The sequence below is a fragment of the Vicugna pacos genome, chromosome 11 (assembly GCF_048564905.1).
Source record: "Vicugna pacos chromosome 11, VicPac4, whole genome shotgun sequence".
Classification (NCBI taxonomy): Eukaryota; Metazoa; Chordata; class Mammalia; order Artiodactyla; family Camelidae; genus Vicugna; species Vicugna pacos.
In genome coordinates this window covers 76,929,718-77,063,067 of record NC_132997.1, presented here as the reverse complement: position 1 = coordinate 77,063,067, position 133,350 = coordinate 76,929,718, and the positions used below count along the sequence as shown (strand labels likewise).

The 133,350-nt window shown below is 50.5% G+C and overlaps 1 protein-coding gene and 1 long non-coding RNA gene across 4 annotated transcripts; one reads left to right on the top strand and one right to left on the bottom strand.

The window, feature by feature from the left end:
- Positions 1 to 49,411: 49,411 nt before the first annotated feature.
- PAX2 (paired box 2) lies at positions 49,412 to 126,858 on the bottom strand. Of its 3 annotated transcripts, none has more exons than XM_072972350.1 (11): positions 126,279 to 126,858; positions 122,709 to 122,877; positions 121,775 to 121,972; positions 96,296 to 96,381; positions 94,663 to 94,782; positions 70,647 to 70,822; positions 68,278 to 68,404; positions 54,244 to 54,345; positions 54,006 to 54,091; positions 51,889 to 51,971; positions 49,674 to 51,443 (listed from the first exon to the last, which is right to left on the bottom strand). In XM_072972350.1, exons 1-11 carry the CDS (start codon positions 126,319 to 126,321, stop codon positions 51,425 to 51,427), a joined length of 1,209 nt encoding a protein of 402 aa, XP_072828451.1. In that variant the 5' UTR covers positions 126,322 to 126,858; the 3' UTR covers positions 49,674 to 51,424. The 3 variants fall into 3 exon arrangements, with proteins under 3 accessions (XP_031538582.2, XP_072828451.1, XP_015100177.3); XM_015244691.3 differs by lacking the exon at positions 54,006 to 54,091 and adding an exon at positions 89,024 to 89,092 and having other exon boundaries at positions 51,303 to 51,424; positions 51,889 to 51,975; positions 126,279 to 126,336; XM_031682722.2 differs by lacking the exon at positions 54,006 to 54,091 and having other exon boundaries at positions 49,412 to 51,443; positions 51,889 to 51,975.
- LOC140699831 (uncharacterized) lies at positions 52,510 to 65,254 on the top strand. The gene is made up of 3 exons (XR_012078076.1): positions 52,510 to 52,578; positions 64,377 to 64,844; positions 65,093 to 65,254. It is a non-coding gene; the product is annotated as an uncharacterized lncRNA (long non-coding RNA).
- Positions 126,859 to 133,350: the final 6,492 nt, after the last annotated feature.

Here is a 133,350-nt window from a genome sequence, read left to right as displayed (position 1 = left end):
GACACGCAGATAGCCCATGTCTGGGGGCCAGATCAAGACAGGGGCCTGGGTGGCAGTTTCTGAAAACAACTAAGAGCTCCATCAGGCAGGGCTATCACTTCTGTCTCTGTTAACCTCTACCTCTGGCTAAAGTGTGAGCATCTTTGTTCTGGATCCAAGCCTTAAAGAACTGAGGAGGAATGAGGGGCGAGGAGGTGTGAGTCTCCAACCAGCTGTAGATTTTCTTCTCTCCTTTCTCCCCCATCTTTCTTATTCACATATTCTTCCAGCAAACTTTCCTGGGTTTATACTTGAGTCGTTCTGGGAGAAGGAATCTGTGTTCTATAAGCTGTCTGTTTCTCTGCTTTTGTAATTTACTTTTTTGGCTTTCCCCCCAGTTTCCTAGTGAAGTACTTTTTGAACAATCTCAGCCTTGTCTGGACGCCTGAGATTTGCCCACATTTGGGCCAAGAGAGTCAAGGGGTTCCAGGGCCCCTGGAAATTTAGCATGGTGGGCCAGCAGCTGTCTCAGCTGGATTTGCAGGAAACAGCTGGTGGAGCCAGGGCAGAGAGAGGTGAAACCTCGAGAGAGGAAGAGATTGAGCAAGGGAGAGAGATGGGAGCAGCTGCAGTCGCTAAGCCTTCCCGCCTGGGCTTCTCCATCACAGCGGCCAGCCCAGCTCTAATGCTCCCCGCCCTGGCTTTACTCAAACAGAAACAAACAAGTTAAAGTGATGCCTCAGGGACTATAAACAGCGGGCACGGCCAGTATCTGACAGGGAATCAGACTAGGGCTCTTACCTTAGAGCATGGGGTGTGTTTACCTGCAAAGCTTAGCGGCACCTGGGGTGTGATTCAGCTGGAGGGGGATTATGCCCCAGACAGTAAACCATGACTGTTTGGAGATGAGATCCAATCAGGGTACACAGCATTCAATGGAAATAGCAGAGAATTGGAGGAATTTGGGCCTCTTCTGTTAGTTTAGTAAACTGAGAGTCTCTTAGAGATTTGTGCACAGAGCTAGCCTGTGCCTGATTGGAGGCCCTTCCCAACCCACCTCTTCCTTACTCAGGTGAGCGTTGACTTTTGTTCCTTAAAGACTCAGAATTAGGTAATAACTGGGAAAAGGCAATAATTTCCCTGACTTATTGCTGGCTGGCCTTTGGGAAGGAATGGCTGGAGTTGGCAAGATGTCAGGGTCATTCTGAAGTTTTGGGGGAGAGCCTTCTCCTAACCCACTAATATAGTACAGACTCAGACTTGGTTCCCGGGAAACAGCGGTTAAATTGAAATCTTGATTCTCTTGGTAACTTGATGGCTTAGTTTAGGCCTCAGGTTGCTGTTCCATGAACTGCCTTGAAATTTAATCACCCAAATTTATTTCCTAGAGTGTTTTTCAGCGTCTCCTCCTCTAGGCCCATTAGTCACCATCCCATGACCTGACAGAGTGATTATTAAAGACCCTGTGGTTCCCTTTCACTAGATTTAGGGGTGTTGGTAACTCTGGAGCAAGTTCTAACTTGAGTCACGGTTGGGTGGATTTTCCCTCAACTGGTTGTGAGTCTTCCCTGAGGGTGTCCCCCCGAGGTCTGGGAGAATAACACTGTGGACCTTCTGTTCTTTCTTCAAAATCAGGGAGATGGTTTCTGGGTTCTTCTAGGGCTGGTGTTCTCTGGCTGAGGGTTATATTATCCTATGCCCCTGGGCACACCAAGGACGTCTCTCACCTTTGACTTCCCTTTTGGTGAAAAGGGGATAAAGCACGTAGGATAAAGGAGTGTTGAGCCCGGCACACAGGCCTGTAGCATGTGTTAGTGCCCTTCCCTTCCAGCTGGGATCTTGGAAGAGAAATTTTATCAGTCTGATTGGGAAGCATTCTTAGGAAATTTTATTTCAAGAGTAGGCCATAAATGAAATGTTTAGCTCTCTCCCCCTCCAACTTGGTCCTCTAAAATAGAAGTTGCAAACTTACATGGTTACAGGTGTCGGGCAGGTAAAGTAAATACACAGGGACCTAGCTGAGCACTGTGGGCGACAGGAAGGCATGGGCCCTGTGAAGATAAGACGTGGTTTCTCTGCTGGAAACAGTGAGAATAAGGACAATATGATCTTCCCATTTTTAAAGAGAAGCCAGATATCAGCCTATTTTGGTGAAAAGTCTCAACTTTTAAATGCTTTCAACCAGTTAAAACATTTTAAATGTGGAGTGAACGAAACATTGTACAGCTCTTCGCTGGTTAGAGTTTCACCCTCTGCTCTTGGCAGGTTCTGGAAGGGCTGTTCTCCCCTCCCCCCCAGGACGGGGTGTTCCTACTCGCTGCTTGGTTGACCTCTGGAGGCATCTACCCGGGCCTGCTCCTCTCCTGCAGACATGTTGGGCCAGTTAAAGGTTATTCTGTAGAAACCTCCACCAACAAGTCAAAAGATGAGTTTCCTGCTCTTAATAGATAATTTTTATTGGTTTTGCAATAAACGTATGAAATAGAAACAATAGCAATAAACCAGCTCAACAAGAAATCGAAAGCCACAGGCCCCCAAAGCCCTTCCCTCTTCTTCTTAATGAGTCTCTAATTTATAGGCCGACTGGCAGGCGTACTTTTCTTTTTCCAAGCTTTGCAAACTTTTCCATCTCGGAGGCTGGTGTGCTCTGGGGGCTTGCGTGCTTGTTTCTGCGGAGCTGCTGTAATGGAAGCCAGGACATGGCGGAGCCAGACAGGAGTGGGTGGCACAGCTTTGGGGCTTGGGGATCTGGACCCAGCCCTGTCTCCTCTGTCTTTGAGGCTCTGCCCCTTTTAAATTTTGTATTTATCAATGGAAGGCAGAAAAGGAGAGTAACCAGGATAAAAACTCATGCCAAAATGACCTAAGTCCACAGTTTAACTTTTGGAGAGCCACGTGATGAGGGAGCATCCAGAGGCTGGGGAAGGAGTTTTTCACCCTTTAAACCCCTGACCTTTATCTTTTGGAATGTGCTGAATATTTTTAGTCCATGGTGCTGGGCGTTTTCTGGAGACCCACGTCTACGTGCCCCCTGTCTGCTATACAGCACCAAGGGGTGAGTGGGGTGAACTTGGCGTCTTTGTGACACTGATGAGACCTCCTGGCTGTTCTCAGTGGCAACTCAAGCGAGCTGGAGGCCCTGGGTCCCTGCCAGCGGGTATTTACTTGCGGGGTTACTGGCAGTGTCAGATGAGTGATTAGCTGGAGTCAGAAGGGCTCTGTGCACCATCGGAACATTTCCCCTGGGGCTTGCAGCCCAGAGAACGGGTTATCTGTGTTCCTGATCATGCCTCAAAGAAAGTGCAGGCCTCCTCAGGGCTCACGCCTCAACAGTGAGAGTGAAAAAACAAGACCAGATGGGTTTTCCCATACCTACCCCTTCAGGGGTTGGATGACCCCAGGTCCTGCATGGCAGAGACCCTAGCAGCCCGTGGCGGGAGGGCACCGAGGACTTTCACTTGGGATGACGCTCTCATACCTGCTGCCAGCTTGGCACTGCAACACTGTCGCGTTCCCTGCTTCCTGTGAGGCAGGAGCTGTGGGTGACTCTCTCCTAGGAAGTCACAACCAGGAAAGGGCTGCCCATTTCTCCAGTGCCTCATCTCTGCCACTCTCCTTCTGCTCACCCCATGTCCCCCTCCTCAGTGGGCTTGGGGGACAAGACCGCTGACTTTGCAACCCACCGCCCCTGTGAGTCCCCATCTATAGCATGCTGTTATGCTTCGAGGACACAGGACTGTGAACTCGAAATTGTCTCGCCTTTGTCACCTTCTGGCAGGTCTTTAGAGCTCGGGAAAACAGCCGAGCGGTACAAATCGCCGTGGCATGGTAAAGCCCCCCTCACTCCTGATGGGCTGCCTGACTCATATCCGTTTCCCTGGCAAAAAAATAAGTTTTTGTTATTGCTGGCTTGGCAGAAGCACGGAAGAGTGCACGAGGATCTACTGCCTCATGCATCACTGGCCAAATTGCCTGAGAAATCCCAGCTCTAGAACTTTTCATCGTTGTCTGTGATGTACCGAGCAGAACGGCAGCTCCATTTCCCCTGCGCGGGGCTCAGTGACGCTGGCGCTTAGCAGACTTGCTCTGCTTGCAACTCCCAGCAAATGTGGCCTCTCCTTTCCCTTCCCCCACTCTTGGCCCCCTACCACCCCCACCCTTTATCTTTCCCATCCCCCAGTCTGCTCATCAACCCCCTCCCTGCCTCTACCCAGCAGAGCCCTAGCTGGAGAATCAGGAGGAGGCCCACAATGTCATTTCCCCATCACTCTGCAGACGATTCCACACTAATGTTCTTTTAATGCTGTGATGCTGCACTAATTAATAAGCATCCTGCACAGAGGCCTCGCCTCGCCTCTCCTCCCCTCTCCTCCTCTTCCCTCCCCGGCCCTCCCCACCAGGCCTCAAAAAGGCCTCGTGACATCCTGGCATCTGGCAGCAGAGAAAGGATTTCACCCCTCTACCTGGGCTGCCTGATATTGCTATGAGAGATAACTGTATACGAACCAATAATCTAGCCTGACAATCCAATTTACTGACCAATAGCGCACAATCCACCATGTCATCGGCTGTGGGGAGGCCCATAAATTAGTTCCTAGTAATTTATTCTGATCAATAGAATGGGCAAAGTCACTTGTCTCTTTAATCAAAGGCCCTCTCAGAGATGTCAGGACAGGCGGCTGCGTGGGAGGGAGCAGGGCTCTGTGAGCAACTGGGCGGTGGGTGCTTGGCTCTAAACCCGGAGCCCTGGCTTCTGGAGCCCAGCAGAAAGCTCCCCGAAACGAGGCTGGTGTGGGAGGGGCCCACGGTCCAGGCTGCCTACGGTTCCTTTACCCTCCCCAACCATAAAGCACCTGCTGTCAAATAAGCTAAGGGCAGAGGTGGCCAGGCTGGTGATTAACAAGAAATAGGCTTAAGGAGACACTGCAACAGGGCCCCAAGGATGTCTTAAACCTGCTGAATGTTCAGAGTCTTTCTTCCTCCCTAGGTCACAGGAGCCCCGCCAGCCCTGTGCTGGGGCTTCTGTAGAGAAGGCATGCATCGTGGTGGCCATGAGCAAGATTGCCTGCCTTCAAATGCTAACGCTGCCCTTCCTAGGCGTGAGGCCGTGGGTAAGCTTCTTGTCTCCCCTTGACTTGGTTTCCTCTTCTGTAAAGTAGGACTAATGACAGTACTTGCCTCATAGAGCTTTTAAGAGGATTCAACACATACATAATATATATTAAGTAAATATAGAATTAACTCAATAAATTAATACAGAAGCACTTAGAACAGTGCCTGACACACAGTAAGTGCTGTACTGAGTGGTGTTGAAGGTAAACAAGTACAGAGAGAGCAAGGGAAAATGCTGCTGTGCTTCCCTCTGAAGATGTGCCAAGTCCTGAGATGCTCTGCTTTGTGAATACTTTTGCTCTTTCCTACCCACCTTTGCCTCTTGTCCTCCTGTCCAGGATAAACAAAGGAAGTGTCTATCGATGATATCTCTTTGAAATGTCAGAGAAACTCAAAAGGCCTCTGTGCAAGATTCTTCCCCTCCTCTGAACCCTTGGGCAGAGCCGGTGCACCGGCCTTGAGGAAAGACATGATTTTGCTTTAAAGAAAATGAGCCCGTTGTGAGGCAGTGAGAAAGGAAAGGGAGCCCTGGTAGCTGTGTTGGCTGTGGGGACTGATGCAGGAGCAGCACTCTCTCTGACATGAGCAAGATAATCAAGGGAAGACACACAGCAAAGATGCAAGGATCTGTCCCTTTGGGTTCGAGACCCAGCTCTGGCACTTACTAGCTGTGGAACTTTGGCGAAGTCACTTCATGTCTCTGACCCTAATTCTGTATCTGAGACATGAAGGGGTTGGACGGAGTGATCTCAGAAGTCCCTCCTGGTTCTGACACTCTGAAATTCTGCATGGTCAGTGAAAGAGTCTGTTGGCTTCTCTCTGACTCCCCTCAAGCCTGCATTCCCCATAATAATCAATCAAGAGTCTCTGGAACCATAAGCCAGCAGCATAAGAAAATCCATGATGTCTCAGGAATATTATAGTCACTAAATGGACGATGGAACAGGAATGGGAACAAGAGCCAATTCACTGAGGAGAACAGTTTCTGGGCCCCTGACCCCAATTGGGTCTAGGTTCCTGGATGTGCAAGAGGCCACAGGCCTCTCCTCTGTCATCAAGGTCAAAGCCAGGACTTCTGATTCTAGAGAACCTTTGAGGCCTCCTGCTCTACCACCAGTGCTCAGGACTACTTCAGGGTAGGGAAGCCTATGCTTAAAGCACAGCCTCACTGAGGCACAAAAAAAGGTTATGGAGGCAAAATCCATCTGAAATTCCAGACTTCAGTCTCCCTGGATCCCCATACTGGCCTCCTGTTTCCCCATAACTGAGCCCTGACATGTGCTCGGCTCAGACCTAGTGTGTCCATCAGAGGTGAGCTGGAGGGCTGGGGTCCAGTGGTCACTGGGGTGATGGGGCCAGGTTGGAGGCCTGAGGCCAGCCCGGGGTGGCTTCATGGCAGGTGCACGTAGTTACTGGTGAACAGGAATCTGGCACCCTCTGCTGACCCCGCGGCAGGAGACAGCTGGTCAGCCAGGCTGGGGCTGCAGTCACCCAGAGGGGGTGGGGTGGGGTCCAGGACCAAGCGGCAGCTTACCAGTCAAAAGAGCAGCTCCTCTCTCAGAATAGATCATTTTTATTGGTTTTGCAATAAGCTTATGAGACAGAAACAATCGCAATAAACAAATGGAACAAGAAATCAAAAAGATGGGCCCCGAAAGCTGTTACTGAGCCCTCCTCACCTTCTCTTAATGAGTCTCTAATTTATACCAATGCAGAGCCTAGCACCTCCAGGGTTCCCTGGCTCCAGGCTGGGAACTCATGGCCTCTGCCTTATGTATGTGTGATCTGTCATCTCCTGGTGACTGAGAACTGGCTCCAGAAGTGGCAGGAGGACTCAGAAGGAAGACTTGATCTAGGGAAGTCCTAGGACAGGCCTGGGACATCAGTCTTGATGACCTCTGGAAGGATCTGGGAGGTGTGGTCCTCCCCTACCACTCACCAGACCTCTTCAGAATGGGTGAGACTGGCTCTAGAGGGCCCATCTCCCCTAGACTTCTTCCCCAGCTTTCATCCCAGCCCGGAGCTGTGGATTCAGACATAGGTATCATGTTTCTTTCAGAGTTCCAGACTAGTGCTTGGTATGGAAGGCTAGGCTAGCTGGGGGCTTCTGAACCCACAAATTGCATGCTTCTCAGGTAGGATTGGGGTCCCTGATGAGTGCTGGTTTTTCCCCCCTCAAAATTAGAGAATAACTTGGGGCAGAGGTATGTTTTACCCCTCTCCTTACATGTGGGCTCTTTGTGAAGGGACCAAATACTCCCCTTCAGACTGTGTTTCTGTGAGGCCAGGGCTGAGTCTCTTCGGGAGGGTACCCCTGGGGAAAGGTGGCATCTCCTCCCTCAGACAAGTTCCGTGGGTCAGGGTCATGTTTCCCTACCTCATTCTGGCTGTGGGAGAACAAGGTTACATCTCCACCGCTATTTTTCTCCAGTCCCTTTGTCACCAAGTGACCCTGAAGCCTTTTCTCAAAGCAGCCTCCTGTTCTTCCATCTGAGCCTCGTTGAGATACATGTTAGTCCCCTGTGCACTTCCTGGCTGCTGAGCATGGAACAGGGCACTCAGGGATCAGGTCTATTTTCTTGCTCAGGGTGGTCCCGGTTAGATAAGGCCATGCTTCTCTACAGGGGACCAAGTGCTGCCTGATGGGGCCTGCAGTCCTAGGGGTGGCCACAAGATGTCAGTGTGAGGCCATGGAAATTGCTCTTCTCCTGCGGCTTAGCTCAAAAAAGGAAGGCAGATAGCTGAAAGGGGTGTGTACATGGGGGTGGGGGATGTATGTGTGCGTGGGGGGAATGGGATGGGGGAGTGGTCTTGACAGTCACCCCTGGGCTTCTCTCTCTGTCCTCTCTGCAGGTCCCAACCCCTGCCCTACCACTCTACCTACTCCCTCAAACTCATAGCTACGCTCCATCTCTCTGCTTCTAATTCTTCCCTCCCAGAAGAGTGAGTTCTGAGGCTCCCCAACCTCTAGCTCTGGGGAGCTGCTGTCCTTGCTGTAGGCATCCCTGTTGGGAAGAGCAGTCTGTGCCTGTGTGATCGTGCATGTCAATGTGGGTGTGGCTTCAGGCCACCAGGCTCTCAAAAGCTGGGATGTGCTTGCTTGGGGCTACCTGTGTATGTGTGTTTGTATGTGTGCAACTCCGCAAGGATTTGTATCATCTACAAGTGGAAATTCAGAACTGGAAGGGGACCTTAGAAATCTCCCAGTCCAACCTCTTATTTTATACTTGAGGGAATAGAGGCCCAGAGAGAGCAAGCTCTTACCCACAGCCACACGATGAGTGTGGCTAGGCTCTGCCTGGAACCCATGTCTCCTGCCTTCCAGCCCAGTGTGTGTGTGGGGTTCCTGTCTGGGTATGTCTCCAGGGCTGTGTGTCTGATCTACTTCTGTCTTAGTGATTTACTTCCAACAGGTTCTAAGAAACTCCCCGACTAATTGCCAGCCAGCAAGGTTCTGAACAGACTCAGAAGACGACAGGAAGAAGGGATGAAATGGAAAGGAAGAGAGGCCAGGCAGGGATGTGTGTATGTGTGGTTGCAGGCATCTTTGTGCTCCGTTGTGGCAGTACGTGGATGCCAGAGGCTGAGTATGTCTGCATCTCAGTATGCCAATGTCACAGAGCGTCTGTTTCACAGACCCTGATTCTGGTGTGTAGGTTTGAGTTTGTGTGCTTGTGCTTGCACGTGCCTGCTAGGACCTGTGTAAGTGTCCACCCAGAGCCAAGGCGTATTGGGGAGGAGTTGGTGCTGCGGGCTGGATAGTGTATGAGTGATGGTGTGTGCCAGCCATTTGCGTGTGTGTCAGGGACTCTGGAGCGTGCATCCGTCAGTGGCTATGTGAGAGACTGTGAAAGAGTGTGAGTGTCAGTGAGGACAAGAGTGTGTGTGTGAGAGAGAGGCTTCTCCCTCTTCCCCATCTCCTTGCTTCCCACCTGCCTGTCTCCCATGGCCCCTAGGATTTCTGTGTCCCCGACCCAGCAGCAGCAAAATCTTTTATCGGTGGAGGCACCAGCCCCCGTGTCGGGATTTCAAGGTTCCTGTCGGTTCCATCCATCTTCCGGGGCCTCCTGGTATTAGCATTGATCTACAGGGGAAATGGAGAGCGCGGCTGGGTTATTACGCACCCGCCCGCCTTCCCAGGGCCGTGATTGAGTGCACACAGAGAATTTTTGAAACATGGCCACCCTAACTTATTCTGTCTTCCTGCCAATAGCATGGCGTGGGTCCAAATTATGGGTCGATACCAGCTGATCTTTTTATGTTAAACTGTGATGAAGTCGCTTCTGTGTGAAGATGGGATTAGGCCCTGGGCCCTCTTTTAACGGAGAACTTTTGGGGTGGAAAAGGAGGAATCGCACAGTGGACAGGGGGAGTGGTGCGCAGGCATAATGGGGGTGGGGAGGCAGGGCAGTCAGTGTGTGCAGGGCGTGCTTGCAGGGCAGTCAGAACTGACTGCACTAGCCCCTGGCCTCCCATTCCTGCCTGGTTTCTCCCCTTGTGACCCTCACCACACTGGGGATCTTGAGGCCCCCCATCAGACAGTCCATGGTCAGCCAGTCTGGCCCTGGTAAGGCTCCTCCCTGCTCCCCTCCAAGGATAGAATTCCATTTCCCTCCAGCCCCTCCACTGGGCTCCCCCACCCCCCCTCCACACACCTGCACCATCAAACGGGTTTGTCTTTAACCTCAAAACAGGGAACTTTAATTAAAGAGACAGTGACCCCTTTTATGAGTTTGGTCGAGTTGGGTTTCAAGGCCCTTGTCACTAGCGGCTCACATAACACTAACAAAAGCTTGCAGGCTCCAAGAGGAGCCGGTCTCCCTCATAGACATTACAGCAGGGGCACAGGGTGGGGATGGGGGGGCACCCCAGTGATAGCCTCCATGAGGTGGTCACTGGGTTGGAGGTTGGAGGAGGGGCCAGGCCTGGGGCCTGGGCTGGAGGCACAGACTCTCTGTAGTATCTTTGGGGCATGACCTCCACCCCCCAAACCATCTGGACCCAGCAGTGCGGGTGGGTCTGTGGCAGCTCCCTGTGTGAAATGGTTAAGCTCCCAAGGGGTGCATGTAAATAACCCAGGGCTCCCATCCTGTTTGCCTCTTGACTTGTGTTTTAAAACCGGAAGTAATTTCCAAGAGGAATGGATTGGATAGAACTTACTCTAAGAAGAGTCAGATTTTTTTACTCACATATTCAAACGAAAAGTGATTTTGTCATAAAACATAATTGCTAATAACTGTAATAACGCCACTCAACATATGGTATGGAACACAAATTCTGTCCTGAATCTGGAGGTGCAAACACTGCACAACACACTGCTTGGAAAGGAGCAGTTCTTCTAGGTGCAAGAGCTAAATCCAGGCCCCCTTGTGCCTCCTGCTCTCCTTGTCCCAACTCCATCTCCCTTAAAGACCCCAAACATGGACAACTATTGGGTTAGTGTTAGGAGTTTGAAGGGCCCTTATCTTGCATCTAATCACCTCTTAACTGTTGATTTTTAACTAAGGGCTTCTCTAGGTCCTATAAGAGATGTTTGCTTGCCCTTTGATCTAGTTCTTTGATATCCTTTGTGAATTCTTTAAGCTGGAGAGGACTTCCCAATCTGCCACACTTATTCATTCAACAAACATCAGAGGCTGTTAAAAGGGACCTGTGGTTAATTGATTATTTCCGAAAGAGTGGGTTTTCCCGAAGTGGGGTACACTCCCATTAACCAGGGGCTGATAAGTTGTCAATGATCTGCATGGGGACTTAGCCACCTAAATGGTAATCCAGGGTTGCTTCTACTGGAAACTAGGGTTGAGCCCAAACCAATAAATTTGTGGAAGTGACATTTAAGGCCAAAATTGTATGAAGAGGCTCCTCAGCATCCGCTTCACTTCTGTCGCCACCCGCAGGCCCCTGACTCTTCCTGGTAGCACTTGTGCTTGCCCTGTGGGGACACTTAGGTGGGATGTGATTAGACCTACACCCAAGGGGGATAGCACACAGACCAGATGAGAAACATGATCACATCCTGGGTCCACTCACTCTCACACGTGGGCCTTCCCCTGTGCACACACCTACCCTCGTGAACTGCCTGTCTGTGTGTGTGCCCGGAGTGCATGCACCCACAGAGAGAGGTCACAGCCCCTTCCCTCCTCCCTGAGGGAGGGATCTGGAGGCCGGAGGGGTTGGGGAGTAATTGGTTTTGGCATTTCCTACCTCTGCTGCCCGGGAAGCTTTCTCTGTTTCATCTTCAGCCTGATCAATCCCCAGTCATGTGCCTTTCCACATGGGCGCCCCCGACCCCCCAACTCACCACGCTCTTGAAAACTTCGTTAGTGCCATTAATCTGCTGACCCAGGCAAATCACCACCTCTTCCTGAAGCTCAGCCTCTCAACCCATCCCTGTGAGACCACCCCCCAGGATCTGCTAGACTCCCCCCAGGGCCAGCTCCCTCTCCCTTCCTCCTCTTGTTCCCACTTACCCCTTTCAGTTTCACGGCTTCCGCAAACCCATCACCCCAGTCCAAGCTCCTCCTTCCTCCTCCTTCCTGTCTGCACATTCTCTGGTTTCCAAGTATTTCCCCAGGTATGAATACCAGCACTTTGTGTGTAAGGAGGTTAGCCTATGTCTGCCACCAGCATCCCCAAAGCAAAAGGGTCAGATGTGCCTGCAACCTACTGGTAGAGCTTGTGGGTCAGGATCTGGCTGTGAGAACCCCACAGGGAACCGTACTGAGGGCTTCCTGTGGTGTAGGCACAGTGCTAGACACTACATAGTGAAGTCACTTCATCCTCACAACCCAAGGGGCAGGCAATATCTCCCCCATTTTAAAGATGAGGGAAAGGAAGGCTTGAGAGATTAATCACTTGTTGACGGGCAGCGGAACCAAGAGTGGGACCCAGATCTATCTGCCTCTAAGACCATGTTGGTTTAGCTAGCTAGGAAGGAAGAGGACCCCTATCCTTGAGCTAGGTTCCAGGTATTCCCCCTAAAAGCTTCCTATGATAAGGAGATCCTGAGGCTGGTCCCTCTGTTTCCCTCTGCTAGAATTAGGTCTTCAGGATGGGATGAGTGTGAGTATGTGTGTCTTTCTTCTTCCCCTCAGCCCAGAAAGGGCCCATGGTGCCCAGGCCCTTGTCTGAGGCCCAAGGCTGCACCCCACGCCAGGGTGAGCCCCTCTCAGCCGGCTCCAGGCTTATAGAAGAAGGCCCGGCTCCTTCCGTGGCCTCGGTGGCTGATGTGCTGGGCCCATTGTCCAGGCGGGAACAAAGACTGCGGATTTAAGCTGAGTGACCAGGCGGCTCTGCCAAGCAGAAAAGACCGCCCCCCTCGAAGCTGGGCCCAGCCGGGGGCAGGAGGAGGACCTGAGAGAAAGGGGACAGGGAACCTTTGAAAGTAACTAATTAAAGGGCCTTTGCTTGCCCCCTCCCCCTGGGCGCCTAATCTCTCTGGGGCAGCAGCCAGACAATGTGCCCCTCCACCCTGCCCCCCTCACCCGAGTTTTAAAACAAGAGACAACTTGAAGTTAATGAGCGCCACCTGACGGGGGTCCCCTAATGAGAGGGGGCCGCTGGGCGGCTCACACATTCTCTGGTTCCATGAATAGCTCCCCCCACCCCCTGAGTTTTATTCATCTCAGGCCAGGGGCAGGGGGGCAGAAAGGAAGGGGGCTGCTGGGCCTGGAGCACGCGGATGGTGGAGCAGTGTGGGAGGGGTCCCCTGCTCCCTACCCCCACAGCCATGCCAGCTCTGAGGCTGAGCCCCACCAGTCTTTGGCCTGAGACCTGGGAGGCCCAAATCCTGACCGGGTGGCTCACAGCCTGCTCTGTGGGCCCTTGGTCGCTGATGTTGCCTGCTGGCTTCTCCCAACAGGGCACGGAGGCAGAGTAGGGCTGCTTGTGGTGGTGGGGATGGGGGTCGGGGGCATTTGTAAGTGGGACTGAAAGTCTCTCTGGCATATGGGGCAGTCTCCACCATCTCCATCTCATCTGTATTGCTCCCTAATCCTGGCCTGAGCTCTGATTCCTTCATCTCTGATTTCTGTCTGGCTGCCATCCCTGAAGCTCATCTCTGATGCCCCGTCTCCGGCTTCCCCAGATCTGACCCCAATCTCCGACCTTCCCTAGTCACTGACAGTGGTTCCACTCTCGGACTCAGCATCTCTGTTCCCAGACTGGGTGGGCAACTTGTCAGCCTTGGGAGACAGGCCCAGCCCCCTGCAGTATGCACCTGGGTTGTGTTTCTGTGAGTGTGTAACAGCACATAGGTGTGTAACAGCCTTGGGAACAGGGCAAGTGTGGAAACCCTTTTGGGAGACTGGAGGGGAAATGGCCAGTAACCCCAGCTCACTACACCACACCACTTCCCTGCCCCAAATAACTCTCCCTAAACCCACTGCCCATCCTGGAACGCTACCGCTCCCTGCACTGGAGCCCACAGTGGGATTTAGAATGAAAGACCCTGACTCAGATGAGGAGTCTGGGAAACAGGGAATCAGGGCAGCCTGGTCTTTACTCTCAGAGATGACCAGCATGGGCTCCTCAGAGCAAAGCCATAGAATTCTCCTTATACCCCAAAAAGGTGGGAGCTGAGGGGGTATCATTTGAAGGGCCCAGGATGGTCTGAGGTGGAGGAGAGGGAGGGAGCAGACAGAATGGGGGTCTCCAGCCAGCAGAGAGCCATGGACAGAGGTGACTAATTTCCCAACTACTCATGGTGAAAATATCACATTTCATGCTTTGTTGCCGATTCATAGAAAAATCCTATTAAAACCGGTGGATTATTTATTCAGTTTAAGCAAATGATGATCAAAGATCTTACACATTTTGTAAAGAACCCAGAGTTATGCAGCCCTGCTGGAGGCTTATCCAGAGTGTGGTGGACAAGTGCGAGGTCTGGGGTGTCTTGGTAGGGGCTGGTGGACAAGTGCGAGGTCTGGGGTGTCTTGGTAGGGGCTGGGTGGGGTTAGGGGTAAGGGTAGGGGCAGGCTTGGCTATAGCTGGGTCTCGCAGGTAGTTACAGCTGTTCTGTCCAGCAGGGGGCGCCCTCCCTCCAGAGTTGCTACCCCTCCCTCCACCTAGTCAAAGCCCCACAGATGGGTGATGATTTCATGCCTATTTTTCTGTCTGTTCAGGGGGCCTGTCTCAAACTCCTCTGAAAGTGTAGTCGTGAGGCACGTGCCCTTGTGGGACTGTGATTGTGTGAGACTGGGTTTTGCACCTAGATGTGCACAACCAAGCACTGTGTGCGACCTTGCGTGCCAGGGCAGGATCAGCGCATGGGTCAGCGTGGGCATGCGTACACGTGGTAGATACGCTGCGTGGGTCTGTTGGTTTCCTCTATGACTTACCTTCCTCTTAGTCCCATGTCGAAGGGCTCACCATCCTACAACAAGCCTGGCTTGCTCCTCTTGCACACACATTGGCCTTTGTACACGTACACACGTCACACGTGTGAGAGGGCCCCATTTTGAGAGGCAGTTCTCAGTGGCTTATCCTGGGGTGGTGGGCAGTGGTAGGCAGCTGCAAGAGGTGCAGGCCCCCCTTTCTGGCAGACTTTGGGGGAAACCAGTCTGGAAAGAAGTTATACCTTACCTCAAGCTGTGACTCCCCCACCTCAACTTTAAAGGACTCACAGGAATGCTCTGAATCTGCCTGGTCCCAGCTCCCTTAGGGGTGTAACTTCCCTGCCAAAGCTCCCCCTACTCCCCTGCTTGAGGAAGGGCGTGCTAGGTGCTTGAGATCCCTGGTTGGAGGTCAGTCTAAAATGGTGTAGTGAGAACTTGGAGCCCAGCTCAGCCCGAGGAGTTGGGGGAGGGGGTAGAAGGAGGGGTGGATGGTGCCTGAGGCAGGGACAGAACAGCCCTGCATCCCATGCCCCTTGCGGCCTGTCCCTGCCCACCAGGCCGTCCTGCCTCGGCAGTTTTATTACCCACTGGGAGATAATGCCCTGTTCTGAAGGGGAATGTATCCCCCCAACCCTGCTGCCCTATCCCTATCCCTGCTGCCTCAGGGGCTGGCCAGAGCCTAGCTGAATTTCAGGTCTGATGGCCCCTGAGGGGGCTCTATTAGGGTTCCCCTGGGCAGGCCATGGACAGTCCTGGAGTCCCTGCATAGGAAGCAACGGAGGGAGAAGAGTCAGGGTCAAGGCAGAAAGGGGGGCTTTCCCTTGACAGGAGGAGGTTTTGGCCGGGGAGAGTTGGAAACAGCAGGAAATAGGGGGCATCTGCTTCCTTGGGGATCCCCCAACTGGGGCTGGGCAGAGTGGGAATGGCGACTACATGTAGCCTGGAGTGAGGGCTCAGTGCTGCTGACGGGTCCGGAGGACACATTTCTTTGTCGCTTGGTTTGCTTATGTATTTATTTCTTCTCTCGAAGTTGGTTCCAGCAGTGACATGTGTGGCCAGGGCCTGTGCAGCTGGCTAAGGAGCAAGACCTGGCCTAGGGGTGTTTAATCATCTCATCGTGGAGATCCCAGCTTATTTGTTTTCCTCCTCAACTCTCTTTCTTTCCCTTTCCTTTTTTTTTTTTTTTTCAAAAGAAGGAAAACAGGCCACACTGGGGAGCCTGCACAAGCAGTGAGAACAATCGCTTGTGACTGGAGCATCCATCACGGGCCGAGGTCCTACAGCAGCCCGGCCCAGAGGAGCCGCCACCGTCACCACTGACTTCACCATGGCCTGCACTTTATTAGAATTTATACGTTGCCCCGATTGAAGGGGAAAATAATTAACACCCCTACAAATATATCGTAAACAAAATATTTATTAGGAATAAATAACTCATTTATTTTACATATTTCATTTCAACAATAACATTACCCAATTTATCATTTAACATTTTTGCAAGACAACTTAACGACTACTTATTAGCATTTCCATTTTTCACCCGCGCACCATAAAGCACGGAGCTCCCCAAATGGCCTGGCACAGGCCGAGCCAGGAGCTCAGAAGACCCCGGGGAGGGCTGTGAACCCCCTGAATCTCCCTTTCTCTTACGCACTTGAACATACGCAGGACAAACATCCCATAACAAGTACCTGCGGTTACTTTCAAACACAGACACTTTCTTCTCACGTGAACCCACTGAGCTGCCCATCCCTGTGTAGACACCCCCAGAAAACACATACATGCACATTGATACCCTGCCTGATTCCAAATAATGGACCCCCACATTCACGCACACACATGTCCATGCAGACTCCTATAGCCCATGACGCCCAGTTGTGCCCTGACACGGTCACTGGCTATGCACTTCTGCCAACCTCAGATCTCACGTCCTGCATAATGGAGAGAAATCACCACCTTTTCCCTCTTCCTCCAGGAGGGGTGGGGTGGGGCACTGGACAGAAGCCTGTGTGAGATCTGAGGCCTCTCTCGCCCCTGTCTGGGCCCTCTGGCCTCCCTCTCTGCTTCTCTTCTGTTTCTCCCTGCTCAGCAAGGATTTCATGGGATCAAGTACCCATTTTCACTCCGGACTTCTGCTTTCAGGAAGGGTCATCCTGAAGAGCTTAGCCTAGGTCTCTCCATCCCCCAACCCCTTGGGGGAGGAAGTGTGTGAACAACAGGACACAGCTGCTTGGGTTCTGGGCTGTGAGTTCAAGGCTAGGGCTCTGGGCAATGAAGGAAGAGTTTGGACCTGGGTGAAGTGAGGTTAAACTCCAGGCTGAAGTTCAGTGCATTTGAGAGTCTCCTCACCACTAGCTCCATCTGCCCCCATCCTTCCACTGACAAATAATCTCCCCTGCTTACAGGAGGAGAAGGAGGAGGGAGCGAATACCCAGGTGACAGTCTGGGCTGAGAGACACTTCCTGATCCTCCCAAGCCTTAGTGAGACTGGGTGCCGGGTGGAGGCGGCAGCAGTCCCTAACTGCTTATGGACTCAAACTGTAACCCTCTCAACCCCTAAACAGTACACATTCCTAGAGTGTCTGTATGTGTCTGTGTGCAGAGACGAGCTGAGGGAATGAGGGAACAGATGGGCGCACACCCCTCAAGGACACACATGGGTGCACATAGATGTGCCCACGTGTGTGCCACTCTATGAATTCTGCCCAGGCTGACTCACAGCCCCACTTCCTGGCACCAGTCACAACATCTGGGAGATTAGGGTCTGTTTGGGTGCTGAGGGCCAAGGCTGAGACATTCCTCCTTGAGTGCATAGCTTCTCTGTCCTCTCTCTGGGAGGTGGAGGTGGGAGGCTGGTGGCTGGGCGCCCTGGGGCCCAGGAGACAGGGCAAGGGGGCCCTTCAGAGTCAACCTAGCCAGGGGCTGGGGGCAGGGCCCTGGGGGAGCACACACAATGGCTGGAGGTTGGAGGGTCTGAAACTGGAGACTTTAATAAAAGCCACTGACAGCAAATAAAGCTGCCAGGGGAGTCCCATTACCCACAACAAGGACCCTTTGTGAGCTAAGCAGGGCTGAACTGACCCTTCTCCACCAGCCTGGCCCCAGATCCACCCACCCGGGGCCCCATTGCCCTGCTTGCAGACTCCATAGCCCCCTTCCTCAGCCCGGCACGATGCAGCTCAGGGTCTCTCCGAGGCTGAGGGAACCCAGCTTAATGTTCTGCATGCTGAAAGTCCTTCTCTCTGCCTAACCCTAATTTCTCTAGTTTCTGATGCTACTAGCCTTCTGTTGTTTTGTCCTTTTAACAAATGTCCAGTAACTCCACTGCCAGAGCACCTCCTGTTAAATGAATGGGGAAACTGAGCCATAGCTTGGGCACCACCCACCCTGGTCCACTGGTGAGGCAGGGGACAGAAATTCATGGCTGTCCTAATCCTGATACAGACCCTGCTATGGTCCTTAACCCTGGGACTGCCCTGACCCTCTCTGGACCCCAGTGCTGATCCTAGCACTGTGGTCGATCAGAAAGGCCGCAACACTGGGGGTCAGGAAGATCTGTGTTGAGTCCTGGAGCTGACATCTACCAGCTGTTTGGCTTTGGGCAAGTCATTTCTCCTCCTGAGCCTCAGTTTCCGCATCTTAAAATAAGGCTGCTTTAAAAGGGTTCCTCTCAGGACTAATGACCTGATGGGTATAATACATAAAAAGCTTTAAAGCACCCCATGAATGAGGGTCATTATAACCACTTGCTCCACCCCCAGTCTGAAACCAAATTATGACTTTAACATCGATCTTCACACAGATTCTGGGTCCTGCTCTGATTCCCGTCCTGGTAACAGTAACCTTAAGGATATAGGAAGCTTGATGATTAGCCGTTAAATGAAAAATTGAAGAAAGTGATGGAACATAGTCTAACCCCTGATCTCAGCTAAGAAGCCTGACTGATTAGTGGAGGGTTTGGGGGAGCCATGTGGGAAATAGAGAAAGTTGGAGTCAGAGCACTGGCCTGGAGTTTGGGGAGACTTTGGGGGAATGGGAAAACTTGGGTTCAGGGCAGCAGGGGGGCTGTGAAGTAGAGTTGGGGGTGTGCAGAGGAAAAGTTTGAGGTTGGGTGCTGAGGCAAAAGATGGGAAAGGGGCAACCCTGGGGTTTGGGGTTGTTGCTTTAAGGGTGAGGTGGGGCCTGAGCTGCGGGTTGGAAGATGGGGGTCCAGCCATCACAAGTCCCTCCCTGTCCGGCAGGAGGGGATTCTGGTGCAGGGCGGGGAGGGAGATTAGGAGGCGCTCTCAATTGCCTTAATGGGCTCTAAGAGGCGGGATCCTATTACAGCTCGGGGTGCCCCGGGGTGCCTTGCTGGGAAGACAAGCTAATCTGCCATGCAAATTAAATCCTGCCTCAAGACGCAAGGCCTGCTTAATGTGATCCATTACACAGTTTACTTGTTTATATCTAATATTGGAACAGGCAGCCCGGGCGGGCGGCAGCGGCAGGCGGAGCGGCCCAAAAGCAGGAGAGTAAATTACCAGCAAAATGAGCTTTTCCATCCTCAGCCGCCGCCACCCGCGCCTTCGCGGCTCTTGGCGTCCTGGGCGCCCCCTCCCGCCCGCCCGCCTGCAGCGTCCCCTCGCTCTCCGGGCTGTCCCGCTCTCCCCTGGTCAGTCGATCTTCAGGGCTTTTTCTTCTCCTTTGTCTTTCTCTTTTCATCCTTTGACGGGGGTCTGTGCCGCTCTCAGTGCCCTCATCTCCTCTCTCTCTGTCTCAGCCTCAGTCTTCTCTTCTGTCTTTCTGGCTGTTTCCTTCTCCCCAGCGTGGGTTTCTGTTGCTCACCTTGGCTCTTCTCTGTGTGGTTCCATCTCCTCCTGGGGCAGCAGGGTTGGAGACCTGGAGCACTGCCAGGTGGCTGCAGGATGCTGTGTGGGGCAGGGATGGGGAAGCCAGGCCGGGGGTACCTCTTGTGCACACACTTCCTGAAAGAGGCTGCGTGTTGGAACACCTGGCTTGGGGCTCAGTGGGCTGCAGAGTTACTGTTTTGCTAGTGACACTGTTTCAGATTGTGAGGGTATTAGGGAGAGTGACCTTGAGGTGTTTATATGGGAAGTGTCACCATGACCCTGTTTGTGTGCGTGTAGCCACTTATGTCTGAGAGCAGGTGTGGGTGTGACCTGTCTGTGTGTGTGTGTGAGTGTTGGGTTGGGGAAGTGTTTTAATAATCCCTGGGAGAGGTTCCCCATCCTTGGCCCAATGCACCCTTTAGTGAGACCCTCCTCCTTTCACCTCCAGGTCAGCCTTGTAGGGGGCATGAGGCTTCCCTCCCCTTCCTCACATTTCGTGACCCTCAGGTCCCTCTCCTTCCAGCTCCCTGAACTGCCACGAGGCTTTCAATGCCCTGGAATCACCCAACTGTCTGCCATCGGAGTTCCTGGGGTCTAATGTTTTGTCCTGCTCTGTCTCTGTCCAGCCTTTCCCCCGACTCTGTCCTACACTCTTCTGTAGAGTCACCATTCTTCTGGTTGGACATCCCTGAGGCCCAAATCTACCCCTCCAGGAGATTCAGAGGCCAAAACAGAGCCAGAGGAAAACAAAAGAGACTAAAAGATAAGAGAGACAAAAATTAACTTATGAGTGAGAGAGACACACAGAGACCCATGGCAGAGATGAGCAGAGGTGGCAGACAAGGAAGGGCTCTATAGCCCTTCTGACACAGACCGGGTGCCAGGCAGCAGAGAGGCAGAAGGGTGTGGGAGGCCTGACTGTCTGTGACCGGGAGCTCATACTTTAGCCCACAGAGGCCACAGGCCTAGTATTCAGAGGCCATTCCAGACTTGGAAGCTGTTTGAGGCTGGAGGGGTATGAGGAGGGGGACTTTCCTGTCTCTTGGCTTGATGAGGGGCCTGCCCTGTGGCCTCAGGCTAAGGAGGAGACATAAGTAACTCCAGCCTAAGCTTCTGGACCCCTGGTCTGTCCCTGTGGTCCCCAGAAGAGTCCTCCCCCAAAGGCTCTGAGAGCCTAGGCCCCGGGGCAGATGGGTGGGGGGCAGAGGGAGAGAAAGCTCCCACAGCCGCTGATGTGCACAGCTGCCGCTTTCGGGCCTGCCCCTGCACACACGCTCTCACATGTGCCACGTGCCAGGCTGGAGGTTTGCCAGTGAGGCTCCCCTGGCCCTGGTCCATGGCTCCTGTACCGGGGCCCCAGCCACACTTTTTATGTTCAGGAGTCCTGACTCTCTAACCTCCTGCTCTCCAAGGGCCTTGCCCCTTCCCAGGCCAGTGGGTGATCCTGGACCCTGTTCTCCCATCCCTCAGCCCTCTGGGCTCCCTGGCCCCTAACTCCTTCCCATCCCCAAGAACCCCGGAGTCCCCAGCTCTCTAACTTCCAGGCACATGTCTTCTTGTCCCTGACCCGTGGCTCTGGCTAGGGGATGGGGGGGTGGGGATCCTGATGGGTGGGGGGGTGGGGAGGAGGGAAGGTGTGAGTCTGTATGTCTGTGTGGAATGGGGGCTGTTTAGATAAACAGATGGCAACAAATGGCATAAAATTATATACCCATAATGTCAGTTCATAACATTTTGTTCGACATACTTGATTTAATCGCTTAGCTGACGATTTGGCTTTTGGGCCCATATGGTGGGGAATGAAGCTGCGTGGCACCCGCTCCAATCTGGCTCTTTTATCACCAAGGCTGGGGGGGCGGGGATGGGGGGGTGAGAAGCGGGGAGGAGAAGAGATGCAGATGGGAAGAGAATGGGCTGACAGGAGGGGGGCCAGGGAGGGGGGCCACTATAGGGACTGACGAGGGCTGGACCCTGGTGGGGTGGAGGAGGCTGTCTGGAGTTGGTGTGGGCTGGGCCTAAGTCAGCTCAGATGGACAGGTCTGCGAGTGACCCGGACCCCACGACTGACCTCACTGGACCCTCTAGAGCTGTGGCCACAGATCTGCCTCCATGAGTCCAGGAATGGGACTGTCTTTTCTTCTCTTCAAAACCAAGACCCAGAAACCTAGCTCCCAATCTCTGGGGATATTCTCATCGCTTGTGCCAAACTGAGTAATCTGTGTGTGTGCACGTGTCCCTGCTCATGTGTCTGTGGGAGGGGTCTGGGAGACAGTGTGATCCCTTGTGTGATGAATTATGTCTGTATGGCAGGGAGAGGGGTGAATGAGTATTGGTGGCTGTTTGTGATGGAGTAAGAGTCGGACAGTGAATGGGGTGTATTATATTTCCAGTCAGCCTGGGACTTGTGACTTGTGGAAGTGTGAGTGACTGAGCACAAGTCTGTGCGATGACACGGGTGTGTGAAGGGATGGTGGTGACTGGACGGGGATGGCTGTGTGTGTGGGATGATCCGTGGGGCCGTGGGGGTGAGAGCTGTCTGCAGTGTGAATGGTTCAGAGGGGATGTGGCACGTGGTAGATGCATAGTGTTGCTGAGTTTGTCCATCCAGCCACGTCACGGTGGCCTGAGTGTCAGTGCTGGGTGGGGGGATGGGATATGTTTGTGTGTGTACAGGCGCATGCCCTCAGCTTTTCCAGGGGGCTACCAACACACACTCCTATTGTGACTACCCGTTCAGGGGACCCACCGTGCACTCTCCACACAGAGCAGTCAGGCCCTGCACAGAGTGCCTCACTAAGGTCCTTGGTCACCTGGACTCCAGCTGGGCACTCAGAAAAGACAGCCTGGCATTTCCCCAGACTGATTGTCGGTCAGACCCACATATGCCCAGTACCCACCACTCCTGGTCTCGGAGTTGCGCCAGGCCCCCCAAGTGCCGCGAATCTGGGCCCAAATCAGGCTCATCACTCACATCACAGCCTCATCTGCCCCCTTCTGGGTGCTGCCCGCTGGGTGGAGAATTGGGGCGGGGAGCCCACTTAGGTTGGGGGTGGCACCTGCGGGGCAGTGGTGGGAACTCGCTGTCCACTTCCCCTTCCCTGGGACCCTGTCCTACCTCTACTGACTTGGCTTTGTGTGCCCAGAGCCTCCTGGGCTGTGCTTGGCATCTTGCGGCCCAACTGCCCTTCTTGTGAGTCTGCTGCCATCTCTCTGTGTCCCTTCCCCTAAGTCTTCATAAGGACCACCTTCCCTCTGCCAGTTTCCCTGTCTCTGCCTGTCTTCTGCATTCCTGCTCTTCTCTGCCCACCTCTTTTCTCTTCTTGTGCCTCCGGCCACTGCCTCAGGGGGTCTCTGAAGGTGGAGATCAGGCTGGGCTGGCACTGGGATCTAGGCCCCCAGGATGGTCCTCTCCATTAAGGAAGTTCTATTACCAGCTTTCCCCTTTGTGGCAAGGAGACAGGGATCCTGGATGCTAGGGTTGGTGGGTGCCCTGGTCTGTGACAGGGCCCTAAGGCTGGTCAGGGGATGCTGGCTGCTCTTCACACCTCTGAGATCAGGTGCCAACACCTTTACTCCCCGCAGGATGCTGTGGTTGGACAAAGCCCTCAGCTCCTTCTCAGGCCATTTGTTTCATCATTCATTCAACAATCAGAGGGCACATTTGATTTGCCAAGCATTATGCTGGCCGACATGAGCAAGATGCTCATAGACCCTTGAGGGAGGGAGGCCCTGGGGGAGACAGGTGTGCAAACAGAGTAGGATGCTGGTGTCCAGAGGGTGGGAGAGAGGGCCCAGTGAGGCCCAAAGAAGGCTGAACATTCTATGGGTAGGTGTGGAAGCCTGGGGAGAATCATTATAGAGAAGGGGGTTCTTAGCTGCTTTCCAAACATTTTCTACTTACAAAAATAATACTGGCGCAGTGCAGAATGCTGAGAAAGCACAGAAAAGCTCAAAGGAAAACAAAAACAAAATAGAGCCTCTAAAGAGAATTGTGGGTAATCTTGAGCAATGAGTGGAGTTTTGCCAAGTGAATGATGGGTGGTGATGGGGAAACTGGGGGTGGTGTTGGGGAAGGTCATTCCAGTCAGGGTTGGGGCATGAGTCAAAGCACCCTGGCATGAATTTGTGAAGTTGGTAACTGTAAAAGGTAGGGTTCTGTGGGCTGGCTATGGGGTCTGGCCCTTGTTTGATAGACAATGAGAAGCCACTTCGGAGAGTAGGGAGCAGTGACTGGTGTGATCCTATTTTCCATGTTAGAACAATTATTCTGGAGGATGGACTGAAGGTGGTCTAGGCTTGAAGCAGGGAGACAGTTAGGAAATCAGTGCAGTAGCCCAAGAGAGATAATGAAAAGTCATGAATGGGGTATGACAGTGGGAGAGGAAAGAGGGGAAACCATGGGGAAGGGAGAATGAATAGGATTGGAGACTGTTTTGATGTGGGGGTAGGGGTGGGAGATAGGGAGAAGCCCTGGCCTTTGACTTGGTCACTAGTGTGGCTGGTGATGCCATTCACTAAGATGGAAAACTCAGAAGAGAAGCAGGACTGAGGTCGGGGTTGGGGAAGGGCTGGGTGTGAAATGGAAACATCCAAGTGGAAAAGTTCAGTCGAAAGCGGAAGACAAAGGTCTGGAGCGTGCAGGTATAAATTTGGAAGTCATGGTTCATTTCTATGTGTTAGTCAACAAATATTTATTGAGTGTCTGTGATAGATTGGGCTGGAGATGTAGTGGTGAATAAGATAGGCTGTTCCTTTCCCTCATGGGGCTCACAACATCAATGGAGAGGTGGTATCTGCAGCCAGGAGAGTGGGTGAATTTCCCAGAGGGAGAACCTGCTGGCATCGCAGGGCAGGAAGAGTGGCAGCCATGGAAACAGGGTCTATTGTCTCCCTCAAATCCTGGGAGGCCACCCAGGATTTCCTTCCATGGTTCCCATACTCCAGGCCTGCTCCCTGCTAGCGTGCCTGGGGACACGTGTGTGTGAGGCAGCCAGGATCCCTGCATCTGCCCTGTATGGTGGGTAGTAAAGTCATGTCCAACAGACTCCAGTTCTATCTGACATGTAAATCCTCCTTCACCTCCTGACATTGTTTGAAAGCCAATGAGACTCCTTGCTATGGTCTCCAAGGCCCTTCATGATCTGACCTCTGCCCAGTTACCCAGCCTCATCTCTAGCCCCATCTCCCAGATGCACAGTGGCTATCTTCCCAAACTAACTCCCAATCCCTGGTCGGCCCTTGCTTTCCTCTGTCCCCCCAAGCCTTGAACATGCTCGTAATCCTGACACCATCTCCCTCTTTCATCCAGCCAGCCAGCTAACTCTTAGTGACCTCGCTCAGATGTCTTCCAGCTGGGAGCCTTCTCTCTGCCAGAGCCCCTTAGGGCCCCTGCCATGGGCTTCTCTTTAGGAAGGTCTTATTAGCTCACACAGTGATTGTCCATTTGCTTGTCTGTCTCCATCTCTAGGTAAGGAGGTACTTTAAGGTAGGGCTAGTTTTTTGTTCATCTTTATAGCCCCAGTGCCTAATATAGGTGCTCAAAATTATAGCTTGTGCATTGGAGGTAGGCTGGTTTGAAATAGGGCTGGAGATGGAGGTGGGGCTGGGTGTTGGGTAGGGCTGGTATTAGAGAGAGAGCGGGTGTTGGGGAGGGCTGATGTACGGGTGGGACTAGGAGCTGAGGTAGGGCTGGGTGTTGGACGTGGAATGGGTAGGTGCTAGAGATGGAATGGTCGCTGAGGTAGGGCTGGTGTTGGAGGCGGGGCTAGGTGCTGGAGGTTGGGATGGTGTTGGTGTAGTGCTGAGTGTTTGGGGGCAGGATGGATGTTAGAAACGCAATGTTGAGAGGTAAACAGGCAACTGGGTGTCGGAGAAAGGGGGCTGGGTGTTGAGGGAGCTGGATTTGGTAGCCCAGGAAAGAGCCCCCTGAGACCTCTCCAGAGTTCTGACTTTTAATGCTGCTGATCCAGCTCTTTCTCAGTAACCAGCTTCTCCCCAGAAGGAGAGAAGAAGAGAGGAGACCCGGGGAGAAGAGCCTAAAAGGGTGAAGAAGGATTTTCATTATGAAGTTAATTAGCTTCAGAGCCGCTGCACCTTTCAGGACGAGGAATTAGAGGGATTTAATTGCTTTATCAGCCTTCCCTTTGATTTTCAGCAATCAGGCCGATTCCATTTAATTTAACTGCCACAGACGAGGAGAAAATTGATGCGCTCACCTGCCTCCGAGCAGAAAGAGAGAGAGTGGGGAAGAGGGAGAGGGGGTGCCAGAGAGACTGGCAAACACAGAGTCTGCAGATTAATGAAAACCAACAGCATTTGCTCACAATTGGAGATGAAGTGTGCCCTCGAGGTGTTTGGAGCTATGTGTGTGGCTGTGTATGTGTGGCTCTGTGTGATTTTGTGTGTACAACCGTGTGGGAGTGTTTGTGACTATGAGTGACTTGGTTGACGTGGAGGTGGGAATGTGGGCGAATGTTGCTATTTGGCTGTAGGTAAGTGGTGGCAGAGGTGTATGATGGACTGTTGAAGATTCCTCATACATGAAAACAACAGTGTGAATGAAGATGACTGTATCTGCCGTGTAACCATGAGCGCAGCGTTTACGTGTGTGTCATTCTGTAAGGTGAGAATTTCGCTGTGTGTAAACTGCACACCTATTAGTTTATTTCATTAGCAAGTGCTGAATGAACTCTGGTTAATAGCCAGATGCAATGCTGTGGGGCAAAGATGACTGAGATAGTCCCTGCCCACAAGGATTCATAATCTAACAGAGGAGACAGACGAGTAAATAAATGTCATAGTACTGTGCTGCATGGGTTGCTCTGGGAGCACCGTTCTGGAAGGCTTCCTAGAAGAGGTGGCTTAAAAGATAAGACAGTTTCCAAATAGAGAAGGCATCGATGGGGTTGTGGTAGAAGAAGGGCATTATAACCAGAGGGAACAGTATGTGGTGCATAAATAGAAGGCGGGCTTCCCAGGAGGGTAGACCTCAGAGCAAGAAGGATTTTGGGTCAAGCTAAGAAATGTGGACTTTTCCTGTAGGCTTTGAGTGGGAAGAAACCCTGCCAGATTTGTGTGTTAGAAAGGCTTCTCTGACTGCTGTGTGGAAGGTGGATTGGAGAAGGCAAGGGCTAGAGGCCAGGAAACCCATCATAACCATTGCAAAATCCAGGGGACAGATTGTGAGGGTCTGAGGGAAAAGGAAAGAGAGAACAGGTGTTGCAGAATGGGCAGAATTTGGGGAGGGAGATAGAGCAGAAAGTATTGAAGGTTTATGAATATCTAGGTAGTAGAGGTGATTCCGTAAAGGGAGATTTTGAAGGAAGAGCAAGTTGGGAGACAGGGTCTTGAACGTGTGGAGTTTAAGATGAAACTGGATATCCAGGCTGAGGTGTTCAGCAGGCAGCTGGATATGAGCCCAGAAGCTCAGCAGTGAGGTCCAGCCTGGGGACAAAAAGAAAAGAGCCATCAGCATGTGTAGGTGGCAAATAATGCCATAGGAATGAATGAGACTGGCCAGGGGAAGTGTGGAGATCAAGAAAAGAAGAGGGTCAAGGGCAAATGTATATGAGACCAGAGGAAGAAAAAGAATTGGGGAAAGATGATGAAGAATCAGACAAAATAGAGGAAAATGGAGGGACAGTTACAAAAGAGGGGAATGTGGATGAGAAGTTGAGTACAGTTTTGGCAATGTTGAGTTTGAGCTTTGCTATGAGACATTCACGTGAAGGTGTCTGGGGGCAGGATTCAGGACTCATAGCTCTCAGTGTGAATGAAAGCTTGGGGATGTGAAAGTTCGTAGTGGAATCTGGTATGGCTGGTAAGTAGGATGAGTGGATGGATGTAGAAGAGGATGAGATTGGAGAAGTGAGTCAGAGTATATAGGGTATTGAATACCAACTTACGAGTTAGTACTTTACTCTGAGGGCAAGAGTTTCTGACTGTATTTAATAAGGAAGATGACTTGATCCGATTTTAATTTTAGTGATATCACTCTTATCTAGAGACTGCCCCCCAAATCAGAGCTTGAGACAATGACTTGGGTGAAGGTAGTTTATTTGAGAGATGATCCTAGGGAGCAGTAGTGAGGGAGGGGTGAAGCAGAAGAAAGCCAGTGGCCACTGCGTGCAACTGGTGCTCAAACCTTGGTGACCTTCTCAGGAATCATGTAGATTGTACCTCAGAATTGTCCCTCTAAAGGATGGGAAGCTGGGCATTTATCTCCTGACTGATTGGTTGGAGGTTGTCCCCTGGGCTATTACATTTCCTTTCTTCAGCAAGCTGCATTGAAATCAGAGGTGGGCTGAGGGGAGAAGATGCTAGGAGCAATCAAAGCATCTGTTATATTTTGATGGTCACTTGGTAGATGGATGGAAGAGGGAGATGGTTGGGGGCAGAGATACCAGTGAGGTGATTGCAATGTCCAGACAATCCAAGATGAAGAATACAGGAAATGATAGAAGGAAGGATTGTCTTGGAGGCAAAAATTAATAGGATTTGAAAACCAGCAGGGCATTAGGAGTTTGTGGTAGGCAGAATAACAGCGCCTCAGTGTCCATATCCTAATCCCAGGATCTTGTGAATATGTTGTTACGTGGCAAGGGGGAATTAAGGTTGTAGATGGAATTAAAGTTGCTAATCAGGTCCAGGAGATTATCCTGAATTATCTGGGTGGCCCCATGTACTCACAAGCGCCTTTGTAAGTGAAAAGGCAGGCAAGAAGTTCAGAGTCAGAGAGAGACGTGAAGATGCTATGCTACTGGTTTTGAAGATGGAGAAGGGGGCCATAAGCCAAGGAGTGCAGGCAGCCTCCAGAAGCTGGAAAAGGCAAGGAAGCAGATTCTCCCCTCCAACCTCCAAGAAAGAATGTGGCCCTGCCAACACCTTGATTTGAACACAGTGAGACCCATTTTGGACTTCTGACCTCTGTAACTAAAAGATAATAAATCTGTGTTGTTTTAAGCTGAGTTTGTAGCAATCTGTTACAGCAGCAATACAAAACTAATAAAGACTACAAGAAAGAGGACTCTCAAATGATTCCCAAGATTTCTAGCTTGGGCCAGATAGGGAGGAATTCACCGAGAAAGGGAAGAGAAGTAAATCTGGGAGAGAAGCTTCTGAGCTACATTAACCATGTTTTTTGTGTGCCTGGAGGGACTTCCATGTAAAGCTACCCATATGGAATATGAATCCAGGGTGGGAAAGATTGGGGGTAGGCAGTCTTCATCGGTGTAGTGATATTTGAAGCTGTGGAAGCAGATGGGGTTACCTGGCAGAGGATGAGGACAGAAGCTTGGGAACATGCCACTGAGTTGGGGTGGATGGAATTGTTGCTGGTGGTAGAGGTCTGTTGATCTCTGTTTGCTCTTAACAAGCTCTTTGAGTTCCAGTGTTGGCTTTGTGGCCTCTACTCTTCCTCCTCCACTGTCCTCACCTTCCCTAGTCCCTTGTTTTCTCCGGAGGTGGCCTGCAGGGTCGCTCTGTACTGTTGCACAGGTTGTCCATTGCACAACCCTAAGGGCATCATTCACGTAGACTTCAATATGAATATGGTGCCCTCCTAGAGTTGTCAGTGTTCAATCCTGCCAACAGTCCATGAAGGCATGGTTGGCTAGTTTAGACAGACAAGGAAAGACTATTTCTAGCCTCTAAATATATTTCCAGAGCCTCAGCCCTGGCTTAAATCCAGGATGCAAAAGAGGCTTCAGGAGCAAGGCCCAGACACAGGGTGGGAGCAGCCCCTGGAAGGGATGGAGCCCTGGAGGCCAGGCTGTCAGGTGTCCAGGCCGGGGCCTCCTGTCAACCTCCATTCCTTGAGAGGACAGCTCTTCCCTCTCCCCCTGGCACCCCACCCCTGTTGACTGCCTTTTGATTAGAATGTAGGCTCTACCTTGGAATTAACCTGATTAATGTAATGAAGGCAGGGCCGGCTCAGCACCGCCCGGTGATGAGGGGAGATGGATTGGGAGCGAAGGCGCTCGGATGGAGGCGCGGCCGTAATTGCTGCGTTTACTGCTACCTGCCTCGCTGACCCTGCTGTTTAGCCCATTAATGATGATGCACAAGCCTCACTTTCCAGAGATAATGACAGAGGATCTCGGGGGAGGGTCCAGGAGGAAGGAAAGGGAACTGGGGGTCTGGGGTCTGAAGGAGGCATCGGTCTGAGGATGGGAGCCCTGGCGAGGGTGAGGGGATGAGAGGCCAGAGACACGGCAGTATATGAGGAGACAGAGGGCGCAAAGGTACATGATGGGGGCTTTCTGCTCCTTTAGGATAATTTAGGTAACTGCCTTGAGCAGGGGCTGCTACAACTAACAGGGCTCTTTGACTGCATGGGAGGCCAGTACCACTGGCTCCCCAATTCAAGAGGGCTTCCTGAAGGAGGGGTCTCGGAAAGAGGAAAGAAAACCCAAGGAGTTGGACAAAGACCGAGCGGTGCCTTTCCCTTGGCCTCTAGCACAGCCTAGAGCAAGGAAGAAAGCACTGTGGGAGGTCAAGGCAGAGTCTTTGGAGGCACGGTGTGGACACATATACCTGCGTCTCTATATTCAGCACGAAGAATCTGTGCCTCAGTCGGTGGGAGGACCTATCACTTTAGCTCCTCATTGATGCCTCAGAGAAGATGAAATGGATGTTCCTGATCTCATCTGCTGCCCCTCCGTATACTTTATCCTCATTTGTGTACATCATTCATTCATTCATTCATTCATTCATTCAAGATGGTCAAGAGTTGTTCTAGCTCTGCTGAAAATCTACTGACCCCCCGGGCCCCTTCTGCTCTGGGCCTCAGTTGGCTACTTTGTAAATGAGGGGGATGGAGCAGGGGGCCAGCCCTGACATGTGACGAAGCAGGGATGTGGTCTGTCTTTATCAACACCTGCAGTTCCTGGAGCCCAGGTAGGTGGAAGGCCCTCAGAACAGCCCTGAGGACAGTGGGAGTGTCTTTCCAGCCTCTGCAGGACTCCTTTGGGGCTGCCCACACCTATGTTCTAGCTTTTATCAGTTGGTTGGCTTTGAAGACCCACATTAATCTCAGGGCAACAAAAACCCCTTGCCTTTTCTCACAGAAGTTACTGACAAACCCAGACTGTCTCAGTGCACTGGCGTGATCGATTCGTAACACAAATCCAGGACTTCCCATTTAGCCCTTAAATTACATTATGTTAATTTTGACCCATTATTCCAAACTGTCTGTGAGGCCCTAATATTTTTCTCTGCCATTTAGTAAGTTTTCTATCTTCCGATAATCTGATGAGCTTGGAGGTTATTATTAACAAAAACGGGCACTAGGAGGGCCAAGAATGGGACCAAACTCTAGAAATTTCTTTTCAGTCTTACACCCATCTACTTTGTCCTTTCCTTTCTCCGTTTTGACTACTGGTTCTCAGGCAATCTACCCTGATCATTACTGTGCATGAGTGTTCTCATTTTAGTGCCCATGCACTGTCAATGATGCATTTTCCAAAGATGAGACTGACAAGAGCTGAATCTCTAGAATATATATAACAGCTCATACAACTTAATAAGAAAAAACAAACAACCCAATCCAAAAATAGGCAGAAGACCTAAACAAGCAATTCTCCAATGAAGGCATACAAATGGCCAATAGGCACATGAAAAAATTCTCAATATTGCTAATTATCAGAGAAATGCAAATCGAAACTATAATGAGATATCACCTCACACCGGTCAGAATGGCCATCATTCAAAAGTCCACAAATGATAAATGCTCGAGAGGCTGTGGAGAAAAGGGAAGCCTCCTACACTGTTGTTGGGAATGTAGTTTGGTGCAGCTGTTATGGAAAACACTATGGAGATTCCTCAAAAAACTAAAAATAGACTTAATAATATAATGCAGCAATCCCACTCCTGGGCATATATTCAGAGGGAACTTTAATTCAAAAAGATACATGCACCCCAATGTTCATAGCAGCACTATTTACAATAGCCAAGACATGGAAACAATCTAAATGTCCACTGACAGATGACTGGATAAGGAAGCTGTGGTACATTTATACAATGAAATACTATTCAGTCATAAAAAATAATAAAATAATGCTATTTGCAGCAACATGGATGGACCTGGAGATTGTCATTCTAAGTGAAGAAAGCCAGAAAGAGAAAGAAAAGTACCATATGATATCACTTATGTATGGAATCTTAAAAAAAAAAAAAGACAAACGAACTTATTTATAACACAGAAACAGACTCACAGCCATAGAAAACAAACTTATGGTTACCAGGGAGGGAAGTGGGTGGGAAGGAATATATTGGGAGTTTGAGATTTGCAGATACTAACTACTATATATAAACTAGATAAACAACAAATCCATACTGTGTAGCACAGGGAACTATATTCAGTATCTTATAGTAACTTATGGTGAAAAAGAATAATATGAAAATGACTCTGTGTAAGTTCATGTATGACTGAAGCATTGTGTTGTACACGAGAAATTGACACAAAATTGTGAACTGACTATACGCCAATAAAATATATATATATATATATAGAGTAATAATAAAGTTAGGAAAAAAGCCCCCAAAATGCATTTTCCAGCCAAAATGTAAACCCCATGAAGGCAAGAGCCGCATTTGCCCTATTCTTCACAGACTTTCCAGTGCCCCGCTCTCTGTCTGAGACAAAGAAGGTGCTCAGTAGAGAGTCACTGAGAGAATAGATGACTTCTCTGTCAGAAATGAGGGGGTAGTTGTGTTAGGGTAGGACAATTATGGTGCAGTTGTGCAAGATGTTAGGAACATTTGTGTGTATTACTGCCCCCGGGCGCCCACCTTCTGGACACTGGCACCAGGCCTTTGATGTGAAGGGGTGGAGAGGAGAGGGAGATTTGGTGGAAAATTTTAAGCAGGAATTCTGGGGTACTTCTAAAGAGAGAGAATGCAGGCGTAGGGGGAGAGGGGAAGAGAGAGAGCATGCTTTGGGGTCAGGCAGATTTGGCTTTGAATTGGCTTTAGTTATTTATTAGCTGCGTAATTGAAGGCAATTGCTTATCATTTCAGAGCCTCCATTTTTCATCTGTAAAATGGGCCTAATAATACCTACCCCCCTCATCATTTGTTGTGAGGATTAAAGGCAGTGAAGGAGACAAAGCCCTGGCTGAGGCTTGGCCCTGGGCTGTGAATGGGAGCCCAGCTTCCTCTCCCCTCCCCTCCCCTCCCTTCCCTCTTCCTTATAATGGAGACTGAAACTCTCAGGGAGAAAGAGAGGCAAGTGTGAAGAATGTTATTTGTGCTCCAAAATATCTCTGTACAATTAACAGAATCTGGAAAGTCATCCTTGACTTTTTTTTTTAAAGCTATTTTCCCTCATTATATGGGTTATGCATATAAACTGAAGACAAGCTGGAAAATTCAGATGTGCAAAATAAAATATCACATTTAATCCTACCACCCATAAATGTGTGTGTGTGTTTGTGGGGACATGTTGTACCATTTAGTTTTAAACACATTGACTTGGGGTTTCCAGGGGAAATTCCAGGTGGAGGTGTCCATTAGGCAGATGGACTTATGAACCTAAACTGGGAGACAGTGATCTGAACTGAAAAGAGAATTTTAGGAGATGTCAGTGTGTCTCTGTGGCCTTTGCAGCTGTGGAAAAGCCCATGGTGCCTGAGGAGGGATCCAGGCTGAGGGCTCAGGGTGGAACCCTGGAAAGCACCAGCATGTGAGGGTCAGGCGGAGTCAGAGGAGACAGTGATTAAGGCTGAGAATCACCATCAGAAAGCCTGGAAGAAAATCAGGAGAGTGTCATTAGCAAACTGAGGGAGAGGAATGTTCCAAGCAGGTGGGGGCGTGCAGCAGTGTGACACGCTGCAGGGATGTCTGACAGGAAGAGGCCTCAGAGAGATCTATGGGATTTGCAACAGGAGAGCATAAAGACCTTGGCTGGAACAGTTGTCCTGGGGTACTGGGGACAGAAGCCAGGTGACAGTGGGGATAGGGCTGGAGGTGGGCAAGAAAGTAGCAAGTGTGGAGTGGCGGTGATGGAAAGGAGACTATGGGGTTCTGGCCTGGCAGGAAGCAGGGTCAAGCGAAGGTTAGCATGTGTGCAGGCTTGGAGGGGTGGTGTGGGGGAAGGGGACAATGGGGAGAGAGAAAAGAGAATAGTTGAGGAAAAGTCATTAAAAACATCACTTATGGTTTGTAAAACATCTTTGCATCTTCCCAAGCGTGTTGAGGATGTTGTCTGTTCTGTAGTCCTGTGTCCCTTCACAGGGGACCATGGAGAGGCAGTAGGGTGTAGTGGTGAGGGGCACAAGCTCTGCGCTTTGCACACCTGAGTCTGAGCCAAGGCTCAGCCACTTACTGGTCATGGGCACTTGGGCAACCTCTCTGATCCTCAATTTCTTCACATGCAAATTGGGAAATAATATTTACTTCACACAGTTGCTATGTAAATTAGGTGAGAGACAAGACATGGCATCAGGCCCATAGAACCCATAGGGGGAAATTATTACTATTACTTATGTATTATAAAGAGTTTAGTTGCAGGAAACAGAAACTCTGTATTAATTAGAAGGAGATTTAATACTGGGAAAGAGGGGGCTCTAGGCTGATTCTCAGGAATGACTGACCCCTAGGACCAAGAAGCTGAAGTGGCCACCAGACAAAGGAGGTGGGAGGGACAAGAGCTTGTGTTTCCCTAGCAGTAGTATTCCTTGTATATATCTACCACATCTTCTTTATCCGTTCATCTGTGGATGGACATCTAGGTTGCTAGGGAAACACAAGCTTATACAAAGAAAGACAAATATCATATGATATCACTTCTATGTGGAATCTAAAAAAGTGACACAATGAACTTATTTACAAAACAGTAACAGATTCACAGATACAGAAAACAAACTTAGGGTTACCAAAAGGGAAATGGGTAGGGGGAGGGATAAATTAGGAGTTTGGGATTAACAGATACAAACAACTATATACAAAACAGATAAACAACAAAATTCTACTGTATAGCACAGGGAACTATATTCAAGAGCTTGTAATAACCTATAATAAAAAAGAATATGAAAAAGAATATGTGTATATTATATATAAAAAAAAAGTTCTTCCTTATTTCTCTCTCCCATTTCCTGTGCTTCTTTCTGGGTTAAATATGTAGAAAAGCCAAAAAAAAAAAAAAAAGAACTTGTGCTTCTTTGGCTGAGGCTGTCACGAGCTCTGGGTGCTGGAAAGGCAAACTGGTGTCTCCATCAAAGGAGAAGGCAAAACGGTTAAAGGGCCACCTCACTGCACCTCATCTTCCTAAGAACAAAGAAGGAAGGGAAAACCTAGTAATGAAAAGATTCTGAAGGGGAGGCAGGGAGGCAAAGCCAGAGTGAGACCGCCAACAATAGCAGAGATAGCCCATTTCACCGTCACCGTACAGGTGCTAAGGGAGGAAGCGCCAGGTCATCTCATGTAGGGAAGCTAAGAAACAAAGTGGTGAGAATTTTGGAAATTTCCCTTAGAGTAGGTGGTGAGTGACGTACTGGAAGGTCCCTGACAGCGATCCCAGAGGACCTTCTGTGGTTTGCATCTGAGGTCTGGCAAAACCCTGCGCAGATGTGCTCAGACTCCCAGATACTCTCTGTAGAACTTTGTGGTCCTAGTTAAAGACACTAAAGAAGTCTGGGTACACTAGGCTGTGTGGGGAATATATTTTCAGTTCTCTGGCATTCAGAGTTCACGTTTCTGGAAGGAAGGGTGGAGAAGGGATGTAAACGGTGAGCTTACGGAAGGTGTTAAAGTCTAAAGACTAGGATCTTCTTCTGGAGTACTGTGCAGGGGTGGTCAAGGAAATTTTGGGAAGAGACTTGCTCCTTGATTAAAAGAGTTATAAACTGTAAGCTGACAGTAAGCTGTAAGGAAAAGCAAAGTCCAGATCAATCTGCCAAAATGTGTGCTACGGGGACTCCTCAAAGCAGGAAGGCTCTGGTGTCAGGCAGACCTGGCTTTGAATTTTGCCTTGGTTATTTATTAGCTGCATGGTTGAAGGTGGTTATTTATTATTTCAGAGCCTCAGGTTTTCATCTGTACAGTGGGGCTAATAATATCTACCCCCCTCGATTGCTGAGTGGATTAAATGCACTGATGGAGACAAAGCCCTGCTGAGGCTCGGGCCCTGTGCCTGTGAATGGGAGCCCCACTGCTTCTCCCTCCTTCCCCTGCCTCTTCTTTATAGTGGAGACTGGGGTGCTCAGGGAGAAAGAGAGGTGAGTGTGAGAAATGTTATTTGTTCTCTAAGATCACTCTGTACAGTTACCAGAGTCTGGGACATCAATCCTGACTTAAATAAGAAAAAAACCCTTTTTACCCTCATTATATAAGTTGTGAGTGTTGATCAAAGAAAAACTAGAAAATTCAGTTATGCAAAATAAAACATCATCTGTCATCCTATCATTCAGATGACCACTGTTAATATTTTGCTGTATAGCCTTCCAGACTTTATTTTTATACAAATAATCAATTTTTAAACAAAATGGTATTATGTAAGATATACTGTTTTGGAAGCTTTTTTTCCACTTAACAATATATATTCATGCCAATAAATATAGTAGAACTATAAACTGTACCAACATCATTAATGGTTGCATAGTAGTCTACTGTAAGGGTAACTTTATGGAATAATCTGTTATTGATGGAAACGTGCATGCTTTCTGCTTTTATAAACAATAATGCAGAGAACATTCCTGAGCATGTATGTCTAATTCAAAAGAGGCATGAGAGAATGCTAGTGTGACTGCCTGGGAAGTTCTCTAATGAGGCCAGATTGATGAGGCCAGATTGATAAGTCCACTTGCATAGAGTATCGAAGGAAGAGTGACTGGGGAGAGGGACATTTGATTGGCAACACACTGTGAGAAGCACCTGAGAGGTTAGAGTTCGAAAAAAGTGGAGGTTGATAAAAACTGCCTGGCAGGGTATTGATCAAGTAACTCCCCTGTACAGCTATCCTACAATCACAGAGGGAGGCGCTGCCAGGTACTGACACAGGGGGCTCCCCAACTGACACTGTTGAATGAGAAAAGCAATTTACAGAACAAAACAGCTGTCATTTGTCTATATAAAGGCATTGTACTTCTTTTTTTCCAAGAGGAATAAAAGTTTAGTGAAGTAAGAACAAGATTCTCCCCGAATTTCTCCACATGTTGTAAGACTCAATGTAAATAAGAATCTCAGTACTAAAAAGTTTTTAAAATACAGTGTGCCGAGGGAAGGATATAGCTCAACTGGTAGAGCACATGCTTAGCATGCACAAGGTCCTGGGTTCAATCCTCAGTGCCTACTCTAAAAGTAAATAAATAAGCCTAATTCCTGCCCCCCAAAAATATTAAAAAAAATAAAAGAAGAGAAACATTAAAAAAACATAATCACCTTACTGTTCCATGGTGCCTTTCCTTTTTTTATTGTGGTAAAAATATATATAGCATAAAATTCATTATTTTAACCATTTTAAATTATAGAATTCAGTGACATTAATTATATTCACAATGTTGTGCAGTCATGATCACTATCTATTTCTAAGATTTTCTTATCATCCCAAACAGAAACTCTGTACCCATCAACCAGTACCTCCCCATTCCTGCCTCTTGAAGCTCCTAGTAAACTCTAATCTACTTTCTGTCTCTATACATTTGCCTGTGAGATATATCTCCTATAATAGAATCATACAATATTTGTCCTGCTGTGTCTGAGGTCTTTCATTTAGCATAATGCTTTCAAGTTTCATCCATGTTGTAGCATGAACCAGAACTTCATTCCTTTTTATGACCAGGTAATATTCCATTGTATGGATATAACACATTTTGTTTATCCCTTTGTCTGTTGATGGACAGGCAGTTTCTCTCTTAATGTCAGAAATCCTTTCATTCAAATCACACATTCTTTGTTAATATACTAACTGGGAGTCTGTTTTCCATTATTTTAAATGGGAAAAATGGTAACAGGTTATGTGTCAACTTGAATCTCTCAACAGATTTCCTAAAATGTAACTAAATCTCAGTAAAATGCCTATATAGAATTAACAAATTATTATGACAGGATGTAAAATACTCAGAATATTGCTTCCTGGTTACCAAACAATGAATATGGTCGTAATGAATGGCTACTTTGTTGGCAATGATAAGGTCTCTCAGTATCAGCCACCCTCCAGACTCACCTCCCCTTTGTTCACACTTTTCAAAATGTCTACGCGTGATTCTGACACCTTACCAATTCTATCTGAAAAATAACTTGGCATTTTCCCTGTATATCATTATGCTTAGAATGCCATATCGAGCTTTGGGGGTACATATACTGTATATGTTTTCCCTAAGTGAACAGCAACTGAGAAACATCGTTGTGAGATACACGTGTTCTACAAAGTTTGAGTGCTAACAACCTGGAGATGTTCTGCCAGCAAAATGTTAATGTGGTAATATGTTCTATAGGATATGCCAACATAGTTAAAAAAATCCAAATATATGTTTTTAAGCACATAAATGTGTGTAAATGCATAGAAGAATATACATCAAGCTAATAACAACAAAGAATGGACTAGAATTAAAAGCACTGATCAATGAGAGTTTAACCTTATCTGTAATATTTACATTTTAGTAAGTATTACTCGTGTGATTAAATGTGAATGAACAGATGAATGGATGGATGGATGAATGAATGAATGAATAATTAAGTAAATAAATAAATAAAATATGTTTAATATCCAGAACAATTTTTAGGGTAGAAAGTTATGGTATGATGCTAGCTAAAGACATAGAGAAAGGCTGCTACCTTTCCTCTTTTCTTCTTTCCAGAGTGTTGAGGAGAGTGGCTTCAAATCAGAAATAGTAGGAAAAGATAATGATAAAAAGTTCCAGGTCCAGATAGGTATCAAGGTCATTTGTGATCAGGAATTTGCTTTCAGTGACCTTTGGAGAATCTTGGAGGGTTGGAGGGGTGCTATGGGATGGAAATTCACGACTACTACCATTATGCTCAGCAAGGAGTAGACAATGCATTTGGATATTAAAGGTTGTCAAGATTGATGTTGGTTCCTGACAAAATTCTGGAAATGATGATTATATATGAGGTCTGGCAATGCCTAACAAGGAGAACGTGTCTACCTTTTGGCAGAAGCCAGAACAAGTTCTCTAAGAACACACGCCAAAGAGCAGAATATCACACTTCTTTTGTTAATAAGGACACCTGAATGAGGAGATTAGGGAAATGCAGAGGATACTGTTTTTTGTTTTCAACGGGATATGAAGCAGTTTGTCATATTATTCTCATGGATACAGTGAAGAAATGTGGGCTGCATGATGGCCCTGCTTGGAGGATTCATAACTGGTGACTCACTGCACACAAAGAGGTGTGATGATGGTAGGGCTTACGTCTTTCCAGTAGGAGGCCTTTGAACCTGTGACTCAGCCCTGGTCATGTAATGTTTCTATCAATGGTTCAGATGAAAATGTAGGTGTCTAGCTCGTCAGACTTCCAGACAACACAAAGAGGAACAGAATCACTAATATGCTGCATGACAGAACTGCGATTAGAAATGATCTTGACAGGCTGGAACAATGATCCTACATGAACAAATGACATTTGGAGGAGGGTGGATATGGAGTTCTGCAGTCAAGTTAAAAAGATCAAAGGCACAAATATAGGGTTGGGAGCCCTGGTTTAAGAATGAATCACTTGAAAAAGACCAAGTTTATGTGACAGCTAACTCATTGTGAATCAGTTGCATGGTGCTGTCAGGAGTAAGATGATGCCAGGTTCTCAACGTGCCTTAATAGATGCAGAAAGCTTGGAATAAGAAAGGTCAGTGGTCCCACTAAGGTTCCAAATTTTGCCAGGTTCAAGACTGAGGACCATTCTTAAGAGTCATGTCCAGGGAGGGCAACACCCATTGTAAAGGATCTAAACACAGAGTCCTATGAGTAGAGTGACCATAAAATATTAGCTAAACTGGGATACATTTGAGAGTGAAAAAAAGTGTTATTAATAACGGCAATGTATAATTTTACCTTTGAGGTATCATTGGAAGAACAGGGACTTTTTATATTGGAGAACGAAAGAATTATAATAGCCAAATGGTTGTCATTTAAGAAGGGAAATAGATTTATATGGCCCATTATTTTTTTAAATTATTATTTAAAAAGGAACTCCTTCTTACTGAAAAAACTTGAAATGATAGCCAACTCTTTTCTGTCAAGTGGGGATGATACTAGTACCCACCTCAAACTGTTAGAGGATTAAATAAACAGTGCATGGCATAAGAATTTGTAAGATAAAAATAAAAATATAACTGTTTAAAAGAAGAAAGGGTTCTCCCTTTCCCTACTACCTCCCATCCCCTATTTCAGTCATAACTCAAAAATTAAACTGATGGAAGTTTATAGCTATCCCTTACTAGCTCCCCATAGACTACTATTTTAAAATTATTTAGCTACATATTCTGATATTTGCTTACTTATTTCTATTGAAATATGTTTATCTTGCTTTTTTGACTTTTCATTTTTTAGGTATTAATTATTGACTATCTGTTATTGACTATTTGAGTTATGTGACTTTCATCACGTTTTATTTCTTGCATAACTATTGTTTTTCCAGTTAATAATTGCCTCAGTTCCCCCCAACAAGCTGCTAAATTTTCTAGCTACTTATTCCTAATTCATGTCCAGATTCCCAAAAGAAATATGAAACATTTTTTTGTCAAGCGTATTTTGTAATCTATTGTTACCATGTGTTTATTTGTGACATCATTTTTGAACCTATGATTTTTCCATTCAGGGCCATCACTAACACAAATGTCCCTTTAGAGTAAATTTTTTAAAGGCACCCCCTCTGGACAGATGAATTGTAAAAAGGAGATTCCTGGGATGAAAAAGTGCTCTGTTTGGAAAGATCAATTAGTAAGGATGTCTTCTTCATCTAGGTTTGATGCATCAAGAATATGACTTGGCAAGCATAGTGCAAGGTGAATTTTGGTTCTCATTTATGGCCCCTAAACCAGACACCTGTGGTCAGTGAACAATTTACACAGCTATATGTGGTATACCTGTTCTAATGCCTGTCTGTACTGGTTACTCCATGGATATGTTGCACAACTATCATTATGAAATTTCCCTTCTCCATCATTTTGGGAATTCTCCTCACCCCTCTCCTGTGTTAGATCTTTTGCTAGACCTAAGTGTTCCTCTTTCTTGGTTTACTCATTCATTTTTTGATGAAGAACATTATCCAGTAATTTTTAAAGAAAGAATGCATGGGAATTTTGGGGAAATTTGGAAGTGTGAAAAATATTTTAGTCTCATATTTGATTGATATTTTAGTTGGGTATAGAATTCTAAGCTTGAAAGTATTTTTCCCTAAGAATTTTGAAGATATTGTTCCTTTATCTAATAGTTTATTGTTGCTGTTCGGAAGTTTGCTGCCACTGTTATTTTTAAATTACTGTATTTCCCCTCTTTCTCTCATTCTGGAAGTGTCTCTTTATCCTTTGGTGTTCTAAAACTTTGTGATTATGTGCTTTGGTGTGGGAATTTTCTAATCCATTATTCTGGGTATCTAATAGTCCCTTTCAGTCTAGATATTCATGCTTTTCATTTTGAGAAAACTTATGGAATATTTTTTAAAATAGTTTTCTCACTTCCATTTTCTTTGTCCTCTTTTTCTGAGACTCCCATTAATCTGATGTTTATACTTTCTGTATTTATCCTCTATTTTTCTTATTTTTTCTTTCCTAATTTTATCTCTGTGACTATTCATTCTAGTTGCTGGATGTTTTCTTATCAGCCTCAGCCCAACCCACGCAGGACAGCTGATTTGGGTCAGTCTGATGGGCTCACAGGTTGATTGAGTGTTCCCTGGGGGTTTCTCATCTTCCCAGCCACCCCAGCGTGTCTTGGGCTGCTAGAAGAGGTCTGACTCTGCAGAGCTTGGCCCCAGAGTTAGGCCAGGGATAGAGCCAAGACAAGATCAGGGCTTTATTCATTCATTTATTTATTCAACAAATATCTTCTAGTATCCATTAAGTGCCAGGCTCCAGGGATAAAGACATGAACTCCATTCTCATGAAACAACATTTTGGTGGAGAGAGAGAACGTGGACAAGTAGGGTGACATGTTGATGAATGGGGAAGTTTGGGGGCTATAAAAGTACCTCATGAGGTAAGTAAGGAAAGGCTTCCTGGAGGGAGTGGCATTCTGAGGTCTCAAGGATGAATAGGAGTTGGTCAAGTGAAGGTGGGTGTCACAGGGTAGGAAGAGTTTTTCAGGCTTTGAGAAGATCATCGTGGGCAAAGGCAGGAAGGGAAGGCCAGTGGGGCTGGAGCAGAGACAGCAGGGGAAGCGTGCTGGAGGTGAGGCTGGGCTTGTGGCAGAGGTTAGGACTTTGTGGTTCATGAGTCAAGAGTTTGGACTTGACCTCCTGCAGGCCCATGGTGGTCCACCAAAGAGTCTTAAACTGGAAGTTATTGTGTATGTGTGGGTATGGTGGGGAGCACAGCAGGGTATTATTTGCATTTTAAAAGATAACATCAGCTACAAGCAAGAGCCTAAATCAGGAGAACAGGCAGAATTACTGATGGTGGTAGCGGGTGGGTAGCTAGAAGCAGGTGGCCTAGATTTGCTGTGTTACCAGGAGGTCGAATAGGAAGTTGAACTGATGGCAACTGGATCTGATTGGCTGAGTGGGATGAAGAAGAGGGAAGATTCAATGCTGACTGGTGGGATTCTCACTTGAGCAGTTGAGTAGAAGATGGTACCATTCCCTCAGGTTAGGATCAACATTTGGGACAATCATGCCTTGGACTCTGCACAAAGTGTCACCCAAGATGGTTGAGGATAATCATAGGGAAGCACAGGGAGTTATGGAGCCCTACCCAGTCAACGGGCCAAAGAAGCCTCTCTGATTAAGATAGCTGATGGCAAGGCCTTGACTAAATGCGGCTGAGGGTCTAAGAGATGAAGTTGGGCCTAGGATTGGGATCCAGGGGGACCTGGAAGCTGAGGGAACAGGAGGCCTGGAGACTTGGAAATGGACTCAGGGTGGCCAAGTCCTGGGTGACTCTAGCCTTGGTTGGTGACAGACGGCTGGGCTGGGCTGGGCTGCCCTCTCCTCCTCCGATAATTAATCCTGCACAGGGGCCGCGGGCGATGACAGGGCTGTCTAGCGTGCACTTAAGCATTAAATGACCAATTTCTGTCAGACTAACTTCCCCAGCCTCCTCGTCCCCTCCTCTGCCGCCCACCCCCCTGCCTGCACCCCCTCCCTCCACTCCCCACACTCTGAGTTTTTCAGCAACTGATGGCTCCTGGTTCATTTCTGTGGAATTAATTGGTCCCTGAATGAATTCTGTTGACAGGGCAATTTATCATGTGTTTGGGCTGACAGTGCGGGTGTCGGGGGGTAGGGGGGTGGGGAGATGAGTGGGGGGGCTGAGATGAAGGGGGGAGGGGGTTTGGGTGGGGTGAGTATTGACCATAGGTAGAGACCTGAGAGATGCCAGCCTAAGGGCTTGGGGTGCCTTAGAGCACCCCAATCATGGCTGCATCCTTTGCTATCCATCCTTGATCCCACAAGTTTGAGAGAAAACCCTAAGTTGGAGAGGACCCTCCAAACTTTGCCTGGCTTCTTCCCAACCCTTCAATCATCTGAAGTGGGGTGTCTTCATTGGGGGAATTCAGCACTACCGTATGTTAACCCTCGGAAGGCTGGAATGGGGCCTGGGGCTCTGGGAGAGAATAAGGGAGAGAGAGAGAGAGAGAGAGAGTGTGTGTGTGCATGCTCATGCACTCAAGGAGCAAAGGGATTGATTAGTCTGGGGGGTAAGGGGCTGGTCCCCAGGGAGTTGGGCGCTCAGCCGGCCTGGCTAACAGGGGCCTAAGGGACTGGCTAATTAGGGTACTGCGATGGTTTGGGCAGGCGGGGGTGTTGGGGGAGGTAGGAAATGTAGTTGGCCCCAAATAGCTGCTTCCTTTGTCTCCCTGCCTTAGTCCCCTACCCTGCACCTTCAGTGGTCCCCAGCATTCTTCTAGAGATCTCTGGACAGACACTGGAAAGAGACATGGGAAAATGCAGTACTGACTCCCAGATGGGAAAGATGGCAACAAATAAATAAATCTATGCCTCATTTTCTACCTTAAAAAGTCCCCCATCTCCTTCCCCAACTGAATGAACCCACTCCACTTCTACAGAGCTTTCGTGAACTTCTCCTGGCCGCAGAAATTGCCTCGCCACCTACCGCATACAACTGCAGAAGCTTAGAATGTCAAAGTGGGAAGGAGTCCTAGAGGCCATCTGGTTTTACCCATGAGGAAACTGAGGCATAGGCAGAGGGAAGGGCTTGTTGATCTTGGGAGCCAACTTCTGGGTCCCTTCTGCTCTCAGTTTGGAGAGGTCTTTTTGTTCTGCCTCTAGGTTGCATCTGGGGGCTGGGAATTCCTTAGGGAGGGGGTGGCTCTTCTACCAGGAAGCTGAGGCTGAACCTGGGCACCTGAGGATGGACAGTCCCAAAGATCAGATCATGGGAATGGCCCAAGGTGCTGCGGGGGTTCAATCAAGTAGTGAGGCCACATGGAGGAAGGGGATGTGGATCAGGTGGGGGAGGGGAGAGTGATGCAATCTGGGGGCCCTGAAACTTGTGTCCAGAGACATGGAGCCCCCCAGGGCAAGCAGAGCCCTGGATCAAGGCAAGGATCTGCCACCCCAGGTGCTCTCCCTACTGCTGCCTGGCAGCATACTCCTTCTGCTCTCATAGACTACCTTCTAAATCTCTGAAAAGGATTCTTCTGAAACTCTTTACCCTCATCAAGGCTGGACCCAGTCCTTCTCTCCCAACTCTCAGCAGACAGCAATTGTGTCTCCTGTAATCTCTCTGAGCAACTATACAGCCCCCATACCCTCATGATCTGCCTTCCCTCAGCAAAATTCTCTAATTCTCCTCCACCACTCACCCCTATGCCTCCATGCCATTCTTTCATGCCTCCTTCCATAAGCCCCTCAGTCCATCTCCAAACAGCCTCTATTCCCCCGCCCTGCCTCCCACCCTCTGCCTCAGCCCGCAGGCTTGTCCATATCACCCTTAGTCTGAAAGGACCCTCCCTTCAGCTCACTGACCCCAGCATCTCCTGGCCCTCCTTGCATTCCCCTCTCTTCTAAACTTTTCAAAAGAATTGTTGACACTCTGCCTCCATCTACTTCCTCTGGTCTTAGCCACCCCTCCCCTAGAAGCCCTCCCTCTACCTTCAGAAAAGCACTAGCTTTCTGGTTACCAGGTGACCCCTATTCACCAAATCCAATGGCCCTTCCCTCAGTCACACAAGAAAAAAAGCAAACTCTGGTTTATTCATTAAACAATTACGCTTATATGTGTTGAGGACCTGGTTGTCTGTTTCTTTACTTTTTTAATCTAAATTTTAATAAACTCAAAATTACCTTAAAAAACATATTCACAGATATCTAACCCTTACCCAGTCCCCACCCACAGTTTCCTGCTCAGAGATAACCATTTTCTAAATTAGATTATTATTTATCTTTCCAGCATTTATGTGTATGAGTGAATATGATAAAATTCTTCTTTCCCCTTTTTCCTGCACAACGTGTTCACCATTCCGCACTTTTTAAATGGAGGTACTGGGTATTAAATCCAAGACCTCGTGCATACTAAGCATGCACTCTACCACTGAGCTATACCCACCCACCCTGCACTTTCCTTCTTTTACTTAAAAGTCTAACTTTGTCATGTCTCCATGTCAGGGGCCTTCCTGAGCTAATCCTTAGTGTGACCCCACCACCTCTTGCCTGGACCAGTGTAGTGAGCTCGTCCCGGTCTCTGCGTACCCACTGTCTCTCCTTGTATCCCACTCCTTACATTACAGATGCAGAGCTCCTCCAAAAACTCAGGTCTATCACACCATTCTCTCTTGTCTAAAAACTGTCCATGGCTCTCATTGCTTATAGAAAAAAATCCAATGTGCATAACAGGGCATTCATGCCCTCCAGAACTAAGTCAGAACTTCTGGATTACAACTGGCAGGTACCCAACACGTTTTGCTGAAGTGAAAAAGAGGAGAACATACTGGCTTATGACCCTTGCAAGTGGCCTTGCTTTGGGCCTAGCTGGCTCCAGGGGCTTGAATGACACCACCAGAGCTCTTTTTCTGTCTGCCTCTCAGCTATGTGTGTCCTTGCCTGACTCTGAGTGTGACCACTGCACTCTCAGGCAGGCACTCTCCATGTGCTGGGGAGCTGTCCCTAGAGTCCAAAGCCCTCATCACTGCAGCTCACAGTCCAAAAGAAGAAGAGACCCCCTCTCTTCCAGTCCCCAACAACAAGCCTTCTGAGAGAACTCTTCCCAACTTGGCTCTGTGTGTTTTGAACAGGGACATGGCGTTCCTATCAGTGAGACATAGGTCTCAGGCCCACATCTATGGTCAGGAGCTGACAGGGCATTCTCATTGACAGTCCCATGAGAACTACAGAGAATGATGCAGGGACAATTTCAAATGGAAGGGGGTGTGCAGAGATCTTAAGGAAGTGAGGGAGCCAGTCATGGGGCTGCCTGGAGGAAATGGCACATCAAGAGCAAACGTCTCGATGTCTTGAGAAGGCTTGTGCTTGGTGTGACTGAAGCACAGAGGTCAGCAGGTTCAGAGCACAGTCAGCTCGGGGTGGGTGATAGGGGTGGAGGTGAGGGGACAGGGTGGAGGATAGCCAGAATATGTAGGGCCTGATAGATCAGTTTTAGGATCCTGACTTTGACATTGAGGGAGATGGGGAGCCACTGGGGAGCTCTGAGCAGAGAGGAGCATGCTCTGATTTTCACTTTGGAGGATCACTCTGCTGCTGGGGTAGAATAGACTGGGGTGGGTGGGGCAAAGATGAAAATAAGAAGACCAATTAGAACTATTTTTGCAAATCAAGGTGAAGGATTATAGAGGCTTGGACCAGGATGGTACAGTGCAGATCATTGGAAGTGGTCAAATTCTGGATCTGTTTTAAAGGTAGAGTTGTCTGATTTTTGCTAGTAGATCAGATTTAGAGTGGGAAAGACAGGAGGAGTCAGGGAAGATTTGGGGTTTTGGCTTGCACTACTGGTCCTTGACTGAGATGAAGAAGACTAGGGAATCTCCTCAAGGTCTCCACTGGGCTTTGCCTCCCATGGTCAATGGCCTCATTCTCTCCATACTTGCTATTTCTGTCCTAAGAGAGAGAGACTGATTGGCTATGCTTGGATTTGTGCATGAATCCAATTGCAGTAACAATCATTGGTGGCTACGTGGGCAGGAGGGGCTGTGAATGGGGCAGCTTCTTTAAAGAAGCCATTAAGTGATGGATACCATTTTGACTTTTCCAATGTACTGGCTCACAACTACTTTTAGCTTCACCTCCTACCATTTCCCCCAACCCTCTCTGTCTCTCCCCAGGCAGCTGATACTCTAGCCACATTTTATCTGGTATATTTCTGTGTCTTTGCTTCTGCTGTTCTCTCAACCTGGGACAGTTTCTAACTGTCATACTTGGTGCACCTCAGCTGGGAGCTCTATGGGAGTGGGGTTGGGACAGGGCTAGTAGAGTCAGAATTAGGTGACCTCTGGGGAACAATGAAGCTAGAGAGCAGGCCCTATTTGCAGTCAGGATGGGTAAATGGGACTACAGTTAGAACAGGCAACTGGTCAAGGACTAGAGAACATGTTTTGGGGCCCTCAGGCTAATTCCAAGCAGAAATCAGCACCTCAGGAGGGGCACAGCAAGAAAGCTTCTGGCCAGAGGTGGTCACTGTTGACAGCAGACTGTCACTGTCCAATTTGGTATGTAGGAGACCAGAAATAGAACAGAAGGTAAGAAGTTCTGATGGGACCAAAGTAAGAGGCCCTGGCTCCCAATCTGATGAATTGAGCAGGACAGGGCTCCCATTGTGGGGGCACCAGGAAGCAAAGCCAGGTGATGGGGGCCAGGCAGCCTGCTCCATATGACCACAGCACTGACTGGGCCAATCCAGTACTCTGACAACATCCAGGAATTCACTTGCTGGGCATCAGGCAATGATCAGAAGTTCTGCCATGCTGGGTTTTCATGGGTTCTGAGCAGGATGTCTGAAGTGGGGTGCACATCTTCCAGGGGGTGCAAGATAATCCATTGAGGTATGAGAAGACAGAATTAGAACTTCTATTTCTATGTATTCCAGTTTCATTCTTTTTCTGTTTTATGTCTTATATGATTCATAATATGCTAGTCTAGTAGTACATTTATGGAATTTGGAAATAAGTAAATGTACTTACATTGGGAGTACACATTCAGAATTCTTTTTACAACTAGGGTGTATGATCAAAGAAATTTGAAGACCACTCTTCTAAGAGACTGGTGATCAAGAGGAGCAGCACTGGGCAGGATGGAAGGTGGGACTATCACTTGCTAAGATGGGGAAGAGGGAGGAGACACAGGTGGGTAGGGAGAAGGAAGGGGGTGGACCTGATTAGAGGCTTGCTGATTTGTTGGGGGTACCTGCAGTGTCCTGATGTGGGCAGGCTGGGCAAATAAGCTTCGGGAAATGTAGGCCTGTTGGAATCGTGAGGGGAAGGAAGTGTCTAGGAGACACTGCCCTGAGCCAGTGGGAAAAGTCACTCCTTAGTCTGCCTCTAGGCTCTGCTTGCAGCTGCCCAGCGATCCCTGGCAGCTCAGAGCTTCAAGAGCCTTTCAAGTGGGAGGAGGCAGAGATGGAAGCTGAACTGGCAAGGTTTCCCGGGGGCAAAGCAGGAAAGCATCCAAGGGCAGAGACTAGGTGGACTCTGTGGCCTTTGTTGGAGAGCTGGAACTGGGAGGCCACTAAAGGTATGAAGAGAAGACCCCTTCCAGTTATCTCAGAAGCAGCCAGGACAATCACTTCATCCCTCCCCCAAACAGGAACAGAAAGACACAGACACACTGATCCTTCATTGGACACCCAGGCACAAGAACAATAAGGGTGTCTGAAAAAATAAACAGTTCTCCCACTTCCCCACCCCTAGACCCACCCAGGGACATGCAGACCCACGCAGACCAACAGAAATGGGAGCGACCCACCAACCACCCCCCGACCTAGGCATATGCGCGCCCTCTCCGGGATAGACCAGACCGCACCAATCCAAGCTGCTGCTCGCCCAGGCCCGGACACCGAAAGGCACAGGGGGCGCGCGAGGTGGCTTGAGCCCGCAGGTTCTCCACGGGTCTCTGCAATGCTGGGCGCTGTCCGGGCAGGGAAGTAAAAGCGCAGCGAGGAAACCTGTGGCAAGCGTCCGCGGTCTCAGCGGTTTGGATACAGATCCGGGGGATAAAAATTGCAGCTGCGCGGAGGAGCGGAAGAAGGAGACAGGACAGCAACCCTCCACCCACGAAGAGAGGGCCTCCATGGTCGCGTTAGTTTGGGTGTGGTTAGAGAGGCAGGGCGACCGAATTGGCTCACTCGAAGTTATTCTGAAGTTTTGCAAATCGAAAACTCTGCCCCAAGGGCAAGGTCGGGCGGGGGAGGGGAGAGTTACTACTGGCGGGCAGGCTTGTCTGGGCCACTGTCTGCTTTCAGCCAACAACGAGAGTGTCTCGGCAAAAGAGTGGGAGGGACGTCGCAATGGGAGTGTAGCTAGGAGGATTATGAAGTATTTTTTGGGGATCGACCAGTGTGAGGGAAGGCCTGTTGGCAGGTAGAGACAAACCTGGAGCCATGGGGAATGACATACAAAATTTTATTATTATTATTATTATTATTATTATTATTATTTATTATTATTATTATTATTAATTATTTATTTCTCATGTGCACACACCAAAAAAAAGAAAGAAAAAAGAAAGAAAAAAGAAAAAAAGAAAAGAAAAGAAAAGAAAAAAAGAAAAGAAAAGAAAAAAAATTAAAACGAACCGACGCGCTGTAAGTGGCCAAGGAGACCAGAGCCATCGGGTTTTGAGGGTTTGGCTGGGTCCTGGGTCTGGGGCCCCTGTCTCGCCAGCCCCACAGGGACTGGAATGGGTCAGGCCTCGGAGTTTAAACCTTGACTTGCTCGCTGCCCCGCTCGGGCCACTGGAGCCTGGCTGGGCAGCGGCAGTTCCTTTAAACTAATCTCTTTTCTCGTTTTTCCTTTTCAAATAAAAAGGCTCGAAGGGGAGAGAGAGATCTGGGCGAGGACTCCAAGCCTTTTAGGATTTGTTCAAGGATTTTTATTTATTTATTTATTTATCACTTTTATTGACTTTGTTTCTGTTATTTCGAGTCGTCACGATCCACGGGTGAGGAGACATGCAGGGCGCATCGCTGCTACGGAGAGAGCAACTACAGGGCGGGGCGGCCCGGCCGCCGGCGGCCCAGGGCGCGCGGGGCACAGCAGCGAGGGGCAAGCCCGGGGGCTAGAGCTGCCACCTCGGATCTAGCCTCAGAGGGCAAGGCGGCCGGGGCAGGGCTGGGGAGAAAGGCCGAGGGAGGGACAGAGAGGGACAAGAGACGGAGACGGAGAGAGACAGAGACAGAGGGGGAGAGAAGCAGAGGGGAGAGATGCAGAGGAAAAGGATGAGGAGAGAGCGAAAACACGGAGTTACAGAGAAATAGCCAACAAAACAGAGGCGAGAGGAGTCCACAGGACCATGTTCATCATTTTGCATAGAGATTTTTCTTTCGTAATTTTTTTGTAACATAAAAAAATGCCCCCCTCCCCCAGGACGTGCTGTGCTTTAGTGGGCTTGTAGCTGTGTCCCCCCCTCCCCCCCAGCGAGCGGCGACTCTCACAGCACAGACAGCGGGGCGTATCTACAGGCAGGGCGGGCGGGCCAAGGGGACTCTACTGGGCGGGGCGGGGCGGATAGGGCGGGGTTATATACACAGGGGTTCGCCTTCACACGACACACACCGTCTTTCTACAAAGCAGCAGCCTGTTGGGGTTTTGTTTTGTTTTCCTTTTTGCAAAGATCATCATATTAAATAAATGTAGACTTTTTGCGGTTCTGTTCAGTTATTGCCAGAGGAGGAGGCTGGGGGTGGGCAGTCCCCCACTTCCACCCCGCGCAGCTCAGACGCCAGCCCAGAACCTGCTCCTACCACCAGCAGATTGAGAGTCTGTATCGGGGGAGGGGGACATCAAGTAACTGCTTGGGAAAGACCAGTGCCCTTGGCCTGCGGAAACTGGTCCTGAGGCAGGCACGGGAGAGCCTCCGTTGGGGCTTCGAGTTAGGAGAGATGCAAAGCGTCGTGGGATGGGGAAATAACGGGCAGGAGGGGGAACTGCGAGGTCAGCAGATGGAAGAGATGCTGAGGTAGGGGCAAGGCGAAGCTGAGAGTCTGGTTACTAGTAGGAAGTGCCTGGGCCCTGGGGAACTGAGCTGTTGAGGTGGAGTAGGGAAGAGCCAAGAGTCGGCTCTGTGGGTGCGTGCTGCTGGAGCCTGCGTGCCTTGGGTCTCAACCTTAGAAATACCTGGCGACCCCAACCCGTGTCCCTAGAGCCTGGCCCCCTGTACACCACCATTCCATTCCACCTTTGGGGCAGGGCACACTGGGAGGATGGTGTCAGTCCAGCTGGCGCGGGGGTAAGGACTTTTCCCCGAGGGCTCGGCAGGAGGCTCTTCCTCCTACAACAGAAAGTCGTTTTGTTCTTAATTTCCTTTGCCCAGTCCCTCCAGCGAGGCTTCCTGGCGCGGAAGCGTCCGAGGCGGGCTGCTCCGGGGCTGAGCCGCGCTGCAGTCCGCGCTGATTGTGTGTCACAGAAACGTGTCCCCCGCGCGCAGCGGCGGGCCGGGCCAGAGTCCGGCCGTGTGGCTGATAGGCTCCGGGGCCAGCTTGGGCGAGGCGGAGACAAGCTGGGTCGGGCCCTCCTCGCGAAGCCGCGCAGTCCAGGCAGGCGGGGGCGGAGGCGGGCGGGGTTGGGGGCGGCGGGCCCGGGCCTGAGGGTCCCGCCCGCGATTCCGCCCGCAATTCCACCCGTCCTGTCCGGCCTTCGACGGGGTGAAGTGAAGGGCTGCAGGGGTCCTGGGATGGGGCTGGGTCTGGGGCGGTGGCCGGGAGGCTTCGTGTCGCGTCGGTCCTCCCTCCCTCCGGGGTGGGCGGTCAGACGGGGACGATGTGGAGGCCGAAGCTGTCGGCCTGAAGCTTGATGTGGTCCCCGCGGTAACTAGTGGCGGTCATAGGCAGCGGCAGCAGCGGCAGGGGCGGAGCCCCGGGGGGCGGCACTATAATAATAAGGGGAACCTGGAAGTTAACACAGGAGAAGAATGGGCTGGGTGAGAGGACAAACAGGAGAACAAAAAAGGAAAGAAAAACAAAGAAAAAGACCTCCCCGGGCTGGGGTCTGGCGGGATCCTGGCAGGGAGACCTTGGCTGGGCTGTGGGGCCGGTTGTCCCCAGGAGAGCTGCATTCACTGGGTGGGAGTGGGTCCTGATCGGAGACCGAGGGTAGCGGCGGCGCAGAGCCTCCCTGCGACCCAGGAGGGAGAAGAGGGGAGGAAAGGGGCGGGAGGCGCGGGCGTCCTCTAGGGATCCCGGGGCCTCAGCGCTGCGCTAACGAGCCTGCACGGTTGGGCATCCAAAGGTTGGGTCGCGGGGAGTCGGACCCGCGTCCGGAAGCAGCACGGCCGAGCTGGCCGGCGGGCGGACGGACGCGCTGAGCCGCCGGCCAGCCAGGTGGCGTACTCACTTAGTAAGGCGGGGTTGCTGAATCTCCAAGCCTCGTTGTAGGCCGTGTACTGGGGGTGGCTGTACGGGTTGCCGGAGAACTCGCTCCCTGCGGGAGGGCGGGGGAGTGGGGATCAGACACGAGCAATGCTAGGGTGGACCCGACGTGCCCGGCCAGAGGCCTCCCCCGGGTCCGAGGTGCAGGGGCGGCGGGCAGGGCAGTGCCCGCTGCGGGCTGGCGGCCGGGTGGAGGAGGAGCAACCCACCGGGTCGGCGTCGGGAGAGCCTGCGGTGGAGGGATGGTGCAGAAGCACCGACGCGCCTCCTACACTGGCGTGGAGGTGGCTGCGGGGCACTGCCCGCCCGGGGCTCCCCAGTGGAGGCGCTCCGGGCCACACAGGAAGGGTTTGTTTCGGGTCCAAGCCCGCCTACGCCGCTGCGTTGGGGGCTAGGGCCTTTTTAGTGGAGACTCTGGTTCTAAGAGCCACAGCTCCATAGGGTGGAAGCGGGGGAGGGTGGCGAAGACAGGCCCTCGGGACACTTTGTCCCAGAAAGTCCTGAGAATGGCGTCTCAGCACGGTGCCAGTGCAAGGGGTGGGAGCTCTGCTGGGAAACACCCCCCTCCCTCTTTTCCCTCTAGAGACTCGATACGTGGGCCAGCAGGGGAAGGAGGCGGCGGGATGCAGGTGGACTGCCCGCCGGTCCGCGAGCGGTGAGCGAAGGGCCCCGTGGGCTGGGAGCCGGAAGCTGCTTCCCTCCCTCCGCGGGAGAAAGGCCAGGCCTCCGGGTTTCCCCCTCGCCCTTTCTCCTGTGTGATGACCCCAGACTGTTTACAGTGATCCCTAACCGCGGGTTAAGTAGAGGAGAAGGGGCCCCTCTCGGAGAGGGAGCTGGGGTGGGGGTGGGGGATGCAGCCACTGGAAAGCCTGTTTATTGACGAGGAGGGAAAGCATGCGTGCAGCAGGATAATGAGCTTCTGAGCTCAACTGTGACCAAGAGGAACTGAGCTATCTCCTTCCCCATCGCTAATGAAACAAGTGTAATTTCCTCATCAGCACTAGATTCTGTTTAACGACTCCCCCCTTGCCACCATGAGCTCTCTGCGGCTCCCCTCATCCCCACCTCCTTGCAGACTACCCCCTCTCTCAGCCCCACCTCTCTAAGACCTTCTCCAGCCTCCACCTGCTTGCTGCTGGGACCTTCTGGGAAGAATCTCCCTGTCCCCAACATTTCCACCCCCCCTACCCAAAATCTGGGAGGGATTTCCTCCTACCCACACCCCAACTCTCCTTACCCAGTTCCTCCAACTCCCTTCAGCCCCTGTTCTACACCACCTGACAGCAATCTTCCTCTCTGCCATCCCCTCCCCAAGCTCTGCTTACCCAAGGCTGTCCAGCAATGGGGCCACCCACCCTATTCTATACTCCTCCTTGAGAGATTCTTGAGAACTGAGCTTCAGGGAAGGGGCACACAGAGGGCAGCCAGCAGGAGTGAGTTGCAGGCCCAGTGAGTCTCAGCCTGTTTAAGACAAGAGGGTTTTTTTTTTTTTTTTTTTTTTTTTTTTTTTTTTTTTTGGTGTTTATGTGAATAGGAGCTTCAACTCTTTGGCTTCAAGCCCAGCTCCCAATCTGGGGTGAGGGGTTGGGAAGAGCACAACCTCCAGCTACAGTCACCAGACCCCAAATATAGCCTGTCTCTCTGATCCACACAGCCCAGACCTAGCTCCTGTCAGGCAGGGATGGACTAGGGCCCTGGAAGAGCAATGAGGGCCCGGGGTTCTTCTGAGGAGATGTGGGGGTGCTCTAGATTATTTCTCTGAAGCTAGTCTCTCTGATTCCTGCCACAGCCTGTCTTCTGTTTGTCTTTCCTTAGGGACTAACTCCCTCTTCTCCCTGAGGTGCGGCCGGCTCTCAACACTGGTCTTCCCTGTGGGTTGGTGTTGACCAGGGTGGTTTTGTCTGAATGACTGACATGCCCCTGGAAATGGTTCTTGGCTCCAAGTTTCCATGGAAACCAGGGCAGGCTCTTCCAAGCAGTGTCAGCTGGCTGGAGGTGGGCTAGGGCACTGGGAGCAGATCTGAGGCTGAGTGCTCCCTGGGCACAGGCTAGGGTGGGTGGGCACTGCAGAGGGGCCAGGACATCCAGTAGGGTGCACAAAAGGGGCACTTTTTCAAGTTCCCTCCCTAGGATGTTCATGAGGGAGAATGAAGAACTGGCTGCAGCCTCTAGGGAGAGAGAGGGATAGAACAGCAGTGGTTTGGGGCGAGGGGATGTTGAATCACCCCCCACCCCCAGCCTCAGACTACCGACCACTCAGTAGCTCACCCACAATTTAGTCACCCCAACTAAATTAGGCAGCTGCAGCATTGTCACCTACCAGGCACCATTCCTGCCAGGGTGGAGGTGGGGTAGCTTCCCTGGCCAGTGGGGGGCACGTGAGGGGGGTAACCAGGCAGAGTGGTGCTCGCCATGTCACGACCTGGAAAAACACAAAGGGGAAGGGGTGAGGCCTGGAAGAGAGGGGCCTGCCTCTGCTCCCACCAGGGTGCCCTATGGAAAGGAAACTTAAAGCCCTGAGTACAGTCACATAGGGGCACATCTGAATGAGAAGGTCCAGGTATGCCCTCGCATGTGTCGAAGCTTGTGACCTAAATGTACTGTGATCAGCTGGGTGGGTGCACTTCTCCTCTGTGTAGCTTTGTGGGTCTCTCTGTGCATTTGTGTGTGTGTGTGTTTGTGTGTGTATTTGTCTTTGCTTGTGTCCCTTTGTAGTCTAAACCCAGATGGAGAAGGGAGGGAGATGGCTTGGATTTACTACTTCCCAGTGAGATATTCAACTGTAGTCTCTCCAGTAGCCAAATGGACCTCTATCATCTTGCTCACCTCTCCCCTCTCTAACACCCCATCTTTCCTCAGGCTTAGAGGACGCCCCCCCACCACCCGTACAGGAGCTGATGGGTATTCCTTGTCCTCTCCAAGTAGGGCTGCAGGGGTTGGTCCTGGCAGGTATGAAGAGCAGGGAGGCCAGTCCATGGGCTATTTTGCTGTTAGTGTTTATGGCATTTAAATGATAGGAAACCATCCCTGCAGTAAATCGGGAACTTTGAGCTAACAGTGCAAGTGGATCAGATCGAGTTCCAATGAGCAACATCTCTCCCCCTCTAGCTGGTGGACTTCTGTCCCTGGAGATGTCTATTAGCTAGAGTGTGAAGGGTGGGAGGAAGGGCTTTCCTTAGTGTCCTGGAGGTAAGGCAAAGCAAGTCAATATTAGGGAGATACCCATGGTCCAAAGACATCTCCTCTGAAACACAGCTGCCCCTGAATGGCCTCCCTTCCTTGCCTGCCCCTTCCAGCACCATGAAGGGGTCACCACCATCTTTGCAATTTGGCACACTCCAATCTCTAATGACAACAATTCTCCCTCTCCCATGCTTCTGTGCCTCAGAGGCTACTCCATCCTCTTCCGGGTCCTGGGTCCCCTTTATCCTTTCTGCATTCTTATACCCCTCTTCAGCCAGTGCCACTCTCCCTGTCTAGTGCCACTGTCCAACCCTGGGAAGGCAAGGTGTGGCTGGTGGCTGGAGGAAGTCATAGAACTATGCATATCTGGCCTACTTTCTTTTCCTCAATTGCCCTAGGCCTTATCCTCCTGATGGCTATTCCAAAGCATCTCTCTGTCTCTCTCCTTTCCCCTCTGCCTTTTAAGTTGACTTCCCCTTTAATTTTCCTGAAAAGTCTGTTTCCTCACCGCTATGTTAACATATCTGAGTGATTCATCCTTCTCTAAGTGGACAGAGATACAGGTCAGGTTTTTGCATTCCCAGCTCCCTGTGAACATTTTCATTAGCTGTCCCACTGTCACCTCAAACCTAAGAGGAATAAAAGCAGATCATCTTCCCCACAGTCAGTTCTACTGACCCACATGAAGACCATCAGACCAAAAACTTTGGAATCCTTCTTACATAGGCTTCCCCCACCCGTGTATGAAGTACTGTCAATTCTCCTTAGCCATGTCTATTACATCTGTCTTATCTCCATTTCCTCCACCACCTCCATAGCTCAGCTCCTAAGCACCTGCCCTTGGTTTGCCACAACAGTTTTTTATTTGTATTCCCTCCCTCTACATTCTCCTCCTTCAATTTCAAATGTCACTGCTTGGCTAGTCCTCATGAAACATTGATGTGCTTTCATCACATCACTTCCCTTGAAAAAGCCATCATTGATTCTCCTTAGTCTACAGTTTGAGTGTCTCTTTGGCAGTCTAGTCTGCCAGGCTTTCCAAAGCCTCCAGGTACTCTTCTCCACCCACTGTTTTCAGCTCTGATCCTTTGATAAACCCCTCCTGGTTTAGTTTGACTGTTTTCCCTGGCTGGATGCTGTGAAACCTCTGCTTTTGCCGTGTCATTTTCTTCTTCTTACTATAGTTTCCCTCCCCTACCAGTTTAAGCCTTAAAATCCCTACTGTTCTGCCCATTGGAGAAGTTTCTTTCTTTTAAACTGCTATAGTGCCTGTGTTCCCTGGTTTACCATGTCAGTATATTTCATGAAGCATTAGCCCTATTGTTTCATATCATGTCTTGCTTCCTCAAACAGATTATAATCAAACTGAGGGCAGTGTCCTGTCTTCCACTCTAGTTTGCAGTTGAGAACATGGTAGATGCTCAATAAAAACATTGATTAATTCTCTATCAATCAATCTGTTACACTTAATAGCCAATAGCCAATTCTAGGTAGGTTATATTGTTTTCTAGCTGTTTCATATATGTTGGTGTCCTTTGAAGAGATAAAGGGTAAATGTTTGAATCTGCTTTTTCTCTACAAATAGTTTGAACAATGGATCATGAATCTTTATAGGATGATGAAAGTGCAGGACTCAGTTTTGTCATGCAACAGAATGATTTTCCTCTCTACCTATCTACTATAGCCAATATCTGACATTTTAAAGCTCAAGAACGAACAACAGAATCGAACTGTCGAATAAGAGATCACTTTGGACTCCCAGAGAGATAGAAGAAAGAATCTGTGTTTGCCGTGTTGTGGATTTTTGTTTTTGTTTTTGGTTTTTTTTTTTTACTTCTATTGTCAATTAAAGGTACATTCCTCCTGACCATCTCTCAGTAGAGAGGATGTGAAGTGGACAAGCCAGGAATATCAATCCCTAGAGAGATGAATAAAATGGCATTTTGTGGTCAAAAAAGGCCCAAGACAGAGGAGAGTTAGGGAGGATGTAGAGATTTTGAATTAGAAGAATACAGCAACCCAGTTCTTGGTCTTGCGAGCCTAATGTCCACAGAGCAGCCAGGAAAAGAAGGATGCTTCTTTTTCAGTAAACTGGAATTTAAATGCATCTGAATTCTGATTTTCAGCTGCATGGTTTCCACCATATGTCACACACAAATTCCTTGTACTCTAAGGTTGTGTCATACAATCCCTTACATAGCTTCAGGAGAGAGGAGGAAAGGTGGGATGACCAGAAAGGTGTTTCCAGCTAACCTGGAGGTACCCCTATGGCAGTGTTTATTTCCATTGGATTCTTCTCTTGCAAATGGTCCAACTTCCAGCATATGGAAACTTTTGCCTGCTGAAAATCAGCACAGAGCTATTGATTGAGAGACACATTTCCAAATTTTGTTGAAAAAAATGAATCTGGGAAGTGCTTTCAGACATTTTTTAAGTGTGCGAGAAGAGACCCAGGATGAGAAAAAGCATAGAAGCTTCCCGATGCTCTGCATCCAGCTGTGCTTCTGCCGCTGCAGATTCTGTAAAATCAGAATCATCACCAAGAGGTGCCTGCTCAGGACCCCTGAGCAAACACAGGTATAAGCCACTGCATACAAAGCACTCTCAATGGCTTCATTAGCACACAGGTGATACCTGAAGAGCAGGAACAAATTGACCAAACTCTTGCCAGAGCCATATATTCTTCTAGAACACCATTGTCAATAATGGAAAACACCTACTGCAGGAAGTTTTCAAATTACTAACACCATCATACCATTTGCCCAGCAGCATTCTTTGAGCAAGCCTCTGCTAGTGAGAGAATATGAACGGGGGATGGGGTCTGTGCAAGGAAGAATCGACAGAGCACTGGGCCTTGCATTACTACAGATGGGTGGACAACGGGAAGCAGAGACGGACTCTACAACTGTGAGATGGCACAGCCACCACCTTTGAACAACAAAAGCGCAGAAAGGGGGGAGGATATAGCTCAAGTGGTAGAGCGCATGCCTAGCATGCACAAGGTCCTGGGTTCAATCCCCAGTACTGCCTCTAAAATATATAAATAAAATGAAACTGTTTACCACCCCGCCAAAAAAAAGGGCAGAAAGAGGACGAAAGAGCTTCACAGCAGAATACATCCGACAGATGATATAAGGCAGTAATGCATTAGTTTTGCTCACTGACAATGCTGGGAACATGAAAGCGGCACCAAGAATCATACCTGGATAAGATCCCATGTATTACAAGAGGATGGATATTTCATTTTGAATAATTGCTTCCTAAGATTACCAAATTTTAAAGATGGAAGAGCCTTGGAGGTGATCAGCCTAACTTCTTTGTTTTAAAATTGAGAAAACGGGGGCACAGAGAGGCATCACGCCTTTCCTATGGCAGCAGAGAAAGTAAATGACAGAGCCCAAGTCTGAAGCTATGTCCATACCATACTGCCTTTTAATGATAACACAAAGCCAGATACTCCCAAAAAGAGCCAAAGGAAGAATAAAGAAGTCATCCGACTAGCAAAATCTCATATTGTCACTGCTGTTGTCAAGATGAGGCAAGAAAAACAGGACACAAAGAATAAAATACTGACACCGAAAGTCTGTAGTAAAACTCCATGGGGCAGAGTATTAATCTCCTCTGAGAGTTTTCTGAAAAACAAAGAGGCTCTTCAAGAAACAGGAGTCGCTGGGAATCTGAAGTACCCAGAAGTGTTAGCAGCACTGTACTTGATGAGGATGTCTTCTCAGTTCAACTGCAGAAGTCCCTGAAGATTCTAAAGCCAATTTCTACAGCAATCACTACATCTGAATCAGACAGTGCACTTTTGTCAGACATTCCTTACCAAATGGGCCAGATCAAATCAACTGTTTTGGAGAATCTAAGTGCACTTCCTTTTACGAGTACAGAGAAAAGCAAAGTGAAAGACTTTATTAAGAAAATTTCAGTCACTGGGTTATTTGTGCTATTTTGTCAGGTCAAAGATCCAAGGGCAGAGTTGTGGTTCTACCGGCACCTAGGCTAGCTATCATTCACTGAGCACCTACTATTATGCTAGGCACTGTCCTAAGTATTTTCTATGTATCATCTCATTTAATCCTCATATCAGCCTATGATGTTCATCTGTTTTTAATCCCCATTTTATAGATGAGAAATGGAAGCTCAGAGGGGATAAGTATTATGTCCAAGATTTCACAGCTAGTGGATGGCAGAACCTGGACTAGAGAACAAGCAGTATACTTGGGAACTGATTCTAGAATGACCTTCTCAAATATTGTAGACCTGGAAAACAGCTATTTGGTCCAGGAAAGTAACCTGGGATGATGCTAAGCGAATCCTTCCTATAACAGAACATCTTGCTGGTTCTTGTTTCTTGCATGTTTCAGGTTCTCCCATTTTCTACAGCAAGGGTTTAAAATTGGGGTTCACTGATCCTGTGGGACATCACAGATGTGCTTCAGGGAGTCTATATAAAGCTATACGTAAAAGGTTATAGATATACACATGTAATGGCATTTATCATATTCTCATGAGTCAAAGATTAATAAGCCCTGTTTGTAAAAGACCCAAAGACACTGATTTCTTTGAAACTATTTGAATTGTACCAACAAACCAGGTCATATAAAGAGTGGTCAAATAAGGAAGGAGCAGGGTGGCTTATCTCAAGTAAGGCAAATGTCAGCAACCAGAAGACCAAGGAAATAAAAGGAAGCTGCCAAAGCAGAAGAGATGCTGCTTGGTGATGGCAAGACAACAAGACTTATTAGACACAGATTTATACAGCAAAAGTTATATCCAGTGAGTTTAGAGATGCTTTCCCTTAGCATCTTTCTCTGAAAATGAGCACTTTTGCTATCCACTTGACACTGTGGAGGACCCTAAGGCCAGAAAACATAACTCTTGTTTTACTCTCCTAACCTCAAGTTCTGTGTGCTTCTCATAAGAGAGTGAAAATGAAGACATTAGATTGCTTCAAGGTTGGCAGTCTGTGCCTGCCTTTGACACAAACATTTATAATACTTCCAAAAACACACAGTTATTGAATTTTTAATTACTGCCTAAATATACTGTACAATTACATTTACTATACCAATCATGACTACTTTAGGACCAATCTAGGTTATACAGAATACACCAAAGTAACAAACTAAATCTGTAAACGATGCTTTAAAAGGAGAAGGAAAGAGTTTTCTGCATATTTAATTTTGTTCCTTATTTCCCAAATTTCCAAATCTTCCCAAAGGTTTCTCCTAAGGGTAGAGATGCCCGTGTGAGGGGCCCCAGCCCCAGGCTTGGCCCCACAGCTCCTCCTTCCTCCTGATGCTCAACCGCTCTGGGTTCCAGTAGAGGGGGCTGTGCCGGCAGCTCAGGGCAGCTGCTCTTCTAGCTGATCTCACTTTCCACTGACAGCTGGACCTTTAGTCCCCGGTGTGTCCTAGGCAGGGATGCTGCGCCGATCTGTGTGGGCTAAGTGAGGTCTGCACCTCGACAGCCAACCAGCCAGACACAACCAGTCATACTGTTCCCACCCCTTCTCCTCCCAGCATGCTGCCCTTGGCTGGGCTGTGGTAGCCTGCTGGCTAAGGGCCCCACAAGAGGTGGTTTCCTTCTAAGCCGGCTGGATCAAGGATGGAGCTGCAGCCTCAGGATCCTGGGATAAGGACAGGGAGTGTTGGGGAGAATCACATTTTCAAAGAGCTGAAACAGAACTTGACTATCATCTGGTCCAATTTCCTCATTTTACAGAGGAAGAAACTGAGGCTCAGAGAGAGGGTAGACATCCCAGCCCTCTCCTGGTTTCATTTGCCCAGGCTAGGGCTACCGTTTCTGACTCCATTAGCAAATCAAGTGAAGACTGGAGCTGGGCAGGTGCTGGCACCCTGGAGGCTGGGCCCAGGCTTGCTGATGGGGTCAGAGCAAGAGAGACCCTCGTGCTGGGTGGGCAGAGGTTAAGCCTGTTTGCACAGTCTCCCGATACTCCAGGTCTCCTAGTTCCTCTCCGGCTTTATTTTGTTCTCTGAGAGCACTGAATTGTCAGCTCTAATCCTTCCGAAAGTGCAGCGTTTTTCAGGCGCTCTGTGTAAGTGAAACCCTAATCCCAAGGAAAACGGCCACTTAAGCTGCTGGAGCATTAGGCTGCTCTCCGAGCCTGCCACAGGATTTCCTCCCTCCCTGCCCGCCAGCCGGGCTGCCACCGAGGAGGAGAGGAGAGGATTCCAGACTGAAGGCGTGCAAAGCCCTCTGCGAAGTAACAATAGTGGCCGGGCTTGCCTCCCAAAGCTCAGGGTTGAAAAGTGCTGGCTTGTTTGTCCTGAGGCTACAGCTAATAGTAGGGAAGGAAGGATTCTGATCACCCTGGCAGGGAGGGTGGGGGTGGGATCCTTCTGTCACCTTTCAGGGTGGCTGGCTCTCTGGGGGAAACAGGCTTTCAGGTCTTACCTAGGTGACCCTGAGACCACCAAGACATTTCTGGGCCCTTGGTCCCAATGCATACCTGTAACAGTCACTGGGACACCACTATTTAGGATTTCTGGTCATTTAGAAAGGCTAGGTTGACTGATTTCACTTTTACTTAGCCAAACTTTTCTTCTTAGAAAGTGCCAAATGATAAAGTAAACAGGCTTAGTGCTGGGGGATCCCCCTTTGGAGACCTCTCCTTTGGGACACTTCAAGCATCTCTAAACATCTGCAGCAGCTGAAAGGATCCCTATAACCCGGCTAGCCGAGGAAACAGTGCCCAGTGTTTTCTATTAGGCAACACTTTGTTGGCCTGAAGTTGGCTACGGCTTGCACTTGAAATAAAGACCACTGATTTCTTGAAGATATTTTGATTCAAATTCAAACTGTCTTCCCTCCTTGATCTCTAAATGAATTAGTGAGACCATGCTGTGGAGGACCCAGCACAGTTCATTTGGCGTGCACCACCTTTGGGTCTCATGGACAGAGGGAAGAGATAAAGGGAGGAGTCAAGAGGAAAGGCCCAAGGTGATGGGCCAAATCTGAGCTCTGTTTAGAAGGCCATAGAAACTACTTCTTTGTTAAGATGTCTGGAAACCCTTCATACCTTCTTCCTCCTCCCCATGCGTCTCCTCCCCTCTGTAGCTCCATTAGCAGCCCCATGTGCTTCTGTTCAAAGCACCCTCCTGGGGAGGGCAGCCCATCACCCACTGGGATGGCTGGTGGGTACAGACATGGATGTGGAATTGGGGCTGGAGATTGGGGTGGTACAGCTTTTATTCTGTTCAAATTTATTCTGTTCAAATCCTAGAGTAGATTAATGCCTTTTCTTTGCAATGTCTTCCCTCCAGAGGTAGACTGGATAAAGGAGGAAGGGAAAGAGCCCTGATCCAATGACTCCCTTGGCTGCAGACCCAAGGCACCCACATTATCTGTCAATGTCTCATTGCTATGGAAATGCCCCCATAATTAAATCAAAGCTGAGGTCTGGGGGCTGGAGGTCCTTGGGGATGTGGTTGGAGGCTAGTTTCTTTCCAATGGGCCTTCTCAGCTGAAGAGAAGCCCTTTGGCTTGGTTCAGCCTCCACAGCAAAAGGCTCTCCGACTGGCCGTGTGTCTGAAGTAGCCCCAGCCCTCTCCTTTCAAGGTTGGAGAGGAACTCTGATGTCTGTGCCCTAAATTCCTCTAGCTAATCAGGGGCTTTGAGCAGACAGACAAGGCTAGGAGACTCCCAGCTTCCTTCAGAAACATTTCTCAGCCTTTATTGCCCTCTCCTCCCCCAAGGGCCTGGCCAAGGGCTAAGCTGTTTGTTTTATGGAGGGAAATGCAGTCGCATTGGTAGGGGGTTGTTAACTACAGGAAAGAGGCACTTCCCAGAGGTCCTCAGGACTCCCTGAGCAGGAGGAGGAGGGTTTTCCAGGGTCCACACCTCTATCTGCTAAAAGGCCACTTTGCTAACCATCCCAGATGCGGGCAAAGAGTCTGAACTTCTAAGAGTTTGCAACTCTTTCTCCGAAGCTGAGCCCACACTACTCTTCCCTGTCTAGGCTCCAGCGACCAGCCCCTGCTTTCCTTTGAACTTTGCCTTACTAGCCTCCTCCACCACTGCTCAAATTTGTCAGCTTCCAAGAGACAGCATCTTCTGCTCCCTCTCCCTGCCTTGGGTACTTCTCACTTAGGCAGCATCCACATCTCCTCCTAGATCTTAGCTACAGATTTCTTCAGAGCTGCAGTCTCTGGGCATCAAGAGAAGTTTCTCCCAAGCTCTTGAAACAAACTACTTTCTCCCCACCCAGGGTGGGGAAGCTAACAAGGCTTTTTTTTTTTTTTCCTACGAGGGAGGAATGGACTGTCCCTGTTATGGTTCTCCAATGTTCGGCCATGTTTCCAAAGAAAAGGGAATATTCTCTGCTGAGACTTAGCAGTCTGGGAGCTTGGATCAGCCGGGGACAGGCTCTACTTTCAGGGCTGCCTGTGACTCATCTCTTTCCATGCCTCCTGAGCCCCCAAGCAATACACTAGAGGTGTATTTTTTGCCCTTTAAGATCTCTATTATCTGACAATTCGCTGAGCGATGGTGGGGAAGGGGATGTGGGATCAAGATCTGTGATGAACACAAATCATACTTCTCTTTTATCTTTCTTAGAAATTAAACATACTTACTTTATAGTTGCTTTTGGATTGTTCTATCATCCCTAGTTCTTGGGGTCGTAATTGTCCTATTTATTACTTCGGCAAACTCTCCCTCATGATAGTTTGTGTTCATATGAGTGTGTAATTTTTTATAGCAAGGTCATCTTTTGTGGTGGATTTTTTTCTGTGGGAGTCCCATGTGCCCTGGAATGTAGAATGTCTCTGCAAGGAAAGTTTACTCCTGTTCCTGCTGGGATTTCTGAGCAGGTTACTATCCTGGACAAATTTTTATGTAAGTTCTTGGCTGGGGGTTCCTGTCACATCTTCATGGCATAAATTTGGACTCTGAACCAAGGTCAGGCTTGGGGTCTCCATTTCTCATGGAGACGTTATTTTCTCTCACTTGCTTCCCTGGGCCACTGGGATGAGTTTGTGTGTTTCCCTTTCATGGATAGTGCTGTCCTGCTTGGTTCCTAGCTTTATGCAGGGGAACACTCAGTTCTAGCTTCCTGCTTCTCTTGGGCCCAAGGTCATGTCTTCTGTCTGATGTGTTACAACCCTAGCCTCCCTGCAGTCAGGGTCTACCTCCAGTGTGATACCAGGAGGCTCTCATACAGGGCTTTGAGTCTCCCTCTATTGCTGACACCAGAGAGTGAGGTTTGGTTATGAATTAACAATTCTTGTTTTTATATTTATCCAGCTGTGTTCTGGTGAGTTTAGCCTGCCCTGTTCCTGGACATCAATCTCATTCCTCCATTACCCATCCTGGACTAAAATGAGGGTGGTGAGGACTACGCTTGCACAAAGTTCTCCCAGTGCTCTGCAGTGAGGCCCACTAGAGGCCCGTGAAGCCCACTGGTGCAGCAGCTCTGGGGCCCGGCGCATCCCTCGGCTTCTAGAGTGAGAATGGAGAACTGCTGTACAACCTCCAGCACCATCTTGCTCCATTTGGGCTCCAGGGTAGGGAACCTGCTCTCAGCTTCAGGGCAGACTCTCACCAGCTCCAGGGACTCTCTAAATGCTCAGAAGCATCTCCAAGTGACTTTGGGAATCTGAAGCTACTATTTATCTTCTCCTTCCACATCAACTTAAGGACATCACAGCCAAGGTCCTCTCAAGCTCCCCCGTGGCTGCAGACCTGGCCAGGCACCAGACAGGAGGGGTCGAGGTGAGGAGGTCATGGGGAAGGGGGGCTCTTTTCTAGCAGTGTTGGGGACTTGAAGGCACCAGCACACAGTTGGAGCCAGAGTCCTCACAGAAGAGGCCCTGACCCAGAGGCCCCTGGGACTACTGAGGGGTTGATGGCAGCTGGCTGTGGGGTCCTCTGGAAGAGTAAGAAGGTGGCAGCCACAGCCAGCCAACCTGAGGAAGCCCCCACTCTCTCATCTAGTTGGTCCCTTTTTCCTTATCACTTAGGAGAGACTCGGCTCTGTTCCAGACCAGCAGCCTAGAGCAGTGGGCTGGAGAGAAGAGATGCCGCTGAGCTAGAGCAGCCCAGCGGCGGAGGGGAAAGTGGGTGATAAATTTAAATAACCAGCTTGACTTGGCAGCTTGCTGAGTTGTGATGCAGTGAAATTAAAATCTCGGCAGAACTTGCAAACACTACCCAGAAAAATCAGTCTCTCTCCCTGGTTTCCTGATGGAAGGTGGGGAGGGGAGGCTTGCAGGACGAGCCCCAGCCTCTGGCAGCCACCCTTGCTTGCAATGTGATTAGCTGTGTCCTGGCCCACTGGGCCCCACTCTCCCCTCCACACAATAGTCCTGGCTCCTCTCTCCTCTCAGTCCTGACCTTGTGGAACAGCTGCATCAAGTGGCTGGTGAGGTTTGAAATCAGCCTCCAGTGCCAGGAGGTGGCAGGAATATCAATAAGGTTGGCTCCTCAGGTTGGGCTAGAGCTTCCTGGGCCCGTTTCCTTGGGATTCAGTCTCAAAGGTTTGCAGCCTTAGCTGCATGTCCCCAGGGAAGGAGATGAGCTGGATGTTAAAGACGAGGGAGATGAAGACAGCTCCTTGAACTCTTTGGCACACACAGGCCAGGCTGCGAGGACAGGCTGCCCTCCCTGCTCTCTCACCTTTAGCCCACACCTGGCCAGGATCACCTACTGGAAAGGGCTTCCCCGTTTCCTTCTCCACCAAAGCCCTTCGTATTCTCCAACCAAATAAGCTTTTAAAGAATCTTTGAGGGGAATTTTTATCAATGCACCAGAAGCCACTCCCATATCCCAGCTGTGCTTGGAGCCTGGTTCTCACAGATGCCAACATCTTTCTAGATGAACTCACCCAAGTCCACCTCTCTGGCATCTGCTCCCCTTACAGCACTGCTTACCGCTACCCACAAACTCCTGGCCCGCAGGCCAACTTGCTGGACCGGCTCCTGAGACGGCACTGCCAAACTCTCCAGGCACTGCCCCGTTTCTCACCTTGACAGTACGGCCAGCAAATTCTGTTCATCCCCATAATAAACACATCATGAATCATTCATCTTTAATAGATTATGCAAATTAGGGGGACATAAAATCAACAAAGATCAATACCTGCAGCCGTTTAATTGCCAGCAAAAACATTTTAAGAATGAGCAGAATCTGTAGCCCTTTCTCAGATAATGGCATCATTAATCCGAACATTGGATCTTGGCCTAAGTGTAGAAAAATCATTCCCTGCCCCCTACCCCTTTCCTCCTCCCCTCCCCCACCTCTCCACACACTTCACTCTTTTTGGTAATTTCCAGTTTCTGAGCGAGTTTCCCCGTCATTACCACTGGTGAACAGCTCCGAATGTTAATGGTTCTGCTTTTGTTACTCCTCGCTTGATTGAAATGTCGCATACAGATTGAGATGTTAGTGCTAACTTGCCACCTGGGAATGTCAAGCTGGGTCTGAAATGAACTTTTCTCACACTTGGATCCAGATGGATCAGCCGGAGATGTTCCCAGGCTGAGCTGGGACCGTTCCAGGGCCATGGGGGGGAGGCGGGCGGGGGATGCTCAAGGTGGAGGCACTTTTCTGCACAGCCCAAGTTCTCCTGCAGCAGGAACCCTGCCCCAAAGATCCATCTCTCCACCCCAGAAAGCCCCTGCCTTCTGAACTGTGGCCTTGGGCCCAGGGAAGCCCAGCTGGGGTTAGAGAAAAGTCTCCTGGGCTGTTTTGCCAGCTGCTTGGGGTGGCCACCTTTGGGAAGTGACCACTGTAACTCTCAGCAGATCATGAGAAAATGTGGCCTGCCTAGGCCATCGCTCTTCCTTGAAGCAGAATACCCATAGCTCGGAGAGTTTCCAAGCTGGGCGCAAGAGAGCTCCTGCTGAGGGCCAGTTGATGATCGGCTATGTCCTGATCCAGCTAGGCTGTCACTCCCAAAAGCATGCCCAGTCCTCCAACGCTTCCAGAACGCAGACTCTGATTGTCTAGCTAAAGAGCTCAACCCTGTCTAGTCCAGAAACAGTTGTACCAGACACTCCTTAGGGAGAAACTGGGAAAGCTAACAACGAGGCTCTCCCAAGCCCTCCAGGCAGAGGCTGGGTGGCCACTCACAGCCCGTCTCAGGCCTGAGCCATTCTCAGAACAGCTCCAGATCAGAAAGAAGCAGGGCCCTGTCCTCCAGTGGGGTCATGCACGCTCCCTGTCTTTGCCACTGGCCGTGACCCTGGCTGTCTGGTTCCCAGGCTCCCCATGCTCCGCAGGTAACGCCTCAGTGTCTCCCAATCCCCACCAAGACCCTTCTCAATCATTCTGTCTCCCAAGGAACCAACGGCACATTGGCTTTGTGTCTCCAGAATAATTAGGTGAATTTTAGTAACACCTCAACGCGTGTCTCTCCCACTCAGGCACCTTCCTGGCCCGGAAACCCTTCTGCAGTGCCAGGCGCCTTCCCTAGTCCGCAGCTCTGCGGCCTGGAGCTTGGTTGGCCGAGCTGTCACTGCGCTGCACCTCGGTCTGCTTCCCCTCTAGCTGCCTCTGCTGCTCCTCATTCATGAGGGCCTTTGGATTAGGTGCCTCCTCCTCCTGCATTTGACTGTGGGACAGGCAGGACCCTGTCTGGCCTTGAAATCAAGCCTCAGTCTCAGTGATTTCTCTGGGAAGCTGGAGAAGAGCTGAAATAATTGAGCTTATCTATAACCACAGAGCCGGATGCCATGCCCTGATGCCCAGAGCCACAGCTTTGACACACTCAGGCTGCCGGAGGAGAGGAAAGCTGGTCCCCCAGGAGCCTGGGGGATACAGAGTGTGGAGGCTCGATACTGGGCACTCATGCTCCACTGTTTGCCCCCTGCAGTCTTCTCTGCACATTCTAACAAGAGGCTCATAATTCTGGCCACCTTGGTGGAGGCAAGAAAAAGGGCAAAGAAAGGCAAGAGGATGGACAGAAAGAACCAGCGATCCCCTCTTCTGGCTTGGATCTTTCCAGGCTGAAGCCCACAGAGACCCTGACCATGATTTTTTCTCCCACTTCTGAGCACATCTGTTCAGAAAGCACCCTGGTTTTTGGAGGCTCCCTCTCCGCAGAGATCATGGCAGGGAGCCCACTTGTCACCCTGGGCCCCAGATGGCATGGGCTGAGGCGCTGCCACTGAAAGCAGCTTCCCCACCCTCCTGGAAGCCCCCTTACCGGTCACAACAGGATATGTCTGTGTGCCTGACACGTTGCTGCCCAGCTCAGGGTTGGTGGATGCAGATAGACTCGACTTGACTTCATCAAGCCCAGGGGTCAGGGCTGGGAGGGAGTACTCGTTCCCCTGGGAGGAGAAAGAAAAGAGACGGCTCGCTATTGATGCACACAGGCGGAGAGAGGGCTCAGTGTGCAGATGGGGAGGAGGAACGGGGAGCCCTCCCAGATGGGGTGGAAGGAGATGGCCAGGCAGAGGGCGGGGAGGGTGGGAGGGTGAGTTTGATGAATGATGGGGAGTTGAGTGTGGGTGGGGGCAGACCTGACTTTGGGAAGCTGAGGTGCAGCTTGTACATTCTCGGTGGTTATCCCAGCACCCTTTACGTTTCTGTAGCATCTCCTGCCTCAGAAGCCCCAAGGGTGGAGTGTAGCAGTGGGGATCCCCCTGCTGAGAGGCAAGGGGTGTTTTAAGGTCCCCCTGGAGTGGCGAGTCTTGGGGAGGAGGGGTGAACCCTGACTCGATGGCAGAGGCAGTAGTTGGGGGAAGGGCCTAGGGGGGCCTCCAGCCTGGCACTGCTGGGCTGGCTGATCGGGTGCTGGCGCCCCTTTTTAGAAAACAAACAAAGACAGCCCCACAGGCCCCTCGCTCTCTGCCTGTGCAGTGGGGTATGAAATTGGGGAGGGGGAGAGTCCACATGGCTAACAGAAGGGTGGGAGGGGGCCAGTCATTGACTCTGAAAGGGTGTCCTGCCCGAAACACTCGGGTAATTGCCTTTTTATTGCAGCCACCGCCAAGCCAGACCTCAGAGCTGGGCCGACCAGGAGCCCGCACAAAGCAGGAAAAGTTGCTCTGATTAATATTACGTTAAATTAAAACTGATTTTCTGCTCTTTCGGGTCTGTTTTTTTCCCTTCCGCTTCCTGGCCCCCCCAGAGGGCCCCCTCCCCTCCCTGGCTGGACAGGATTGCCTCGTCATTTCCAATTCCTTCTCGTATTGATCTTCCTGTAGAAATCAGTTTTGTAATTAGCTGCAAATTAGGCCTTCTACTGGGGGTGAAGCTGCCCCCTGATTTATCACCAGAGTAATTCGCTGTGATCGGAGAGAAATTAAAATGAACTCAATTAGGCTTCGGATTTGCTTTATGGGCCCTGCTCCGAGTTTCAGGGGGAAAAATGACTGTGCTGGTGTTTAATAGTCTAATGAAAGTAAATAAAGGTTATTCATTGTAATACAGCCGGGGACTCAGGGAGGGTGCACAGAGCTGCCCGCCTCGGCCGGCTCCTCCTTTGTTGGTTTATGGCTCAGGGCACCTTAAAAAGACTTTTGATTTTTGTTTTATGAAGACAAACAGCTTATGGGATAAAAGGACGGGCGGGGAGAAAGGCGAATGGCTGGGAACTGCTGGAGTCCTAGAGTGGAACTCTGCTGCACGGAGCCTGTGGGGCTGTGCTGGTGCGCGCACGCGCGCGTGTGTGTGCGTGTAAGCACTGTAGGCTGTGCTGCGCTGCAGTTGTGGGCCTGGCCTGAGCCGGAGTGTGGGGGGAAGGGGAGTGTGCTCCCGTGTTGCGGCGTGTGCACTAGGGGCGATCCTGATGTGTGGGTGGACTCGGGCATGGAGGTGTGTGGAGCTGATAGTCTGGGGGAACCACACACCTACTGGCTGACAGGGCTGTGCTGTGAGTCCTGTGGGTTGAGGGGGGATGGATGGTGGGTGGTGGTGGTGTGTGAACACATGCACATGGGTAGATGTGGGGAGTTAGGAGAGGTGTTTTTACACTATGTATTGTGCCGGTGTGTCCTGGGCTGCGTCCCATGCTGTGTCCGTGGGAAGTATGGACTCTGAGGCGTAGGCTGTAAACCTACCTAGGGTCACACTGGACAGCTGGATTAGGGAGCAGGAGGCAGGCACAGTGGGCTCACCTCCCACCAACGGGCAAGAGGAGAAACCCAGGCTTACATGGACTTTCTATAGGGTCCTGGAGACATTTAGGCAAGTGACATTCCTGAATATTCTATACCAGAAGCTCGGAATGGCAGGGCTGGAAGGGACCTGTCAGATCATACATCCAAGCCTTTCATTCTATAGACAGGAAAACTGAAGATAGGACTTAAACTGAAAGGGGATAAGATTTACCTAAGGCCACAATCATACCCAGACCTTATGATTTCTAACTACCACATACCATGATGATTTTTCTTAGCTCTGCTGTGATGGCCTCATGTGAGCATGTTCACACAGTGTACACACAGTACACCTATATTGCACATGTAATGCTGGGTGTGCACATGGCCGACCTGTATGCACATCCCCCAGAGGCCTTGGTCTGCCCAGTCCCTTTCCATCTGTGCAAGCAGAAAGCTCCTTCCTCACCTGTTCTGATTTGATGTGCTCTGATGCCTGGAAGACGTCAGGGTAGGAAGGACGCTCAAAGACCCGGTCCAAAGCTTCCAGCTGCTGCTGGGTGAAGGTGTCAGCTCGCAAGTGCTTCCGCAAACTATCCACGCCACTCTGGGAGTCTCCATTGGGGACTGAGCCCTCGGACACATCTGGAGGACACATGGACACTCGGGACATGAGCACAGGCCAGCAGAGGCAAAGAGCAGTGCAGTGGGCAAAGGGGGTGGGCACCTGGCTCGGCACCCAGGGCTTTGCATCCCTGCTTGGACCCCTTACTCCCAGCTTTGAGACTGGAAGGGCTGGCCCAGGGGCTGGCCATGCCTCAGAGACCTGGCTGAGGGAGCCAGAGCCTCTGAATGACCTGGGAAGAGAAGAAGTTGTCACAGCTCAGAGGGTAGGGGGATAGGGTCGGGTGGGAAGGACTAGGCAGAGGTGGAGCCAGAGGGGCTCCTAGAGGCTGTCTCCCCAGGGCATGTCTCTCCTGAACCCCTTCTCTCCCCAGCCTGGGTCATCCTGAGGGAGGAGCTGGGTGTCTTGGGCTGGCATTACCAAGCCTGTGGAGAATTGAACTGGGCTCTGAGATGAATTTCAGTTCCACTGACTCCAAGGGTGGAAAATCATCAAATCTCCGAGGCTGAGTGTTACATGGAGACTTGGTGAAGTAATTAACTTCACCACTGAGGGAGGAGGGCCTCTGAGGGCTAAGCAGAGGCATTCTGCTCACGTTGGGCCAGGCCTGAGATTGCAGCAAGAGGACAGCTGGTGGCACATGAGCGTAAAACACCAACTTGGGCAGAGACTGAAGACCACTGCTGTGCCAGGGCCACCCTTCTCAGCCTCTGCCCCTGACCTGGACCCCGGCTAGGCTTCCACCAGACACCCAGTTCCTCTTGTGGGTCTCTACTGGGAGCTAAGACTCGCCCCCGTGTGGGAAAAGCCACGACGGTGCCACAAAGTGCTGGCTCCCTGGGGCTGCAGGCCAGTCCCATCTGCAGACTACTCTCCTCAGGCTTCCTCACCACTCTGCTATCCCTGCCTCCCTGGCCCTGCCTTCCATATCCTGTCCGTTGGGGTTTTCAGAGCGCACAGCAGGCCAAGTACCTCCTTTGCCTCCGCTCCCTGAACCCCGACCTCGCAACTCCCCTGGCCCAAGGCTGGGTCCTCCCAGCCACAGATTGGCCACTTCTTGGCTTCCATCAGCCCAAAACCAGCCAGGGAGCCTTGGACCTGGGGCCAGCCATGCTGTAGGCCCCAGGGTGTTCCTCTAGTACTGTTATATATATCAGTTTATAGGTGATTATATGATATGATATAATCAATATTGCATTATATACAGTAACACCATACAGTATCATTCAGGAGACCATAGAAAATATTACATATTGATTAACCTCAACCTGTAGCCATCCTCTCTTGCTGGCCTCCCAGATGGAGCAAGGGGGTCTGCTTTCCTAATGGGACTTCCTGTCTTCACTCCATCCTGGAAGGGGTGGGAAGGCAAAGACAGTGTGTGTGTGTTTGTGTGTTGTGTGCATGTGTGTGTGAGAGAGAGAGAGAAAAAGAAAGAGAGAAATGAAGACCAGGAGCATGTCTGAGGTGGACAGACACAGGGACAGCCTTGATGATATTTCCATGTTCCCTGAGTTCCTCTGGCCACAAAACTTGGTTGTCATGTTTTTGTCTGTGTAAGCCTCTAAAATGATTTTCTGTCGTAGGAGTGTATGCATCTCTCTCTATGAGTTAGGGTGTGACACATTTATTTTTCCCTTTTGTGTATTTTCTGTGTAATGCATTTGTACACGTATAAACATCCAGATGAATAAGTGTCCAGGTATGGGTAAGTGACAGAGCAAGAACCTTTTCGAAAAGATGTGTGTGTCCGTGTGTGACTGCATGGGGAGCCTGAGCCCCCATCCCCCAGGTTTCTCCTGTGTCTGCTTCTTTTTCAAGGATGTGCCATCCTCCTTATTCCACCCCTTGGAGCTGTTGGTATGTTTCATTGTGTCTAATTCTTTCCCACTGGAGTCCTCCTACCTTTTGGGGAAGCTCTGCTGTCGGGGCTGAGGGAGACAGCAAGCGTCTTTGTGTGTGGTTACTACAGTGTCACCAGTGGGTCCTGGGGAAAAAAGAGCATTTGTCTGTGAGCCTGTGCTCACACATTATGTGCATGGGTGTGTGCATATGTGTGGTGAGACTCCTACTATACTTCTGTGTCGATTTGTGTATATGTCTGTGTATGGCTTGGTTCAGCCCATGTGTGTGTGTGTGTGTGTGTGTGTACATAGGGGCTGAACTGAAGCTTTGTCCTCAGGTCACTGGCTGGAGGAGTCTCTTTTCCTTCATTTATTCAGGGGCCCTTCAGATCTTGACAAATCTGTCACTCTAAATTTGCGAGAGATTATGGTGCTCTCTCCCCAGCCCGCAGAGAGGTGATATATGATATCTGCTGCCCCTATTGATTGCCTGATCTGGTGGCAGAGGCCGGCGAAATGAACTTGAAATGAACATCATGCCTCAACTCATTGTGCGTATAATACACTACTTAATCCCACATTTTTCAGCCGCTATGGAATTCAATTGATCAATCATGTTCCACTGATAGTACTGTTTTAGGGGTTATTGCTGCTCCCTCCACTCACTGACCTTTTTATTTATTTATTTATTTTTTGTATACTCAGGCCCCCATGATAAGGCAGGTTACAGAGGCCTCGATGGAAAGGGGGAGGGAGGAAGGAAAGGCAAAAGGAAGCCTGCAGCTACAGGAAGAGGTGGCCAGGGAAGGCGGGGAAAGGAAAGAAGAGGAGAAGGAAGGGGGGCGGGGCGAAGAAGAGCTAGAAGGTGCCAGAGGAGCAGAAAAGCCAACGGGGTGATGAAAGCAGGAGCAGGAGAGGCTGCAGGAGGCATGAGGAAACCCCCCAAAGTAGAAGCAAGGTGATGCGGAGGTGGGAAAGGCAGCAGTCATGACAAAGAAAGTTCTGGGGGACAGGGGGGAGAGCCACAGGGGCAGGGAGAGGGCAGTGGCATTCATTACTGGAGGGGACAGGGAGGCAGTGCCCCCACATCAGCCAAAGGGCCCAGAGGCTCTCACAGGCTCTCTCCAGAGACTGGGGTGGCGCCCTTCCCTCAGCTAGAGAAGGAAAGGCGGCGTGAAGGCAAGAGGAAGGGCGGCAAGGGGGTGAGGGAAGGAGGCTGGGAGAAGCCTGCACTCAGAGGTCCAGGGAGGAGAAGCTCAGGGAAGGAGCAAGGCCAGAGGCAGAGGCAGGGCAGAAGGAGAGAGGGTGGAAGAAAGGGAAGAAGCATCCCACGCCAGATGCCTCGGGAATCACAGGCTGGGCTGAGGGCACTTGCCGCAGGAACAAAACCACTGGCTCTGCCTTCCTGGAAGCCTGGGTATCCAGATAAGGAGAGCAGGCCAGGGCGTGGGTCGGGGTGGGGTAGGAGGGTGGGGGTGGAGGAGGGAAAGGAGATGAGAGTAGAGGAAGAGCAGAAAAGAAAAGAGAACATAGAGGAAGAGAATTGAAGAGAGATCAATTTTTAAAACATTTTTTAAAGAAAAGAGAGAAAATGAAGCTGTTGCCAATGCCAACCACTTGTAGGGACCTCCTCAGGATGAAGGAGCGGGAGGGCTCAGGGTGGGGCTTCCCAAGGACAGTCTCAGAGGTGGCACAAGGGAGAGGGGCTGGAGCTGGGCTACGAGAGCCCTCTAGGCCCAGACACTAGAGGGCTCTCTGGCAGAGCTGGGCTAAAATGGAGGAGGAGGCAGAAACAAGTGTTGATCTAGGCTTCCAAGAGAGCAGGAAGGAAAGTGTGTGAGTGATTAGCATCCACCCCCTTGTGCCAAGGAGCTTGACTGGGAGCTCCCTGCGGTCAGGAACCATGACCGGTGCCTCTCTGTAGCACCAGTGCTGGGCGTGGAGCAGGGCGTAGGGCTGATACTCAATAAATGATGAACGAACAAATGAATGAGGCTTTTCTGGGTGGCATTCAAAGCCAGACCCTTGGCAGAAGGTCTCCAGACCAGCCACTTGATTGGCTTGGCACCCCAGGACACCCAGTCCCTTGTCAGGCAAATCCCCTACATCCCTAGCTGTCAGAGGATGTGAGGAGACCCACAGCAGACCCCTGGGTAGACTCACGCCCCTTCTTCACCTGCCCTACTGCTTGTTAGCTTCCAACAGCATCGACTCTGGTCCACAGGAGGCCCTTGCCACACTCACCAACAGCCTCCTGCCAGCCTATGGTACCTTGACCCAAGGGACAGAGCAAACTGTGTTCCCAGTTTAAGAATGAAACTTAGCCTTGGAGATGCAGATCTGCCATCTAAGGCAGCTGGCAGAGGTTGCTTGAGAATGGGGCCCAGAGATAGCCCCTACATTGGATTCCCCTCACCAAGGCCCTGGTCACAAAGAGCAGGGTTCAAACAAAATGGGTCTATCTGCCCATGGTAGGAGCTGGTTCCAGGGAAGGCCTTTCCTAAATGACAGAGGAGGCTCTTGGCCTTCACCTTAATGGACAATGATTCTACCCCTTGTCAGGGCTCCAAGAAGAGGGCTGGAGTATTGTGCCACATGTCCTGGGTTTTCGGGAACAATTCTGATTTCCACTATCCTTTCCTACTTTCAGGCCACTGTTTTAGACTGAGGTTGGGAAATGTTGCTGTAGGTTTAGTAGGACCCTCCCCTGCCAGAGCAAGGAAGGGACCACGTGCTAGTCAGTCTCCATACATAGAGGATTCAGTCCTGTTCTGCTGTCCCCTGCCCTGCCACCAGCACTGGCAACTCACAGTACTGAGAGCTTATTACATGCCATTTAGTCCTCCCAACAACCCTGTGAGGTAGCTGCTGTGGTACTTATTTTAAAGATAAGGAAACTGAGGCAAAGAGAGGTTAAGTAGCTTATCCAAGGCGATGCAGCCGGTAAATGACAGTCAGGATTTGAATTCAGGTCTGTTTGACTCCAGAGCCTACCCTCCACATCATTTCACTCTGTTGCCTGGGTGCCAAACCCAGGGGACCCAGCTGAGGGCCATGTGGCCTCACCCAGGACCCTCCCAGCATCCCCCCTTTTCTGCTTTGCATCCTCCCTACACTGAGCTGGCTATGATCCCTGAGCTGGCTGAGCCCAGACTATGTCCAGAATGATGAGGGGACACTTGGTCCAAACTCCTCATTTTACAGTAATGAAAACTAGCAGGGTGGGCAGTAAAGTGGGGGAGGGGAGGTGACCAGTCCAAGGTCACACAACTGGGTAGGAGGATTCTTGGGACTGGAGCCCATTCCAGGTGCTTTGTCCACGACGGCATGAGCACTCTCAAGGAGAGCGAGCTGCCCCAAGTCCTTTTCAGAATGAGGCAGGATATAAATAAATTAATTAAATTAAACAAACTGCTGAGTTAAAACTTTGACGTAGATTATTCTTTCAAGGGGAACAAAGGCTCATATTGTCTTCTCCGCTGACTACTTCACATTGGCTTAGCAGTTAACAAAAAGCTTTCACAGCCCTTATGTTATTTGGACTTCCTAATCACTCTCCAAGGTAGCTGGAGATTATAACCCCCTCTTAACTGGTGAGGAAACTGAGGCTCAGAATAAATAAAGTGCAGAATAAAGGAGGGTAGGTCAGGGGCATATCCACCAGCGAGCCTGGTGCAGGGAAGGTGCCCGTGGCCTGCGCAGCAGTAATCTGCAGCTGCCCGCCTGCCCTGCCCACATGCAGAGCCTGGGCTCCAGCAGTGGGGCCATGCTCTCCATGCAAAAGAAGAGAATTGTAAAACCAAAGATCACCTTGACTGGAAGGAGAGCCAACTACAGGATAACAGCAGTTACTTCCTGATCATGAGCGAATTATTTCCTGCTCATCTAAGTTTTGTCTTATGATTGAGGCTTTATACCATAAGCACATACCAATTCTAGCATCATGAATAAAAATGGCTTTTACTCCTCAACAAAAAGACATGATTTCCTCATTCACAAGTGGCCTTGTCACTCCCCATCTATTCCTGGGCTGCCCTGGAGCAGAGCCCTACCTCCCACCTCTCTGATCCCAGGCTAGAATCTCTCTGGCCAGTCATGAATAGGGCTGTCCAGGGAGGTCTCAGTGGCTTGGGGAGGGTGGTGGGCACTGAGCACCACATATTTGGGATGAAAGCTACAGACAAGAGGCAAAACAGAAATGTTCTGTCTTCCTTGCGTGTTGACATTGTACCTGAATTTCCAAAGCAGTCACTGCAAGGGACAAGAGAAATTCTTGTGCACTGGCTAAGAGGGATGTTGGTAATACACAGAAGGAAATAATGCCACTTCCTCGGTCAGAAGGCACCAAGGCTATTAAAGTCTATAAAATCAAGGTGGAATGAACGGGAGCTGCCCACAAAATCCCAAGAAGTAGGAATTAAGCATTTGAGAGGAATTCTCTTAAAGTATAGAAAAGAACTAAACTAACTTCAGTTTTCTAAACCCCAATACATATATGTACCTGTCTATGGGGAAACTGACAATATTAGGCCTTCCACATACACTCATAGAATCCATTTAACTTTATGAGGTGTTTATTATTATTCTCATTTTTCAGATAAGAAGGAAAATTATTTGTTTAACATTATTCAACTAGTAAGTAGCCAAAGGCTGGATTTGAACACAGCAATGTCTGACTCTAAGCCTCTCCAGTCTATCAAATTCGCCTTCTCTGTCAAAGATCAGCATCACTGTCATTTACTGAGCACTAACTATGTACTAGGCAGGCTCCAGGCGCTTTATACACATTACCTCTAATCCCCACAGAACACTGACAGAAGGGGTATCATTAGTTCAATGTTACCAATGCAGAAACAAGCTGAGGGAGAGTAAAAAGCAAGTGCGTGACCACACAGCTAAGGAGAAGCAACCTTGCGGAAGGATACAGGAAGAAAAGAGAAAAGTGTGGAGAAAGTGGGGATAGTGGGTGATGGGCCTCAGCCTCTAGTGGGGCTTCGGGGAGCACAAGGGTTCAGAGGGCAGGGTGGAGGCTCTTTGCTCCATCCCATTCTGACTGGTGGCCTCTGCTCCCATATCTCTCTGCCTTAGCTCCCATAACACCACCTTTCCCCTCTGAGGGGTTCACCTCCAGGCCGCCCCCTAGTCTCCCCTGCTGCCAGTAGTTGCAGTTTCAAACTCAATTGTTCTCCTCGGTACTGAGGCAAATGGAGTCATTAATTACCTTCTATCGGCTGGGCTGAGTTCAGAACGCGATCAATATCCCCGCTTGTCATTCAGGGCAGCCTGCCTGTGCAGCCCTGGCCCCACCCCCACGGCGGCGCAGGACCGTGAGGTCTGGGCTGCCACCACTGCCTCGCATCTGATTGAGAACAGGGAGAGAGTTTGGGGATGCTGAAGAATGGGGCTGCTCTCTGGACTGGGAGAAGAGCAAGGATCAATGGCATGGGGAGGGACAGGGGCAGAGGGGAGAGGGAAGGAGAAAGAAAAGGGAAGGAGCATGAGAGAATGAGGGAAGGGCAGGAGACAGGAAAAGAAGGAGGGAGGAAAGCAGGGTCGCCATGTGCTGAGAAGAGACTGCAAGGGCAGGGCTCGTGAACGAGCTGGTGCAAACACTGTCCAGGAAGATGGGATGACATTCCCCGTTGCCTCTCATCCTCCCACTGGATAGTCGTGAGACTGCCCTGGCCAGGCACCCTGAGCCAAGCTCAAGAGGAGAGTTTGAAGAAGCCCTTGGAAACCTGGCCCAAAGCTTTGGCTCTGAGCAAGACCAGGTTCTACCCAACCCTCTGGCTCTGGCAAACCTGCAGTCCTTGGCTGAGCCCAGCTTCTAAATGCTCCATGAGTACATGATAGGGTGGAAGGCAGTGGGGTTGTGGGAGGACGGTAGGGAGGACGGTGGCTACCTGCCTGCCTGACCTCAGTCTTACTGGGCCCGTTTACACTCATGTGCCTCTGGAGACACTAACTACATTAGTGGCCCTAACATAACACTGGACTGGGAGTAACAGCACATGGGTTGAAATCCTAGTCTTGTCCGTCACTTGCTCTATGACCTTGGCCAAGTCCCTTGAGCCTTTCTCGATTGAGTTTCCTCAGATGAACACCAGAGGGTTGCTAGCTCCCATCTCAGCAGTATTCATTTCTCTGTGTTCCAATAGCCATCTATCCAAACTTCTATTGTAGAAATAATAACAACTAAAATTGATCCAGCTCCTATTATGGTATCAGACGCTATGCCTAACATAATCCACTGATTCAATCCTTACAATAACAGCAGCTAACATTAAGTGCTTACTATATACTGGACGCTCACCTGAGAATTTTACATATATAAACTCATTGAATTTTCACCGGAACTTCAGCACGAAGCTTCTATTATTATCCCCATTTTGCAGGTGAGGAAATGGAAGTGCAGAGGTTCAGAAACTTTCTTAAGGTTACACTGCTAACAAATGGTCGAGGAGGCAGAAGCAAACCCAGGCCATGTGCCTCTGGCAGTTGAGCTCATAACCTGGAGAAACCAAGGGATAGAGAGGCTGGGACGCTTGCCTCGAATTACTCACTCCAGCCAGTAAGTGGCAGAGCCAGGTTTAGAATCTATATGTGTTATATTTTTTAATGTTTGTTTTCTCCATGAAACTGTGACTATTTTAAAGGCAGGGACCCGTCTTTTTCCTTTTTTGTAAACCTAGCCCAGGGCCTGACACATAGTAGGTGATAAAAAATGTTGCCTAATTTGTCAAATAGAATTCCAAAAGCAAAGATTGACATATTCTTTACTTGCCTTGCAGTTTACCTTTTAGAAGGAAAAAGAAGCAGCATAGGAAACTGTTTCTTTGGATTCAGTGTTATCACACTTGATAGCTGGAAACTATCTGGAGACAATTTAATCCGATTCCTTCTTGGAGATTTTTTTAAAAAAGGTCAGAAAGACTGAGTCATTTTCCCATGTCACACAGCTAGTCATCGGTAGGATAGGGACTGAGGTTCTCAGCTCCCATACCCTTTCCACTAGTCCAGGATGCTTAATTCTGACCAGGAAAGAAAAATTGGTAGAAGGGAAGTGTTGGGGATGTGAGGAGAAAGCAACCACACCAAGGGCTGACAGCGGTGAAGGAAGGGGGTGTTGGGCAGAATCTGACTTGAGGAAAGCAAACTGCTATGTGTTGAGGGAAAGAATGGCAGTATGACCCCATGGCAAGAGACTCTAGAAGGGACTATAATTCCATGAGGACAGGATGCTCTAAAAATGAAATTCTGCCTCACAAGCTCAAATAATCAACCTGACAAAGTAAAGGGAGTGGGAGTAGGGAGGGGTGGAAAGAGAGGGCACTTAAGGGAAATCATTGTTGTTGCACACGAATAAGCTTTAAAATATGATGAGTCTAGATTTTAAAAGGACATGTACACTGAACAGTGGAAGATTATGCAGCCATTAAAAAATCATGTTTTCAAAGAATATTTAATGATATGTGAAAATGGTCTTATATAATGTTGAATGAAAATAGCGAGACGCAAGCTGCATATGTAGTATCATTGTAATTTTGATAAAAATTATATATATTATATATATAATTATACATACATGGGGAGAAACGACTGTAAAGTATATGCCAAAATTCTAACAGTGGTTCTTTCTTGGTGATGAGATTATGGGTGACTTTTTAAGAAATTTCCTGTATCTTCCAAATATTTCACAATGAGCATGTATTACACTTACTATCAAACTAAAGTTATTTCTTTCCTCTTATAAAGGACACACTACAGATGGAAGGAGGGGACCATAGCCAGGGATGGATATGAGAGTGGCAGGAGCCCATCAGGAAGATAAAAGCTCAGAACAAGCTGAAACAACAACAAAAAAAAGGGCCTGGGTAGCTCCATTTGGAGAAAGAACAAAAAGGAAGGCAGTCTTAGGCTCAGTGCTTGGGAGACGAGGTAATACAGAGAGAAATGAGAGAAAAGGCAGAACTTCTCAATCGCTGGCTTGCCTCTGTCTTCTTCATCAAAGGAAAGAATCTTCAAAATAGAACCAGCAGGAGTTGCCCAGGTCAGGAAGAAGTTAGGCAGGTAACTTTTAACCATTTCAATTGAGTTCACTCTCCTCCCCGTCCCGGATAATTCATATATCAGAACCTCAGGTGTGCGTGGGGCAGGTAGATATGACTCTAAATTTTTTGTTGATAATCTTTGAGAAGTTGCAATGAAAGGGCAAGGCAGTGAAAAACCAATGCCTTCTTGCCTAGCAAAAGAAGTGAAAAGGCAAGCTTATGCAAACAACACTCCAATACATTTAATATCAGAGTCTGGAAATCTTTTAGAAGAAATTATTGCACAGTTAATACGTGGGCACTGGAAAAGAAAGTGGTGATACTGTGGAGTCTGCATGCACTCACCAAGAATAAGCTGTAGCACATTAACTAGTTATCAATGCTTAGATCCAATCCCATCCCCACCAAGGCTTCCTCAATTGCCCTGGTGGGAAGCTACTGCCCTCCGCCTTTTACGTTTATCATAGCACTTTATACCTGGATCATAGCATCTATCACATGTGCCTGTACAATGGTGTGCACCTCTATCTCCCCACTAGATTAGAAGCTTCTCGAGGTCAAGGACTGTGTCCTGTTTACCCGTGTAAATCAGTCCTGCTATACTTTATACATAGCAGGCATTCAATCTGCTCATCAACTTATATTGGATTTTAAAAAATTGATTGATTAAGGAAATGCTGTGGGTACAGAGAATGTGAACATTTCATGGAGAATCTTCCTAACTTTATGGACAAGATGAAGAACAGTGAAATGGTTGACAGCTGTTGGGCTCAATAATACCCAAAGCAACCAGGAAGGAGGTCTCCACTGGTGGGCCATGTGGCTTTCCTTTATTTTAAGGGAAAATAACTCTTTAAAAAAAAAATACTTGGATGGTGACATAGAAGACATCCATATGATCTTAATCAGGTGGAATTAAGAGCCCAAACCAACATGATGAAATTCAACAGGGATAAATGGAATGCCCTATGTTTAGGTTTTAAAAAAATCAATTACACAAGTGCAGAATGGGGTAGACCTGACTTGATAGCAATTGATGTGAAAAAGATCTCGAGGTTTTAGTTGACCAGGAACTCAATATGAGCTTGAGTCTGACACGGTTGCTAAAAAATCGAATGTAATCATAGGCTACATTATGGCTGTAGACTCTCCAGATAGAGAATGGCAATGGTTCTACTGTACTTGGCTTTGGCTAAACTGTCTCTCGAGTTTAGTGTTCACTTAAGAGGGACTTTAACTGTCAAGAATGAATTCAGAGATGGTAACCAGGTTAGTGAAGGACCTCCCTTCAGTACAGGGATCACACTATGTGAGAAACTGAAATCCACCCAGTGTCTTTCCAGGTGCTCAGTAAATCAGGTGGAATGAATGGAAGGGAGGGAGGGAGGGAGGGAGAAGAGAGGGGGTGCCAAATGAAGATCTTTACCACCACTCTATGTAGAAAATGTCATTATCTATAGTTTCAAGATGAGGAAACTGAGATTCAGAGAGATTAGGCAATCAGTCAAACATCCCAGAGCAAGTAAGGAGTGGAGATGGAGCTCACAACCAGACATTTGGATTCCAGGTCCCATGCTCTTCCCTCATCACCACAACTGACTCAGTATAAAGGCAGTGCTGCTAACAGTGACCAACTGTCCATCTGTGTCCTATGTCCAGGCAAGGGCTGTGACTTGTTAGGCAGAATTGCTGGAGGGGAGAGTCATATGTGAGTGGCAGATAAGACCAGGTGATCTTTAAGAATCTGACTCTGCCTTGTCACCACTCTCAGCCCAGCCACTGGCCTCCCTCCACGTGGGAGGTGTCCCTGGAGACAGCCTCTCCAAATCTCAGACATTCCCAGCTTCAAGTCCCATTTCCTGCTTTCTCTTATGGCCACTTCCCTGGATTCCTACTGAATGCTCAGCCACATGGTTCAGCATATAATTAATAGCTTATTGTCTAATCTGTGATAGCCTTGACTCTCCACAGAGGGTAATTTCCTTGAGATCCACGACCTGCATTATTTGCTTCTCTCAGGTATCCCAACACAGTGGGAACTTGGGCCCAGAGATCCCCAGAGTGGTCAGTTGGTGTAAGTTTGCTTAATATCCCACCCATTTACACACGGAAGCAAAACCACAGACTCTCAGCTCTGTGAAATGGTTTATGGGAAATCTGCCCAGACGGAGGACAGAAAGATGGCCTGAATGGTCATTTAGGGCCCTCATATTCCTAACCAACCAGTGGAGAAGAGGAAACCTCAGAGAATTATACCAGTACAGTTATGTTCCCCATTTGAATAAGTCAGCCCCAGTCACCTGTAGAAAAGAAGGGCATGGACACTCACTGCCCACACACAGCCGGCCACGTGCATGCGACTCACGTGTGAAGAACCAGGAGGGTGAGCAGGCATGGGTAGGGGTGGGGAGCAAACAGGTAGTGGGAGAGAGAGGACAGCTGCACAGAGGAAGGGGACGGGTGAGTGCTCGGTGGGTTTGGGTGAATTTCCTAGAGTGATCAACTTTCCAGGTTGAGAGCATGCGCCGCACCTTCCTGCTGGCCTGTGGGCAGAGGCTGGGGCCCCGGGCTCACTGGCTGCTGGCAGGGAAGGAGGGCTGGCTGAGGGTCTGTCTGTATGGACCCTGAGTCCTCCTTCAGCCCTCTCTGGGCTCTTGGGAGGGCTGGGGCCTTCTGCCTGGTGCTGGGCTCTAGCGGGTACCAGAACCAGTTGGAAGCCTCTCTGGAGCCAGAAGGGAAGGGGGCTTTGTTAGCTCAAAGGACACAAGCAAGGCGAAAAATTACATACCAGGCCGCTCTAAGTATGCTTGTTTAGAGAAACTGCTTGCATTTATGAAGTCTTTGGTGCGGAAAGCAGGGTTGCAAATGACTGCATCAGAGCGACAGTAAAGGCCATTAATTTCCTGTTATGTTTTCCTGTGTTGGGGGCTTTATTAATTTAATTTTACACTGTCGAACAACAGCGAGAGCTGACACTGCCACACCGCCACGGCTGGGGTTTTCTTTTTGTGTGTGTAGCAAGGCTTTGCCTGACATGCAAATCAACGCTATTACTGGAACCAATAAAGATGTGTGGAGGGAAGGGGGGAGGGGGGAGGAGGGGGAGGCAAGGAAGGAGGGAGGGGAAAGGAGAGAAAAGGGGCGAGAAAGGGTAAAAGCCATTCTTGGCCAGTTGCTGCCTCCCTCTATGCCTCACATCTCCTGGCTTCCCAGAGCATCTTCCATGATCAGCAATTTCTAGCCATCCTTTCCCTTCCCTTGTACTCTCTCCTCCCTTAACTCTCTGCCTCCGGATGACTGTATCTCTGTTGTCCTCCTCTATCCCAGCTCCTGGAGGAACTTGAATAGGGACACGGAGTTCCCAGGAAGAGGTGGGAAGTAGATTTCTCCCCACTGCCCAGCCCCAGCCCAGGTGTGTCTTGGAGGCAAGAGGCTGGGTGTTGCCAACACCCCCTGATCCCCACCCCAGCCAGAGTGCAGGTTACAGATTATTAGTGAACATGCACATGAACCCATGTGTTTGTGCACATGAAGAAGAGTCTAGAAAGGCAGTTACTCCACCTTGCTTATAAGTCCCTCTGAGAGTTACCATATCCTAACCTTGTCAGCCATTTATTTCCTCCAAATTCCCAGGAAAAAAAATACTGTCTCTGATGGTTTTTCCTTAAGACACTCCAGCAGCTGTCTCCAGGAGCTGCAAGGTACCCGGATAGTCTAGACCAAAGTGCCAGAGAAAAATGGACGCCCAGTATCAGAAAACAGACAGGTTCCTGCGAGACCACATTCTGGTCCTTTTTGCTACCTAGACCTCAAGACCACCTGCACCACCCTTCACCCAGAGCAGCTTTCACCAGCTGTTTGCCTCCGCACTGCAAAGGAGATGGAGGTGGGGGTGGGGAGGTAAGAGGGAAGGGAAGTTCCTAGGGTCACTCCTACCAAACACACTCTCCTGTGTTCCTCCATCCCAGGCTTTGCAGGCTGCTGGGACCTAGGGAGATCTGTGAGAGCCAGTGAGAGAGAGAGAGAGAGAGAGAGTGTGTGTGTGTGTCCGTGTCCATGCATCTCTCCCTCTGTCACTGGCTTGCTTGCACTCCTGCCCACACTTTCTGCTCCAGGAGCTGTCTGGCAGGCTCAGAGAGGCTGTTGGATGGACTCCAGCTCTCCCCAGGAGGAGAGCATAAACTTCATAAACTGCATTTACTTTAATGCAGGTTCCTGGGGCTGCTTTCCTCTGGCTTTTCTTCCCTCCTCTTGTCTGCTCTGTCTCGATCACATTTTATCCCTGCCCCTGTGTGCACCCAGACCTCTCTCTCTCACACACACACACACACACACTATAGCCAATGCTCCTGAAAAAGATGACGCCAGGCAGGAGGAGAATGGGCAAGGTGTAAAAGCTCTGTCTAAAGAAGAAAGCCTCAGAAAGACCCCCATGAGATACCCACATGCTTGTCTCCAGTGGAGATAAGCACAAAGGGTGCTTTGAGGCAGGTGGGCAGGCACCTCAGGGAGGGAGGGTTGCTGACATTTCCCAGGGACCTGATGGCCAAGTGAGGAGCCACCTGGAGTCTGGGCTGCGGACTCCAAGGAAGGGAGGGAGAGGAGGTGAGGCCTCCATGCAGGTTGAGGTCTGTGAGGCCTCCCTTGTCTGGTGCTGTCAAGGTCAGCAGGTTTGGGTTCACCGAAGGGTCAGGATGGTTTGAATTACTGGCTCTGCGGCAACTCAGCTCTGAGGCTCGTGATCAGTCTCCCAGCCCTCCCCCAACCCTCCCTGCCTTCCCACCCTCACGGGGTAGAATGGGGTGGGTCCCTACTGGCCACCAGGGCCCTGAGGAAGGCAGCAAGGAGGGGCCCTTCTGGTGTAGCCAGCGATGGTTGGGAGGCTGCTGGGACTCATTCCTCTGGAAGGCAGCAGTCCTGCATCGCCCCAGCCTACCTTCTCCCCCAGCCCTTTTTCTGAGGGGTCCTCTGGCCCCTGCCCTTCTCAGCTGCCTGCAGGCCTGCAGAGGAGATGGTGCCCAGGGAGGGGCAGGGACCCTGGGGCAGCCTCGGTGCCCAGCTCCTCCTTCCTGAGTCCATAGCCCCCGCCTGGGGGAGACAGGCAGAGCTGAGGCAGCGGATTTCTCGCTTGGCGCCCTTGCCCACAGTGGGAGGAGGACGATGCCTATTTGCAGGGCTGGAAGGTAGTTGCCAAGCAGAAGATGAGGCGGTGAAGACCTTTCCTGACAAGATGGGTGTGCATACACATGCACGGGGCGCCCAGCCTCAGGGGTGGGGAGGACCCGAGGAGTCTGCTGAGACAGTTGAAACACTGTGCTACATTCACCCTGACTGCCAGTGGTGCAGGGTCACACATAGGCCCCTGCCCTGCAAATCTGTACGTTCTCTCCTAGGGAGTGGGGTCGACCTAGCTATTCTGACTTTTTGGCACTTTAGGGAAAAAAAAGTACTCTTTTGTGCTAAATCACAACATACTTCCTCCAACAATCAAATAAAACTTCATCCACAGCTGCATGATCAGGTAGGGAAACTAAGGTGGTTAATAACTTGGCCACAATCTCTGGTATAAACGCAGGGATTTATGTACAAATTCATGCACCTATGTCAGCTACACACAGCCATGGCTAAGCCCTGGAACCTCCCCACAGAAAAAAGTAAGTCCATGTGTGCACGGGGCCCAAGGTGAAGGTCGTAAACCTACCTCTGTATAATGACCTGGTTGGGGTTCAACAGGCTCGTAGCCAGCATTTCCCTGAGAGTTTGGCTAAAATATGCGATCCAACTAAGATAGAAAAACTCCCCCTTCAGGTATGAACGGTCTCATTTCCCAGGTTACTAGGAAGATATAATCAAAACAATGAATGTGTGTTCATAAGTGGATTTTGGGGGGCTGTGTGTCTTAGTGAATGCTGACCTGTGAACTTTAGCTCTCTCTTGGACTAGAGTGGACATTAGCCAGGTTTTGAATATTTGTCGGAAAATGAACATAGGTCAAGCCTTGCTAATGCATGTAAAGTTGGGCATTTGTCCAGACAGATGATTACCTCTGTGCAGACTAGATTTCTGGACTCTCAAAGGACCTGCCTCCTGAGGGTCAGTGTCTGTGACCTGTGCTAGGTAGTACAGTATGTGCGAAATCATCTAATTCTAGCAATAATCCACAGAGGCACTTTCCTTAGAGAAAGTCAGACTCTGCTTGGCTTCCCTTTGCCAATATACTGTCTCCTCGCAGTGCCTGGCTAGATCTTGGAGGAGAGTGAAAGCAGAAAAAGGCTCTGCGACACCCTGCCCATGATGGAAGCTCACTTCAGAGGTCTGAGGGCACAGCACAGCACCCCAGGTCCACACTCCTGGGTGGGTGGGTATTCTCTAAGAAGGAAATCGGATGGCTGGGGATGTGTGTGTGTGTGTGCATGTGTTTAAGGACTGAGTGGCAAACAGATATAACTGTGCCCAAGTGCTGGGTTTAGGTTAAGGAATCAGTGCAACCTTGTTTTGTTTATCCAAAATAGTGCAACCTCCCCTCTTCTTCTGGGCCCTCCGCGGCACCCTTCCCAGCTCTTTCAGGCTGTATCCTCTCCCACTAAAATGGTGCAGACTCGGCGAAACTTCTATCTTCTTTTCCCATGCAGGGAACGCTCACATCCCTCTTGGCTTCTGCCAAGCCCCACATCAGGACCAAAAGGCCACAGAGAACAGGTACCGTGGGCCCAAGAGAGTCAGGCTCTGGCTCCAGCCTCTGCCCCTACATGTCCGCCCCCTATAAATCTACCAAGGAGCCCTCACCTGTAGACTCCCCCCAGCAGCCTCTTCCAGGACCACAGGCCCAGGCCACAGGCATCCAAAGTCCCCAAAGTCCCCAAAGTCCCCATATTCCCCAGGCCTGGCAGCTGGCCAGTGGCAACGCCTCTTCTTCCCTGGGGTCCTCCTGGCCTGCCTTTTTGGACACCAGCCCTCCTCTGCTGCCCCTTCAGAAAGACAGCAGGGAAGAGATACCGGTGGCCAGGGCATGTCTGGTTTACATTAATGAGATACAGCGAGTGTAATCCAGCCATGGAGGCAGCCTACAAAAGGAGGTGATCGCGGGCGGCCAGGAGCAGAGCCGCTCAGGTAATTGGTTTATCTATCTGGAAGCAGGGGGAGCAATCTCAGCACAGACAGACTAGCAGTAAAGTCTCTTCCTTAAGGCTATTTCCTTTGTCTTTTCAATTGCTTGCACATCCATGTGAGAGAGGGAGAGAGTGTTAAAGAGAGAGGGAGAGGGAGAAATGTTAATTTGTGAATTAATGGCTTTTCTCAGCGGAATTGTAAATTCAAATGTCACCTCACACAGTGACACCACGGCTGGTCTGCTGAAGAAGCAATGATAAGATCCCCCACCTCCCTCGGTGCCCCTCCCTCCCCAAAGATAGCTGCGGAGTGGAACATGCTACTTTTAATTTGCAATAACAACACAACAGAGGTATGCAGTAATGACTGCCTTCTACCCTCCTCCTGGCTTCCTTCCCCCGAGTCCGGCTGGCTCCCCACTTCCTCCCTCCCACCCCTCTGCTCTTCTGCAACAACACCTCACATCACCCCGGCTGCCCCCCACCCCACCCCAACCAGGGCCTGATCACATGGGGGGGTGTGTCTTTGGAATCGACGATGCTGCAACCCTCTCTTCTCCTTCAATAATCAGGGAATTAATGACCCTGAAGTTAAAGTGAGGCTGATACCGAGGCCCTGCCCAGCATTGGGAAAAAGCCTTCATTGTTTTCAAGCAGGAGGCGGGCAGCAGTGAGGGAGATTCATGGATGGAGATTGAATATGCAATTTTCTTTCACCTTGCCAAGAGCTGCCCCTGGGCTGTGCCTGGCCTAAATTTTTCCTTTTACCATCTCTGCCTTATCCGGCCCTCCCACCTCCCTTCCATTCTTTCCAGAAAATTACCTTCAAAATTGATTTCCACTTTTACAAACAAATATAATGGGAACACAGGAAAAAACTTGGGCCGTGATGAATTAGGGCTGTCAGGTGCTTCCAGGTCTCCTTTGCTTTTGTTTTACTACCCGATCTGCTCTTTGTTTTTCCAAGGGCTGGAAAAAGTGCCCCCCAACCACCGAGTGTCTGACCCTCCAGGCCACGGGGCCTTAGCCCCCAAACCCGGCAGTGGCCCATGGCAGACTGAGCCAAGCCCTGAGACTCCATTAGTCTCTTGGTTTCCCAGTGGAAGCCTGAGCCACCTCCTCCTATTCTGCTCTCTGGTCCTTGGGAACCCATTTTAACCACCCCCTCCCAGCTATTACCCCTGGGCCCCGCACCATGTTCCCTCTGGCCCCCATACCTCTCAAAGTCCAGACCAGATGCAAACCTCCACCTCCTCTAATGTGGGCAGGATCAGTGTATACCTCGACTAGAGCAAATAAGAGACAGACAGACACTGAGAGATCGTGAAAGACAGGAGAGTCGAAGACTTGGGGGGGCAAGCCCTGAGATTGGGAGATCAGGCTCCTCTTCGAAGGGCAGCAAAAGTTCCAGTCAGCAACTCTCACACAGCCTGAGGGTGTAAAGGTTCCCAGCCTCAGTCTCCCTTGCCTCAGGCCCCAGGCCACCCCTGGGGGCAGGTTCAGGACAGCCTATCCGTTTGCGAACAGAATGCAGAGTGATGACAAAGGGCCCTTTGGGCCAAACTCTTTATGTACACCTGTGCCTCAGGACCATGGAAACTTAGCACACCCAGGCCTGGCTTCTAGCTCTCCCTGCTCCCTGGAGCTGGTGACAGGGACATGGACATGCACCTCCTCACATTTGACTATCTCTTTGAGCATATACACTACCCAGAAAACTGTGTGCCTGCCCAATACACGGCTTTCCACATCCCCATTCACCCAAGATCTCAGAAAGGTAGAAACACGCAATACCCACATTTGCATAAACCAAGTAAAAAAGCCCATGTATGTCCATAAAACAAACATACATTTCCCAAGTAAATAAATACATTTGCATGTGGGAGTGGAAATACACAGCAAGGCTAGAGGGAGGAACGCCTCCACATTAGAAAAGAAGGGGTCCTATATTTATCTGCACACATATAAAATGCCTGTGGAGACCCTAGTGGGTAACTGCAGAGTAAATGTTCCAGCACAGATGCACAAAGGTCCTCCCAATCACATAGGGGAGGCTGATGTCTTTCCCCTGGTGCCCTGGTCCCATTCAGGTTGGCTTGTCCCAGCATCAGCTTCCTTAGGCTGCCCTGCTTAAAAGGGGCTGCAACAAGATGAAGGAGTCTGGACCCCCAAAACTTTCTTTCTGACACAACTTCACTTCCCCTTGAAACATAAACCTGCTGATTACGCCCTCCTTCCGAGACACACAGCAAGCCATCTTCCAGGATGGAGTTGGCTCAGCACTTCATATCTGTGATCTCAGGTGGTCCTCTCCACAGTCCCCATGAAGTCAGAGCCATCACCATCTCCAGTTTACAAATGAGAAGACTGAGCTGATGAAGGTTAAGTGAGTTGCCCAAGGCACCAGGATTCCAACCGGGCTGTGCCTCCCTACAGAGCCCTTCCACAAGGAGCCACGCTGCCCATCCCCACTGCACCCTGGGGACTGCCTGCTGGCCTCCACCCTGAATCCTTCTTCCTTGTGGGAAGCCAGGGCTCCTAGATGGGCCAGATGCCACTCCTTTCCACAGCCCAATCCCCTCATTTGCTCCAAGTCAAACCTGAGCAACACACTAGGGGACGTCTAGGAGGAAAACTAACTAAGGAAATAAACCGCTTCTTGCAATTATGGCTTCATCCAAAGCAGAAGGGAGCGATTAAAGGCAGTGACAGGGCTTGGCCGTTTGCAGCCCTGCAGCCCGCCCTGCCTGCAAACGCACAACTGCACTGGTTTGGCACCTCTCAACTGCACAATTCATTGTGCACCTAATTAATGGAATGCAAAATCACAGCTCCCTGCAATCCCACACATCAAAGGATGATATCAACACACCTCCCCTCACACAGATCAAAAGACTCAGACCATATGACTTCATTTGGATTTTTGGACAAGTTATGTAATTGCTCTGGGCTTCAACACCTCTGATGGACAGCAATGCTTTGGGCCACGGCTGAAAGCAACTGGGTGAAGGTAAAGGACTTTGGTCTTTCAGCCTGAAAATATACAGTCCCTCTTGCAGCCACCTAAGGAAAGCATGCAACATTCAGGGAAGCAGTGTTCCCTCAAAGGCCTCTAATATACCCACCCATACTTGTAGCTAAGAAGAGGTGATAGCAAAGCTTTTAGCGGGGAACTAAATGGGGTGCTACCTTCTCAGACTGGTGGACAGCCTGTCTGCTGGGTGCTTCGTGACATAACTTCCTTCTCTACCCCTGGTCTGTCTACCTGTCTCACTCTGGGACCTCCAGGACTCTTAGGGGGAGAAAGGAGTCAAAGCTTCTTGACTAGTACCTTTCATAAAGGAAAGTCTGGGGATTTTTCCCATTCTTCCAAAGGCCAAGGCATGAGGGGGCATCTCAAGCAGGCTCACAGTCACCATCAGTTTCATTTTTCCCCAGAGTCACAGCTGATCGGCCCTTTAGTAATGTCTCCCCAGATCTGATTGCTGCAGATACTAATAACGCTGTCCATATTCTGAGTGCCAATGCCAATAATGCCCTGGGTATTATCACTGTGAACACCAGTAACTACTGCTGAGATTGTCTCCAATAATGCCAGCACACACTGCAGTGATTGTCCTCGCTAATGCCCACCACCGTGACATTGTTAGAGCTGAAGAATAGGCTGAACTGTACCCAGAGGCAGAAGCCGGAGCGGCTTCCTTGAGGACAGAGAGGCTCACGGCTTGCCCCCGGGGCATGACACTTCTAGGGAGATGCCCCAGTGCATGGGGCCAAAATAGGGCCAGGATGGCAGGGGCACAGGGTCCTCCCGGGGGAAGATGTGCCTCTCCACTCCCTTGGGGCCTACTCCCTCTATATGCATCCCGGTTCCCATGCTGGCGCTCCTTGGGCCCCCAATCAGTGTTCTGCTTCGCCAGCAGTGCTGGCCTGGGAGCTGAAGGACACACCTGGGTGTCTGTGCAGCCCGTGCCCGCGGCCGCCGCCCGCGACCGGCCTGCCAGCTGCTGTGCTACCTTGGCCCGGCTGCCGAGCTGGGCTACATCATCTTGACACATAATTATCTCCCCTATTCTTAATCATCTGAGCTGCTCCCTAATGCAAACTGGGCCTGGATGCTTGGAGGCACCCAGAGTTGGGGGAGGGGGGACAGGCTGCAAAAGGTCTGCCTTTGCTCTGCCTTTCCTTTCCTTCCCTCTCACTTCCCACCTTTGTCCGACTGATCAAGTGTGTGTGAGTGTGTGTGTGTGTGTGAGTGTGTGTGTGTGTGTGTGTGTGTGGTGGGGCAGTGTTTCGAGGGGGGTCAGGGAGAACTGAAATTCCTCATAGGCCCCCACCAAAGGAAGGACTGTTCCTTCTGGTCTGCGGTTGGTCAAGAGGAGAGAGAACTCCCCCCACAAAAGAAGTAGGGTCTCTGATCCTTCTTGCCACCTGGTCAGGCCCAGGGCTAAGTGTTTAAGCAGGAAGGGCAAACTCAGAGGCCGCCATTATCTCTCACTCAGAATTCAACTGCTACCTGAGCTGTCTCCCCGCTCACCAGGGTCCTGCTGGAGGAGTGTCTTCCCAAACTCAGCCTTGCTGTTCTCCCTTCCTGCTCAGACACCTTCAATGGCTCCTCATGCCCCCTAGAAAAAGTCTTTATATGGTCCTGTCTTGGCCTGCTTGCCTGTGACCCTAACCCTCTACTCAGCCTTCCTTCCATGAGGTCCCCTCTGCCCTTTCATCTCAGCCAAAGCGCCCTGGGTTTTTTCACCACAATACCTTATGGTCACAAGGCTGAGTCTATGGGATAGAATTTCACACTACCATTGTCTTTGCATCATGCCCCTGGTCCATCCCTCAGGCCCCTCCTCAAAGAGCAGCTGTGCCTGGAGGTTCACTCCCTCCCTGCTCTGCATTCCCATGGCCTGCAGCCCAGACCTCCATCACGACATAGATATCTAGATATCTGATGGGCCTTCCTGCTCTCTGGGCTCATGGGTTTTACACGCCCCACTAGACTGTAAGCTCCTTAAGGACAAGAATCATATCTTGTTCTGCTTTGGGATCCTATAGCACCAAGCCTTTCTTGCAATGGTTGCCCAGAAAGGGTTCACTGAATTGAATTGACTTGAAACAATGGGTGTGATCAATTGCTCAGAGAGGAGAATGCTCTGTTCTGGGCCAGCAGGGCCCGACTCGGGGTGGCCAAGGCCTCCTGCTGGTGTCTCTCTATCCCAGCCTCCTGTCACAGACCGTAGGAGCCCAGAAAGCAGAGGACATGCTTTGCCCCAGCCGCAGACCAATGAGGGAGAGTACAAAGGGGGTCCCTTGACCTCCCCCGGCCCCTGGTCATCTCACAGGTGCTGGTGGTCAAAGAAGAAATTCTCAAGGTCTGAGGCAGAATCTTCCAGGCCACTCAGGGTGCCAGGGGACTTGGTGAAGGCCTGAGTGTGGGAAACCCCCAGGGAGAACTGAGACCCAGGCCCTTTCACAGCCGCCCCCTGCCCATCAGTGGTTGCCGCCAAAACAACCACAATGAAATTTAGTGAGTGGCAAAGGCCGTGGCAGCCAAATGGGTTTGGATGTTTTGGAAGAAGGAGAAATAGAGCCAGACAAGCTGTTTTCCTGTGAAACGAGGCCATTAGGGCTTCTGGAAGGAGGCCAGGCCCAGGTCATCACTGTCTTGCCAGACCCAGGCCTCTCCTACACGCTGTCCCTTCTGCTGGAGGCCAGGGCTCTCACACTCTCTTTTCCCTCTGCCGGGGCCCAGGAAATCTCAGCTTTGTCCCTTTCCTCTGTTTTTTTACCCTCCAAAGCTGCCCCAATCAAGGGCTTGTCTGTGCTTGGGATGACCACATGATTTGTTGTCCAAACAGGACATTTTTGAGAGAAAAAGGAGATGCTGACTGGCCAAGATGTAGAGACAAAGGCATAAATTGGGACTGTCTGGACCCATGGGATATATGGTCATCCCCTCTATGTTCATTTTAGAGGGTTCTGTCTATTTCATGGGAAATATCCTTAAAATCAGACACCCTCTCTAGACTGGGAGGCTACTGCCACCCCAGCAAGGACCACAAGATCAGGGAAGGAAGCAGGCTTTAGACGCTCTTGTCTCTGGGCCTGCCAGCACGGTGCCCTGGCCTCATGCATCAGAAGAGAACCAGATGGTCACCAAGGGATCCTTAATGTCATTTGAAAAATTCTTTCTCCCAGGTCATTACCACCACTCTCTCCTCTGATTCCCTTCCCTGCTCCTCCTTCCCTTCATCCCCCTCAACCCTGAACTTCCTGCCTAACAGCTGGCTGCACCTGAGGGATTACAGGGAATGAGAGGAAGGGCCAGAGAGGAGCCTGGATGGTGTCTCTCCCAGTGGAGAAGAGCAGAGAGGGCCCACACCCATCTCCCTGAGTGGGTTTTAATGGGCACAAGGTCCACGTGTTACAGGGAAAGGACACCAGGGTCAGCTGTGCATGACATCATTCCAGCATCTCCTGATGGGTTGGGATCAGGAGAGGACAAGGCAGGTTGGCCTTTCATCCTCAGGTCAGAAACCAGCTGTCCCCCAACCTCCAAAACCTTCCCACGGTACATGGTTCATGCTTTTCCTCCTGGCAACCCACAGGGATATTGGGGGTGAATCCTAGTGGAAGGTGAGGCAGTTGGGGCTGCTGAGCAGATGGTGAAGCTGATGGCCCCACCAGCAGCCCGCCTCCCTCTCTCAAGGAGCCAGCAGGGCAGTGGGGGTACCTGGGCTTTGCTACTAAAACTGATCTCACAGCAGAGCAGCTGCGAGGCCGGGCCGAAACCGGAGCTCTGAGTCCAAGGACAAAGCATGCACAGAAGAAGCCAAGCCTCTTCCCTCCTCCCTACCTTCATCACGTTTCCTCTTCTCGCCATTGGAGCGAGGGATCCCCAGGATCCCGTTGATGGAGTAGGATCCCACTGGATCATTGGAGGCGCTGGAAACAGGAGGGGAGGCCGTACTGGGAACTGGATGAGAGTAAGGAGGAAATGCCATCAGGATAGTGGTTGTGATCACAAGCCAAAGCCCCAGGACTAGGGGCAGAGAGAAGCAGAGGAAATGAGGAGGGATGGGGAGTCCACAGTCTCCATCTTCGTCTGAGGTTTGAAGGGGAATGTGTTGCTACAGACATTTCAGGCTATTCACTGCTGTCTACCGCGGGCTGAATGGTGACCAGTCAATTCCAGCCTCCTTTGCAGACCTAGAGATTTCACTCACTGAACTTGTTCCCTGAAGATGGATGGAAACAGCAAAGCTAACTCAATCTAGAAAGTGACTCAGTGGACCTGCTGAGAGTATAGCTCCTAGGACGCCTCCCCCCTTGCACAGCTCATCCCACCCCCGGGGGGCCAGGCAAATCCTTCCAAACAAACCCCAGCCCATTGTTTCTAGTCTCCTAGGAGGAGTTGTTACCCGTGCTGATTTGGAGTTTCTGGCTTTCTAAACTCTGTCTCTGATTCTCTCAGAGACACAAGACTGGTCCTGATATTCTGCAGGAGCATGAAGCTCCTCTCCCCAAGTTGCTTCTGGTCTTGAAATCACTTAAGTTCCTAATTCCCCCTCCAGGCACAGTGTAGTGAACACATTCACTCCCCGGTGATCAGCTCAGGTACAGCCCAGCCCAGCCCAGCCCTGCCTCCCAGCACACACTGTAACCCGGGCTAGTAAACAACGCTCCTGCCAAGTCCAGGAGGGCTGGGACCAGCCGTTTCTACTTCTTGCTGGTCAAGAGAGAGAGGATAGCTGCCAAGAGGGGTGGCAGGAGGAGTTTAACCACATCCCAGCCCCTCAAGCCCCAGGCCTCTTATATAGCTTCAGCAGCACCAAGTGCCCTTGGGCCAAAGGGAAGACAGTAGGTGTGGGGTGTGAGCAGATGTCCTGGTGGGCCTGGGTCATGTCTCTGAGAGGCCGTGAGCGAGGGTCAATTGATGAGGAGGCTGGAGAGGGATGGAGAGTCACTGAGTGGATAAGAGAGAGACCAAGAGATCCAGAGAGACAGGCCAAGAGGGAGGGGGCCATGAGGAGGAGGGGAGAGAGACAGATCCTCACCTACAGAGAGGAGAGGAGAGAAAGGGAAAGGCAGACAGGAAGGAAGAGGGGAGAAGAAAGGAGAATAATCTTAAAAATGTTTAACAGAAATGGAACAAGCAAGTAGATAAGAAAGAGAGAGGGGCAGAGAGGGAGAAAGAGAATGAAAAATGGAGAAGGGGAGGAGGAAGGGAAGGAGAAGGAAAGCTAGAAGGGAAAGAGAGAGACAGACAGACACACAGACTGATAAAGGCAAGGCAGCTGGGAGGAGATTTGGGTGGGAGGCAGAGAGGGGTCCTGGGGAGCTAGTTTCTCAGGCAGATCCCAAGCCTCTAGGAGCCCAGAGAGAGCACAGGCTTGGACCTCAGACAGCTGTGCATTTCCCAGGGATGAGGCTGCGCTTCCCAGCTCTCAGGGTGCCCAGCTTCCTCCCTTCCCCCCCAGCCCTCTTACCAATGGTGTGGCCAGGGGCAGTCACTCCGGTCCCGGCTCCATCCGGCGTTGGGTGGAAAGGTTGCTGAACTTTGGTCCGGATGATCCTGCAGCAGTATCACAACAGCATCACACATCACATGCCCTCTCCTGCCCTGGCCAACCCCAGCCCAGCCCTGCAGAGGTGCTCCCCCAAGCTCCTCAGCTTTCTCCTCACCCATATGCTCCCTGAACCTCTGCCCTCTCTGACTGCTGCAAGGCATGAGCTTGCCCTCACGTTGGCTCTGTGGATCCAGCCTAGCGCAGCCCTGGGTGGAGGCAGTCTGCATTCTGTCCTGCAGCCCTGCGCAGAGGCTGTCCGCATTCTGTCCTGTCGTGTGCATCGTCTGAACTGCAGCTTGATGTTTGGTAGCAAGGATCAGGGTAGCAGAGTGAGTAGAGCACAGCATCCTTCCCCTTCCTGGGCATGGGGATTGCCCTGATGACTTGCTGTCCACCCTTCCCTCCTCAACCACACACATCTCCTCCTGAGAGGAGTCTGGAGATCATTTTGGAACTGATTTTCCTATTGGGACTGTATCACAGTCCTGCAGAGTCAAGGGATGGGATGAGATTTCCTCATTTTGTGAGCTAAAGGGAAGTACCCAGGGAACCGCTGGGTCACAGGTAACCAATCCTTTTGTCTCCAGGATCCTGACCCAGCACATGGTCCCTTTGCCAGATGTCAGGCCCTGAGCAACTTCCTGAGCCCACTTAGTGCTCTCAAACTCATCAAAGCCCTGCCCCTGCCCCTGCCCAGCTCGCTGGCCCACTGCCCTCCTTCTCAGAGACCTTACTTGGATCACAGCTTCTCTGCTAGGCTGGGCGAAAAGCCTGGTGCCCTCCCTATGCACTCCCAGGGGTGGGGGTCCGGATAGAACACCCCAGGGATGGGAACTGTCAGTGACCCAAGGCTCCAGGGCTCAGCGATGCAAGAGACCCACCCTGGGGACAGGATGGAGGAACACTCCCCTCCAGCCACTGGTCAAATCGGGTGCCCCTGGAAGCCACTTTTCTGAAGGCATTGCTTCTCTCCACAGAGAGGTTGGTGAGCCAAGTTCATCTTAACCGGCCAGGTGAGTCACAAGCCGTGCATGGAATGAAGCTGGGGGGAGGACACACCCCCAGAGAAAGCCAAGGAACCCTTAGGGGGCCAGGCAGTAAGTGCCTAGAGGATGCAGGGGAGGAATCATCCCCCTTGCAAGTGGGAGAAATGGAAAAGGAGTCTTTGGAGGCGGAACTTGATGTAGATCTTCAAAGCAGAGTAAGGCTGAATACACACGCACGCACGCGCACACACACACACACACACACACACAGGAACCAGAGGCACAGAGGATAGTGGAAAAAACACCAGGCTGCATGGCTTTGACCTCATCGTTATCTTTTTCCGGGCCTCAGTTTCTTCAGCTATAAAGAGGTTAGACAACAGGATCTTTAAGGTCTCTTTCCCCCGTAAATAATAACATGATTCTAAGATGAACAAAGAAGCAGAGAGGAGGGGGTTACACGCAGGCGCTGGAGGAGGGTGGAAGCAAAGCCTGAAAGCTGAGTGCACATGCCAGGTTAGCGGTTAATGCCCAGACCAGGAGCTGCGGCGGTATATGTAAGAGAGTAAGAGGAAATAAGGTTGAAAACTTGGAGGTAATGATGATAATAGGTATTTTCCACTTATTGAGCATCCATTATGTGCCAATATTCTACGCAATTTCTATTCCTGTATATACACTACTGTAAACTCTCACAACAACCTCCAAAGTAAACACTATTATCCTCATTTTGCAGATTGAAAACCGAAGCCGACAGTGGTTAGGAGCTTACTCAGGATCACACTGCCAGCTCAGGCAGAGTTTGAATTCTGTCTCTAAAATGTGTGCTTTTGGTTGCTTTGTCACACTTCCCCCAGCACACAGGAACCAGGTTTAGAGAGTCTCAAGCCATGAGCAATTTCTAAACTGAAGGGGACGTGCACAAACCAATCCAGGGAGAGTTATCTACAGGCAAGAGGCCATAAGGGGCTGGTCTCAGAATAGAGAGGGAAGAATTCACAAGACATTGTGAAAGCAGAACGGTCAGGATCTGGCAACTCACTGGAGACAACCAATGGCTCCAGCATGCCGGATGACTGCACCTGGCGGGCTGGTGGTGTGTCCTGCTGTCAGAAAGAGGGATGTGGGAAGATGACTGGTTTGGTTATTGACATGCAGCATTTGAGGTGGTAGGCAAGTGTTAAGGGTTGGTGGGGAGGGCATGGCCCAGCAGGTATGGACTGGGGAGATTGTCAAGGAAAGGAGTGTTGGTTGAGACGAGAGGCCTAAGAAGTAGACGCTGGAGGACACCAACTATCAGAAACTGAGGAAAACAACCTGACCTTGCACAGGGGTCAGAGTTGGTCTTATAGAAAACGGCAGAACCAGGATCAGGCAGTTCTAGCTAAGTCAACAAAGAACATTTCCAGAAGGGAAACATAATCCACAGCATCAATGGTGACATATAGACTAAAGGGACTTGGAAATAAAAAGAAGCACCAGATCTGGGAATTTGGCGACCACTAGTGACCTTGGGAGGCAGCCCCAACAAAGCAACTGAGGCAGAAGCCAGACACAAAGAGCGGAGGAAGTGGACAGGCAGAGGGAGGCAGTGGACGGAGACTCTTGCTTCAGAAGTTTGTAGAAAAGGAAAGGAGAGGAAAATATGGAAGCTGAGGATGGAACCGGCAGCTGAGTGGACAGAAGGCTGTTTAGAGGAGGAAGGACCTGAGTAGGCTGAGGAGGAAGAACCCGTGAAGAGGGAGACACTGAAGCTGCCTGAAAGTGGATGACGGCGAGAGAAGGCAGAGCAAGGAGAGAACGGAATGGTGAGCTCGGGGAGGAGGTGGCAGGAGACTGTATGTTGTGAAGATGTCAAAAATTCTGGGTTTGGAGCGTGATCACAATGGGGAAGAGCTGACAGTGGTGAAAGGCAGTGTAGACTGGTCTCTGGGAAGAGTCTAGAAGGAGGCTGAGCAGCTCAGAGTGCCTGCTCCTCATTCATTGCAGCAAAAACTTCTGGGATCTCAGTGGGTCTGTGGGTGGCTCTGGCTTGAGGGCTGACGGGTTCTGGACTGAGGGAGCCCCAGGACAGAGGCTAGGGGAGACAGACAACTGGATGGCCTTGTGGAGTTGCTGTCTTTGTTACCCAGAGCCTCTGACCCCTGGGGCACTGGTGCAGAATTTAGCTGAGGCAGCAAGTGATGGAAAATCACTACTCCTTGACAGCGGCGTGGTGGTGCAGGGGAGGGGAGCTAGGCAGGGTGCCTGTTGTGAGTTACTAACGCTCTTGGTGTCCGTCCCTGTGTCCCAGGCAGTGGGCATGAGCTGATCTCAGGGTACAATCAGGAACCTTGGAGGGCATGTCTCTACTGGGGGCTGGGAGGTGCCATTTCCTGTTTCTACAGAAAGACTGCCCTCCCGGGATGCCTGCTCCCTACTCTTCCTTCCAGCAAACTCTCCTTCACAGGGATGCGCTCTCTCCCCCGCCTTTCCGGGGAACACCCTGGGCTTTGCCTTGGTCCAGCACAGGGACTTCAGGCACTTAGCATCTCACCCTCACGAGGGCGTGAGCGGAGCAAAGGGAAGAAGGGGACGGGTTCTGGACTCAGTCTCCTGAATCTGAGTCCCAGCTCTGTTACTTATTGCCTGTGAAATCCCCAGCAGTTTCTTATTTCCTCATCTGTAAAATAAGATAATAATACTCTCCACTTCATAGGATTGTCATGAGGATTAAATAGGATAATTCGCATAAAATGATTAGTATGATGCTTGGCTCAATAAGTGCTAGCTATAGTAATAGCTACTGGCAGTAGTATTCCTCTGAGTGACCCCAGGCCTGGCTGCTTTCTATGGAGGGGCTGAGCTAGGTGCAGGCAAGAAGGCCTCTCAGGCCAATATGCCCAGCCTGGTCAGAGCAGCTGCTACGGGGACCCTGGGAAGAGCACTTGAGAAGACAGGAAACAGCAGCAGGTGTCAGAGCCTGACCCCAAAAGAGATGCATCAGAGAGACTCTCTGGAAGACAGACTGGGGCCCTCTGCTTGGGGGCGCTGGGAAGGATTCAGAGACAGGATGAACAGCAGCTCCCTCAGGACCCAAGAGAGGCCAGGGGGCTACGGCAGAGCTTTAGAGTAAGGGATGACAAGGCAGGTGAAGTCATTCCCTCTTTGGTTAAATTTCCGGGAGGTCGCCACCCTCCCTGCCACGCTGGAGATCAGAACAGTCACTTGGCTCTGTGAGTTAGCATGAAAGCATGTAATGCGTCTCCTATTTACAGTTTGTTAAACTCATGAAGCAACAGAGACGCTCTCAGTTCTAAGAAAGCACCAGGGAGATTCCCAACTCTTCTGGTTCTACTGTCTCTCCCTCTTCCTCCTCCATCTTTTCCACTCATCCTTCCTCCGTGCTTCATTTTCTCTCTCCCCTTCTGTCTGTCTCTGCCCTCTCTCTGTCTCCCCTCCTTTTGTCTGTCTGTCTGTCTCCTTGCACCCTGAAGTCCCACTGTAGCTATGTGAGCTTATTGATTCCTGGGAGCTGGGGGAAAGTGGGAGGCAGGGCTGGGGTGCAGGCTCGGGGATGGAAATAGAAGGCTATAAATTATTTGTGACAGGAAAGCAATAGTGGCAGAGTGCTGAGCACAAGTCCTGTGTCACTATTAGATTCCTTTTAGCCTGATGACACTGTAAAAAAGGTTAAGTGTCTGCTGGAATCGTACACCTGGGGGGCCGGGGCAGCCTGGGAGCAGAACAAGCCACTGAGAGCAGGTATATCAATTCTCCAGGCCAATAATATTCCTCTCATTGATCGCCACGCAAAGTTCAAAAATCTCATTACAGCCAGGCAGACCGGGAACTTTTTACAAATCAATAGAATGATATAATGTATGTATACTTAGTACAAATGTATCTATTCATCTATCCATCCATCCACGGTCCGCCTCAGGGTTTCCAAGTTAACCTACCCATCATATTATGTTATGTTATGTATGATATTATATTGCATTGCATTATATGATAATAAATGGTGTGCAAAAATGCCCCCTGAGGTGGAGACAAGAAGAGGTCCTGTTAGCATTAAGGTGACCTCAGACAGCTCACCTTGGAGGAAGTTAGGTGGCAGCATTACTAGGACTAGGCTGGGCAGGATTTCTAGGAGCAATGCTTCCTCATCGGAGGTGCCAGTAATAAAATACTATTGTCCACTGAGTATTTACTGTGAGCGAGGCAATGTCCTAAGTGCTTCGAACAAATAGTCCATTAAATCCTCACCAGGACCCATTCTGCAGGTAAGGCAGATTATAACTTGCCCAAAGTCACCCATTTAAGAAATGGAAAACCTGGGCTTTGAATTCAGGTAGACCAATCCCAGGACCTATACCCTTAGCCGTGAAGCCATACTGCCTCCAGGAGAGAAATATTCAAAAGCCCAAACTCCTGGATCTGTTGTTCTAGTCTCCTGTTCTATGGTGTTCTGGGAAACAAAGGCGAAGAGGCTTCTTGAGCTTCAGCACAGCCCTCTATAAAATGGGAGTATTCCACCCACTGGAACCAGCTGCTGACAGCATGATACACACGTGGAGTCTCCAAGCATGTCCCTGTGAAATCCTGTCCCAGTGCCCAGGACAGACTGCCTTCTCCACTTTGGAGTTACTTCCTAGTAGAATGGCTGGCTGGCCCCAGGCCTGGTCATATCACTGGTTTGCTCAAAAAGTCTTTGGGGCAAGAAGTCAAGTATCTACACACATGTGTTATATACCTGTATAAATCAGTTTAAATTGCCTAGTTTAGTCTTTGCAGAAAATATTTAATCTCTGGTATGGGGAAAGTCTTTTCTGATTGGGTGAATCAGAGGAACTCCAGGGTAGAAATGTGCCAGGCTAGCTAGCCCCACTGCCCATCAAGCCAGATGATTCTGGGAGGGGCCTCTACCAGTGACTTCAGGCTGCCTAGGGACTACAGGCTGATCATCCAAGAGGGCAAAATGATATTTGCTTCAGCGAAGGATATTTTGCCCAATGAATGCAGGTAATTGCTTTAACTCAGGTCTTTTAGAGCTGCCTACATCAGACACGTGTCCCTAGCTCTGCCCTGAGGCAAATCACAGCAATGAAAACAGCTGGAGACTTTTCATGGCAGAACCTCAAGTGAGATCTCATAGATCATTCAGGAAAATTTCACCTCTCCCCAGTATGGTTCTTACCTTTCCCTACTTCTGAGAACTCTAAGGGTGTGGAATCTCCCCTCTGTGCATCCCGGGAACTGAAGAACTGAAATGTACTACCTCCTCCCCGCAGGAACCAAAAGGAAACAGCAGCCACCCTGCCCTCCCTACTGGCAGCCCGGAGGTGCTTCACATGAATTCTGTTTTCTTAGGCTCAGGGTCCAGTTTGGACAATTGGCCATACATCAGGCAGGGTTCTGTGCGTGTGCTGGTGACAGGAAGCTATGGGCAGGACCTTCCATTCTGGCTGTAGCAGGATAAAGCTGGAATACACAGGTTCCAAGGTGACCAGGGTTCCCCCCAAACATGTCAAAAGTTTCTGCCTCTTTTGTTGCTTCTAAAAAGTCACAACTGAGCTCTGAGAGATGACAGTCCTATCTAAAAGCTTGCACAAAGGTGTCCTCAAACTACCATCTTTGAACCACTTGCATAAGAATCCCCTGGGGCACACGCGAACATGCAAATCCCTGGAGCCTCCTTCAGACCTTTGACATTAGAATTTCTGATGGTGGTGGGGCCCAGGAATCAGTATTTAAGCAAATTCTCTAGATTATTCTTAAACTCTCTTATATTTGAGAAGACTAGCTTAAGCCAGGAGGTAAAGAAACTACTCCTGAGAGAGTTGGGAGAATGTCCTAGTGAGTTAAAGAAGGTTCTTTACCCATACTCGATCGATCCACATTTCCCTCCGTCTGCTAATCCTGACCCCATCAGACACAGGAACCAAAATTCAAGAAGCTATTGGTTCCTCTGTGGAAACTAAACTATAAGCTACAAATTAAAAATAATTTCAAAATAGTTTTTGGTACCTTTTAGGCTGATAGATTCCCAGTGGGTTCCTTAGGTACCAGGCTTATTTTCTGCATCAATTTAGCCTTCTAAGACTGGCACTGAGGGCGATAATCCTTCTACCATGTGTCCCCGGGAGCCCAGGCCAGATACAATTTACCAGGCTAGATGGGCCATGGGCCTGGCCCAAGGGGGCAATAGTGATGGTTTATATGATGAACGGTAAGCATATGGATTGATTTAACTTCAAGATATGCATAGGATTAAAAATTAAGGGGCAATGTGTTTAACTAACCATTTGGAAACCAGTCTGTGGTGCATGCCAAGCCCAGAGCGTGACCGGACTAGCTCCTCTCACCACTGGCCCTGCCCTCATCTGTCAGGGCTTCTGGGCTAGAGCTGGGGTCTACCAGCTGTCCTCCCAGTGGTGAGAGGGGTGCTGTGTGGACTTACTGCTGGGACAAGTCCTCCCTGTCCATCCTCCCCTTCCCTCCACAGGCACGCCACCTCCCTCTGCAAGCAGAAGGGAGCCTGGAGGGAAGGGGCCCTTAGCAGCAGCAGGTGGGGCCTGCTATTGACCACCTGGCCTCCCTGCCTCTAGCCCCTCCCACTTCTCACCTCATTACGCCAGTTTTCAAAAACAATCCACCCAGTCTCTCTGTGTCTGCTCCTGAAAGAATGTGATGTGGCTAAACCCTACAATTGCTTCCTATTACCTACAGGATAAATTCAGAATTCCTCAGCCTGGCCTTCAGAATCTTTCCCAATCTGGCTCCGCCCTGGTTTTCCAGTCTATTTCTCTCTGTTCCCCTCTTCCACGTAGGGTCCAGCCCAGAGCTGAAACCTGTTTGCTTGCTTACTCAACTCACAGTGAGTCCTCCCCTGGACTCTGAGCTCTGCAAGGAAGGGCACATGTCATGCCCATTTTTCTCACCATTGTATTTTTGGCACCTAGCAACAGTGCCTGGCATAAGTACTTAAAAACCATTTGTTGAATAGCAAGTGAATGTTATTAAACGCTATTACTAATAATAACAATAACATAATCTTAAGGGACATAGTGACCAAATATATGTTCACTGTGTGCCAAGGCACTGGGCTAAGTACTTTACATGGATTGTTTAGTTTATATTTCACAATTTCTTATGAAGATCATTATCCCTGTTCTATAGAAGTGGAAGCTGAGGTTCAGAGAGGTTAAGTAACTTGCCTAAGGTCACACAGTTGTTAAGTAGCAGAGCCAAGGTTTAAACCTGGGCGCCTGACTCTAGAACCCACACTGCTAACCACTGGGTAGCATAAGTCAGCTGTACCAAAAACAGATCAGGGAGGGGAGGGTATAGTTCAGTAGTAGAGCGCATGCTTAGCATGCACGAGAGGTCCTGGCTTCAATCCCCAGTACCTCTATTAAAATAAATAAATAAAACTAATTACCCCAAAAAAGACTTTTAAAAAATTAAGAACAGATGGTAGAATCTATGAGAAACTGGGCCTGAATAGAAGAGCTATATGTAATAATAGTAAAAGTACAACTCATTTATTTCATATTCACTCTATGAATTGTAGAGTAATGCTATGATAATGTAACGCATTGTAATGTGAATTTTCTCATCCAAATCCTAACTACAGCTCAATGAAATAGGTGTGTTCTTTGTTTTACCAAGGAGACAACAGAGAGGCTAAGCAACTTGCCCAAGGTCACATGCTTCATAGAATTGGAGCCAGACTTTGGGTCTATGACTCCAATCTCTGTAGGCTGAACCATGTGACCTCTTCTGAAAATTTATATATTAATAGTTTCTTTGTGTTTATTAACAATTTGGGCATAAGCAAATTTTTTCCTTCCGTCTTCCAGATCAGTTGTCCATGATCTGGACAACTGTGCAAATGTGTATGCAGACTATGAACAGAGATTGCATGTAGCTGTGATTCTAAACATGCTTACTCTCTCCTGTGCATGTACCATAGATGTATTCGATAAGCATCATGTCTGTGTTATAAACAAACCTCAATTTTAGGTTAAGTGGCTACAATTTCAGTATATTTTATATTCATTTGTAGTTTTGAGGATAGATTTTCTAAATTCTCTCTCTATATGTTTCCATCTCTATCCCTCTCTCCATTTCTCTGTCTCTCTATCTACTTTCCAAATCACGTACAAGATCATGTGGTGATACTGAATACAGGTGCGTTTCTCAGTTTCTGTTTCTAGAAACTATTTCTATGATTAGTGTATCTTTATATTCATGTCTGCTCTAATGCATTGATCCAAGATTTATAATACTGGATATATTTATCCAAACTCCCCTCATGAATTTCTGCCCAGTTATGCCTTCCTGTCAAATCTGTAAGCCACCGTCATACACGACTCCACACTCATCACTGTTCACTTCCCAAGGTGTTTCAGATGCTCACATCACAATTGCATTTTTATATTGGTCCGGGCACCAGTATTGATGTGCATAAATGTGCATTTGTATACCTGTGTATCTTTCTGTCTATGGCCAGGATGGGATGGGGGTGGGGGCATGTGGAAATGAGAGAATTATTAAATGCCAAGTAGATGTGCAATAAATTCCATTGATTTTATAAACTCCAACTTGTCTTCAGTCTCCTTCCTTTCTTTATCCTGGGGGCATTGCAACAAAAACCTATTTTAAATACCTTTACTCCCCCCTCCCCCTCCCCAAAAAAGTGTCAATATTTTATTTGGATTTTTAACTTCGCTCCATAACAGTTGTTTGACCTCCTGACTCGTGCGAGTCACATAAATTCTGGGACTTTATTCAGGAGCCATGTTCCTGCTATTGAATAAGCAATTTGGGAGGGTGAATTAATGACTTGTGCTGTAGCTGGAAAGTCCCTGAAGAAATATTAAAATTGCTTGCAGACTGAATCGATACTCAGTGAACACCCAGCAAGAGGGCTCCAGCTCTGGAATGGCCACTGAAGGCAGGGCTTGGTGGAGGAAGGGGGATTCCTGCACCCAGCTTGGCGAGCCCCCTCCCACCCCACCTGCACCTTGCCCTCCATCCCTGGAGCTCTGTCATTTTCAGCAATAGTGAAGTCTTATTAAACCCCATCCAGAAGAGAGCTGATTTGTTCTGTCTCGGGAAGCAGGCTCAGGGGACAGTTTACTCTCTTACTAGCAACGAGAGCCCAGAGGCCTTATTGGAGGTGATGGTCTAGACACATCCACCTGCTGGAGAAATGGGACGGCACTGCTGCTTTCTGGCAGCCTGCACTGTGCTGGGGATCAGGAGAGCACTGGATTGGGGAGGCTGCGGAGGTGACCATGTCCTGCTGGGGATGCCGGAGGGTTGGGAGTTGCACTGCTGGCTCCATCTGTGTGTGTGTCTGCCCAGTGTTTATGATCGCTCAGGTGGCCACATGATTTCAGCCTTTGTGTATGGGTGTGCCTGTGGGATGGAGCGTTTGAATTGTGTTGTGTGTTACCATGTATTGCACCTTGCTGACACATTCCGGCAGCTGGCTTAAGGTTTGTTACTTGATGTTTTGTGGTATTGTACCAAGGTGACTGCACTTTGTGTAACACTGAGTTGGAGGAATTTGAGTATTGTTTGGTGGCAATGTCTGTGTTTCTGCTTTGAATTGCTGTGTTCGTTGATCATATCAGCATCTTTCTTTTTCGTAATGTATGTCTCAGAGATTAGGTTAATGGGTGTCTCCTCGGTGATGTGGGTTGAGTAATGATGTTGGATCAGGGTGGCGGTGTATGATTTAGTAACTACTTTCTTGGTGTGGCTGTGGGTGAGAAGATCCATTCTTTAGCTTTTTTAGCTTACTCTGACTTGGTCACTTGCACTGCTCATTTCCAGAAGGAGAATTCTACAGGTGCAGGACAAATCTCTTATCGATGACCAAATGCACAGTTTCATTCTTCCGGGGAACAAGTTTCCCTTGCTTCAGGGAACAGTTCTGACCTTACCACAGTGACACAGGTCCTGGTGTCACCCTCCCTGTATCTACCTAATTTGGAGTGCTAAGCCCCAGGGCCAAACCCTAAGCCTGTCGAGAGTCTAGATTCCTAGGGGACTAGAGGAGGATGGATGGGAATGGGAACTCTAGCTCTGAACATGCACTCTGGTTCTGAGAATCTCCAGTTCACTCCGCTCTGTGACTCTAGCCATCATTGTCTTCCTTTCCAGCATCCCCAGATGATGTGGCTCAGCTGTGGCTTGCACCCGCAGGGCACACGCACACACACACAAACACCACGGAAACGCAGAGAAACTCATACTAGGCATGACTTTCTGCTAGGGTGGAGGGTCTTTGTTCTGAGGTTGTACATGCATGACTATATCCTACTGCCCAAGAGATTACACTTGCCTGCACTCCCTTTGATCCAAAGTTGATACAACGTATGGAGTAGTGGAAAAGCACATGAGTTTTAGAGCCAGTACTTCATAAGTTCAAATCCTAGTTGTGTTACTTAGCCTGTGACCTGAGTGAGTTGGTCAACTTCCCTGTACTCTAGTTACCTTACCTATAAACATCCTATAAATCCCTGTGGGGTTGTTTATGAGACTTAAATCAGTTAATACATGCAACATGCAGTAAACATTTGTTAGCTATTATTATTGTGTGTATAAGGACTTACCGAGTAAAGCAGCCGTAAGATTGGCCTGTGTGTGTATATAACCACATGTGTGTTAATATGAATAAAATCTAACATAAATCAAGGGATGTGTGTGTGATTTAAGCAGAGAAGTGCAAAAATTAGTCAGGTAGCATGAAGGCGGGGGTAGTTTTCTCCTCGGCCGTCTGTCCATGTGGACGGGGCAGGGGTTGGGGGCTGATGAGAGTTTACCACCACCCACCTCCATGCAGAGGGCTGCACTCAGCACTGTGGGAATGAACAGGCAGAAAGGAAGAGGCGGCCCTTACACATTTTGCCATTATTAAAAAAAATTTGTTGATAATAGAGCTCTCAACATTCAAACTTGGCTCATTAAAATTATTTACTTTCTAATTTTAAAAATCAGGACCTTTGGGGGAGGGTATAGCTCAGTGGTAGAGTGCGTGCTTGGCATACACGAGGTCTGGGGTTCAATTCCCAGTACCTCCGTTAAAAACAAACAAACCTAATTACCACACATCCCCAAATTTTTTTAAAAAGGAGGAGGCAAAAATCAGGACCTTTACCAGCTAATAGGTGTAAATGAGGAAGAGTGGAATCTAGGCATTAAACTGGGAACTAAGGAAGAGATAAGAAAGGAATCAGATGAGTGAATGTTAAGGCATTTGGGTGTGGACCTTACAGAAGCCCACTGAGCTGGACTTGGTTACCTAACTAGGCCAAAGCGGCAGGGAGAACCTGGGGCCTCGGCCTTATTGCATAGGCTTTCCCATAAAGATGGCGAGCCAGAACACATCATTGTGAGTTTAGAAAATGTTGGTTTTCATCTTTGCTCATATTGGGCACAGGGTAAATAGAATTCATCATGTCCAGTTACTTTGAGAAATTACACTGAAGACTTTAAGCCCAAAGTGAATTTTTTTCTCCTGAATTTTTTTTCTTAAAATCCATTCCATTCCCTTAGCTATAGAAATAACTGCAACAATGATCAACTTCCCATGCTTCCCTGGACTAGCTAGATATGCGGGATCATAGCCGATAAATTTGGTTTGAATCTGTCAAATATTTGCTCACTTATTCCTCTTCTCTTTCTTCATCCTTTACCTTATTTCCACTTTCTCTCCTCTCTTCCCCTCCTCTTCCTGTTTACCTCCCTGTCCTTCCCCCTCTAAGACATTTATGAATCAGAGGAACCCTTCAAACACATCAAATAAGGATTTTTTTCCATTACCATTTCATTTCCTCTTAAAAAAAAAAAGCTACAGAATGCAAAGCACCACAATCCATGAAAATGCCATGAAGCCCAGAAAATGCCAGCCTTCAACTCTTCAAGCAGTAGTAGGCTTGTCCCAGAGGAGGAGTGTGCAGTCATAAGGAGTACACACACACACATACACACACACACACACACACAGGCTGGGCTCTCAAACAAAGTGGACAAAGGGGACAATTATCTGACTAATTCTGTTCCATGGTCAGAAACTGAGTCATCAAGGTGGTTGTTTTTTTTTTCTGGAAGTACACAGAGCAGGCCCCCTTCCTAAATCCAGCTGGGCTCATGGACCATAATTCTCACTGGCATTCAGGATACACAATTCTGTTCACAGAACATCCTTTTGGCTCCTCAAGCATTTTTAAAAGATTTCAGTGTTTCTGCACACACAAGCCAGCACTGACACACACTGACACAGACACACAACTTGATGATTCCTACTGTCCTAATAATAACCAGCATCTATTGAGCACTTGATACCTGCCAGACACAGTTCTAAGCGGGTTTATGGCGAATAGCTCATTTAACCCAGACGAGACCTATGACAGAGCTACAGCTATGTGAGTCTCCCCAGAACAGATGAGTGAGGAAACTGAGGTCCTGAAAGGATCTGAGATTAACCCACAACCACTAGCCAGTGAGTACGGAACCTAGACTCAAACTCTGACAATCACTTCTCGCAGCCCACTTTCTTACACTTTCGATGGCAGGTAGGCTTATGTCTGGCACATAGCAGGTGCTTAGCAAAGGTTTTCTGAATGGATAAGTGAAAGAATAAATAAAGGATAAACCATATATGTTGAGAACTCTGATATTCCCTTAAGAAGGCAAGGTGGATTATTCCCTTATGAAGCCAGGCCTACCAGGTAGCTTAAGCTTTATTTGGACAAAGTGAGCTGCTCTCCCACCCTACTTTCCAGGGAAAGTGTCCATCAGCTGTGCTTGTTCAGATACTAAATACTCCTAACCTAACCACCAGCTCTCCACTTGACTTTCAGGCCAAGCCCAGCAAAGCAGAAATGAGACCCAAATACATCAAAGATGTTTTCTAATCCCGACACTTTGTTTCCCAGAATATTTCCCTCTGAAAATGGGTGTTTCCCAATGAAATGAAACACCAATGAAATGAAAACAGTGTTGGTACTGAGCCTGGATAAAAACTAAGAAATTCAATTAATCATGTGGATATCTCTAAACCCCCAGATATTTGGCATCATATTGACAAAGTGTACAGATGACTGACTAAAGATTTGGGTTTTCATCCAGGTGTTTGGGAGTTGTCACAGTCATTAACCTGTTTGTCAGCAAGTGCACGTGCATTTCCAAGACACACAAGTGAACACTAAAGAGGAAAAGAGTAACTCAGGATAAAATAGAATAAAGAGGACAGGGGTAGCGGCTATTCGACAAAACTAGTCAAGCAGACTCCATTCTGGGAATGGGTTGCTGCCTTCGAGAGCCATTAGAACGTGGATCCAGCTCACAAGAGACTCATGTGTTCAAAGCCCTTTAAAAACCTCAGGAGGCTGTATCCTTGACTGCCTATAGAACACTACCCATTTGATCACTGCATGACCAAGCTGATGGACCAGTTCCAGCGTCCGGTGTGGAGAGCCCACGTTGTGGTCAATCCACCTTTATACCGACACGTCCTCATCTGCTCTCTGGATGCCTGGTGCCTGAGCGCGTTGCCAGTTCCAGCTGTAGCTTTTGCACAGCTTGGCATAAATCTGGTTTGTGACTTTGTACATGTACCCCTATTTGTGGTTTAGTGCTCTGCCTTTTATCATCTCTCCTACTTCCATTCTCTTCCCCTCTCTACTTTTTAATGCTATTTACTACTTCCTTATCCATAGAGCAGCACAGCGATCTTTCAGTGTCTCTACTAATAAACCCCAATGATTTTTCCTAGCCAGGTTTTCTCTCCACTCGACTTAATTTATGTTTTGGTAAAAGGAACTTTAGATCGTTCCATTCAATAGCATTTAGAGTTACCACCTTTATCGGAGGGATCACAGCACTAAAGGACTCCCTGCAAGGGACATTTGTTTATTCTTATGAGCGATCAGCTCTCCCCACGTTCGAGAAGGCTGCGTGCGTGCGGGCGTGCATGCACAGCGTCCTCGGTTTGAGCCTCTATGCTCCACTGCCCTGTGTCAATGCCGCTTGGCACTGGCAGGAAGAGCCCGGTGAAACCATTATGTGGACAGCAGCCGCCCCTCAAACTGCTGCGGGTAAATCCAGGGCCCCGGCCCTCCCTGCTGATGACCACTCGGTTCTTTGAGGAGAAAGCCCAAATACATCTGGCAGGGCTACTTCCTCCAAATTCTCTCTTCCACATCCACCCTTCATCCTGGAACTGCAAGGAAGGCTTGTGATGACACAGTTCACAAGCAAGGTCTGGGTTTCTTCTCCCAGAGAGGTGAGTTGGAAGAGGAGGCTGGGAAATCAGGACAATGTCTCTCTCTCTCTTTCTAGACTGTTTATTGGCTTTTTCTCCTCTTCCATTCTTTCCACATCTTCTCCTTTATTTCTAACTCAATTTGACCTTGAACTCTGGCCTTTCCCTTCACACCAAAATGTGTCCCAAGGGGAATGGAACCTCCCCAAAAGCAGTTACCTGGCTCGACTGGCCTGGAGGCCAGTAGCTAGAGGGGCCAGCCCATTGCTCCACTCCTGGAAATAAATCCCATTGTATTTGCATTTTAATTTTCCACATAAACAAAGGCCCAGAGTACTCGCTTGGGCAGCATCACTGGAGGAATTTAATTAGAAATGAAAAGTTTATAGGGCCCTCTTTAATGCGATTAATGCTCAGTTAACATTTATCACATTCGTATGCTGGAATCGCCTTTTTTAAGCAGCCACGGGCCATGAAATGAATTTCTCTCAACTTTTTTGGTACCCAACCTGGGAGGTCATCTCTTAAGAAGTCTGCACTGCCTTCTAGGCTGTGTCCCTGGAACCAGGAATTACCTGGTCCTCAAAGCCAAGTTAAAGGGAAGTGAGGGTTGGGGAAGAGGCAACTATGTGCTGGGTTGGGAGGGCAGAAGGTGGGAGAATGAGGGTAAATATTATTTCTAGAAGAAGCTGAACCGGAACCAGGGCTGTGTCCTCTGCAGAGAACTGAGTGCTTAGCCCAGCAGACAGGATAAAGACTTCAGAGCCTCTTCCCTAAAGAAATAACCAAAACCAAAACCAAAACCCCTTCCCAACACACCCAGCCTATTTCTGTGTCCAGAAAGTCGACTTTAGCTGGAGCTGGTCATGTCCATCACCTCTGCTCTCCCTTCTCTCCTCCCATCTTTGGCCGTCTCTCTTCTACTTTCTTTCTCCTTCATCTGGGGCCCTCAGACTTTCCTTCCCAGCCCTTGGTGACTGGGGAAAGGAGCCCAAGTCTCCAGCCTCAGGATACCTCCTTTATTCTGGCTCTCCCAGTCCCAGTCTGTGGGAAGGCTGCCTGCCCTGGTGTCTGCTCCTTAGGGAAGCAGAGCGGAATGGAGGAACACGAAACCTCTTTTGGTCCCTAGAAAAAGGATGGCCTTCCTTAGCTTATCAAATTCTCTTCACTCTTCTTTTAGGGCCAACTGAGATTGGCCTCCTAACCCAAACCAGCTCATCTGAGTAATGATGAGGAAGAGGAAAGAGAGAAAGGAAAAAATACATGATTGGGCAGCGGGGAGGGGAAGGGAGGTGTTCACTCTGCAGATGATGGAAGGAGATTGATAGCTTGACCTTTATCCCCCCCTAAACGCACATTCCCTATGAGGACCTCAGCAGACATAAGCCAAGTGGCTGCTGCCAGTTTTCCCAGGAGTGTGTTACACACTCCTCCCTGACATTGCACGCAGCAAGTGCACATGTGCCTGCACACAGACTAAACATGTGGGACACTCTGTATCTGACAAGACCCGCCCACTGATCCACCCACTGGGACACTGACCATCAATTCAACCCTAAGCTTTTCAAATAACAGTTGCTAGCACCCCAAACAGGAGGGCCATCCCAGTGATGGCAGAGACCTCTGTTCTAGGACCAAAAATGCCTTCAGCCAGAAACCCTCTGAACAGCAAACCATCAGCTCCCTGTTCGATAAGATGGACGCCTTTTAAGAGCTACAGCTTCCTGGGGCATGAATGCCAGGCTCAGCCAAATGCCACGAACCCACATGCTCTTTCCAAACCAGAACCACACAGAGGCCCCCAGCACAGAGTCACCAAGCTCTCCTGGTACCATACCCAAGGCGGGCACCATTTTGTCCTTGAGAATTAGGACAAAAGGTCCTGGGATAAACAGTAGGGTGAGGGCCTCCTTCCTGAACATCCCTGTGGCAGGTCGAGTTGGATGATGCCTATAAGGCTCCTGGTTTCCTTCGGCTTCCTTCACCAGCCCAGCAAAGACCCCGGGGCCAAGAGGGAGCCTGAGGACCGGGCAGAGCAGCCCCGGTGCCCGTTCCTGTCTATTCAAGCTCCAAGGCCACTGCTGCTCCCTTCTCACCCTCCTGTCCTCTACCCGTCCTCTGAGTCCCTCTCTCTAATTCTTGACCTTACTATGCCTACAAAGTGGGTACAGCTCCCCTTCCAGCTTGCTGCCCTGTCTCACAGACCTTTCTCCTCCTCCTGCCAGGAGCTGCCAGCATGACCTCTGGTTTCCTCCATTCCTGGATGGCTGCAGGGGGAGCTCACTGCAGAGAAGCTCCGGCAAAGCTGAAGGCAGGCAGAGGAGGGAGTCCAGAGCAAAGCAGCCAGAGGCCTCTGGGGGTAGAGGGGTCTAATCTGGAACACCCAGGAAGCAGGGACCTCCCTCCTTTCCTCTCGGCCTCTCTCCCACTCTCCCTTCTTCCAGGGACCAGCCTGGGCACTGCACTGCGGCAGCCCCACAGCCACTGCCTGCGTGCCTTGCGGCATGCTGCCCAGCAGCCAGGAGCTCCAGGTGCTGTGGCTTGACCTCCCACGCCACTTCCTTTGCTCTGCCACGTTTCTCCTCCCTGGCTGGCCTTCCTTTTTCTCCTTAACAACCTTCTGAGCCCCTCCTGGGGGTGGTCCCACCAGCCACCCAGAGCTCTGATTCCCCCATCATTTTCATATGCTCCATTCCCAGTCAAGCCTGTCCAGGTTCAGGCAGAGCCAGCTCCCTGTTGCCTCTTGGCTTCATCACCTCCTTCCTCACTCTTCCAGTCCTCATTCTTACTTCTTTCCTGCCCTTTCCCTCTGAATTTCCCCCACCCTTCCCCTAGCCATGGGGAGATACATCTCTCCACTTCCCTTCCTTGGGGGCTTCTAGCCTCAGGGGCTCAGGAAATGTCACATTCCCCTGTACCTGCACTGATGTTGCTGCTCTGGTCTGAAGCAGAAAGATAAGTTATGTCCAGTTACACAGACCAAGGGCTGCAGACCGCTGGTCCATGAACTGAATCAGGCCCAAAGATGTGTTTTATTTGACTAGCACAGAGTTTTTAAAAATGAAATCTTACTGCCTCGAGGCTGGGCCTGCGTACTCCAGCTCCTGTTGGTTAGGCTCTCACTAGCTCTGTCTCAGCCCCTCCCACTGCCCTTCCCAGCCGTGGTCCTGGAGGCGCTGGTCCTTGTGACCCCTGTAGCCACATGGCGTCTCTACTAACACATTTCTCCCCAGGCTGGACTTCAGGCCACTACATTCCCCACACCACAGTCCTGCAATAAACCTGAACCTCTCCAGAATGCCATCTGTGTCACAGAATATCTTCCTATCATATTATCTCTCAAAAACCCAAAGAAAGATTCCAGTTATTTTTTGTGGTTGTTGAGGATGCATTACAAGAGGATCCTGGCTCTCTGGCCTCTCCTGTCTCCCTCCTGCAGGCCTTCCTCTCCTACCTGAGAGCTCCCAGGTCGACACAGGGCCCTGATTCTTCTTCTCCAATCCCAGGTCATCCTCCTCTTGTTTCCCACACTTCCAACAGCTCCCCTATGCCCAGTGCCTCCCAGGAGAGCCCAGACATCTGCCTCTGCCATCATGCCCTGCATACTGTCCAAACCTTCTCCAGTTCCCGGCTACGGCTTTCTTGAACCCAGCTTCTTCCTTATTTCCTAGGCATCTGGAATACTGGGGAAGGATTTAGAGGCTGGGCCTGGGGCCTGACCCTTGGGAGAACTCTGCAAATGACTGTGTCCCAGGGCTGCTGCCATGCCTCCTGCTGGGGGGACCTGCAGGTCCCTTGGCAGGCCACTGCACCGTAACTCTGCAGAAAGGGGATGCAATGGGAAGAGCATCTTCTTGGCTGCTTATGCAGTTGGCCCCTAACTAGTTCTGACAACTGGACTGGGACTCAAGGGCGAAAATGAAGACAGAGAGTGGATCATATAGCTCTCTATCACAAAGGTGGCATCACTGCCACAAAGCCCCTCTTATTGGGGGCTAATTGGACTATGGAGTGTTATGGTGCAAATAAAAATTGAAGGAAAATTTGGCCGCAGTTTTCTCAAATTAGGAAATGAGGAATCCTTAGCCCAGCCCCGTGACTGCTGCCCAATGGACCAATGACTACCTCACTGATTGACCTGATGGTCCCCAGGACAAAGTGTCCAGCCTTTGTTACTACAGGTCACATGCTATGGGTCTTCCTGCCTTTCCTCCTTAGAGCCCATTTACCTAAAAGCAGGCACAGGTGGGCCCAAACACACACAAATCCATACACCATGAGGATATCAACCTCTGTGTCCATAAACCATCATGAATATATTCAAGCTGCACCTTCAGAGCACCAAAACAACCTGCTTAACAGGAGAGAAACATTTCAACCTAGTAGTTTAATGGTAGACAGATAAACCCACGGTGATTTAAATTTTCCACATGTGTAATATTTTACTTGTTATTTGGGCATTGGTTATGAAACACTGTTTCCCACCCCTGGGATCTATCAGGGACCCATCTCTCATTTCTAGGCTCATGCACGTGGCTGGGTGAGCTGCCCTGGACACAGCCGCACCAGTACCTGCTTTCCCCGCATGAATCTGAACTCCAAAGGCAGGAAAGTTGTCCTGCAAGACTCTGAACTGGGAGGGTGGTATGAGGTGGGGGTGGGGAGTGGATAAAACAGCAGGGATTCAGAGAAGTGGCAGGCCAGGTTCACACTCTTTAGTGCATTCTTTTAAAGAACAGGAAGTGAGAAAAGAATTCTTTCCAGCATACACAGTTTCCTCTTAATACAGGAATTCCAACTCCAGGTAACAAGAAAGGGCTAAGGAGAGACCTGAGATCGAAGAGGCAAAGTTGCAGAGTAGCTGGAGCTTACAGCCAAACAGACCTAGGAAGCTGGGAGCCCCTGGTTTCAGGTTTAAGGTATTCCTTTGTGGGCTCAGAAAGAGCCCCCTCTTCAGAGTGAGGCTCTGGGGGGTGGGTTGCTTCATCTTCTGCACCAGTAAGTACTGTTGCTGCTCTGTCTCTAGAGGCATAATATTCTTGTCCACAGTACACACCATCACATATACAGCCACACTATCCCATGTGCACCAGAACAAGCCCATTCCCAACTGCTCCCTATCACCCTAACTTCCAGTGGCGCCTCTCGTCCCCTGGATCTATTTTGCACAATAATCCCCCCCTTGTGCCAATATGCACACAAAACCATTGCACTCCCCTGCCCCATCGCACTCCCTTGCCCCATCCCACTCCCTTTCCAACAGTCCCCCTTGTCCAGGCACCCCAGTTCCCTCTCTAGGGGCTGCTCCTGCCTGGCCCCATCTCCACTTGGCTCATTCCCCCTGTGGCCCCTGTATTGAACTGTTGTGTTGTCCATTTCCCTGTGACAAGGGCTCTGGTTACAGAGTTATTGATTGGTTTTCATGCAGACAGATGGGCCCTTCCCGAGCTCCCATCGAAATCCCTGGCTGTATGGGCTGATTGTTGCCTCTCGGGGTGTAGGATTGCACTGGAGACCACCCTCCACGCAACCTCCTTTGCCCAGGCAGTGGACGGTAATAAATGGAGGCAGCCTGAGCGATAATAAAAGCAATTGAGTAGGTTACCTGTGCAGACACAAGATTTATGCCTCTTCATATTTGATGTGATTGTTTTATTGAGTTCTCAGAATAGTTGGGGCACACTTTATTTATTTATTTAGGATTTTCCCTCTCTTTTCCTCTTTGCATCACCCTCCAAAACCCACCTGGAGCTTTCGTTAGGGACCACACCTCCTGTCTTTCTCTTTCCTAGAGTCGCCAGCTGAGGTAAGAACTCAGGGCAACCAGCCGTTGCTCTCGCCTGAAAGCCATTTTGTGGCCTGCCTGCCCACTCGGTGCCCGCCAGTGGGGCGACACTCAGACCAATACAACTGCTGGCCAAGAAGTCTAAAACAACTACGGGGACAAAAACGGCTTTTCAAGGGGACAGCTCATTTTAAGGAATAAGAAGACCAACAGTCAGGACTATTTCTCATGTTATTCTAACGACCAGCAGCAGGAGGTGCTCTCTGGGGATGGACAGGTGAGCAAGAAACTGGCATGTTTGTCTGTGGCCCGATTTGTAGCCCGATCTGGTGGGACTAGAGCCACGGAAAACAAGTTCTCTGTCCTTAACTTTCCCATTCCTCTGTGGGGAGAAGTCTTCTCCTTTACCTACCAACCTGCCTTGGCTCTTTGCCACAAGACTGACAGCCCTGAACACCACACAGCTGCAAGGGTCTGGAGAAAAGGCGGCAAGGCTGCCTCTCCAGCCCAGCTTCATGACATGCCAGGTCCAAGAGTCAAATGTGCAATGCTCTAGAACCTGAGTTTCAGAGAGGGAGACACCGGCCCCAGCCCCGCATGTGTCTTCAGAATTCCCTTGGCTAGGATGAGTGGCTCTCAGTTTATTTGGAAAGGTCTTTGAATGAACAGCTAGACCACTGTCACCCCAATGCCAGACCTCTGATGAAGACCTGCAGATGATATGGGATGGAATTCTTTAACAGCCCTGGGGCTGTATCCTTCCTGAAGCCAGCGTTGCCACTGCAAGAAGAATAAATGTGCTCACCTAGAGCCAAACAGCCTAAGAGAGGGTGTGGGTAGCAGGTGATCAATGAGAAAATGACTCTGGAAGGGTCCACTTGACAGACCTGGGAGCAGGGCACTCCAAAGAGTATAGGGCGGGCTGGACAAGTTAAGAGAGCAATGGCCTTCTCAGCTCATTCCAAGACAGTGCTCTCAGGGGATCGTCAGTAACCCTAGACTCTATTTGCGCCTGTCCTATCAAAGGAGCTGTATTCCCTGCCCAGAGCAAGAGCCAAACCTGAAGACTTTGGCATATAATCAGGAAACTCTTTTCTGCCTAGCCAATTGCTCAGCAGTGTAACTAGGTGACTTCCCCTCTTTCAGAATCATGGATCTCCTCCATCTCCTCCCTCCTCTGGGCCATCTCCCACACCAGGTTTCAATCTTAAGTCACCTGTTTATAAACACTCGCTCTCCACAGCGGCGGTATACAAGCTGAAGAGCCGGCAACTCCACATTCAGAGATCAGTAACCCAATGTTGAGAGTCATTCAGATAAATTCCACACAATTCTAAGCAATCCAGTCAACTCTTGGAATTTTTGACAGTGGTTTTTGGGGGTGGAGGTGGGGTTGGGAGGCCTTCCTGACTTACTCCATTGGTTCAGATAGGTATTTCTATGAGGATGTGCCAATGGAGAATGGGGGTTTGATGCCCAAGCGTTTATCACGACAGGATCAGAGAAAGCCAAAACCATTTTTAAAGCATGAAAAGCAATTTAGTTTATAACCATAATAGCGTATTTCAAGTGCAGTGACAGCATCTGTTTAGGGGAGGAGAAGAGGAAAAACCTTACCATTTGGCCCAGGTGGGTAAGCATGTGTGGACTTCCTTTCTTGCCAACAGCCAGCACAGGCACACCCTTACTGGTGATGGTTATAAAGTCCCCAGCACAAGTGGGCACCTCACCAACAGTAAAGCTCTAAACTCAAGAACCAACCAGTCCCCAATGCACCACACTTTCTGCACAGAGGAAAATGCCCTGGCTCTTCCTACAGCAAGTGAGAATCCACAAAGTTCCTGGCATCACCAGTGCCAGCAGAAATTCCGCTCTTATCAGGCTTTAGGGTGAAGCAACACATCTCAGATACACCTTCCCCCTTCAGAGCAAAGCACCGAAAGGGATGAAGCTGAGGGTATGGGGCCCAGATGCATCTCTCCAGCCCTGACTCAGCAGCACACTGGGAAGCTCCCAGAATTCTTTCTAAAATATAAGCCACGGTAGGATTCTGCCTCAGAGTGAAATAGAGAATATTCTGACTGTGCCTTGTTGACAAAGCAAGCTGGGGAGCCAACCCACAGACCCAGGGCTGGCTGCCCATGCTGCCGGTGGCTTCCCCGTTCCTCTCCTCCTACTCCCTTGCTGTCGCCAGCGACACCTGCCCACGTATGGCTATTTGTCCACAACCAAAGGAAGCCTCCGTGCCCCTTGGGTGATAGGGCTCCAAGCAGATTCTGCTGCTGTCAGAGCTGTCCAGCTGAGGTGGTTCTTTCTCCCCCTCTCATCCCACCCATGGCTCCGAATTCTGGTGAGTGCACCCCAAGGCCTCTGCAGCTTGACCCTGGGGTCACCTGTCCTCTGCTCCCGGAGACTTTTCAGGATGAGAGCATTCCCCAACTTTTGCATAAGCCAGCTTCCTAAAACATCTCTGCCAGTGAGGGGTATATGTTGGGGAGGAGGGGACAAGGGGTGCTAAACATGGCGCTAGGCAAGGGGTGCTGCCAGCACACCTGCCTTTATTGCTCCAGTCCTCCATGCATCAAGAGAAGCAAATGGCCTTAACCATACACGTCTTGAGTTCCTTCAAAGGCTTGCAAATCCTGTCACTGACAATCAGCATTTCTCTCAAATGTTCTCCAGAACACCGGTGGCTAGTCGCAGCAGCACTGCTCCTCAGCAGGCTGCTCCCCTTCCAAGACCTCAGTTCCAACTCACTCCCAGGACCAGCAGCCAGCCAAGAGACCTAGAGGAGCTGACGCTTTATTTCCTTCCCTTCCCTAACCATCACCCCATCCCAGCCACAAAGCTTCCCCAGCTTCCTCCTCTGGCTTTTAAATGCAAAATACTCATTCCTCTCCCAAAAACCACCCGAAATCTTTCTCCAGCTCCTTCCTATGGTGTCTGAATGTCACACTGCTACGATTTCAATACCTAGCTGAGCCAGGCCCAGGGAGCTGGAGGGTTTTCGGAAGGTGTATAATTAGCTGATCAGTATTATGTTACCCTGTTCATAACTGAATAACCATTTTAATACAGATGGCACACACTGGGATAATTTCTGGGGTCGCCTCGCAGTACGTTACAGCAGGAGTGTGGCAGAGGGAATCTTCTTTAGCCAAGGTACATTCTACCAGCTAATTTTACCTGCTGTTTTCAGGATGATTTGGGATAATTCCATATCATTTGCAAAATATTTTTAAAAATCTTAATACATGATGCCAGTTTCAGAAAAAGGCACCATCTGAATTATTAGTTGTCCTGATAATGAGCCTGTGAAGAGTGTAAAGAAAAACAAGGGTATGAAACCCTCAGCTTCCTTCTCATTTGGGGATTTGTCTTAAAATGTGGTGAGAGGGGTGTGGACAGGGGTAGAAAATCTGTCCAAGGCTGTCTGGAACTTGCACAGCATTTCTGCTGATGTCAGGTTGTACGGTTCTGTGATGTGGAAGTTTTTTGTGCTGTACTGGCCACATGTGCACACTTGCCGGGGGTAAAACATGGAGTGTGCACATGTTCTCCCAGAGAGCACAGTGGACTAGCTTGGGGATGGGGAGACTGACTATCTTATGCTACTGTATGGCGAGCTGACTCTAGCCTGAGTTGTCCCCATGTGCCCAAGACTGTCGTTAGCAGAGACTTAGGTCTGGACATAGGCACCCTAGATGATTGGAGGCATCTCCTAAGGTTCAGCCTCAGGGTCCGGAGTTCTTCCTCCCTATCTGGTGTCCCACTCCTTGCCCAGCTCCTCTCTTTCCTGCCAACTGCTGGCTGGTGGTTGGCATTTGCTCTGCAGGCCTGGATACTGGTGCTAGTAGGCCAGAAATTTGTGCAGAGCTGGCTAGCAAGGCCTGGGCTCCCGGTAGGCCAGCTTTGTGGGAGTTGGCAGGGAGGGCAGGGGAGGCAGGACAGGTGACTGCCCCTGGGAAAGAGAGCATGCCTTTAGAAAGGGAAGTCTGTTTGGAGGTGATAAATAGACATTGGTCATTTTAAAGGCTTCGGCTTTGGGCTGAGATTGTCTCTAGATACCGAGACGCGTAATCTTGGAGTCTTAATTACCACAAACACTTGGATTCATTTCCAGGACGCCGGCGGGAGAAGCCTGGCAGGGAATACCCAATCCTGAGCTGGAGACAGCCCTGTCTGTGTGTCTACCTCTCTGTCTCCGAGGTCCCCTCTTCCTACCCAAAGGACTTTGGGGCTGGGAGCAGGGAGGAAAGCTGGAGGCTGGAGAAAGAATGGAGACTTGGTGCTGGGAGAAGCGCTGGTGGGCAGGAGCTGGGAGCTGGAGCCCCATTTCCCCATGCCATGCCCGGCATGCTCACCTGTTGATGGAAGAGACGCTGGGCACTGTGTCGTTGTCACAGATGCCTTCTGCCAGGAGCCGATCCCGGATCTCCCAGGCGAACATAGTTGGGTTCTGTCGCTTGTATTCAGCAATCTTGTCCACCACTTTGGGCGTTGCCACTTTGGGCTTGGAGCCACCAATCACTCCGGGTTTGATGCTGCCTGTCTCGTAGTACCTGCCCCGGGAAGGCCGGCAGGGTCAGCGAGAAGCGAGTGGTGGCAGGGACAGAGGGGCTGCTGACTCCGGAGCTGCTGAGCCACGCTCACACCCAAAGCAGCGTGTCTGCGGCTCAGCGTGTCTGAGTCCACTTGGCGGAGGATGAAGGGGAGGACAACTAGGATGCTCCCTCTCTCGGGAGGTGGTCATACCAGGGGCTGTGCTCACACCAGGAATAGGCACCCCTGAGAGTGAAAGCCTGGTCTTTCATTTGCGAAGTGCAGGAGGAAGAGTACTTGGAGGCTTCCATGCTGACCAGGACCGAGGGACCACCTCCAGCCCTTTCCCACTGAGCACAGAGCTTCTTTCGGAATAGAACAATCCTTCTACCACCCGAGGCTGATTTTTCTCCTCTTAGGGATCCGTTTTTACTTTCCACCCTATTCCTCCAACCCTTCCTCCCAAAGAGAGGAACCTCCTTTCCCTTTCTGAAGATGGGAATTGGGCTACCTCCTGGTAAGGACCCTGGAGCTGGGCAGGAGCTGGATGGCCCTGCTCCACTCTGGTTCCTGGGGCCCCGGTCACCACCTGAGTGCCCTCTGCAAAAGGAGTAGCTCTCCAGATACCCCGAGTCAGGAATCTCCCTCTCCCGCTGGCGACCCAGACTTATAGCCAAGCCCTCAGCTGGAGACCCAGGGCCGTCCAGCTGGGGAAGGAGACAGGGCACCTCCCAGGGGCAGCTCCGAGGCCCTCACCTGCCCAGGATTTTGCTGACACAGCCGTGGCTGACCCGCAGCTGCCGGGAGATGTCGCAGGGCCGCACACCCTGGTGGGCCAGCTCCACGATGCGCTGCCTCACCACGTCGGGCAGGGGCCTGCCGTTCACAAACACCCCCCCGAGCTGGTTCACACCCCCGTGCCCTGCTGGGGAGAGACAAGAAAAAAACACAACACCCCACACACAGCAGGGACCGGCCATTAGTCAGGGTCCGCGGCCCAGGACGTGTGAAGGGAGCAGGCAGGGCGGAAGGGCATGTTCCCGGAAACGCGGGAGAACGGTGGCCGGTGGCCTGCCGACCACAGTGCGGAGGATTGGGGACTGGAATCCGCGGGGCCGTAGAGACGCGGAAGCGCAGACGCTGGACAGAGGACTGTTAAAGAACGCGGCTCTAAGACCCATGCGACGCCAGGGAGAAAGTGAGGGAAGGAATGGAAAAGCAGGGCGAGAGAAAAAAGGGAAGGGGAGAGAAAAACAGCAAAGTGGAAATTAATGCCAGCAGGAAAGAGAGAAGAGGAAGGGCCGGGCAGAGGACAGAACCAGCGCGGGGCGGGATCCCGCCTGAGCCGGGCAAGACGGAGATCCCGGAGCGTGTTTGGGTCCCGTTGACTGTACATAAGGGCTCCAAACACAGAGAAGGGCAAAGTCCCTGACATCCCCCTTTTTGCTTCCTATCTCTTTCCTTGTATTTATTTTAATTCGAAGTTAGAGTTTTCCTACCCTCTTCCCTGTGTTTTTGTTTTGTTTTTTGATCAGGAGTTTTTCTTTCCTTTATGTTTTCTACCTTTAGATATTTGGGGAGCCATATTACCCCTTCGCCTCCCTAGTGTCTAAAGTTCAAAGAAAGGCAAGTGGAGGAGGGAAGACTGAAGAGGCAGGGGCCCAGAGTCTGCTGCGCTCAGAGACAGAGAAGCAGTGGAGAGCCTCGCGGTTCCAGGTAGCAGCCGCAGAACGCAGACTGCTTGGGTTCGCCGGCCTGCCGCGCTGCACCAAGCTTGGGGCCCACGGACTTGCCCAGGATGCATGGTACAGGTCGCCCAGGCTGACAGAGGGCTCACGGGGCACCCTGTGCAGGTAGCCCGAGCCAGCTCTCCCTTTAACCTCTTAGACTTCAGTAGCCACCCAGAAAACCGGGAAGCGAGGGCGTCTGCTCTCTTGGGGAAGAGGAAGGTGCTGGGTCACCAACCTCGAAGCCAAGGTGGTCCTCGGATACCAGGCCTGAGGGTGCTGCCTGGCGCCCCATTCCCCCTGACTTACAGCAATCTAGAAATCCTGCACCCAGAGCCATCAACCTGCAGCTGCAGTTACCGAGCAATCCAAGAGCAGAGTTCTAACAGCAGAGTCTGACCGGACCGGGCCAGCAACCTGCAGCCCCTGTTCTGCTGGCCTCAGGTGACTTTCGGAGAAAGCGGGGAGATCTGTACCTCGCTCGTTCCTCTCCCATCCCCTCCTAGGGGTACCGAGAATAGAGGCCTGCGGAACGCCTGAGGAGAGGCCTCTGATCTAGAGGCTGGGGGTGGGGGGACCGGAGCCTCTTATTCTACCCCTCATCCATGCTAGTCTCCCTGCCTCTAACCCCACTCCTCACCCCTCCCCTCCCTCCAAACCCGACCATCAATAATTTAGGCCCCGGGAGAACTCGCGTTACCGGTATGAAAAGGCGGCAGCTGCGGGCAGATTAAAGATGAATAATTCAGCCTTCCCGGGCTCGGGGCCTGGCCCCTCGACCCCAGTCTAAGGGGTGGGCATGGGAAGAGGGCTCGGCGGGAGTCCAGGGCTCCGACCGAGAGCCGGCGCTGAGTTCCGGCCTGGAATGCGCCACTGCCGCCGGCGCCGACTCCGGCTGCGGCTGCTTACCGGCCAGCCCGCCCTCCTGCCCGCACCTTGGTCTCTCCCTTCCTCCAACCGCCTTCAGCTCGCCTGGCTCCCCTTTGGGTTTCAAAGTGGCACCCAGTAGGCGGCCAGAACTCGGCAGATCCCCCGAGGAATCGGCAAGATAGGAGAGAGGGAGCAGAGGCAGCAGGACCAGGAGGTCGGCGGGCTGGGCGAAGACGGCGTGGGACCGGGTTCCACTCTCTCCGAAAAGGAGCCAGGATTTTAGGCTTGGCTCGCAGAAAGCAGCAGCAGCCGGAGGCCCCTGGTTCGGATTTCCTGTGCTTGGAAATTATTTAGGGAAATATATTTTACCCCTGTAGTATGTTTTAAAGCTCCCCGAGATACATGCTAAATATATGCTTAGAGAAAAACACAGCTCTCCCTCCTGGGCTCTCTTGTCCGCAGCACAGATCCAAGTCAGTTCTAAAAAGTTTCCCTGTGAAAAGTTACAAATCATGCTTAATTATTAATCTACAGAGGAGAAGTTTTCTATTTAGAATCTATTTGTCTAAAAAGCAAGCCTTCAAAAAAACTGAATTGTTTTCCAAGCTAAAGACATATGACAAGAATTAGATAAATTCAAATTTCATCAAAATAATTCTCTTTTCGTATTTTTCATTTATTTTCTCCCCTTCTCTTTTTTTCCTGTAACATTCTTTCTCTTTTCTGGCTTTTCTTTCCTTCCCCTTGATGATTTCTCTCTTTTCCCCCTAGCTTTGGCATTTGCCTTCCTTTTGTTCTTCCGCCCTCCTTTTCTCCCTCTTTTCCTACCCCCCCTGGCCAGGTTACTGGCTGGACTATCCTTACCAGGGAGTGGGAGGCAGGCAAGGAGCCTCCAGAACTAGAAGCAGAGCTTTGCTCTGCTCAGGGACCGCCTGGAAGGCTCCTCTACACGATCTATCGCTGACTTCGATTTCTCCTTGGAACCCCTCTTTGTTTTTAGAGCATCTCCCAGGGAGAGGCAGAGAGATGACCACCACGTACTGCCAATCTCAGACTTCCAACTCCAGAAATGGGCAAGGAGAAGGAAGGGAAGTAAGAAAGAAAAGAAGAGGAATGATTTCAAACCAACCCACAAGAAGCTTCCGCTGGGCTGGTAGGGCCGGGAGATGCTGGGAGCTGAGGGTCAGAAGGGGGCACACCACCCCCACACTCTTCTGCCTGATTGTCCTGACACTGAGGCTGTCCCTGCTAGGAGTTTCCTCCTGGACAACCACATTCTAAGTTTGAGAAAGGTAGAGATGGGGGGGGAGGGGGAGGCAAACAGAAAGAGAGAGAAAACACAACACAAAACACTGAAAGCTACCTGCCCGTTAGCCCCCCAGCCCTAGGCAAGAGGGTGGCCAGGGAGTAGGGTGGCTGAAGCCAGGGTCAGGGGCTGTGTAACCACAAACTAAGAAGAAGCAGGTGGAAGGAAGAAAGGTGATGGGCACCAGGGAAGGTAGGAAGGCAGTAGAAAAAGTATGGGTGACAGAAGGCAGAAGGAAGAGGAACTGGGGGTTTTAGAAAAACTAGGAAATGAAGGAAAGAGGAAGAACGAAAGGGGGGACCAGGATAAGCGAGGGTGGCCTCCAAGATGGGACATGAGTGCTAGGGGCCAGGACCAGGCTGGGACAGGACAGATGGGACAGGGAGCCCCGAGCCAGGACAGGAGCCGGGCGCCGGTACTCACGGTGCATCGCGGAGAAGGGGTCTGCTTTGCAGTGCATATCCATGGGGAGGCAGAGGAGCGGGAGCAGCGCGGCCGCCGCCGCCGTGTCGCCTCTCAAACTCAACTTCAGGACTTGAGGAGAAAAGGGAGGGACGGTGGGGGGGTGAGTGGGCGCCCGTCTGCGGCGGGATGCTCTGGGGCGGGGGGCGCCCCGCTGCACTCCCCGCGGGGACTCCTCCCGGGCCGGCCGGAGCTTGCAACCGCAGCGGCCGCAACTTCCCACCGTCGGGGCGCTGTGCTGGACGGTCAGCAGAACGGCCCCGGGGCGGCAGGCCGGGCCGGGGGAACCTGGGGGCGCATGGCTTGCGCGGCAGCTGCGGCCAGAGCTGAGGTTGGGCGGGGGAGGCGGCTCGCTCAGTTCCCCTGGAACCCGGTCATCCAGAGGCGGCGGCCGGAGAAGCCGAGGAGCAGGGCGGCCCGAGGGCGCCGGGTAGGGGGCCGGGCCGCTCCAAGTGCCGGTGAGTTGTCGAAGTTGGCCAAGAAGTAGCAATCCTCGGGATGTCCGAGCGGGCGCCTTCAGGAGGGGAGAGCGCGAGCTGGGCCCCCGCCCCCGGAAAAGGCAAGCGCGCGCCGCCGCGGCCGAAGGGCCGGGAGGGAGGGTGGGAGCCGAGCGACGCTGGTAGCACTGGACTGGCCCCAGGTGGGTTGCGTTTGCGAGAAGACTCGGCCGGAGACTGGAGCTTCGGCTCCCGGTGTGTGTCTCTCTAAAAGCTGCAAAGCCCCCCTCCAGACCCCCTCCCCCTCCCCGCGCTGGGAGATGGATGACTTGTCAGACAAAGGCAATAGATTCCACCACTCTGTGATTCGCCAGCGCCGGAGCCCCGAGCTTCGGCGAGGAGGGCCCCGCGCCTGTCACTCCGGTGCCGGCGAGGGGAGGGCAGGGGAGGGGGAAACGGGAGGGAGGGAGCAGCCTGCGAAGGAAGAGGGAGGGAGGGGAGCGGGCCAGGGGGAGGGGGAAGGGGAGCCCGGGATTAAAACTACACTGAGAAACGAAACTCGCTGATAAGATAAACGTTAGATAAGGATAAAGAGTGGCCAGTCTAATGAATATTCAGGCAACGACAGAGGGCCGCGGAGCGCGCCACGCTCGGAAGACGGCTCACAGACGCACCTCACCCAGCCCTGCCATCCACCGGCCAGTGCCCGCAAGAGCCATGGGGTCCTGAGCTCCGTCCGCATCCCTAGTCCTATTCACCCCCACCCCCGCCAGCTCTGAGTTCCCTTCCGTTCCTCCTGGTTCTTCCTTCCTCTCTCTGGTCCTTCTCTTTCGCCTTTCCCTCTTGAGGTACCTCCCCAACCACGCACCCCCAATTCTCATTCCGGGGCAAAGTGCCCTGCAGTTTGTCCTCTCCCGTCCCACGCGCGGCTGCGCGTAGGGCTTCCCTTGTCCCCTTGCCTTACGGGGTCTAGACAGCCCAGAGCGCTCGGATTAGTAGCGAGCTGGAGACCTCCGGCGGGGACCCACCTGCCTCAGTGGGACCCAGGCGACCGTGGGAGAGCCCTGGGACTTGGCTTCTGGACCCTCGGGTGGCCAGGGAGGGGAGCTTGGGGAGGCAGTGCAGAACGACTGGTCGCTGGAGACCGAGGCTTGGTTCCCTCTCCCCGCCTGAGGAGAAGAAGCTGCGAACGAGGCTGAGCGCCGCCCGCTACCAGCTCGGTGGATCCGGAGCTAGCGCAGAAGGCGCAGCGCGCTCGGCCCGGCCTCGCTCCTGCTGGAGCCGCTGGCCCAGCCTCCGCAGCCCTCGGCCGCACTCGCTCCCTTGCTCGCTCAGGTCCGTTCGCACGCATCAGGCAGGAGAAGCCCTTTGTCTCCTAACTGGTTAAGTACAGAATATCCGGGAGATCTTTATGAAATATTTTCCCTTGTCTCATAAATCATCTTGGCACTTCAGCTGATGTTTTAACTCTCTCTCCCTCCTTTGCTCCCTCCCCCGCTTTCTGGGTCTGCGAAAGGGCGGCGCAGGGAAGCCCGCGCTGCACTCTTGCCGCCTGGACTCGAGGCGACTCTGTCCTCTGCCTGCCCACCCTGGCGCCTGCAGAAGCGCCGCGGACTCGCGCCACTGTTCTTCTGGCCGGAACCCAGGCGGCAGCTAGGTTGGGGGCCGAACTGGCCTGACTCAGCCAGGAGGAAAGTCCTACTGGGCCTCTTGCACCCAGGTTTTCAGAGCGCCCTTCATCTTCGGGCGGGGCTCAGGGCTGGCTCAGCCTCACGGGGTTCTGAGCCTCTCACTCCTTAGGGAGCCGGGTTTGCTGGGATCCTAGCATTCGCCCTTCTTCATGGAGCTTCCAGAGCCCGACCCGTTTAATCCACCTGCAGAGTAACTTCTGGGAGTAAAAATTCGCTCCCCGCCTGTCCCCTCCCTCCCAACCTCCACCCCTACTTCCCTTGGACGTTCAAGCTGGCTCCCTTGGGCTGGAGGTGGAAGGCGCAGGGTCCAGCCCCGAAGGTCAGTCTCTTCCTTTCGAGACCTGCAGATGGCGCTCCTGGGTTTGCTTTGGCCTCACAACCCCACGAACACGCATTAACTTGGTGTGGGGGGCGAAAAAAGAAAACAGAGTTCAGGCAGTCTGAAGGGAAAGGCTCCTGGGCTTGAGAGAAAGGGCCTCTCATGTGGGTATTAGCTGGTACAGCCTTGGGCTCCTTTCAGGGAGGTAAATTAACCCAGAACTGGGGAGAGAGGGTGGCATATAGGAAGGGTCCTTACTGAGAAGAGTTCAGAACTAAAGGAGTTCTTTGCCCCAGGTCTCCCAGTGTAACTCTAGGAAGTTGTCTTAGGGAGTCTGAACTCTTGGACACATCGACACAAAGACTCAGATTTTTCTAGAACCAGCTAGACATATTCTTAGGTTACACACACTATGAGGAAGTGTGAGTGCAGACAACAGGCATTTTTTCACATCAGGCAAGAGGGGTTTCATGTTTTGTAAAGAAGGGGACTTAATGCACAAAGTGTGCTGGAAGTGCACTCACACACCTACACGTCACACGGACCTCCTGAGGAGTGAAGACCCTTCCATGATAGTCCACTTCCCAGGCAGCCCCTGAGACTCCAGCACCCTACTCCCCCTGCTCCTAACACACTTCCCAGCACTGCACTAGCTGGACATTCACCCTCCACCAAGCCAGCTCCTGGCAGCTTCCTCCCTGGCACCAGCCTATTGGTGGATCTAGAAGGTCAAAGAGCAATGCTCCCTGATGATTAGAAATCCCTTTAGCCTTCTCCCAGGGCTCCATAGTGAAGGTCTGGATTACAGATTTCTCTCCAGAGGCGCTGGCCTCTCCCTCTGATGCTCCCTTTCCTGTTCTTCCCTTTCTTCTATAGTCTTCATAGAGGAGAAAAAAAGCCAGAAGGGAAAAAAGGGAAGAAGAAAGAAGAGGAAAGAGGAAAAGAAAGAGAAAGAAAGAAAACAACCCAACCCCAAACACAACCCGGGCTCCGACTTGTCAGGGTTCGTTGCTTTTCCCGTCTGCCTCTAAATGAACCTTTTCTCTCTGGTGTTTTCAAAGCGGCCCTTCCACCACCCCCCCCAACCTAGGGGCATTTACACTTCAAACAAGGCGCCCGCCTCCCTGCGGAAATTTAAAGGCAAATAAACTTTTGGGGAGTTGCTCTGATACCCATCTCGGGATTTGCTTCATTAGCCGCCTCTGTGCATCTGATCTGCCCAATAAATCTTCCTTGTGGATCTCCGTTCCTTCGCCGTCTCCTCTCCCTTCCCTGCCAGGCTCGCCTAGCGCTCAGCACCCCCGCCCTTGCCTCCTTCCTTGGTGCTGAGCTCCCGCGCCGCCTGGCTCTCTGGAGGTCCCGGACCTGTTCTGCTCAGTGTAGTTGTCTGAGAGGTGGTGGTCCCAGTTGAACACCCCTCTCCTCCCCCACAGTATACATACGCTAAGGTGCCCCAAACCAAGCCAAGCATGACAAGCACCCTGAAATCCCAGATACATTTATGGGCAGATTGTGCATGAAGTGATGTGCTCGGCAACCCCTGTCCACTGCCCCTAATTGCACCTTCTCCCTGCATGACCCTTCTGCTCCTTTTCTGGTTTCCCATTCCCTGGCCCAGCTCTTTCTGCTTGGACAAGGAAAGGCAGAGGCTTGGCTGCCTCGCCTTTGCATGCAGGGCTCTGACCTGGGGCCCAGGAGCCTGACCTCAAGCAGTTTGGGAAGGAGGCTGGGCCTGTGGGGGGACTGCTGGCAGAGGCCCCGAGGACCATCCCAGTCTTGCCCCTCCCCCATGGCCTGGACCAACCTTCCTCCTTCCACCTCCTGGGGAGCAGTGAGGGGAGCCAGGGAGGAGGCTCTGAGGGAAGGGATTAGAAATTCCGAAATTAAATGTATCTCGCTAGGAAATGCTCCCCACAGCGCGGACCAAATTAAACGCATTAAAGTTCGGGGGGTGGGGAGCTGTTTAGAACCAAGGGTAGGGGGGAACTAGTCCAAAGGGAAGAAAAGCTGAAATGGAGACGGGAAGATAGGAGGGTAGAGCAGAGCAGCAGCTCCGCAACCAAGCTCCTCTTCTGAACTATTCCCAGTTTTGGAAGTCATCACTACCACAAAAAAGGAGAAAGAAAAGAAAACCAAAGTTCGCCTGACAATTCATGTCTGGGACAGCCATGGCCCACTTGCCCCCAGGGTCCCCATGCACACCCCTGGGCGCATCCTCTCCAAGATCAGATCCTAAGCAGCTGGCGCCCGCACTCCGGCCCCCTCTCCAGCTCGACCTGACCAGCTCCGGCCAGGCCCTTTCCCCTCCTCCTCCCCATTCTCTCCCCGCCCCTCCCCCTTCCTAGCCCTCTGGTCACGTTGGAGGATGGTTTGTTTTTTTTTTTTGGAAGAGCTTCTGGTACAATATGGAGCACCATGGGCTGCAATTTCACACTCCACGGCACATTCCCCCTAAAGCTACTTTCTTTTTTTTTTTTTTATGTAAGACCCCCTAATTTCTGCTTCCTCGCTCCCTCCCTTGCTCCCTCCCTCCCTCCTGCTCTCACTCTTCTTTTCCTGCTTTTGTTCCCAATATTTGGGCTCCCCGCGTGAAGCCCGGGGGGCCTGACTCCCAGCTGGCCCCACCCGCTCTGTCTGTTGGTCCTGCGGAGGCCGGCGCACGTGCTGCGCCTTTATCCTCCCTGGCCCCACCCCCCCTTTAACCCAGCTTCTCCTCACAAGAGGTCCTAGCAACCCGCCGGCCCTTCGCAGCCCCTTTGAGGGGAAACGACAATGCAAGCCACTTGGCCACCAAAGCGGCCTCTTAGTGACACGGGCCTGCCAGGTGGCTGTCACCGGTAGGCCGCCCAACTGGGGAGATGAAAAAAATTGTCAAGCCAGGAAAAATTGGGCCAAAAATCTATAGGGTAGCGGTGGAGGGCTCTGTCCAACAGAGAACAAGTTAGAGGGAGGTGGGGGGACAAGAGGCCCAGTGAGGTCCTGGTACTCCTGGCTCAGACCTGAACACACAGCCTGCCCCCCGACATTTTATGGACTTCTGTACAGCTAAAGGGGCCACTCACCCCAAAGCCCAGGGAAGGAGCAATAACTATCACATGCTCAGTCCCTTTGCCTCCTTGAGCCTCAGTTTTCTTACCTGTAAAATAGGGATAATTACATTTGTCTTGCCTCTCCACGGAGCTAGCCAATAGGAAAGCATTTTAAAAAACCAACATTTCTATAGCAGATTAAGGAATAAGTGCCTAGCTTTTTGAACCCTTAACTTTCCACAAAGAGGGAAGGGAGGGTTTGGGGTGCTTGGGAAGGACAGGGGGTGGTGTTTTCCATCCAACTTGTAGGGAAGTTACCTTCCCTGTAAAGGTGATGAGGATTCTTAACGGCCTTCCTTCCTATATTCCTCCCTTTCGAACTTTTTTCTTTCTATTGACTATACCACACCCTGTCCATGTTCATCACTCTGCTTTCTGTCTCTCTTGCCTGCCACTCTTCCATTCCCACTCCTTCCTGTACCCCTTGCCCACTGCACCTCCCCAACTGTCAGGGTATCAGTTAAATACTACCCCTGCCCCCACCCCACAAACAGCCGGGTTAATTGTGGCCTCCAGCATGGTCCCCTTCCGGCAAGCTGGCCAAAGCCATTGGGAGGAGCTGGCCCATTGGCAGAGACTTCGGGAAGGAAATCCCGTCCAGCTGGGTTCCAAACAAAGAAAGCTGGTCCTCCCAGAACCTGCAGTCAACCTGTCAAAGCCAGAACAGAGATGAGATGGTGGGGAGAGGCCTGAACAAGGGGAGGTGAGGAAGAGAGGAGAGAGTAGGAAAAGAAAGGGATGTGAAAGGGGTGCTGAGGGACCAGAGAAGGCACCTGTTTCTGAAAAGCCTGAAGAGGCTGGTTTGGGCCAAGCTGACTCCCCTACCTAGCCAACTGTCCCTTCCCTTCTTCCCCAAGGGTGAGAGTCCCAGTGAGACTGAGGGTCCGTGGCGAGTAATGATTAACCCTCTTCTCAGCCAGGCCCTGAGCCCTCAGCCTGACCTGGCTGGTGGGGGGAGAGAGTGCCAGCGGGCCTCGGACGTACCCACCGCTACTTTCCACCAACAGGGCGACGAAAGGGGCTGCGGAGAAAAGGGACAGGCGGTAGCAAGGGGCAGCCGAAAGGGAACGGAGTGCAGGGCAGGGGGAGAGCAACTTCAGATACCGGGCAGACCAGGGGAAATAAAATAGCCACCGCCGATGTACAGGGAAAGGAAGGGGCCAACCGTGGGAGAGGGCGCGCGGCTCCGCGGGGCTGAGGAATAGTTGGAGGGGGGCGGGAGAACCCCGGTAGGCTGAGTTTTCCCGGAGTTGCGAGCAAGCACCAAATCTACTCTCTCGGATCCGTCCGCTGCGCGCCCGCCCTCCCTGCCTCCTCTCCCAGCAGCTGCGCGGATGTGAGGAGCAGGCTGAGAACGCGCCAGAGCCGGGAGCGGGTAAGGCAGGGGAAGCCCCGCCAGCCAAACAGGGAAGCGAGGGGCAGGGCCGCCCAGGCAGGGGATATAGGCTGCTCGGCGCGGAGAAGTGGCCGGAGACAAAGGACCGGAGTGGAGGGGAG

Coding starts and splice junctions, on each gene's coding strand:
- PAX2 (XM_015244691.3), bottom strand. CDS start 126,321: ATGGATATGCACTGCAAAGCAGACCCCTTCTCCGCGATGCACC. Junction 121,973..122,708: donor GTCAGCAAAATCCTGGGCAG/GTGAGGGCCTCG, acceptor TTCCCGGGGCAG/GTACTACGAGACAGGCAGCA. Junction 96,382..121,774: donor AGCGTCTCTTCCATCAACAG/GTGAGCATGCCG, acceptor ATACTGCTGCAG/GATCATCCGGACCAAAGTTC.